We start from the raw sequence: 123857 nt of genomic DNA, 5'->3' as shown, positions 1-123857 counted from the left end.
ATATGCCCACAAATGTAATAACACTTTACCCACAAATGTAATAACACTTTACCCACAAATGTAATAATTTCACCCACAAATGTAATAATGCACTTTACCCACAAATGTAATAATTTTTGATCGCCCACCTGAAATTTTGGGATGGACACAGGTAAAAAATTTGACAAGCAAAGAAAAAAAAGGTTATCAACCAAAATTTTAGAGGGAACTAAAACATTTTTAGGGGGCCCATCTGAATTTAGAGGGGGGACGTAAGAAACAAAATTGACATGCATAAAAATAAGGTACTCAACAATTTTATTTTTTTGGGGGGAATGTCCCCCACCTCATATTTAGGGGAGGGGGACAGCCCCCCCCCCCCGCTTCCGCCGCCTATGTTTAAATTTGATTTTCAATTTTTTTCAACTAAATCAAGAATTTTAATCAAGGGATTGGTATGAAAAATTGTTTTCGGTCAGCTTTCATGTTAAGTCGGGGGGTTAAAACTTTTTTTCTGGTTTTGTTTTGGTTTTTTTTTAGGGGTCGCTATCCTACCTACTCGATGCTCAGAGTTTGTAGTAAAAAGTATATATTTAGTGTTACGAATTGTATTTGATAACTTCCTTTGGGATTAGGATGACCATTTCGAGACATAGCTGTCTTTTTAAGAGTTGTTTTGTGTGATGAGCGCCTTGAGATGATTTAAGGACAATTTTTTCAAGAATAATCTTCCATTCAGTTTTCAGTTCTACAGTACATAATACAATAAAAAAACAGGTATACGCTTACGACGTGATGAGCTACATATTTGGGTAAATTGTAAGGTTGGACTTACCCTCATCAATACTTGGGGGCTCGACAACTGCATTGAAAAGGCAAAGAGAAATGAATAATTTGACAATATTTACACTGAACGAATGAATTAAAACATTCATTGGCAACTCAATTAACTCATATAAAAGAATGAATAAATGAATTAATTAATCAATTAATGCTGAAAACATAAAGCAATTGTAAAAATGAAAATTATCATATTTTGCATGTTTATATTCATTCTTATCTATTTGAGGGGAGTTGCCAAACAAGCCTTCGAAATCCTCACTAATACATAGACATTTAAAGATTAAATTATTTCAATTATCCTACCTTTTATTATAACAATAGCTATCTGTTTGCTTTCAAACCAGCAAGTATAGTTCCTCGAGTCATATAACTGGACGTTCTCGATATACAATCTGTTTAGATGGTCAATTCGGAACCGGCTGTTGGTCTTTATAAAGTCAAGTTGACTGAGAGTTTTAGAACCATTCATCCAACGTACCCCATGAGTTACTCCAGCTCTGCAAAGAATATATTTATGCATGAATTATGGTACTAGTATTGTTTTTATCGTGTAATGAAAGATTGAAAAATAGTTCTATATAAATCAAATTGCACTGCACACATGATTGTTAAAATACATAATTAAAAATGACAAACTGGATCCGTTCGAATTTGTAAATTTCAAGAATAGTACTTCATAGTAACATATAAATAAAATGACAAAATCAAAACGTATGTTTTACAACGATATATATATATATATATATATATATATATATATATATATATATATATATATATATATATATATAGGCAGTTCGTTTGCAATTTGAAATGTGATGAAAATAAATAAAGAATCTTTTACAGAAGCATGCATTTTAAAACAAGGAGGGGTAATTTATTTCCACCGTGAATTTTTTTTAGAGTAAAAATGACCTACTTTGGGATTTTTGTTTTTTTACTTACTCTGGACAAACAAGTTCAGCATTGCTACCGACGTCCTCGTAATACACCCTTCGTTTTACTGTCATAGAAAAAAAAGATGGTGCATTATTGTGCCTCATACAAAAAGATAAAGAATTGATGCATGAACATTATATGGATATCAATAATTTGTATATTGAAAAGACAAATCATACATTCTAGAGAAAATATTCCTTTTGTCGGCCCCTAATAAACAATAGTTTCAACGGCAATGTTACAAAGTACTATAGAATGTTGAGTGGATTAATAATCATTAGTTACGACGACTGAAAATATAAATAGTACTAGATACATGTATTTTGGCTTATGATTTATTCTTATTTCTTTCACAAAATTAGTTAATTCATCGCTAACCTCGCTCTTATGAAGTTAATATATTCTATAGCATTTTGAGAAGGATCCGAATTCAACAAGCAAAGGAAACAAAGTGGTCTTGGCACATGATTTAAAAAACGACTATTTCAGTTTTCTTATTGCTATAAAATAACTCTTCTTTTTATAGATACCCCCCCCTTCTCCTCCCATCTCCTTTTATTAGTTTGCTCATTCTGAATTTTAAAATAAACATGTTAATACTTACTGAGTTTGGGTAGTGTTGGCATACCAGCGGACAATGCGAATGTCTTCACGACTGCTTTGGCACCAGTCTCCTTCGGTTTGGCTTAAAGATGAAAGATGGATTGTAAGCATTATACAAAAATGGTGATTATTCTAAAAGGCACAAATTATTTTTCTCTTTTTATATTTTGGCTTGGATCCCCTATTCCATCTCAAAATGTTTCGATATACCGTTTGCTTGTTACTTAAAAGTCAAATATTGTTCAAAATGATATTATTGCAGTCATAGTGTATGCAATTTCCTTGGGCTCTGAATAGATAGTATCCCTATATTTATAAGCTGGATAAATGGAAACAGATTGAACCACAAAATGTATCAATACATCGGCAAATGGGGCACTACTGGAGCCGAATTACTTTATTAACAAAGTTCAAGGACCCCCCCCCCCCATTAATGCCCCTTTTCATATCCTCTTTATATTTTCAATCTGGTTTCGAGACAAGGGAAAATGTTGTTGTGGCAATATGCATTTCCTCCCTAAACGATACGCCACTCTACTATAGGAAATTTAGAAGTTTTGACTTTTTAAAGATTTAGATGTATTTGGAGGCGGGTTTACATAGTCAGAGGGAGTCGTCAAATGAATGCTGTCAAATAAGGGACCATTTCTTTACTTTATTCGTTTGCAAGTGAGTTTTAAATTAATTAATATTATACTTACGAGGACATTTTACTTGGCATGATTCGATTATTTTCTCATCTTTTCGTTTATTGTATCCGTATTTAGATCTCTCTTTGTATGGCACGGCATTAGAACGACAAGGAACACCGCCCTTAAAATCATCTAGTCTGGTTCGGGCGTAGCATAAACCTATGTCAAAATAGATAAACATTATCCAAACGATTAAGCAGTCATAAACTAGCATTTGAACTGACTCCTCTTCTATAACTCTTATTACGGAGTTAAGTTGGGAAAGAGGCATATCTGTAATCAATACCAATCCTGTTCTCCGATCTAGTCCATTTCAAAACAGAGACGGACTCACCTGACAATCACTGCGACCATCAAGAAGCTAAATAAAACTACCCCCCCCCCCACACACACACACACAAAACCATTCACAACATTACTATTTGGCAGTTCACGATGCCATGAACAGGGAAATCTACATTTTGTATACGCATTTCCTTCTAATTCTGGTGTCGAAAATGCGTGAAATAAGCAATGCGACTTATTGACTGAAGTTGAAAGATCTAGATAGAGCACAATTTGAGTAGAATTTGAGAAGAATTTTCGATAAATATGTAGGTCTTTGAATGGGGCAGTAATTCCCACACCACCTTGCTGTGTGTGGATCAGCATTATGAATAATATTTACCTATTTTAACTCGTTCACCTGAGTCTCCACAGTGATTACAAGAACTCCAAGATCCCCATTCAGTATACATGATTACTTCGTTTGTTACGTTATCTGTAAGGAATCATAATGATAAAGGATTGATGAACAGCGAAATCAAATTTAATGTAATCTCACAAGGTTTACCCCTCCCCCTCTATTATATATTATCTCCTTGTCTTTCGTGTTTTTTTTTCTTCTTTTCTATAGCTCCCTATTTTTCTTCTCTCCCCCTTCTCCCTTTACCCCCCCCCCGCTCTCTCTATCTCTTCTTTTTACACGGTTCCCCCTCCCTTGCATTTTATAATATTAATAATTTGCATTTTCGATGAATAATTGATGAAAATAAATAATTTCACTTACTTCTGGTCTCAGAAAGGGGCAAATATTCTTCGTTTCCCGGAATAACTGATGAAAAAATGCGAAAACATAATGTTTTAATTACATTTGTTTTAAGTATTGGTCTATATGCCCCTGTCATTCATGCTGAGTTTGAAATCTTGTACACTACACCTTGTCATCGAAATCATTTCCAAATAGGTTTACATGATGAACCAAGTCCCAAGACAGTGAACATATACGAGATAAATTGACAAATTAAACAAATGACTGAAAATTAATAAAAATGAAATTTATAATGAAGATAAATAAAGAAAATTAAATGAATAACCAAGATAACTGTAATCAAAATCAGAATTACAAAGTAAAAATATGATAAAAGTTTGAATAAGATATACCACTCACCATATGATACAGCGATTTTATTTTGTTCGTATATACTGTATATATTTCATGTTATGTATGTATTTTATATATCATGTATTTATGAACTTAAATGCATTAATTAAAAGAAAAAAGTTTATTTCATGAAGTTATTTTATAACCTAAGCCTACATTTAAAATGAAGGAAATGTTCTCAAATTTATCATCATTTCCGATTAATCGATTACAATTTTTACAAGAAAAGATTATTTGAAACACATTCAGGCAGATTTATTCGTAAATGCACTCACCGATGTGAAATTGGGGGTTGCTAGCATCTATAAAAAACAGACAAGAAAGTGGTCGGAGGAAAAGTTGTTATTTCATGAAGTTATTCCAACGAACCGCATCTATCGAAATTCTTTTTGAAAATATTAAAAACGTGGATATACACGATGGATGTATTATACTTAAATTCGAAAAAGAAAATTATTCCATATGTTACTGTTCTTTAAAATTACTTTATAGTTATGATATTCGATTAAATAATGTCAGGTGATGATAATATATGTATATCCAGAAAACTTTGAACTTATTTTTAAACCGAATGCTTTGACATCTTATATTTCAACATTAATTTAGGTTTTGGTATAGTCGGACACAATAATAAGTTCATCCCGTATTACATAACCAGTGACCATTATACGAGTGTAACTAATGAAAGGACTGACAAGAAGATAATTTTTTCAACAAACTTCATCAAATCACCAACGCGGAAGAAGTAGCAGATATCATCATCATACTTACATCATGAATACAATCGAGTGCATGGGTGAAAAAGAATATGATAAAATGGAAAATGGAAAATGTTGCATACTCACAAGCAACATCATAATTCCCGAGATAGTTGGCACCATTCTTGCAATAATATCTCCCTTTGTTTTTCTCTGATGCCTTTTTGATGATGAGCCGATTGGTTCCTTCCTCTTCCACCTTTAAGCCATATTTAAGCTTAAGTTTTCGAGTGATTAGTAAATCATTGGTAGCGGTAGCAGACTGGAAGCGCCAAGTGGCAGATGAAACGCGGTTTGATGATCCAGGACTGTATATGATAATCAAATTAATATGAGGAATTATCAAGCCTGTTTGCATTAAAATTTGAATGATTTTTTTCTTTTAATTTTCAATTTAATGTAGGTCAGTTACTAACTAACTCTTATCCTTTACTCCTCTTTCTCTTACTTTGAACTCATTTGCTTTCGTATGATATTTCATACCTTTTCTTTGCACTGCAATTCTTAATATAACAATATTGATAATTACGTCCCTTATAATCACTATCATAACCTGTTGATTTGACAGATACAATCGGAAATGGTAATTGTTTTGTTTGTTTAATTGGTGTTGTTTCTCTTTTTTCCTCTCTCAGCTATATTTTATCAAACCGCGCCTTTCATGAAAATTACAAAATCTAAGATTCCGGAAGAAGACAAAGGATATTTCAGTGAAGGATAGTTATAATAAGACCTGAATATATAGCGCACAGTTGGCCACAAAAAAAATCACTCATTAGCCGTTACCATTTGGAGCATTCGAGCTCTACATGTTGGTGAGGAAAGATTACCAGAGGTTCCACCAGATCAGGGTTACAAGCTGCTCGTCGATATCGCTTCCTCAACCACCCATTTCCAGATCGCCGCATCATTCCTTCCAATGGTATGTGATTTTCTCCAACTTCTGGTAAACGACAACAAATTAAAAAGCTAATAAATAAATTGATGAAAATCCATACAAACGGAATTTTGAAATTAATCTTTTTTTGGGGGGTGGGTCCAACGTCGAATGTCTGGATTAGCCTTTCATTACAACATTTCCAAAAATCTTCAGCCTTATTTTTCTTACTTTTTTTATTGATTTATTTTATTTACATGTTTACTAATTCATCCATAATCACTGCACAATTAGGCAAAGAATAGATGCTACCAGCAGTATCTATATATATCCAAGAACAATCATAACAGAGGATAGATCAACCCCCAAAATTAAAGAACTTTGCAAGAGATTGTGATAAATAAGATATACTTCAGACTTTATGACTTGATGCGTGCGAGATAAGCAGGCGTTTATATACAGCAAAAAGATCAAGTTAAGATGAGAACATGGAAGGATAAAGTAAAGAGGATATAATGGCAATGTATCAATCAACGACAATTTGAAAAAGTTACGGCACTAATGGATAATAATAGGCCTATTAAAGAAACTACAATGCATGAATAATGTGGGTGATATAATTTTAAGGTATAGAAACAGACAAGAGAACAGTGGGGGAGGCGGACGATAGGGTGAGGTGCATAAACATGTCGTTTGGGTATGTTTAGCTTAGAATATAATCATGATCAAATAATTTTATGATATCATACCATTTTTAAAGGTTGACCTGTTTGGAACTAGTATGGACCTTAGCTTGCCATCTCTTATAAACCTCTCTTAGTAGATAAACGGATCTTTAAAGAAATAGGAACCGTATTTAGGCCTATATAAACTTACCACCACACACAAAAGAAGGAAGGGACACTTGACAGATGATAAAGATTACAACTAATTTAAACATTGTAATCATATTTCAATAACTCGAAATATCATTTCAGTGTTCAAATTTTACGGTATACACAGCAGCGTCTTGGTTCTGTTTTGAGATTAGCTAAATAACCTCACTAAAATATTTTCATGGCTACCAACAACACCAATACGCATGCTCTATTTTATTTACGCAATGAATTATTATGACGTCATAATGCTGCATAGTTGAGTTCGAACGATTTTTAAAGTAGGGTGCTATAATAGGGGCCGGGGGATCCACAAAATCATAATTTGAAGGTATTTAAAAACCTTTCTGCACCCCCTAGTGTTCGGCAGCCGCGACTTTGCGGTGGCATAATAAAGTGTACATTCTCAAAATTACAATTCGATGGTAATTTTAACGTCTTTGTGCAACTCCCATGTTCCACAGTCCTGAGTTGCGGCGGTGGCAAATTTACGCGGTCTATTGCTTATTCATAACATTTTCCCCGCAGATATCATTTTTTTCAAAGCATAAGAAAGTTTAAATTGAGTATGCCTTTTTTCCTATTTTCGAAAAATTATAATTGTGGACCTAACCTCTTTTGCAAGTAAACTGAAATGAATCCAATCTCTTTTGATTAAAAACTTAGTCATTTTTCTTTGCCACTTTCAGTCACGTTTCATTCATCACGTTCCATATCATGGTTTGAGAGTTATTTGACTGATAGAAAACAATATGTCACTCACAATAATATTTCTTCTAATTTTCAGACAATAAAATGCGGAGTTCCACAAGGATCGATCCTTGGCCCCCTACTTTTCCTTATATATATTAATGATTTGACTACTGTAACGCCTTTATTATCATTTGTATTATTTGCCGATGACACAAACATTTTTTGTTCACACACTAGCTTAGAAACTTTAGTAGATACATTTAATCGTGAATTACCTAAACTATCTTTATGGTTTAAATGTAATAGGCTATCACTTAATATAGACAAAACAAACTTTATGTATTTTAAGCATACAAGTTCACATATTACTGAGTTTCCATACGACATAAGCATAGATAATATTCCACTCAAAAGGAAAAAAGAAACAAAGTTTTTAGGTGTCACAATAGATGAAAATTTAAATTGGAATGAACATATACGTTGTATAACTACTAACATCTCCAGAAACGTAGGTGTACTTTACAAAATGAAAAACATAATTCCTCATACTACACTCGTTTTACTCTACAATTCATTGATATTGCCGTATATATCGTACTGCAATATAGTTTGGGCAACGTGTGCAAAAACTAAAATTAATACAATATATTTATTACAGAAAAAAGCAATTCGAATTTGTACTAATTCGCAATATTTATCACACACAAATCCATTATTCCATAAACTAAAGACTCTAACTATTTTTGACATAAATTCATTTCAAAGCTTACTGCTTATGTTCAAATACGTAAATAACATGCTCCCACCTTCATTTCACAATTTTTATACTATGAACACATCTATCCATTCATACCCTACGCGGAACTCTTCTAATTTCCATTTAATCAACCCCAAATTGCTTATTGCGCAGAGATCCATAAGACACCATGGTCCTGATTTGTGGAACTCTCTACCAGAATCTATAAAAAGATCCACGTCCCTTTACTCATTTAAAGCAAACGTTAAATCCATGTTGATATCAGAATATTTGAAGTAAAATTTCTGTGTCGTTGTGTCATTAAAGCATCATCACCATCATCATCCTCTCCATCACCTTCATCTTCACCATTTCACCGTCATCTTCATCCTTATCATCTCCATCTTCAATGCTCAAATTAGATTACTGCTGTTTTTCATAAAATGTACTGTGTATCGATTCTGCTGTATTAATGTATTATATTAATCAATGAGTTTTAACCTGGGGTTGTCATTTTTTCAAGCAATCTGCTTATGATGACAATCCTTCTCCTGCAAATTGTAAATGTTAACTAATTTGGTATGAGATCAATTTTGTTTGTAATGATAATTTTAGTACATTTAGTTATGATTCATGCCAAAAAAATTATCAATATACTATGTTTGTTATGTTATGGAAAATGTATTCTATACGAATGATGTAATTGCAGAAGTAAACAATAAAATCAAATCAAATCAAATTTTGAATTTCAAATTTTCTTTGGTATCATCAGAATGACTAAAAATTTAGAGGTTTAGAGACAGAAATCAATAAAATTTATGAAAAATTGACCTAACCCTTTTGACAAATGAGTTCTTCAGTTTGGTCGCATAAGGGGTTAGGTCCACTCCAAGAATTTGTTTTTTAATTTTTCCATATTACAATATTCTTATGCGAAACTGGATTTCATGATACCCTACTATGAGAACATAAAATTGGGTAAAATGAAGAAAGCTACCTGTCTTCTAATTTTTTGAAAGATATTCTTTTCCCAAAAAAAAATCTGTGTACACCTAACCCCTTTTGCAATTAAACTGAAATGGACCTAACCCCTTTTGAAAAAAAGTGAATTTTCTTTGCCATTTTAGTTCACTTTTTAATAGGAATTTAACCTTTTCTTTGGTATCATGACTATAGAGCTACTAAAATTCTAAACATTGAGACATAAAAATCAAATTTGATGAAAAATGGATCTAACCCCTTTGCAAGTGAGCTCTTCATATGTTGCCGGTAATTACAACGACTATGAAAATTGGATTTCAGACATCGGACTCCGCTATATCTGCCTTAGCCAATTAAATTTTATCTAACTTATTTACTATAACCCTCCTTTTTTTTCTTCCTCTAAGTACTGTTTCAAAACGCAGAGGGCGTTGACTGGAGCCGAACGCACAGAGATACGATCTTACGAATCATATCAGCGAGGTACGTGATGGATTCGGCTATTGTTCGGGAATTTCCGTCAAATGTAATGTTGTTGCCATGGTCTGAAGAAGCGAAGTCAACATGGCGGAATGACATCTATATTTAGTTAATATTGAAATTAGCATACAGAGGTAAGAATATGTAGTTTGCGTATCTAAAGCGATTTTTTGATGTCTTCAAAGTTTATTAATTTGATTAGATACAATTAGACTTTGCATGAAGTTGTTTGTTGTGCTCTAAAACTGTTGCGAAAGACACGATGTTAATCAGCACTGATCAGCGGATCGCTCAACCTCCGGTCGTCCACGTCTACACCCCCGCTACTGACGGGCTGGGGTTTTTCAACACTCCGTAGGCGCGCCCTTGGCCTTGGGGCATATTGTGAATTCACATTTGTGATTTAAATCTTGTTTTAATGTGGCCATTTTAGAGGCATTATTGTGCTGGTTGATACTATGTGGATGTTTGTTTGGATGAGTCATAATAACATCACACGTTTTTTGTTTCTTTATTTTAAAATTTTTCTTGTTTTCTGCATTCCTGCAACAACATGCTGAAAAAAGGGGTAGAATACCTGAACAAGAACCAGACTTCAGACTGGATAGTTTTAGAGTCAAACAATAACGTAAAAGACTTTATTCTACAGATAACTCATAACCAAGACCATAGCTGTAGGCCTAGCAGCTTTCCCAAAATTCGCACTCCCCTTCCCTACATGTATCAAGCAGTCCTCAGTAATGTTCACAATTTACAGTCAATGTAAAAGAATACACAGATAATATATAAATATACGAAACACAAGTAAATAATGAACATACAGAGGTGTTGCAACATAAGCTAAAAGCTTCAAGTGCAAACAATAATATGTGTATGCCTGTAAACCCTTACAATGCAAATAAAAAATTGCATTTACAAAGCCAAACAAGGCAAGGCAACCTTTTTTTCTCAGTCGCACAATGCACACGCACAGTCACTCAGGCAGACACAGAAAATGCTTAATATGTATGTGATTCTTAATCATAAAATGTCCCTTTTTCAAGTGTGATGCCTGATGGCACGGATGCAGCAGGGACCAGGGTGTCTTACTTTCTTTGACAGTTTGAACTTTATTTTGAGCACATTTTAGAAATCTTAAGTTTGGGCTTTTGTTTTGGCTAGAAATAAATTCACTCACAAACTACTGTATTCAAAATCATACAGAAGCAATTGAAATGATAGAGCTACAGTACCTAGTTGACACCAAGATCATAGATTTAAAATCCATCGTTAATAATGTGAAATAGATCTAGAGAGAAATTCGAGGCCTTTTGCTAGTATTGGGATCTCAACATTTAGATTCTAGATGCCAATCGATGAGTACGCACTGTTCTAGAAAAAGTATAATCTTCACATGCAAAAGTTTTGTGGAGATGTAAACAAAAAATAAGCTCTATTGGTGAGATATTCAAATAGGCAGTAGAGTCAGGCAGTATACCCAGTTGTTGTGTGTCCGGACGAACAATTATAGAAAGTCAATTGGAAAAATTTACAAGCAAAGTTTTATCAATTTTGAGTACAAAATGTCAGGAAATATTATAGAGAACAAAATAGAAGATGATTACAGTTATCGAATTTGTATTTTTAGTGTAATCTAAGGACAAAAAAGAAGGCTTCAAAAATATAAAGTGTCCGGACACCCGACCCCCCCATCCTACAACATTCACATTTCCTGAGGGCTGAGGCTTGTTGAGAAGATCAGCCTTTTCTAGCAGCGAGCACTAAAGGTGACAAATTGCTGATATTATATCATTATTTTCATAAAAATTTACTTATTAGTAACTAATTAATATATTTTACAGGGTAATATTCAGGTCACTTTTTATGTTGTTGATGTCAGATTTTAAAGATATTGATTGAGTGAAGTATGGACATTCTTGAAGTTCAGACACACTGCCATACATGTACCTGTCTGAATAAATTGATGTATAACAAACAAAATAAAATTCCCTTAAAGGTCATGTTGAATTTGTGGTCTTCAACTTAGACCATCATCAGATAATTGAGCTTGTAAAATAAAACTAGTTTTATAGTGTGTAAGGGAAGAAAATCAATTACATGTAAGTAAAACCCCAAAATAATGTAATTGTAATTGAACTCAAATTTTCAATAAGAAAGCATCAAATTACGTTACACTAATATTTGATAAAATTTATTACACAAATCAAAAAAAATAATTGTAGGAACAATAAAAAATATGTTCAGTGACTGATCTTGGTTGATGATTTGGTGTACAGTGTACACTGGACAGTATTCAGTGATAAAGCAGTGTTGTATTCTATAAAAGAGGAGAATTACACTTGGAAAGAATTTGCAAGATTAATTTATGGAGGAAGAACTACAAGCTCCCAAAAGCATAATTTGAAGAGATTGGAAAGTCTAGGTCGAAGTTTGATGTCCTTTAAAGTGCAACATACAGTGTTGTAGTCGAACACTTTAATGATAAAAAAAGTGATGACAATATGAAATAGGAACAGGAGGGGGAAAATTATGTAAATTGGTTATTAAGCGTAAGATTTAGGAAAAATGCAAAAACAAAAGTAGGCTATTTATCGGGTATGCATCATAACATTGAAATCATGAGGACTTAACATTGCAAGCAATCAAGTGGATATGAGTTATAAATTTGTGTAGTTCTTTTGGAGCTTTAATAGCAGTATTTAGTGATGAATGTTTTTTCTTGATTGCAAAATTTTCATTAGTTAGTAGGGTATAGTATTGAGCTTAATACTGGAATATTTGTGAACTATTCATGAAATATTGAGACATATTTTAAAATTGAACATTGTAATAAAAATATGCAACATGTATTCAACAAACCGAAGATACTACAAGGGGAAGATCGGACAGTACATAGAGCGAACAATGAAAAACTCGGGAAGAGCGCCCTACTGCGTTAGTAGTAACATCTTCTTGACCTCTGCGTATCGCTATATGGTTGTGTACAAGATATGAGAGAAATGGTGAAGGGGCAAATGAATAGAAAATTTTTTATATTTCTAAGATTTTTTCCTTCAAATTTGTTTATCTTAAATTAGAGATGAATATATTTTAGTGGTTTCTGGGTAATAAAAGGTGGAATTATCTCCCAAATCCCTTCTCTAATTTTCCCCATATGTTTTGTACACAGCAGTGTGCTGATGTGCAATGGTTTACTTACTCAATGCTAGTGGACCCCTTCCCCATGAGCATTAATTGAGCGTTTCAAAAAATCGCCTAAGTGTCCGATCTTCCCCTTGTAGTATCTTTGAACAAACTGATGAAATACAGAAATAAATTGAATATTGCAGAAAAGCATAAGTGGTCACATCACAAGTATTACTCTTGAAGTGAATTATGTATTTGTCTTAGGCCTGAATGTTATTATATTAACCTCTTTCAACCACAGGACATAAAATAGAGGAAAAAGAGGCAGTCATGTCTCAGTCGGTAAATGGCCTTAATGGCCAGATGAATGGCTCTCCTACCAGAAGCTTTAACCTTCCAGGTGTTGATCAGGATAAGCTAAAAGGACGTCTCTACTCTTATGCCCCCCAAGAAGCAGCCATCAACAAGAAAGCTCTTAAATTTGCAAGAGTAACTCCAGCACAGCGCAAAACAAAAGCTAAACCTACAGCTGCTAGATTGGAACCTTTGGTAAGCTTCCCATTCTTTCACTTTTAAATATTGGTATAGTTTTTCAATTAAATTTAGGACAACAGATGTATTTAAAAATGGTTGAAACTCAGCTTTTTAGTAGTTTTTAGTTTTTTAAGATGATATGATTATGCTTAGTAATGATAATGATAGCAGGCCTATACAAGACAACATCAACATTTATCCAGTGTTTATTATTCAGAGGTTACAAATCAGAGCACTGTACTGCGCTTAGCATAATATCATCAATAATGGTTATATGATGTATATTGTCTTTCCTTTTTTTTTTCAATTTGTGTATATCTTCCTACCCAATGTCAGAATATATTCAGATTATTATATTGTCAATGACATGTACACTGTCCTGCTACATCAGCCATTGTTGATTGAAATTCCATAGTATTTAGTTTTTAAACCACATCAAAGTAAATTGTATCTTTCTGAGGTATTAGGTTCATGTTACCAATCATGGCAATCAAAGATATTCAACCTACCTGAAATTATTGAGAAATGATTATTCCTTCATTAAAACAATGTGTGTAATGTTGTGTAAATCACATACATGTAGCATGAATGTAGCTGTATATGCTTAGGTTCAACTGTGTCAAATTTTATTTATCTTGTGGATATTATAGCTTAATAATATTTCACTGTACAGTACTACTAAACAATATTCCATTATGTTTATTAAAAAAATTAAGAGCAACTGCATTATACGCCATTCCATTTCAGCCTGGACTTGCCAAATTCCAAGCTGAAAACCAACCAGAGTATATAAGACGTAAAGCCGCAGAGGCTCTTGGTGCAAGCCGAGGGCAGTCAGTACCTGCTCCTGTTCAGAGCACTGGAGAACCAGACAGTAAGAAAACAAAAAGGGCTACCTCAGTAGAGCCATTAGAGAGACCACCATCATCCTCACCATTGCCAGATCTACCAGATGATCTCAGGCAGAAACAGGTAGGAATTTGGCATTAAGAAAAAAAGATCCTTTGATAACTACTAAAACAAAGCAAATGCAGACAATGGTTTAATATTCATTCACCGTGAAAGGATTTAACCTTGTGGTATTGTAAATAGATTGCTGTTAAAAATTATTTTGTGCTGTATAATTAGTTCCCAATAGCACTGATTAATATCCATACTTGATATCTAGCTTGTTTTAAATGAATTAATCATGGGCCTGTGAAAAGTTTAGATATTACACCTGTCTTTCTAGGAGCATGGCTATTATTTTGTATCAAGAATAATAATAAACTGAAATTAGAAATATCAACTACTAAAAAAAAAAATGAATTGTTGCAAGTGGAAGATGCGATGCAGATTAAAATGATTGATTGGAAACATCAAATCAAGAGTTGCTTTAACACCTTTCCAACACTCTCATGGTGATTATCCCAGTTTCCTTATTTTTTCTCAAATTCCCTCTTAGGATTCATTGGCGGGACACCCTCTGCGTTCTCCAACCCCACCCAAAGAGCGCAAGGAGACCACTTCTAGCACGATCCCAAGGGGTATATCCATGTCCCTGCCCATGGCCCAGGGTGTTGATCATCTGGAAGGGTGGTCTGATATCGAAGCAATCATCAAGCTTATTCGAGACAAACCAAGGATTGGTTTCCTGTACATGAGCCCAGCTGTACCCAAGTCATCAATCAAATATCATCCGTACAATCTCAAGTAAGATTTATATTATCATTATATAGCTTAGTATCATTTGTATCTTGGATCTTGGGTGAACCCAGTTATGTAATATTTGTAAAGGTGAACTAACATACTTGTAAAGTATGAATTGTCAAACGTACAGATGTAACTAGCCCACTGATGAAACAAATCTTTGCAGTTGAATTGGATAGGTTGTCGCTACATTGATTATTACCAACTTAATCACCACGATAGTATTGAACTTATGAATCCTCATTCTTAATATTTCTATTTCTACTTTTCGTCATTCAGAATTGTCTCACATAACAACATCCATGCACCAGATTACTGTACCATCAGTCTGAAGGGAGTGACAAGGGTTCGTAATGGTAGCGATGCTGAGTTCACAGAACTTGACCGTTGGGAACAGGAGTACCATTATTACACCAAGCTTATCAAGATTCCTCTCTTCCACCTCTTCCGTAAATGGAAGGCTTTCTCGACCTGGAGGAAGAATGTTAGATCAAGGCGATTGACATCTTGTAAGAAGCAGCTGCAGGAAAATCTCTTCATTGTGAATGCAGTAAGTTCTTGGTGGCTTGATGAATAAATCTAGGATTCCAGCCACCCGGTGTACCAAAGTTGATTGATAAATCAATATTCTCATCTCATTATTGCCAAGAATAGATGGTAAAATATAAAAACATAGGCATGGTTATCTCTGGTGTGTGCTTTAGTATTTGTGCAATTATTCAAGTTAATTTGCTTTATTTAGCATGACGAAAATACAGGGAAGATACAGAAACTTCTTAACTCACTGTACTATTGTCGTTACTTATATTCAATTTTAACTAAAATCCATGAGACCCAATTGGGTTAATTTCTGTATCTTTTCTGTATTCTTCTCATTGGGTCTTTCTTTTTTTTCTGAAATTCAAGAAGAAATGTATTCAGTATTTGATGTCAGGATATTCCATTCGTTTCTAAGTTAAATTTTATGAAGGACATTTTGCCATGAGTATCTATTCCAATGTTCTCCTTTACTTTTACCAGAAATTTCTTTGCTTTCAGTCATTACGACCAGCATTGCTGAATGTCAGAGAGATGTGTTATAGGATTAGTGACATGGGTCTCTGTAAAGTTGAGAAGGGACACACCTATACTCTAAATGAATTCACCATGGCACAGTTCACTCAACTTAATGAGGTAAGATTCTTCCACATTATGTTGTAGGAATTGATTTTCTATTACCAGATTTTCAATACTCATACTTGTGCCCATCATTATCTGATCTGGAGTTTGACTCTCATTCAATATTCATAAATACATATAAATAGATACTAACTACTACATTCCATGTAAGATGGGTACCCAGGTAGGATGCAAAAGATATTGTATGTTTGATTTTGCCAGCGCCATAATGTGGCTGCGACGAATGCAAGGAATGCTCCCCAGGGAGTGGAAATTGTGCACTTTTCGTGCTTGATTGAAATGAATCCAATGACCAGGGTAATAATATGCTATAATGCGCTTTGGGCCATTCTGGGAAAAGCGCTTTATAAAAATTGGCTATTATTATTATTGTTCTTATTACTTGTATGAGGATATTCGTGATTATGTCAAAATGAATGAATAATCTACTTCATCTTGTTGTTTTGAACTTCTCTTTGTATAGGTGTCAGGTCGCCTTGCTGAGTTCCGTGAGCTTGTTAAGGAGGTTGTAAGGAGTGCATGTAGGACAGCACTCCTTGAGGCTGGCTTTACACCTGATGACTACTTTCTTGATAACGATGCCAATGGAGGTATGTGTGATGAAATCTGTAACCCATTGCCAATGAGAGCCTCATACGGTTATATGATATTGGAACCATTTAACAAATTTACTTATGAAAAATAAATCAACTCAATGGAGTTATGCTTCCAGTTGGCAACACATTCCTGATCTGTTAATCTGTTTGGTTGACAATTGAAATTAAGATTTGTGGAGGCATAATCTTTCATGTCAAGTAATATCTTTTGGGGGATATCTGGTACCAAAATATTTTGTTTTAAACAGTTTCATATGTAACTGAATTGGATAGTTCCAGGCTTTGTTGTCATCATTACCAGATTCCTGTACATAGTGTTTAAATATTGATGTAAGTGTCTGTCATCAGTGGCAACAATCCTGAAACATTTCAAACATTTAAAAAAAGGATGTCACAAAAATTTGTGGTAAATTGTTGTATATGATGGCCTAGGATTGTGATCCAATTTTAGCATGTCTTAAAGTTTAAAATGTACAACTAAGTCAAATGTATTATTTTAAAGGTTTCTGTATAGTTATTGAATAGCAAGCCATATAAATGATGCATATATTCAAGTATTCAAATCAATTGCTGACTGGCTGTTATGTAGGTTGATTCTTGTAAAGTATTCTGTTTTCCTGACTTTTTTTCAGAGGAAGGGATGCCACCAGGTACAGCCGATTCTAGTTACATGATGCAGAGTAACTTTGATATGGATCTTTACCAGGATGCCCCTGATAAGATGACCTACACTGAACAGGCAAACAAACGCAGTCATTGCAGGAGGCTGACGTGGTAAGGTTTTTAATTCCGTTTTTAGTCTGTGAAGGTTTTTGGTGGATTAAGAGATCTGGAGCTCAGTTTAGCTGCCTGATTTTCACTTCTAATACCAATCCTCAACAAGGTACGTACAATCATTCATTGGAGCTTGTAAAGGAATTGTTATTACATATACATTTCTTGTCTCCTTACAGAGATATTACTGTACATGAGGATCCTATGTACTATATTTGTATTTGTCCAAAAAAAACGCGAAGGGGATACTTCAGTAAGTTCCTGTTTGTAGTCTAGTTTTATATCTGTATCCTATTATGCTTGCTCCGAACAGTTTCATCCGTCTTGCTGACTACCTGATTGTAAACACCATGCATGTCCTAGCAGTCAATTCAGTCACCACTCTTTTGAACTATCTGAGAGAACAGCTTCAGAATACACCTACTCTGGCTCAGATTCAAGGAAGGCTAGATGAAGAAGAGGAGGAGGATGACAAGGTATGGCATTTTACTCTTTGGATTTTAGATGTTTCTGAAAGTTGATAGCATGAAATTCTGTTGAAGCTAATGAATAGAAAAAAATGATTTTCATTTTTCATTTTACTTGTAGTTTTTCATTTAAAAGGATGAACATCTTTGTGTATGTGTTTTTAAGAATGAAAAAAATATGAGGTTTGAATGTTAGCAGATCTAAAACTGAGCCTTGCTATGAATAATTGTACGGGACTATTTTTTTGTGTGTGTGATCGATTTTGAATTATAAGCAATTCTTATTGTTATATCCTAAAGTTTGTCTATGGGTACCATGGACGTGGGTCACCAGATTTACCTACTATTTACAGTAGCAGCCCTTCTTTCTTACATTTTGCCGGAGCAATACCTCATTTATCCTCAACCCAATGGCTTTTTTGAGTTATTAAGACTTTTGGACATTTTCCATTAGATTATTTATGTGATTATCAGGATACTTTTGGGCAATTGGTTAAAAGTAATTCTTGAATTCTTTGTTTCCATCTAGGCTACAACCGTTGCTGGGTCCAACAATGCATCTTCGGTGGTTGGAGGACCTACAGCCATTGCTGATGATGGTATAGGAGCAACGGAGCAGACAGTACTTGCTCCCTTGTATCTAACTGAGTTTGTTCTAGAACCACTCAACATCCTCTTCAGTCCCAACGTTGATGATTACCAAGATGGTATTGCGGAGACCATCAAACGCTTCCAGGAATGTGTGCTAGGAGTGGACAACCTTGTACCTGATACGTACTTCGATGCCTTCACAAGGTAAAGCACAACTCATTGAGATCAGATCTCTTTTTTTCACGCCTAGGCAGTTTTATTTAGATTGAGGATTTACAAGAAGATTGGATGAAGAGGAGGCAGATTTCTGTCAGTTTTTTTTTTGCACAAGCAAAAAAGAAAAAGGTTTTCCCAAAAATTTTCTTACCCCTTTAAAAGGAAGCAATTTCATCAAAAAGGGGGTTTTGCTTCTGAAAAGGAAGTACTTATCATGTATCATTTTTAGCAAAGAGTGGAGTAAGATGCCCCCTCCACACTTAGATTTTTTACATGACTGCTAAATGATGTATTGCGATTTTTTTTTCCTCATGTTCCTAGCAGTGGTAAAATTCTTTTGTATATTGATATATTTGATCATCCTACAAAATTCATAAAAATCTTTATTTGCACCAATGTCATTAAAAATGTGTATCATTAGCTTTGTCCATTAAATCCAAATACTGTTGAGGGTATTTTAAAAAGAAATCACTGTCTGCCTTGTCATCTGTATTTTACCAAATAATTTATAATACAACTCAAATGTGATAATGGAGGCATTTGTGCAGATTGCTTAGAGTCCAAAATCTATCCCTGTATTTTCATTATAGCTTTCACAACATATGATATAATTATCTGATTGTATTCCTAGACCAATCATCAATGGTAAACTAGAAGAGAAGACGGCGGGTGATGGACCTGGTCTTGACACCATGTTTGAAGATGATAAACACCTACAGGGTGTCATCCAGAGTATAAGGGTTAGTTTCAACTCTTACTTGTCTCAACTTATTAACCTGTTGAAGGCTGAGCCTGCATATATGCAGGCTGGAGTCTATGGAAAACATGTGTTATAGCAAAATCATTCAGTATCCAACAGGTTAACAAAAAATTATATTTAAAGTCTGATTTTATTCAATACTTGGAGATAAATTGTATTTTACTAATATCTTACTTTAATAGCATTCTTTAATTTCATGAATTTCAATAAGAATTTTAGCATTCTAAGACACATCTTACTTTTTATAGGCAAGTATATGTTTTGTACACATTTATGCTTTTGGTATGACACTTAGAATGCATGTTATTTGTCAAGCTCCTTCCTATGAATTTAGCCTTGATTTCTGCTTAATGAATTAAAATTCAAAGTATTTACAGGAATAAAATTTAGGAATATTTAATATATAGAACTTGGTACAAGTTTATCTGTATTTAAACAATGTTTGTTTTGCTTTAGGATGCTGTTAACAAGGCATTTGATGCTGCTAACCAGTATGCTGATACCTTTGAGACTTTCAGAGAGTTCTACAGGGAAAATGAGAGCACTGATTTGGAGAGTCTTAGTGCCCAGGAACCTGGTTCGTTGTGAAATTTTGTTCTATTCCTGTTTTTAAAATACAATAGTGTAAATAATGTCAAATTACCTTCTTTTTTATATTTTCTTTACCATCTTACTGTCTTTCTTAATAATAATTGCTATTTTTATTGAGGGTTGTATATAACAACAAAAAAGAATCATACAAATTGTATAATCTACTAAGAAACCATTATAGAGATAATACTCTTTTTTTATTCTTTGAACAGATGTATATAGTGGAAGGTTAATGTTAACTTTGAAAGAGAATGCTGTCCTGTAACGTATGTATATTTCAAGCATTAGCATTGCCTTAAAAAGTTTTTTTTTATTTGCTGGTAACTTTGATGTAATGATGAATAGTGTATTATGACTTTTGTAGATTGTGATATTATGTCATTGGTAAGTTTGTTTTCCTTCTTTTCAGATGTACAATTCTTTGCTGAAGCCTTAGAGCGCTATCATACCCAACATAAAAAGGCTGAAGCTATCAAGGAAAGACGCAGTATTGGTATGCTGTTGGTAGATTGTATACAGATGAAGAATAAACTCATCCCATCTCCTCTTAGGTGTCTTAATGTAAGTCTAAACTAAATATTGCTAATATTGCTTCAAGTTCATTTGTATGTGAATGAATGGATGGATATATGAGCAGTTGAACTGCTACTATTATAACAAGATCAAAGAAAACCACTCTCAGTTATCGCTAATGTATGAATGTATATCCCCCAAACTCTAATTACCATGAAATTCCTGAGTTCTTCAATACTCTCCATGATAATGTTAAGGGATTTAACTATTCAGATGGAAGTACAAATTTCTTTTTCTTACTTTGTTTAAAAAAACAACAACATTATTTCTTCCATTAAACATTATTTTTGTGTACCACAGATACCATTCTCATTGAATTTAACTTTACCTCCTTATGTCAATTGGAGTGGCTTTCCTGAATGTAGTTGTGTGGCTTTCAACTACATTTAGTTATTTTACCATGTAGTGGTACATAATGACAAATACATATATGTAATTTTCCTTTGGTTAATATCCATTTATCCTTGTTTAATTTTGCAGGTAATCAATGACATGTTACCTAAGCAGAGTAAGAAACAGATGGATATGTTGATAGCTGAATGTCAGGATGCTCAATACAAGCTTGAAGTCATTCCAACCACCACATTAGAGTTTGTAGAGAGTCTCACCTTCCTGGATGAGATTCAGCTCAGGGTATGTCCTCCCAGTTTCGTGTTTTACAATTGTGATCATGTAGCTCAAAACCCACATGATGTCAGATAAAATTCATTTTTAGATTCTTTTAAGCAGATCCGAAGCTTTAAACTGATGTATTGTTTGCTGAAATCAAGCAAACATGTTGAACTCATAATTAATTTGAGTCATAGTAAAATTTCAGGAAGAGATTTAAAGAAGAATGAAAATGAGATGTGAAGTTGTTTTTCACCCAAGTATGAGATAAATGCATTGGGCCAAATGCATAAAAAAATTAGCATGTGCTTTTCCAGCCTTTTGCTAGCCATATTTTTGAATCTGCATTTATAATAATAAGTAATTGTTTGTAATCTTGTTTTATGTAAAATTAGATGACACACAGTCATGCATTCCACAGAATCTCATAGCAAGTGAATTTTGTTACTACAAATGTGTAATGTTGAAAATATCCTTTGACAAATTGAATAGAAAAAGTACCTTTATCTATACATATTTCTGATTGGCATCAAAGTGTGTCTTGTTTCATTACTATGACTCGAAATTGACTTTATGCACAGATTGATGCATTGGAGGCAGAGTCCAATATCGTCAAGGAGATGTATGACTTGATTGACAAGTACACGGTACCCACTCCTCCAGAGGATTTTGCTGTTTATCAGACCTTGACACCCTCAGTCACAGCTGTCAGGAATGCCATTGATAAGTCTGTAGGAGAGAGGGATGCCAACATTGACAAGTTCTGTAATCACATGGACAAGGATATCTCCCACCTCAACAAAGAGGTTAAATCAGTCAAACAGGAGTCACAGGTCAGTTGCGATGATATTTTCAGTATTCTTAAAAGCAAGTGTGAAATGATCTAAAACCACAAAGACAGTGCAAATTGTGTGTTACTATCAATCACATTAAATAATGACAAAAACTCAATCTTCACTTCTGAAGTTAAAGTATACTTTAAGAACTTCAGAACTCATTGTTATACTAACAGAAGGTATCTAATGAGATTTGAGTGTTTATAAAAAACTTATTTGGAATAAAATCTTGATGTCAACATGAGGATGGAAATTTGAAAGTTTTATTTAAACTTTGTAATTATTGTCTCTAAGATTAACACTTTGTATTTTGCATTGCAGAACCCAATCATATTGGATGTGAATGCTGACAAAGGCAAAGTGAAGAACCTCCTTCAGAAATTGGGAACAACTCTGAATGATCTACAGAAACAGGCTTTTACTTTTAAGTCATACCAGAAGAACTTCAAGGTGAACATATAAATTAGGAACTTAGAATTTCATGTATATATGTTGTAGAGGCGAAGCTCCCTACAGTATTTTTTATGATTTTCATTTTATTTGGTGTTGAGAAAAACTGAATTTAATAGGGGAAAATAAATTACCTTAATGAATGTAGCACTTATTTTTTTTAATGTGATGATGGTGGTAAAGTGGATGATGATGGTGATGATGATGATGATGATGATAATGATGATGGTGATGATGGTGATGATGGTGATGATGGTGATGATGATGATGATGATGATATACAAATCACTTAACAAACAGACCAGATGAATTTGCTGTATTGTTATCTTATTTTATGTTGTTTCAAAAAGTGATGAAAGTGGTATGTCCATATTATTTGAACAAGAGTTTGGCAAGATTTTTCCCCAAAAAAGTCAGGTACGTAAATGTAAAAGAATTGTATCGTCTAAGCGAAATGCAATAAAATTGGTTGGTATTATACACATTTGATGGCAATAAATCTGCCAACCATTATCTTACATTGTACATCAACTTTGAGCTATGCACTTGTGTTATTCTCCACTAAATTACTTCAATATTTGAAACATGGTATTTTTCAACTCTTACTTTAGGTTGAGGTGACCAAATATGAGGAGCTAGAAGAAACCCATGCCGAGTTAAAACTCAAGCAGCTGCTATGGGACTCTTTGGATGAATGGGATGTGATGACCACTCAGTGGACGGAGGTAAGAAATATATATGATATTATCTTGAAATATATGAATAAGAAGTATATGATATCATGACAAATACTGCTACTTGTGACTCTTCAGGGTTGTTTAGTGCATTATTAGCCATACTAACATGTAATTTTCAATTTATGTAAGAAAATATATGTTACTTGTATTTAATGACACATTTAGGACAAAGTCACTATATTTTGTAATTTGGTCCAATAATGTTTGTTTCAGCACTCAAAAAGTTTTAGAGAATACATCAGCATAGTAAGTTTAAAATCCTCCAAATTTGTCTGTTATTGTTACGCTCTCTATTGTTTAACATTTAGAAAAAAATAATCAAGCCTTTGCATTGGCAGGAAAAAAATGATTTGATATATGATGTATTGTTTTTACTTGTAATAAATAATTCAGTTTTGTATGACTTAATTCATTTTGTATCTGTCTTTGTTTGATAGGCTGAGTTCAATGAGCTTGACCCAGAAGATCTCTCAACTAACGTAGCCAAGTATGGCAAGTCAGTTCATCAGCTGGAGAAGGGTTTGCCTCCTAACCATGTCGTACCTAAACTCAAGGAGAAGGTGGAGATCATGAGGGAAAAGGTTTGTTTTTTTTCCTTTCCAGCTGAGTTTGCAATATATCTATTGGCATTCTTGCCTTAGAAGATAAATGGTATAACTTGATTTTCTCCATGCACATTTTCAGAAACCCTTGGTATGTAAATTAGGTGAAGACATGAAAAGTAATTAACAAATTACTTTGTCGCAAATGGAATGGATGGCAATACCATGAGCCAGCTTAGATGAGAAAACATATTCTATTTCATTGTTTCTTTTATGGTAATGTGCTCTGCTGCCACTTAATCCAGCTTTCCATGGTAGTTACCACAGTAAAAAAGTCCTTATTAAACAGACCCAGATAAATTGGCTTGAGCAATGACAGTATTCATACAATGTTTCGTAATTGACACCAATAGGACCCCATTGGAAATAAGCTCTTGAGTTTTCATGGGTTTGTCCTGTCAAGCTTTTTGAATTGCTATACTGTATGCATGTTATGTATTTGTATAGACTTGGCAAATGAATGAAACAAAACCAATATTTGATTGCAAACATTGAGAAACTTGTTTATTAGAATCTACTAACCCCTTAACTATGGTGTTTTTTTTAAATATTTTTAGCTTCCAGTCATTGTCAACTTGAGGAACCCATCTCTTGGAAAACGTCATTGGGAGAAAGTGGAAACAATCTTGAATCATAAGTTTACTGCTGAGGAACCTTTGACCCTTGGCCTCTTGACCAAGTTGAATGCTTTTAACTTCACTGAAGAGATTGAGGAAGTCTCCGGTCAAGCCTCTAGCGAAGCTGCTCTTGAATCTCTACTCAAGAAGGTAAGATTATTGATAATATAATTTGTCTCTCATCAAGTGATATAGAAATTTTATGTTGTTTTTTTTTTTTTTCATTTTTTTTCCTTGTATGACATCCTGAAATGTTGAAGGATTGTACTGATGTCAACAAAGTTACCTAAAAAAGAGCATGTTGTATTACATTTCTCTTTCAAAGTGAATAAATGTTCATTTCAAATCAACAATATATTTTATTTGTTTTCATGTAGTGTGGGGAAACAAACATGTCAAAATATTAATAAATCACAACAAGTAAAAGTAAATCATTAAATTTGACTGCCTCATGTAGAAATTCCAAATTATCTTTATATAAAATGCATATCATCTTGCTCTTTAATCATGAAATTATGCAGATCTGTGTTTTTTTGTCAAGGTTTTGATAGATGTGTGATTTAGACATCCCATAAACAACAGACAGTAAAGTAATGATATGTCATTGTTTCCTTATTCTCATTTCAGGTTGAGGATTCCTGGAAGACCACAGAGTTTGTGGTTCTACCTCACCGTGACACAAAAGATGTTTTCATCCTCGGTGGTACGGATGACATCCAGGTCCTTTTAGATGACTCTCAGGTCAACATCTCAACCATTGCTAGCTCTAGGCATGTAGGTCCCATCAAACCAAGGGTGGATGAATGGGTCAGGAATCTAGCTCTCTTCAATGAGACACTGGTAAGATTGTTAGCATTATACATCAATGACTTTCATTGACAACTGTTATAAGCCACTGAAATTCTTACTTTTGATTGGCTGAGAGAAATTTATTTGTAAAATCCTTGACAATACACTACATGCTATGATATTCAGAAGTGCATGTATGGTTTTATTGTCATTACTATTCACCTGCGAAGCAAAGTGAGACTATAGGCGCCGCTTTTCCGACGGCGACGGCGGTGGCGGCGGCGGCGGCATCAACATCAAATCTTAACCTGAGGTTAAGTTTTTGAAATGACATCATAACTTAGAAAGTATATGGACCTAGTTCATGAAACTTGGCCATAAGGTTAATCAAGTATTACTGAACATCCTATTAGAGTTTCATGTCACATGACCAAGGTCAGAGGTCATTTAGGGTCAATGAACTTAGACCATGTTGGAGGAATCAACATCGAAATCTTAACCTGTGGTTAAGTTTTTGAAATGTCATCATAACTTAGAAAATATATGGACCTAGTTCATGAAACTTGGACATAAGGTTAATCAAGTATCACTGAACATCCTGCATGAGTTTCACGTCACATGACCAAGGTCAAAGGTCATTTAGGGTCAATGAACTTTGGCCGAATTGGAGATATCTGTTGAATTCCCATCATAACTTTGAAAATTTATGGATCTGATTCATGAAACTTGGACATAATAGTAATCAAGCATCACTGAAAATTTTGTGCAAGTTTCAGGTCTCATGATTAAGGTCAAAGGTCATTAGGGTCAATGAACTTTGGCCGAATCGGGGGTATCTGTTGAATTACCATCATAACTTTGGAAGTTTATTGGGCTAGTTCATTAAACTTGGACATTAGAGTAATCAAGTATCACTGAACATCCTGTGCACATTTCAGGTCACATGACCAAGGTCAAAGGTCAATGAACTTTGGCCGAATTGGGTGTATCTGTTGAATTACCATCATAACTTTGAAAGTTTATGGATCTGATTCATGAAACTTGTACATAAGAGTAATCAAGTATCACTGAATATCCTGTTTGAGTTTCACGTCACATGATCATGGTCAAAGGTCATGTAAGGTCAATGAACTTTGGCCATGTTGGGGTTTTTTGGTGAATAACCATCATATCTCTGTAAGTTTATTGGTCTAGTTCATAAAAAGTGGACATAAGAGTAACCATGTATCACTGAACATCTTGTGCGAGTTAGAGTAGTATTCAAAGTCAGCACTGCTGCTATATTGAACCGCGTGATGCAGGTGAGACGGCCAGAGGCATTCCACTTGTATGGAGTCCTTGTCTGTCAAAGTGAGTTTACAACATTGAGAAAAAATAACAAGAGAGTATAATATATAAAATATAGTGATGTCAACTTTGATCATCATGTTATTATTTAATCAACCTTTAGACCTCCGTGCATGTAGATGACTGCAAGTAAGTTCCCAAAGTTGGCCCATTATATGAACGCATGATATTGATATTAATGTGTTTTGATTATCCCCTTACAGGAAGAGTGGATGAATTGTCAGAGGAACTGGTTGTATCTTGAGAGTATCTTCAGTGCCCCTGATATCCAGAGACAGCTTCCTGCAGAGGCCAAGATGTTCATGCAGGTATGCTCTTAAACACTACTCATTTTAATGGCTTCACCATCGAGATTCATCAACAATATTTCTACCTTTTATGTCCTGATTAGAACACTATTAAGTCATTATGTAGATAGATTTTTTTTTTCAGGCATGCTGAATCTCACAAATCAAGAGTGAGATTCCTACAAAAGGGACCCATAAGTGGATCCCCCCCCCTCTTGCCTACAACACAGCCTATTTTGATATTCATTGTACATTTTGCCATAGAAAGAAAGAGATAGATATCATATTCAAATATTTCATTGTTACAAAATCTCCTTGAATGATAAAAGCAAAATTTCTTCATTGATTTGAGACCAAATGATTAGTAAAAAGCAAGATCTGTAGGAAACTGTTTGCGCAGATACTCTTATGTGAATATACAGTCTACCGGTAGGTAAAATATGTTGCAAAGATCACAAAGAAATGTTGATAAGAATGTTGCAAAGTTCACAAAAAGACTTAATACACAGTGTCTTCCTATTCCTAACAATCCTGACCATTTTCTGTGCAACTTGATTTTGACAGTTAAATTTGAAGCTCTTCTTACCTATCTGAGATTTTCATATCCTATTTGGTATCAAATAAAAAAGAAAGCTTTAACCTTTTCATGATGTAAATATCTTGACAAAAAAATCTTGAAATAGGAAAGAATCCCTGTTTTCTGGTCAAGAAAGGGTAGATTATCTTCTTACCTTGTCATCTCAGGTTGACAAGTCTTGGAAGGAGATAATGAGGAAAGTGAACAGACTTCCATTGGCGATCCGAGCTGCCACTCAGCCTGGTCTCCTAGAAACATTCAAGAATAACAATGCCCTCCTAGACCAGATCCAGAAGTGTCTTGAAGCCTATCTTGAGTCTAAGAGAGCTGTATTCCCAAGGTCAGTTATTATCTTATGAAAGATCAATTTATTATTTAGAACCATATCCATGAAATTAACAGTGAGAGTTTCAAATTCAGTGTTTCTGAGATTTAGTATTATCAACATATGTGTAGATGTATACATCTGTCAAAGTCAGTGAATCTTAATTTTATTTGCCCATAAAATTATGATATGCTTTTACCCCGAAAATAAGGGAAACCCACTGTTAACAGAACAATCTTTTGTTGTCCCTAAACATAATTGAAAATTTAGTTTTTAAAGGCATTAAAAATGAGATGTGTGTCCAGAGAAACATCACTGGGCTTATTTCTGCATTACTCAATTAATATAGATGGTATTCATATAATTTGTATTGGTTTTGTTGTTAATCTAGGTTCTACTTCTTGTCTAATGATGAGCTTCTTGAGATCTTGTCCCAGACTCGTAACCCACATGCTGTACAACCCCATCTGAGGAAGTGTTTTGATGCCATCTCTAAGCTTGAGTTTGGTACAGTAGCTGCTGATGGCAAGAGCTCTCCCACTGGGGACAAAGGTAAGACATGATTCTTCATGTTTATTGTCTTGCCCACCAGAGGTGAAGGCGAGACTTAGGGATCCAAATGTCGTCCGTTGTCCGGTAAGGTCAAATGTCATTTTCAGGTCAACATTAAAGTTTACGTGCAGGGCTCTTATGACAAGTATTATTCCATCCCAGTCATTTCACAATGAAGTTTCAATACAATTCTGTTGCGTGCCCTCGCAAATCATAATATTTCTGGTTATTTTCATAAGTGGGCGAGACACAAAATTGCTTTTGCCTTGTTTTTACTTAAAATTTCTTTATAAGATATTTGGTAGTAAAGGAAATTTTCTACTGCAATCGCTTCTTTGGACTAACTTAGTTGAAATATCATATAAAGATCTGTATTCTCCCACTGATTATAAACTTGGTAAGTAGACCTTGTTTTGTGACTAATCTTTCCATTCCAATAACTAACAAACCAAATACATAAAAATGTATTTTTAGTCATCATCATTTAATTTATCCATGTCATTTTTCAGATCAAGCCACTACAAGCACGAATGACATCATTGCCATGATCTCTCCTGAGAATGAGAAGGTTGGTTTAGGTAAAGGACTAAAGGCTAGAGGTAACGTTGAAGACTGGCTGGGTAAAGTAGAGGAGGCCATGATGTCTTCTCTTAGACGTATCACCAAGGCTGCGCTTGCTGATTACGAGATCAAGTCTAAGGAAGAATGGATAGCCAGCAACCCTTCACAGGTGATTTCTTCTTCTGCGATGCTTTTGTTTGCCTGACTATAAGTACATTAAAAATGTACTATTTATTTTCCCTGGGTACTGGCTGCGGAAGATTCCACTGGGCCTCCAATGGTGAAATATTGTGAATGTCCTTGATATGTGCAAATATTTCAGGGTATGTGTCATGACCACACAAAATAATTCTGGGTTCAAAGGGTTAAAGATATTAGGAATGCCTATTTGTTCAAGAAGCAATATTGAAATATTACCTGCAGGGCTCTGATTGTCCTTGTAGTGGACATATATGGGAATAAGAAAGTTAAGTTACTAATTAGATAATGAAGCTGTGTTTCTTCAAGATGTTAATGAAGAGAAGATTTTGTGTGTGTGTGATTACAGTGTGAAATTGCCTCAAAATCAAATAAATACTATTTTGGCAACTATTCTACAACTTCTCGTAAATAAATAGGGCAACGTCAGAGAGAAACAGTCAGTTCCCTTGATATTCAATGTATAATAAGTGTAATTTTACTATGTAATTTAATCCTGAAAGGAATGCAAATAATCCAACTATCTTTCTGTTTCACAATACAGGTTGTGCTGACTGTGTCCCAGACAATGTGGGCCAGAGATGTGACAGAGGTTTTGGAGAATACTGGAGACAGGCTTGAAGCCATGAAGGAGTTTGAACTGAAAAATATTGCGGTAAGCCTGTTCTTAATCATTTGCCTTATAACATGTAGCACATGAACTCACCAAATCATTTATTTCTATATTGCTATATTGCTTTGATCAGTCCTATGTTAGGAATCTCTAATGCTTATACCTTCTTTGCATTTTACTCCAGAACTTGAATTCCCTGGCTGCCATGGTACGAGGTCAACTACCCAAGCTTGTGAGAGCCATCATCGGAGCTCAGATCACCATCGATGTCCATGCTCGTGACATCATCACCAGCATGGTCAAGAATCAAGTGGATTCCAGCAACAACTTTGAATGGGTCAAGCAACTACGTTACTACTGGGACCTTGAGCTTGATAACTGTGTGGTTCGCATGTCTACCTCTCAGTACATATACGGCTATGAGTACCTTGGAGCCTCCGCTCGTTTGGTCATCACACCACTTACTGTAAGACACTACCCTTGAATATATTTTGATCCAAAAATGCATTCTCTTAATGAAAAAATGTGTTTAATAAAGAAATATGTTTTCTTCGTTTTTTAAAGACTTTGTGAAATAGAATAATTCAAATATTGACTGTTATTAATGAAGCTTTGTGTATTTGTAAGGAAGCAACAAATAGACCAAATACTTTAAAGTCTTTGAAGGAATTTTTATCAGAACTGACACATTATCACAATGCATTGGATTATTGTCATTGTTGTTTACTTAGATTTATTTCCATCTGAGCCATCTTTCTTACTAATGGTCATTTTTCAAATCTGGTGTAAATGCTTTCGAAATAAAAACTGTTGATATTTTTGCAAATTAAACGATTCACTTCGGATGGAGAGGCATGAAAGTCGAGTGGAGCAGGGGCTCATCAACCAGCAACCCTGATTTTAATCCAAGTAGAGTCATTCGTTCTCTTTGTAGTAAAGCCAGTAATACTTCTATGACCCTTGGAGAGTTAGCAATCCTCTGATTACCTACTAACAAGCCTTTATGCATTCTCAGAAGTCAAGTACAACCATCACTAGGCCACTAATGCTATTGTTGTATCTCTTGTTCATTCTGATGTGTATAGGATCGTTGCTACCTATGTTTAATGGGAGCTCTCCAGCTAGATCTTGGAGGAGCCCCGGCCGGTCCAGCAGGTACTGGTAAAACAGAAACCACCAAGGATCTGGCCAAGGGTCTGGCTAAGCAGTGTGTGGTGTTCAATTGCTCTGATGATCTGGACTACAAGATGATGGGTCGGTTCTTCTCTGGTCTGGCCCAGTCTGGAGCTTGGTGCTGCTTTGATGAGTTCAATAGAATCAGCATTGAAGTGTTGTCTGTCATTGCTCAGCAACTCATCACCATCAGGAATGCTAAAGCTGCCAAGGTTTGTCTTATTATTTGTCTATTTTGATTATTCCGTTAGTAAAGAAAGGAAAATCATTTGGAAAAAAAATCACCTGAAACTTACTTTTTCTAATGATCAACTGTCCATATTTAGAATTGTACTGAAGGCATACCCCTTTCTGGTTGCTTACAACATGTCATTATTTCTTTCTATCTATGTAAGAACCATGAATAGCAATTTTTTTGTAGTGTGGAACTTTCATCAGTACTTGTGATCAGGTAATCATATATCATGGCTTTATGAATTTCTGGATTAAAGTTGATGTTTACAGAAGACTGTACTTGGGATCAAGCTTTGTTTCATGTTTACTGGACACCTGGTGTTGTGCCCTTCATGGTCATAAAACTGCTTTTCCGATACTGACTTATAATTTGTTGCCTTTTTGATAATTTTTCAGCTATCTAGATTCATGTTTGAAGGTCGTGAGATCAAATTGATCCCTACTTGTGCTGCATTCATCACCATGAACCCTGGTTATGCAGGAAGGACAGAGCTACCTGATAACCTCAAGGCTCTCTTCAGACCCATTGCTATGATGGTCCCAGACTATGGTAAGCTGTAAATGATCTTAAACTATTAATAGCTATATATTGTGCCTATATTGTTTCCTTCAAATTTCATGGTTTAATGATAAAAAAATGATTGTTTTCATTCTCAAATAGTTTCTGATAAGTTACATCTGCTAGTATAATTCTGTGTCGCACCTGATCAATTTTTGTCTCACCTGCGAAGCAAAGTGAGACTATAGGCGCCGCTTTTCCGACGGCGACGGCGGCGGCGGCGTCAACATCAAATCTTAACCTGAGGTTAAGTTTTTGAAATGACGTCATAACTTAGAAAGTATATGGACCTAGTTAATAAAACTTGGCCATAAGGTTAATCAAGTATTACTGAACATCCTATTATAGTTTCATGTCACATGACCAAGGTCAAAGGTCATTTAGGGTCAATGAACTTAGACCATGTTGGAGGATTCAACATCAAAATCTTAACCTGAGGTTAAGTTTTTGAAATGTCATCATAACTAAGAAAATATATGGACCTAGTTCATGAAACTTGGACATAAGTTTAATCAAGTATCACTGAACATCCTGCCTGAGTTTCACGTCACATGACCAAGGTCAAAGGTCATTTAGGGTCAATGAACTTTGGCCGAATTGGGGATATCTGTTGAATTCCAATCATAACTTTGAAAGTTTATGGATCTGATTCATGAAACTTAGACATAATAGTAATCAAGCATCACTGAAAATTTTGTGCAAGTTTCAGGTCTCATGATTAAGGTCAAAGGTCATTTAGGGTCAATGAACTTTGGCCGAATCGGGGGGTATCTGTTGAATTACCATCATAACTTTGAAAGTTTATTGGTCTAGTTCGTTAAACTTGGACATTAGAGTAATCAAGTATCACTGAACATCCTGTGCGCGTTTCAGGTCCCATGACCAAGGTCAAAGGTCAATGAACTTTGGCCGAATTGGGTGTATCTGTTGAATTACCATCATAACTTTGAAAGTTTATGGATCTGATTCATGAAACTTGTACATAAGAGTAATCAAGTATCACTGAACATCCTGTTTGAGTTTCAGGTCACATGATCAAGGTCAAAGGTCATTTAGGGTCAATGAACTTTGGCCGAATCGGGGTATCTGTTGAATTACCATCATAACTTTGAAAGTTTATTGGTCTAGTTCGTTAAACTTGGACATTAGAGTAATCAAGTATCACTGAACATCCTGTGCGCGTTTCAGGTCACATGACCAAGGTCAAAGGTCAATGAACTTTGGCCGAATTGGGTGTATCTGTTGAATAACCATCATATCTCTGTAAGTTTATTGGTCTAGTTCATAAAAAGTGGACATACGAGTAACCATGTATCACTGAACATCTTGTGCGAGTTAGAGTAGTATTCAAAGTCAGCACTGCTGCTATATTGAACTGCATGATGCAGGTGAGACGGCCAGAGGCATTCCACTTGTTTAATTAATATAGGATATAAACTATTGTCTCAATCTTTCTAAACTTCTCTTCCTGTAGCCCTTATTGCAGAAGTGATCTTGTATTCAGAAGGTTTTGAAGATTCCCGTAATTTGGCCCGCAAAATGACACAGATGTACAAGTTGTGCTCAGAGCAGCTGTCCCAACAGGACCATTATGACTTTGGAATGCGAGCCGTCAAATCTGTGTTGGTGATGGCTGGCGCCCTGAAGCGTGGTAATCCAGACCTTGGTGAGGATATTGTGCTAATCAGAGCTCTGAGGGACAGTAACTTGCCCAAGTTCTTGGCAGATGATGCCATCTTGTTCAAGGTTAGTTGATAAACCTGTGTTCAGTGTTAAATGGATTTGAATTATTTGTCAATTGATTTCAGGTGGCCTATTGTATGTAATGGGTCATTTTCTTAATTGCAGGTGGTAGACAATCTTATGTGACCAGTCATATGATCCATAAATGATGTCATGTAACATTAAATCATCTAATACCCTTCATTTTGGGTGTTGGGGGAACAAGTCTGCCCATGATGAGTGGTGTTAAGGTGGACATAATGCTGTTAAGGGGCAGTAATGACCATCAGAACTTCTGGCACTCTCCAGAGTAGATACAAGGGATATCTAAGGTACATATATATTCTGATTAGTACTTAAAATCTGTCAATTTTTGTTCCACAGGGCATTTTGTCAGATTTATTCCCTGGATGTGTGCTACCCGAGCATGACTATGGTATCCTTCAGAAGACCATCATTGATTCTCTGCTTGCCAAGGGCCTTCAGCCAGAACCATGTGTGGTCAGCAAGGTCATTCAGCTCTATGAGACCATGATTGTTAGGCATGGAGTCATGTTGGTAGGACCAACAGGGGGTGGCAAGACAACTGTCTATGAGGTAAGGAACACAACCATTTATCAAGAAAGAAATCAATGTGTTTGTATGTCAGGTTACCAAAGTTTAATGTATGACAGCAATAATGGGTGAGGGTGATTCCCCCCAAATACTTTTAAGTATTGTGTTTGATTCATGAATTCTCTTGTAGCATGAAAATTGGAACATTATCATTAAGAACAAAAACAATTGAACATGTAGTTGGGGAGGGCACTGCTTTATGTCAAGTTTGATTTTGGATCTGTATTGACATGATCGATTAATTATTTTGATTGCAGTGTCTTGCCAAGACTCTGACATGTGAACATGTAGTTTGGGGGGAGTGCACTACTTAATGTCAAGTCTGATTTGGATCTGTATTGACATGATTGATCAATTATCTTGATTGCAGTGTCTGGCCAAGACTCTGACTGACTTACACGCTGCAGGAGAGGATGTGCCCTACTACCAGCCTGTTCACTGCTATGTACTCAACCCTAAAGCAGTCAGTATGGGGGAGCTGTATGGAGAGATCAATAAGCTCACTCTAGAATGGCAAGATGGATTAATGGGTCTCACTGTCAGGAAAGCTACTACAGTGAGTATACCATTCATCAATGACACTGAAACAGATATGCTAGCACTAATTTCTTTTTGTTTCATTTTTAATCAGTCCCAAATGCTCTAAGAATTGTTGTTTTAATGCATACGCACTGACCCATTTTGATTGTTTTTTGATTGTGTTGATTGTAGGAAAAAAGGTTCACATTGATACAGATATGCATGTAGATCAAATTCCCTTTATTAAGTATTGTTTACTGTAATTATAAAGGTTTAGCCTATATCTAAGTAAAACTTTGTTACTAGAGTTTCATGAATTTTGACTTAGAAATTGCAATAATCTTCTTTAGAATTATGTTTTCATAATGATTTGAAAAGAATGAAGTAAGTTTGTTTAGAATTAAGTAATTCTAAACAAACATGCAACATTTCCAGAAAAACAAAAATTTGATAGTAGTACTTTAATTTATCACTTTCAAACAAGATTTTGTGCTGTTCCAAGAATCAGTAAGAATCGGTTATTTACAAAATTTACAATTTGTTTTATAATTTGGAATCTTATTTCACATTGCTCTCAATTTTCCACCATGTTCTCTTCAGGACACCACTGACGATCATAAGTGGATCATATGTGATGGTCCAGTAGATGCTCTTTGGATTGAGAATATGAACACAGTCTTGGATGATAACAAGATGTTGTGTCTTGCAAACAGTGAGCGTATCAAGCTATCCAACTCTATCCACATGGTGTTTGAAGTCCAGGATTTGGCTGTTGCTTCTCCTGCTACTGTTAGCAGGTGAGTAATTCTAAATGACTTCATAAACTCTTGGGGGCTGTACATTGTATATTTTCATTGTGTATTCTAACTTGATGGCCCCTTTTTATAAACTCTGCTTTCTCAGGGGTAACCAAACCATCATTTTGCTTTGTTGATGGTGTATTCCATTTGTATTTGTATTAATATGCTATTTGTTTGATAATAATTTTGTTATGTATTTGTGCAATTGTATTGTAACTGATGATGTTAAATAAATAAATAAATTGAATTGAATTGTTTCAAAAAGAGATAAGAGTGACTTATGTCATGCTAAACATGTAACCTTTTAATGAATATGTGGTTGCTTTGTGTGCGACCTGACAAATGCAGTGATCCATTATAGACCACATGAAACTAGTAATTTAATCGAATTGGATAATCGAATGGGTTCCTCAGGCATGATAAATTCCATTAAATCAGTAACAATTGTTAATCATTAACATACTAACTGTTAGGTTACATTTTAGTGCAGAGTTTATTTTTGCCTGCTTGACATTGCATTTAATAGGTAGATACATAACATTGTTATGAAATGCCCCCTGGATTGAATGGATTGGAATGCTTTGGGTTTAGGAGTATCTCATGAATATGAATAAACCTTTTTGCAAATATGCATAGAATAACATTGAAATAGAGTGATAGTATCCAGATTTGCATGATCAGAAGTAATTGGAGAGAAGTTTTCATTTCATATATTTGATAGACATATGTTCCTGTCATGGCCAGATTAGCATGATACATTTTCAGGGGAAATGATAGTTTTTACAAGATAACTGAATATTCAGCAGATTCAATTTATCTCAGTATGAATTACATCATTGTCAGATTTTAATCACATGGTCCTGAATAAATTTGTTTGTTCAAGTTGATGTTTTCTCTTCATCACAGATGTGGTATGGTGTACATTGATCCTGGTGAACTGAAATGGATGCCATACGTCATGACATGGCTTGCTAAATTCAAGGATAAGATTCAGGAGGAAACCTACAACTACATTCTGGAACTCTTTTCTAACTACGTGGATGATGGGCTTAAGTTTGTATTCAAGAAGTGCATTCAAGCCATCCACCAGGTAAGCTCCATTGTTGTCTTGATTTATAAGATCAGAAGGATGTTTAACAAAGAGTTTCAAATTGCACTTAAATTCCCAGTTACATGTGGCATATATTGCACCATCGCATCAGTCTGGTCATACTCAATATTGTGTAGAGATCAATTAGATCACTATTTTGAAAATAATGTTTGAATTGACACTGAAGCATGACCTTTCAAAGTCCCACTCAACTCTTCGAGAAACAACCCACTAGAATTCAGAGTAAAGTAATGATTGTTGAATGTATCTGTTATTAATAGATTTGTCAGCCAGAATTTCTATTCTCTTTGTCATCAAGATCAAACACAGATTTATTTTACTGGTCAATATTTTTTCTATACTAGGTGGACATCAGTAAAGTGACCACACTGTGCTGCCTCCTGGAGGCTCTCCTATTCCATGACACTTCCAATGTCAATCTTAAACTGGAGACGGCTAAGCTTCATCCATTGATCTGTTCAACCTTTGTCTTCTCGTATCTGTGGGCCATTGGAGGGAACCTGATAGAATCCTGCTGGGATGCCTTTGATACCTTCATCAGGAATCAGTTTGAGGACAATGGTGATGCCAAGGTGAGATTTTTTTTCTTTTTGTCTTTTAAAGATAATTCTATGTAAAATTCAAGTGACAAATTATTCTTGGAGAAAATGAGTTACAGTTCATTTATTAGCACCCCCCCCCCCTATAAAAAAAGGCAAGACAAAGCTTGCAATCAGCTGACAAGTGATTTTACAACTTATGATCAATGCAAGTACCCACATGTGCATATCTGTGTCAATAATTCTCACCTTGTTTTCATTATTTCATGTTTGGCCTGCTTACATCAGATCTCGATGATGGTCTATAATACTTGCTTTTATTAACTGTTTTTACTATATTTACTATTAAACAGAAGTACGATATTCAGCACATGGCCCAATAGCTTTCTCATTTCATTTATTTTGATGATCTAACTTCTCTACTATCAGCTCCCTTCTAATGGAGACTTGTGGAGCTGTTACATGGATTTTGATACCAAGAGAATGGACCTCTGGGAGAAGATTGTACCTACATTCAAGTATGATCCAGAAGTTCCCTTCTTTGAGATGTTGGTGCCCACCATGGATACAGTCAGGTTTGGATATCTCATGGAGAAGCTACTCCTTGTCAAGCATTCTGTCTTGTTCACTGGAACGACTGGTGTCGGAAAGGTAAATGCAATGTTGTTGAAGCTCCTTGATGGTTTTACAAGGATTTCTGGATTGTTGTATAGATTGTAACCATCTTGGACTTGATGATCATTTAATATGTTCTACCAGTAATGAATTGCTACTAAATGAAGAATTGTATTTATGAAGGAATTTATAAAGATCCACCACTTGTACATTTTAAAAACCTTTCAGAGCTGTACTGAATTATTGTTTATACTAACTGTGCAACTGTGATAGTGTCATCAGATAACATTATGTGCATATTTATTTACATATTCAAATGAACTTTATATCCAATTTCAGTATTCAAATGATAAGCATTCTTGTCAATCATGAAATTTCTGTCTATCATTAATGTACATGTGTGTAATTTAGTTATAATTAAGCATTATTTTACTCTCCGAAATATGACATAAGCCAAGAAGGTAGGAAAATTGATAATCTTAACATTGTATTACAAACACCTAACATATCTATAATGACGCCTTTGCACTGTTTACCTCTTTTGATTGTCAAAACGCTAAAACGATATGATTGTATTGCTTGTCTTTCTTACTCTCTGTTGTATAGTCTGTGATTGCCCGGGCCTTGCTAGAAGGTATTCAAGAGAAGGCCGACTATGTGCCAATCTTCATGAATTTCTCTGCCCAGACCAGTAGTCAGAGGACACAAGAGATCATAGAGGGCAAACTAGAAAAGAAGAGAAAGACCATACTTGGTAATTTGATGAAGCTTTTGTTTTCTCAGATTACAGGTTATGTTATTCATTCTCAAATCCTAACAGTTTTTTTTATTACTACATAGATGTCCATTTAGCTTCTTTGCAGTATATTGCAAATTTCAATTCCAATTCATAAGTTGCAACATATACTTTCTGATGGATGAATTAGTTCATCAGTCAAATTATTTCTGAGAAGTTATTTCATATCTCAGTGATAGTATTGCAGGACTGCATGCATTTTACATTCTTTGTTTTTGTAAGCATTTTAATACCTTCTTTTAATGTTCCTCTGTAAGAAGATTACATTATTGAAACTTACACAAATATTTAGATTTTATCACATGCTATAAACCTAGTTTTAGTTTAGGAATATGAAATCACTTTTAATAAATGGGAAAATAAGAGTGTACTGGTCATATCAAATACTTACTTATTGTAATTCAGGTTTTATATCTTTATAATAAAAGACTTGCCCTTTGTCATCAAGACTTTTCAATGACACAACAGTCACAAGCATTGTTTATTCATTAAATATTCCGTACTTTCAAGTTTAATGAATATGGTTATTTCTTTTGAAGATTTCGATTATTTTGATTAATTATTTTGTTATAGGTGCCCCCATTGGTAAGAGGGTGATCATCTTTGTTGATGATTTGAACATGCCTAAACTGGATACATATGGTTCACAACCACCCATTGAGCTTCTCAGACAGTACCAAGACTTTGGAGGATTCTATGACAGGGAGAAGATGTTCTGGAAAGATATACAGGTAAACCTCCTTGTTGTTCATGTATCTCTTCATGTCTCTCTTTACCTTGAGAAGTAATTGTATTGTGTTTGAAAAGTCTCATTCTACTTCATTTCTTCTTCTAGTTTACTCTCCAGTGATTTATACTTACCGTAGACTGTGTGTGTGTAATAGGCCAAAACTTTGTGTGGAATTATAATGTGTTTATGCTGCCTGGAGTTTATGCTGTCAATGAGCCTTTAATGAAATCAATTTCATTTTTGACTAGTATCCATATCCATATTTTAAACTGCAATGGTTTGTGAAAACACTGTTCAATTTAAACCTTAGGATGTTACATGTACACTTCCTTACCACTATAGGATACTACTGACGGCAACTTGGTCTGGATAAATCTGTTTCATCAATGAATATAATGAAATATATTATGCATGTGTATGATATGTTTTATAAGCATGTGCAATGTTGTTTCTCAATGTGATGTCACAATGTTGTTCCCTTTGTGCAGGACGTGACCCTAGCATCGGCCTGTGCCCCACCAGGAGGCGGTCGTAATCCTGTCACACCTCGTCTCATGCGTCATTTCAGTATGATGTGTGTACCTACAGCATCAGATCACAGTCTCAAGCATATCTTCAAGGTATGAAGCATCGGTCGTAACATGTCAGCAAGCATGGCTACATTTACAGAATGTTTGGAAAAAAATGGATTTATTAGTTGAAAATTATTACTTACTTGATGCAAAAATGGTTCAATTAAATTCAGGTCATACATATGGTAGGCAATGAAAATTAGTGCACTAGAGAACAATTTTACAATGTAGTTCATTGTATTGTTCGAGTATGAGGTTTGTCCAACATTAGCACAAAATATTTTATTATACTACAACATAGTGTAGCATTATGATGTGAATTTTTGTTATGAAAACTTTTTGCCTTCCATTTATTGCAAGATTTATGTATCCAGCTATGTGTTCTGTAAATAATTCTGAATTTCTTCATCTGTTTTTAATGTAGTCTATCATCAATGGCTTCTTAGCTGAATTTCCTCAAGCTGTGAAGGAGCAGGCTGATGCTATTGTTGGTGCAGCAGTTGAGATCTATGGACGTATGAGTACAGATCTCCTACCTACACCAGCTAAATCTCACTATGTCTTCAATCTTAGAGATCTCTCCAAATGTGTACAGGGTAAGCTTTGGTCTATAAAGCATCCATTATGTAGTGTCAGGGAAATTCGATTTGACAGTTATGCTTAAAATTATTAAGACAATGCCAGAGTTGCTTATTATGTTTTCTGTTTTGAGATGTTACCTTCTAAAGCATCTAGTGATGAAACCTATATTTCTCTTCAATTGTTTCATTCGACTTTAATCTGTCATATCTGCTGATGCTTACAAACATATTGTAAACACTACCCAACAGATTTCAAAGGTAATCATCTTCTACCGTTTTTATCTTCCTATAGGAGTTCTGCAGGCAGACCCTGGCATCATCCGTGACCAAGTAGCCATCTTCCGCATCTTCAGCCACGAATGCCAGCGTGTCTTCCACGATCGTCTCATCAACAACGAGGATAAGAAATACTTCAATGAGATCATGTCGGAGATGGCTAGCAAGCATTTTAGTCAGAACATTGACCCTGAGACCTTTGTTACTAAGCCCATCATCTTTGGTGACTTCATGAAAGTGGGTGCTGAGGAAGCCGACAGGCTCTATGAAGACATCGTGGATCTCAACAAACTCAAGAATGTATTGGGTGATGTGAGTATTCAGTATTTCTTTCTTATGTTCTTCACAGATTTGCTTACAAAATAGCTTTAAAAAATACAGATATATTTCAACAATACTTTGAATTTGTTTTTGATGAAAATAATACAGTTTGCATTATGTTGAATTTTTTTGCATTGATAATTTATTGAAATTGACCAATGAGCTGTTTGCATTTCTTTTTCTACCCTACCAGTATCTGGATGATTTCAACATGAGTTCATCAAAGGAGATGAAATTGGTCTTCTTTTTGGATGCTGTCCAGCATATTGCCAGGTAATCTTTGCTGCAAATTCTTCTTTGCTTTGCTTAGGTTTATCTCCATGACACCATAATATCTCTGATTCATATTTGCAAAGCTTCTACAATTATCTGCATAGAATTTCTTGAATAGCCATATACAGATAATGTTACTTTATATCTGAAAATATTGTTATTTAACGTTTGATTGAATCATTTTCTCTAATTATTTACTGATGTGTATAAATATAATTATGCTTTATTATGGTTTGTATTCAAGTACTATATCTTTGATGAAAATCTAAAATAAACTTTCTTTCATCTGCAGGATCATTCGTATCATCCGTCAGGAGCGTGGTAATGCTCTCCTGGTAGGTGTTGGTGGTACTGGAAAGCAATCCCTGACAAGATTAGCCTCCCACATCTGTGGCTACAAGTGCTTTCAGATTGAGCTGTCTCGTGGGTACAGCTATGACTCCTTCCATGAAGATCTGAAGAAGCTATACACCATGGCTGGAGTAAACAATGATAACACTGTCTTCCTCTTCACAGACACACAGGTAAGGTTAATCACTTAATTTTATATGATTTTTTTAATATTTTCATCAGAGTGGTTATGCGACTGTATTGCAACTATTCCTTCATAAGAATATCATAAAATTCACTTTTTACTTCTATTATTGTATTTGGTGATAAATGTAGGTTAGACTGGAAGTGGTGAAACTTCTCTCACAAGTTGCTTGGGCCTGTTGCAGAAAGATTTGCTTTTTGTAAACACAATTCAAAACATAAACACAAGTCAGAAATGAATGCTGATTAATTGGGAATCAAAACATTGTTGATATTTAGAGTTGCATTTGACTGCAATTCTGTCTCCCACTGGGCCCCAGAAAATTATTCAGAACAAAAGAGTGTCTTTTCTCTTCTTCCAGTGTAGGGCAGAAGTAAAGGGGGGTATTTTATTCTCATAAATTTTAGACTGTAAATAAAATGAATTCGTAATCACAATCATTAATCAATTTATTACCATTCTCTTACTAGATTGTAGTTGAAGAGTTTCTTGAAGACATCAACAACATCCTCAATTCTGGAGAGGTGCCCAATCTCTTTGAGCCTGACGAGTATGAGAGGGTTATCATTGGCTGCCGACCAGCTGCCAAGGAAGCGGGAATCCCAGAAGGCAACAGGGAAGAAATCTACAATTTCTTTATCAGCCGTGTGCGCAAGAATCTCCATATTGTGCTTTGTATGAGTCCTGTTGGCGATTCCTTCAGGGCAAGATGTCGTATGTTCCCATCATTGGTCAATTGTTGTACCATTGACTGGTTTGTAGAGTGGCCCAAGGAAGCCTTGCTCTCTGTGTCTACAACCTTCTTTGAGAACATGGACTTTGGACGTGATGATCTAAGGGTAAGTTCTGTTGTTTGATATTTTTAAGAATCATACTGTTATATTTAGATAAAAATTGTATTCATTTCTGAAAAAAATGAAGTGTTTATGGAAAGAAGTGATGAGCAATGCTTCCCTACTTTCCTTTATCTTAATTGTTTGATGAATATATATATCATTTTTATTCCAAGTAAATCATAGTCATTTTGTTCAGCTAGCCTTTTTTGTAAAAAAAAATAATGAAGAAGGAGAAATGACTGATTTCATTTCAAGACCTCAAGTTAGTAATTTAATTATTTATAAACAATTTAATTGGTCATTTAACAATGAACACCATCTACCTTGAGAGGGCATATTAATTAGAAGCAGTAATTTACCGTTTGAGGTTAAACAGTTTAGCTTACAGACTGTGTAGCAATTAGATCTGCATCATGCATATAATCATGGCAACATTAACACCATTTTATCTTTAATTCCTTTACAGGGAAAAGTTGCAGAGATGTGTGTAGAAATTCATACAAGTGTAAGCAACATGGCTGAACGGTATTACAACGAGCTTAGGAGAAGATACTACACCACTCCTACCAGCTACTTGGAACTTATTAATCTCTATTTCTCCATGCTGTCTGAAAAGAGAAGGTAATGCTTATTGAACCATGTTGAAAATGTAATAAGTGTCAGTCGAACCCTATTGCATATAGTGAGAATAGAAGACAAGAATCCTTCAGTCTGTAGATGAGATAGTCCCTTTCATTTAAACTCTTTTTGGGTGTCAATGGACTTCTACACAGAGATGTGTGTTGATGTTCGATGAATATTACAATTATATCATGCACAAGACATATGATTAATGACTGTATGGAGAATTGGCTTTCTGATGTGCTATTCCTCTTGAGGGGGGTTTTGAAAACTTTAAAAACCTTGTTTTTGAGTGTTTATTGATTTGTATTTTTACTTGCATGTAAGTCATTGATATGTGTATATGTTTGACATTGATTATCTTTCTCTAGACAATTGGTGAATGCAAGAGATCGTGTGAAGAATGGTCTAGGAAAGCTGTTAGAGACCAATGATCTTGTAGCTGACATGGAGATTCAGCTTACAGCCCTTGAACCTGAACTGAAGAAGAAATCTGCCGATACAGAACTTCTTATGGAGAAACTAGCTGTCGATCAAGAGAAAGCTGATCAGGTAGGGGTTCGGATTGAATGCATTCTCTTGTTGTAGGTTTAGCATCTTCTTTAAGAAGACTGATCGACCTAGTAGCTCAGTTGTACTGCACTCCAGCCTCATGAACAGGAGCTCATAGGTTCAGTCCCCATGCATATTATATAAGAGAATGATGAAAATATTGGATTGTATGAACTGTATGTTGTACAGGGCCCAATGAAAGAACAGCTAATAAAAGCTCTAGTGGCTCCTCTAAGCAAAAATAGTTATTTTGTTGTATAAATTCAACAGCAAATCTAGAAATGAATTCTGCTACATATTTATCAATCAATTCCGTATAAAGAGAGATTAAGAATCTAACCCTTTTTCTTAAATCCCATTGGAAAGACCCTGTAAGAATACTTATGTGTATTTATAATCTGAAAGCATAATTTTTTTTTGTGATATGTATTGATGTGTGTATTTGGCATGAATTTGAGGCTTCTATATTGTTTCTTTGAACTACTACAAACTCATTTCACAGAAAAACAAAAGAAATATGGTACAAGCAGTCTGAAGAATCAAATGTTGTTCTTCCCTTATAGGTGAGAAAAGTTGTTCTTGATGATGAAGCCACAGCCAAAGTGAAGGCAGAAGAAACCCAGGCCATTGCTGATGATGCCCAGCGAGACCTTGATGAGGCTCTACCCGCTCTGGAATCAGCCAATAAAGCTCTAGATTCCCTAGATAAGAGTGATGTAGCTGAGTTGAAAGTGTTCAATAAACCACCTGACATGGTTATGACCGTCATGGAGACTATATGCATCTTGCTTGGAGTCAAGTGAGTTACACAGTTTATGAGCTTATGCTTATAATGATTTGCAAATTTCTATTCCACAAGACAGAAATGGTAAAAGTTAGTGAACCCCACCAGAAAATGAACATATTTAAAAGTGTTCTTCCATGTTTTAAGATAATTAATTGTGAATTCAGGTGATGAAATATTACACTCAATGAAGTATGTTCCTCTGGGCTCACCGGATATTTTTTATAGCATTGTTGTTTACATTCAGGACACAGCATGAAGGAGGGTATTTTCTCCTGGGGTTCACTAACTTTTTAGCACCACTGTATCATTAATTAAGGTGACACTCTTATCTGTGCTAAACATAGCTAAAGTATTTTAAGGAAATTATCAGTGTGGGAGGAACCATCATTCTTTTGAAAATTATGACAAGGCTCCAAGCTCAGCATTGGTAACAATAAAATGCATGAAATTATCTTATGATATTGTTTAATGAAATGGTCAGAGAAAAGATCTAGTGATAACTGTATGATTAGTTTGTTGGGTTATCAGATAGTTGTTATGATTTTTTTGTATTCCCTTGCAGACCTGACTGGCCCACGGCTAAGGGGTTGTTGGGAGATCCAAATTTCTTGAAGAAATTAATGGAATATGACAAGGACAATATTGCAGACTCTCTTCTCAGAAAGCTTAAGAAATACATCGAAAATCCCAAGTTTGTACCTGAAGTTGTTGAAAAAACATCCAAGGTATGTAAATTGATAATCTGTCACATTGATAAGTTGTCATTTGCTTCACTTTTTTTATTACTAACATTTATTTGTTTGATTTTTTTTTGCTGAGGGCAATGATGATTCACTAACATTTGACTGTATGATTTTCTAAACATATACTAAACTAGAATTAATTCATAAGACATGTATGTATTCCAAATGTCCTAAATTAAATCTAAAGACCTTTGAATATTTCAAGCCATGTTTGATCATATTTCAAATTTTCTAGTAAGTGGCAAACATCTGCTTAGTAGATGTTGCTATCATGATAATCTTTCTTTTTCAAACCTTACAGGCCTGCAAATCTATGTGCATGTGGGTTAGAGCTATGGATCTGTATGCCAAAGTCTTCAAAACTGTTGAACCTAAGAAGCAAAAGTAAGTCTGTATGAATTTTCAAAGTTATTATGGTGTATACATCTTGATAATAAAGAGTTTGTTTGTTTGTTTGTTTTGTTTTGTTTTGTCTTTAAACCCAATTGTTTCGGGTTTAAATTAAACTCAGGTTTAAAATTTTGGTTTAAATATGATTAGCCAATTGTTAAATGAATCACTAACAGTAGAGATATAGCATTTCAGCTCATTTTGCTCTCAAATCATAATTGTGTAGGAAGTATGAATAGATGATTGTCTTTACCATCAATGAATCAGGAAAGAGCACAGTAAACATAAGAAACATACAACTTAATACAAATTTTGACACTTTTGGCTTCCCATAATTTTAGAACAGAGTTAGACCATGGTCTAAGTTAAACCTGACTTCAGAATACAGGCCAATGTAGACACTTTTGCTTGGAAGCATCTCTATCACCAGGTTGTCCATGATGTGATATGTTGTAATTACTTCTACAATCTAAATACTGTGTACCTAGCTAAAAGTGTCATTATATGACATTGCCATCAAACCACTGCCTTCTGTTCGTGATTGAATTCCCTTGATTCAACTTTATTCATTATTTGTCATTACAGACTGGCTGAAGCCGAGTCAGAATTGGCAGCTACCATGTCTGTGTTAGCAGAGAAGCAGAAGAAGCTGGCCGATGTTGAAGCCCAGATTGCAGAGCTGCAAGCCTCTTATGACCACAGTGTAAATGAGAAAGAAACACTTGCCAAGAACATGGCTCAGACAGCTGCAAGATTGAAGAGAGCTGGTAAACTGACCACTGCTCTAGGAGATGAACAAGGGCGTTGGGAAGAAACAGTCAAGGTATGGATGATCAGCGATGTAGGAAGATTTTCATCTTTTATAGGTGGGAAAGTGACAACATGGAGTTAATTCAAAGAAAAGAAGAAAATATTTTCTGTGATCCATTGAACCTATTCCAGTAGACAGACATTGACATTTAATTGTTTTTATTTGTTATTTTCTTATACCTTGGTTCTTTTTTTTTTATTAAAGGGGAATAACACTGCATTGATCAATGTTTGTATTTCATAGGAATTCAACAAAGAGATTGGTAATGTTGTTGGCAATGTGTTTGTGGCTGCCGCCTGTGTTGCATACTATGGTGCCTTTACCAGCTCTTACCGTGTGGAGCTTGTCAACTATTGGACAGAAAGGTGTAAAGAACTGGACATACCAGTGACAGATGACTTAACTCTAATCAAGGTTTGTATTCAATATGTTGTCTCTTATTCTCTTCATATTGTAAGATACTTTTATTGTAGTTTCTTTAATACAGATTTTGTGCCAGCAATTATATTCTGTTAAGGGACTTAAGACTAAAATCTTGTATTTTTTATTCATTGTTAGAGCTATCATTAATAGTTGACATTGTTATGGGGGAAAAACAGTTTGAATGTCATAGAAAATATTATGTCATATTTAATACCATTGAAACTCTGTCTAATGATAATTTCTAAGGCCAGGAACATGAAAGAATAAGTCAATGAATTTTCCTTTTTGGCAGGTTTTGGCTGATCCCTTTGAGATTCGTCAATGGAATGCTGATGGTCTTCCTAGGGATGCTGTATCAACAGAGAATGCTATTCTTGTCACAAGAGGGCGCAGGTGGCCCCTCATGATTGATCCGCAAGAACAGGTGAGGAAATGCTTCAAAATTTAACTCAAAAATATATACTAGAGACACTTTTTTACACTTCGACAGTGCTTCTCCAATATTGGTATACAGTAATGACTATGAAATGGCAACAGTATTCACAGAATTGGAAATTTGTATCAGTGGGAGAGTAGCTTTGATTCCATGGACTTCTCTGTAATCCTAGTAAAAGGGTGCTTTGGGGCAATTCCATCAATTATTGATGTTAGTTTATATCTGACTTTGACCTTTCTCTTGATTTTTACAACACTTTGTGAACTACTTTCACAGTGATACTTTGAGAGCACATGAATCTTTTTTTCATGCAGACTGTGAACCTTGAAAAGTTGTGATGAGCCGTTTCAAGATGGTCCAGTCCATGGGCATAGGAAATACATAATTGTGATTGACAAAATGGAATTTAGTCAGCCTGTGTCTCATAATGATAAATATATGAGATGAATCTTTAATTTAGAGTCATGCAATCTTATATTTCAGGCTAATCGCTGGATTCGTAACCGAGAAGCCAAGAATGGTTTGAAGGTCATCAAGCTGACTGATCAAAACTTCCTACGCACATTGGAGAATGCTGTACGTGTAGGTCTCCCTGTACTCCTTGAAGATCTGGCTGAGACGCTGGATCCTGCATTGGAGCCCATCCTTCTCAAGCAAACATTTGTTCAGGTATGATTCAGTTCATTTCACAACTGCTCTCAGAGGTTGCAATTGGTATTACATATCTTGATCATTGCCTGTGTAAGTTGAGAATTCTGTGTCGGTCTATTTTTCCAAGATTGTATGAAACAAATAAGATGGATCAAGTTGATCTTAATCGATTTCTTGAGTTTACACATGACCAGGCATTTATTACCCCTATTTAATAAGTAAAGTATTATGACAGGTGATTCATCAGATAACAGGTATTCACATCATGGATTATATAAATCAATAAACATAATTTTTCATGGGCTTTAGTATGATAATCAATAATGAGTACCAAATAAACTGTCCAAATACCCTCTGCTATTGTCTCAAGCCAGTTAGAACTGTTCCAATGTCTATTTTTGTGGGTAATTCTTATTCATCACTGGTGTATATTGTTTGTACATCAATAGACATAACCTCAATTGGATTTGTGTGATGATTAAGAATATGATCTAATGAAATCTGGGTAAAGGCTAAGGTTACAGTAGAGGTCGATTGTAAGTTTTCTAAGATGTATTCTATATAGGACCAGGATATCCTCAAGAAATAGTAAAGACTAGTTATGTCCTCATTTTTGCAGGGAGGTGTACAAGACATTCAAAAGGAAAAATATATCAACATGTCACCTTGTTAAATTTGTGAGATTTTTCTCAAGAAAGCATGATAAATATCTAATTGGGGCATGTACAGGCACTACTTAAGCCTCTTTCATGATTATTTCCATCATTTTTCATGGTGTTTGTTTTATGCAGGGCGGTCGTCTCCTGATTCGCCTCGGAGACAGTGACATTGACTATGACAAGAATTTCCGTTTCTACATGACAACCAAGATGGCCAATCCTCACTATCTACCTGAGATCTGTATCAAGGTTACCATCATCAATTTTACTGTCACCAAGTCTGGTCTTGAAGATCAGCTGCTCAGGTAAGAATGCTATTTTAAACTAGTTTTATTGGTGTCAACTCATATGCCTTTTGGGTGAGACACACTATGCCTTCTATATTTATAATCCAGTTAGCCTTCTACCTGAGCTTCTTCATGAGCTTAGATCTATGGAAAATATGTATTATACTGGAATTAAATTAAATGTTCAAAGGGTTAATCATACAGGTGAGATTGATGTTAATTCAGATTATGTGTAATATGGAACCTTCATTTGCTTGTTGAGAGTAGCTATATTTGACATCAAATTCACTCAGATATACATATGGATTTGTAGAGTTGATATCTATAATTATGTCCCCAAAAATGCATGTTTTCATTCATCAAGCTAATAATTAACATTGCAAGTTTGAAATGTAGTTGGAGAGGGTGATATTCATTGTTACTAGTCCATTCTTAGAGTCTTGGCAGCTGTTCCAACTTTTCTTCCCATTGTCTTTGTCAGTGATGTTGTGCGTCTGGAGCGACCTGATCTTGAGGAGCAGCGAAATCAGTTGATTGTGAGGATCAATGCTGATAAGAACCAACTCAAAGCGATTGAGGATAGGATCCTAAAGCTGCTCTTTGAATCTGAGGGTAACATCCTAGACAATGAAGAACTCATCAATACTCTCAATGAATCCAAGGTATATTGAATTACTCAGTTACAATTTTTTGAATATGAAAAACTTTCATACATGATGACGTAGTTATGAGAAAAGCTTTAAATGGGTTGAAAAGTTTACTAGCTTTTTTATGTTAACAAAGATCCATGCCCTTAAAAATGTCCATTGCTGGCAGATGAACAATCATTGTCTGATACATGGTTGATCTCTTTTGAATATTTCTCTGATGACAAAAGCATATAGATGGAGGTATATAAAGGAATAGAAATTCTCCAACATGTATTCCTATTTACAAACTCTGTTGCTAATTCCACCCTGAAACTCTTCAAAGTTTCATTGTTTTCCCTTGGTTTCTTCAAACAGGTAACATCTGGTGTGATCACCAAGCGTTTGGAGGAAGCAGAACAGACAGAGGAGAAGATCACTGTGGCCAGAGAGAAATACAGAGTGGTAGCCACTAGAGGATCAGTCATGTACTTTGTGGTGGCCTCACTGGCAGAGATTGATCCCATGTACCAGTTCTCTCTCAAGTACTTCAAGAATGTAAGTACTACTTCTAAGCGTACCTCATTTGAATGTATCCAGTATTCATTATCATGCTATTGGTAAAAAGTGAAACACACTTAATTTGTCCTATATGTTCAAGAAGTTTACAATAACCTAAATTGGATCTTATAGTAAATACTTTTCAGGTGCACAACTGGGCACTGTTTTATTTTAAATGTTTATTTTTGTGTAAGAAAAAATACCTAGATTGGAGTTGAACCATCTTTAAGGCCTAATCCCTTTATGAAATCAGACCAGAAATTGATTCCAAGGTGTTATGTTCATGTTTTGAACTGTATTTCAAAACCATTCAACATTTGATCACAATTTTGAAGGGTATTTGTTTCACTATCTGGCTTTCAATTGTGTCAGTATTATTAGGGGCTTTACAATATACAATTTGTTGTACATTATTTTTTCGATATATTTAGCTCTTCAACCTGTGTATAGAGAACAGTGAAAAGAACAGTGACCTTCAAGAGAGGTTAAAGATCTTGCTTCGTCAGACAACAATCCAGGTCTACACCAATGTCTCCAGGTACGTGCCTGTACCCACAGAAAGGGGTCATTGCAAGAAAATTGCAATTTGATTCCCCAAGTCAGTCATAACTATTGCAAATATTTAATTGGTTGCTGGCTTTCTTTTTCTAACTGAAAATATATTCATTGGCTATATTTTTATCTATCAATTGTGAGGTGCGTTTGTGATCAATTACGAATGAGTTTCTTCCAACACCTCTTCAGTATTGAATTATATATATGCTTTCCAATTACTCTCCTGTTTACACTTTTAAGTAGCCTAGGGATGTAATGGGGTTATTGATGTCCTATGATTTGGGACTGTATGCCCTGTGTTCCAAGTTTTTTTTATACAGGCTTGCATTAAAGCAAATGTTCCATCATGAAAATACTAAAGAAACCATCATTTTGATTTGCTACCAAATCATGTTACCATAGTAGTTAGCATAATTGCAAAGTTACCTTGATTGTAAGCCTTAACTAAATGGGCCTAAGAATCATGTGAGAGGGAGGGGGGTGTACAATATCTGTAAAAAGATCACCTGCAGGTATGGCTCATGCATTGAGACCATGTAGAAGTAGTATGATATGATCATCATTAAATGTTTTATAAAGGCAGAAATATACATTACTTATAATAATTTGTCGACTTATGTTATGCAGGGGTCTGTTTGAGGTTCATAAGCTGGTATTTTCCTTCATGCTGTGTATTGACATCATGAGACAGGATGGAAAGGTGACTGATGAAGAATGGAATTTCTTCCTACGTGGTGTTGCTGGCATGGACAAGGTAAGTGGTGTAGATCAATGGTTAGGCTTTGGTTAACTCAATAAAAACATTTTGCAGAGTATTACACCATGTCAACAGTTTTCGTTAAAAAATAAATGACGTCATTTATTTATAATTTTAACATTAAGATCCTGTATAAGTTTAGTAACTGATGTATCAGGGATGACCAAACTTATATCTTGTAGATACAGTTATCCTATCAGATAGCTATATACATGTAGAAATATCAGAGTCTGGAAATTTTTTGCACATTCTATCCTTAAGACTTCAGAATGGAAAGATCTACCCCTATGTATCAGCTTTTAGCTTGCATTTTTCAGATAATTTGTGTTGTAGTCTTTCATTTTATGTATCAATGAATTCAGACATTGATAATGTATCTTTGAATTTACCAAAACTTGATATGAGCTGTAGGTGAATGCTATATCAACATGTGCAAACTTGCATGGAATACAATTTGTTTATTATTCTTTTTGTTTTATAGGAAAGACCACCAAAGCCTGACATTCCCTGGTTGACAGATGCTGTCTGGAACTCATGCTGTGACCTGGATGACTCTATCCCAGCATTCAAAGGTTTGATGAAGGAAATTGTTGCTGCCCCTATCTTCTGTAAACTGGGAAGGATGGAGGTAAGGATGTTAAAGTGGGAAAAAAAAATCATCAATTGTTCAGAAACATTACTAGAATAAATATTTGTAAAGATCTGAGTTCTGTATGTGAGTAGATGATATACATTCTGGTCATAGCATCTTCATTTTTATCTTTTTTTTTCATTTATCAAGGCATATGAAATAAGTTATTGCTATCTTGAGTTTCCTTAGATATCTTCATAACTTACTGAATCACAGCTTGTATGAAATAATTTTGAATTGGATTCCATGTAAACAACATGTTTTTTTTTTTTTTTGTCAAACAGGTGAGACCTAACCCAGAGACATGGGAGGGTTACGGACCTGACCCGCCCCCATGGGTCCCTCCTCAAGAAGGAGAAGAGGAGCAACAGGATGATGGTAAAATCAAGGGTCACTATGAAGAAAGACTGACCAGCTTCCAGAAACTCATAATGGTCAAATGCTTCAAGGAAGAGAGTGTAAGTTTTTTTTCATGAAAGTATGGAAATTGTTTTGTTTTGTTCATTGTCATTGCAATCTCACACTTTGCCTGTCTGTGTACTTTGTATCTTTGGGTAACTTGAAAATGATATTTTTATTCAATTTAAACTTTGATGTCATTGAATTATGAATTTCTAAATAAGTCAGATGTTCAATCACTCTCTTATTCCCATCTGTCATTTGCTTTATTAAACAGGTTGTGTTCTGTGTCACAGACTTTGTGAGTGAAAACCTGGGCAAGACCTTTGTAGAGAGTCCACCTGTGGACCTGGCTACCTTGTATACTGACATGACCCCATCCACACCCCTCGTCTTTATCCTAAGTACTGGTTCTGATCCTATGGGAGCATTTCAGAGGTTTGCCAAGGAGAGGAACTACTTGGACCACATCCAGGCTATATCTCTAGGCCAGGGTCAAGGTCCTGTAGCTGAGAAGCTGATTGATGCAGCTGTCAAGAATGGAGACTGGGTCTTCCTTCAGGTAAGCAACTTGGAATTATCTCATGTAGCGGCGGTAATTGGGCAGGTTCCTTATTGACAGACCTTCCAGTTTAAACATTTGACATTTGTGAAGGTATGATTTTTAAAAAAATTGAGACATACACAACTTTCAGATATTAACGCTACTAGCGATAATTGAATGAGACAGCATGACTAAGATGTGCATCAGCTTCAATATTTTCTCTCTATCACTTTATTGTAGTATGATAAACATTGATATCTTCATATTCCATTAAATTTTTCTACAGAATTGCCATTTAGCTGCATCATGGATGTTGAGCCTAGAAGAGATTATCAAGGCTTTTGGTGAGCCAGGAGCTGAGATCCATGAAGATTTTCGTCTCTACCTGAGTTCCATGCCAACAAACAAGTTCCCAGTCTCTGTCCTGCAAAACAGTGTCAAGGTTACCAATGAGCCTCCCAAAGGCCTTAGGTCTAACATTAGAAGAGCTTTCTCAGAGATGACTGCACAAGACTTTGAAGAGCATAGTGAGTTTTGAGGCCCTTTTTTTTATTTTACCAATGTTGTCATTCTTAAGATTGTATATGATTAGGTGTGCTCTTTACCTGCATATTTCTGTCATCATTTTGTTTTATTCATTGATTTTAAAATGTCTAACATTGGTAAACCTAAAATTTATTTGTACTTTAAAGAAAAAAAATCATTTATGTTTTGTTGGGCATTTTAGGTAATTGGGGTGAGATGAAATATATTATAGGAATATGATTCTTTATTATTTCAATATTATGAATAATACTTCTCAAATTAAATGCTTAATAGGATTCTGAAGTTTTGTTTGTTTGGGGGTTTTTTTTGTCAAGGAACTTCATATGTAGTTAAGTATAATTCTAATTCAATTTTCACTTTTTTTCAGTCCTGGGAATGTCCTGGAGGAAGATGATCTTTGGCATCTGTCTTTTCCATGCTATTATCCAGGAGAGGAAAAAGTTTGGTCCTCTAGGCTGGAACATCAAGGTACAGTTGCATTTCTCCATTATTGTCTTATTGATTATGTGGGGGGGGGGGGGTTAAGCATAAACACAATTACATGCATCTTATTGACATCTTTGTGATTTTAGGTCTAATAGATAATTCCATACTCCTATGAAATTACCTTGCATTTCCTCTTCCACCAAAGCATTGCTATTCAAACTTGCAAAGACAATCCAACTGTCAGTATTCAACAGGCTTTCGATATGACACCTTTGTTCCGATTTTAGAAGATGCAGTATTTTCTTTAATTTTGTGCTTCTTAACTTGAAGAATGAATTGTTTATTTGACCTTTCAGTACGAATTCAATGAGAGTGATAGAGAATGTGCCTTGGAGAATTTGAAGATGTTCCTTGCAGATGGTGAGATACCTTGGGATGCACTCATCTACATCACTGGAGAGGTAATAATAGTCATACAATCATATTTTGCCATTGATGTCAGATCCTAAACAAGGAATTATTCATGATGTTCACCCCCACTGTTGTATTGATAAGATGAAATGTATTCTAATTGCTTAGTACAGAACAAGATCTGTGGATTAGGATGTTGTAATGGGTGGACTACATAAACATTGAGGTCTAAGTTCACCTCATCTTATGACCCCCACCTTTCCTTCAGTTTGATATTTGAATTAAATTTTACTTTCAACCAATCAGAAGTGTGCATTGGGACATACTATTGATGTTTTAGTTGCATTTGATTTTCTAATACAGGTTTCTGGTCATAATGCTTCAATTACCATGTAACAGTATGGTTGCTGTAGACTGATTCTTTGTTCTCATTCTTTCTGAATTTACTAATGCAAGCATAATGTCTATTTTATCTCCTAATAGATCACCTATGGAGGTCGGGTAACCGATGCTTGGGATCAGAGGTGTCTCAGGACCATCCTTAGGAGATTCTTCGCTCCTTACACCTTAGAAGAAAATTACAAATACTCAGAGTCAGGTAAAAAAAATAATCGCTATTATTTCATTGTTACCTCTATAAGGATATATTTTAATGCAACTCTTCTTGGGTCGATTGATTCCCCTTGGGCAGCATTAATGGGGGTGGAAGCAATTGGGAGGAGCCCTTCCCTTGTGTGCCAAGTTGTGAAGAAAGAAATAAAAGGAAGAAAGAATATATATAAATGTAAAATCATGTCAAAATTAGGTCATCTCCTCATATCAAAAAAGCCTGGCACCGTTCCTAGTCTTTACTTTAACATGATGTTATCGCTTCATTTTGGGGATTAAGAGACAAGATTTAAACAGTTTAGTACTTGATATGGTGGTTATTTAAAGGAGCTGTATCACATTGAATTCTTCCCAGGTATCTACTACAGCCCTGACATGGATACCCTTGGGGAATACAGGAAGTACATCGAAGATCTACCCATCATTGATGAACCAGAGATCTTTGCTATGCATGAAAATGCCAACATTAGCTTCCAGGTAATCATCTCACTCACTGACATCATACAGGTGGAATATTTTCTCATATCAAGTGATTCATGAATACATGAATGGCATATGTTCTTCTCAGATGTTTTTGTTTAAGTGACTTACCTTTTGTAATTTTAATCTACTCTGTTCTCAGAGAAATTTGAACTTCAGTTCTGGTGTATGTACACGTACAGTTACAGTAATGAAAACATTGAAGACATGAGATTAAGCCCTGTTGAAATCCCCAACCTATCACTGAACTGTAGAAATATCTGTTTGCAAATACATAGCACCTCTAGTGTATTTGATCCTACAGGAAACTGATCAAACAAGTATAAAAGACAAAAGAATGGACATCTCTTCTAATACAGTCCCTTGAAACATGTCGTACATACCAGTATATGCACTTTAAAAAAAAGAACAGTGAATATCTCGATAGATGATGGACATTCAATACATAAGGAGATAAGATTTCAGTCGTAAAACAAGAGAACCCATGTTATTCTTGTACAATATCTGGCCAGTTTTAATCTATTTTTCTCCATATAGATAAACAGACAATCATATTTCCCTTATTTTCTTTGTTATGACAGCGACAAGAGACCCAGACTCTGATCTTTACCATCCTAGAGGTTCAGCCAAGGATGGGAGGAGGTGGAGGAGGAAAAACCAATGATGATATTGTCTATGAGTTAGCAGAGAGTATCCTTACCAAGATACCAGATAAACTAGACATTGATGAAGCTTGGCAAGAAATGTTCAAGGTAATCCATATCTCATCTGTGTTTGTCATTTATCAATCTGATGAGTAAGTTTATCACAAAATACAGAGCCTTTTATGTCGAATTTGAATTCAGCAATTCCTTGCCATAGAGAGCCTCACTTTTGATACAAGCTTCCTATTACATTGAACAGCTTTAATTTTCCTAACTTAAAATTACTATGCAGTCAGAATGAATGTTTATGTTTGTTTCATGTTCTATCCTCTGATGTATTCTAATTGTTAATGTGTATTTGTTTTCTTGTTACGACAGCCCGATGATAAAGGACGTACCAATTCTCTCACAACGGTACTTGTTCAAGAAGTGGATAGATTCAACAAGCTTTTGAAAGTCTTGAAGGTATGACTCTGATAATACCTTCATGTTTCTACCAAACTGAAAGTTGTGTTAGTGATTGAAAAAAAAGTCATGAGGGTTCATCAGCAATCTGGATGACATATCTGGATGACTATATACCATATACGGTATAGTGGTATCTCTAAGATGAAAAGGCACAGGTTGGTGATCTTGAAGAAGGTTGTTTTATACAACCGCTTCAACATAGGCAACATGTGGCCCAGCAGCTTGACATATTTTTCAGTGGGATTTGTAATAAGGATTTTTTGCTGGGTTTCAGATCTGTGTCAATGGAGATGATTTACCCCACTACCTACTAACTAGGTCAATTTCTGTTTAAAATCATAGATGGGGAGGAGATAATTATTTTTCTGACCCGAATCATGAAACAAAGTAGAAATAACTAATAAAGTAGAGCACTGCTATTATAAACTTACAGTCCCGTCATAGACATTAGCTTCAAGCATTGTCACCCAAGGAAAGTGAAATAATGACTTTACCATTTGAAGCAATGAATGGAATATACACTGCATTACATGTCATTGTTTTGTCATCAAAGTCTCTCCATCCTGGGTGATTGACAACACATGTTACTGGTCAGGCAGTCTGTATATCTCATGAAAGCTGAAGATGAGTTATACATCTTTTACTGTCTTTCAATTTTTTTATACAGAGCTCACTGAAGACCATCCAGAAAGCCATCAAGGGTCTGGTGGTGATGTCTGAAGAACTTGAGCGAGTGTACAACAGCTTCCTCAACAACCAAGTTCCTACAATGTGGTCTGATGCAGCCTACCCATCCCTCAAGCCTCTGGCTTCATGGGTCAAGGATCTCCTTCTCAGGGTTGGATTTATTGGAGTGAGTATGCTTCTTGAGTGCTCAAAAGGGGATTTAATGTTGACTCGTATTTTGCTTCATAGAGTACACATCTAAAAGCTTAAATCATTAATGTAATTATTCTACATTGGTACAACTTCCAAAGTTTGGTACCACCAAACATTGATTCTATTAGTTCTTCTACTATGCTGTAAAAATTAGTGACCAACTTTCAAGAGGAAGTTGTGCTTGATTCGAAATGTGTATGTCTTTTCTTGTAAGCAAGGTGGTTAAAGAATAGGGGTATTGTAAAAATACTCTTGAAAGATTTGTTCAACTTGATGAGATTTATCTTACCTTACACATTTTGTTACTCTAAGATGTGTGTCCTTTCATCAAGAAAGTGGACATTTTCATTCTTGAAAAAAAAAGAGTGCTAGCATATCATATTGTTATGAATTATTCTTTCTTTCCTTTTTTCCATTCAGCATTGGATCCTCCATGGGCCTCCAAAATCTTTTTGGATTTCTGGTTTCTTCTACACGCAAGGTAAACAGCCAAAAACTTGTTGATGTAATTGATTACTGCTACTTTATGAGCTTAAATTTTCATGGTGAATTTATTTATTTTTGATCTGTCCATTGTCACAAAAATTGCTTTGCATGAAAACTACTTCAGAATTCTAAACATGACAAATAAATTATGAAAATGTTGGCTTGAATAGTAATTGACAATATTGATCTACCATTAAGTAACTTTAAAATATATGGTGGCTTGTAAACTCAAATTTCCCCACCATTCATTGCATACTTCTGACAACTGTAAGTAAAGATCTTTAAAAATCTTAATGAGATCAATCTTTTATTTGCATCCTGCAGGTTTCCTGACTGGTACACTGCAGAATTATGCAAGAAAGTATGACTACCCAATTGACCAGCTCAGTTTCCACTTCCGTCCCATGCCCAAATACCGTGATCAGGCTGAAGTTGCTATCCAACAAGATCAACTCAGCTTTGGTCAGGTTACTGATGCTGACAAAGAGGTAGGAGAATAAAAGATCTTCCAAATATGTAGAATTTATGTAATTTACATGCAGGATATTTGTATATTACAGTATATTTCTTGCACTCTAATCTATGAAACATGCACTTTAGCTGTTTATTCGTACATGTATTTCCTCTCTTATGTGCTTCCTCCTCCATTTCTCTCTTTATGTTTCTGCAATTTTTAATTTTGTAATTGACCGATAGATTTTATGACACAAATTTGGAGTAAACTATCAACAGGCCATTTAATAATCCTTTCTTTTAAAAGATTTTCCTAGCAAAGTATGGAATCCATAAATTTTCATTAGATTTCTTAGTTTTGTATAAATTTGTAGTTGAGGCAAAACACTGTAAATACTGTTAAAATTATTTCATTGTCAAAGTGCTTGAAATCACTATTCATTAGCTTTTATATTTGAATTAAAGAATATGTGAGTAAAATATATCTTTCTAAACGTCTTTTCATTGATTTTGTTACGAATCCGTTTCAGCATAAATGATCATTTAAACATTTTATTTTTATAAGATAGGCAACATCTTTTTTTTATTATTATTTTTTCAATTGCCATATCTAAAAAAAAATTGGAAAAAAAAGTCTGGAAAAATACTTGATGTCACTTCATTTCTGTCTTTCTTATGTACTGCATGATATTACATCACAGATAATTTTGACTATATAATGTGTTAACTTTTAAACTTCATAACTCTATTAACTGAAATTGTAATATTGCATGTTCTTTAGAAAGCCTTGTCTATGTTTTCCCTTTTCTTCATCTACTTTTCTCTTTTCCATCTCTACTGTATCTCTTTGTAACATTAAATTGTCTGTGTCTTGTGTGTTGTGTGTTTCATGTTTAGGAGAGAAAGAAAAAAAGCAAAGAAGACATAGAATGTAGCTGTATCAAGTCAGACGTAAGCATAGATTTAGGGTTAGGAATGATAGTTCAAGTATTCTTGTCATGAAGTAAAGATGTACCCTCGCACACCAAATGCCCGTTCTAATAGACAGAACTGAAAATATTTCTTCCAAACATTACATCTTAAATGATACAAGTGAGTTTTGTCAGCAGACAACATATTTTTTACATCAATTCATTGGTCAATCGAGAGTTAGTTTGGTGCTGTGACAGAGGTATGCTTCTTTACTTTTATTTGACAGATTGGTAAGTAGATATAATAGAATAATCTTGCTATTTCGAGTTTGAATGTTAGCTTGTTGAGTTGTAAGGACTATTGAATATTGTTTCTAATTGATATTTTTTCCCTTGTGTTTTTATGTTTTTGACCATTATTGACCTGTATAACCTTATTTGTCGCATGATAATTCCCCTTCTTGAATGGAACAGAAATCAGCAGGTGATGGTAGAGATCTTGATGCGGAAGTAAGTAGAGTGGTTTGGAAGGGGTTTTTCCCCTCTGGTGTATGATGATTTGATGTGCACTGACATCCAAGACCCAGACCCACACCTCACAACCCTTTCCCCTTTTATGGCACCTGACTCACAGTAATGATAACCATCGGTGGATTGGTATAGGAAACTAACCACCTACTAAAAATGTCTTGTGTAACATGACTACATCTCTAAGAGTGGTCATGTTTACTTTCGATTTACCCCATAATTGGATGGAGCTATTTCATACTGGAAATTAATGAAGTCTATGGTGAAAGGGTACTTTACTAACAAAGAAAATGGAATAACAGCATGTATGATCATGTTTATCTCAGTTTCCGATAGCCAGTTGAAGCAGGGATATATGCCTACCACATTACAGCCATAAAACTTTCATTATATATAGCCAAACTTTGCAAAGGAGGTTTAATCCATGAGGGAATTTGAACCTTGATTTACACAGCTTCTGAGCACATAATTGCACTCGATACAGTGCATACACTTAGTAAGGTTCAAGAATAAATGTACCCTTTTGGCAAAGAGCATTGAATTCATGTTTAATAAAGTGTGGTTTACACGCCATAGTATCAGCATTTTCAATATATTAGACCCCTCCTGGTTTAAACCTCTGTAGTAAGCTCCAGCCAATGTTATTAACCAAACCCTCCGCATCAGAGCTAAAAAGTATTCAATAAATTATCACCTCAGATTGCATAAAACAAGTCATAATGCTAAACCTGCAAAAGAAATGATAAAATCACACTGCATCTTGAAATGTATAAGAGTGAAAAGTGTAACCAGAAACATGAATAAGATTGCTTCATATTAAAGTGATATGGTGTTGAAAAGCATTCATTTTCTTGCAAATTATTAACACCATCATTTATGGTACCCTTCCTCTTCCCTTTGTTTTTGCATATTCAAATGGTTGATTAATGATAAAGATGGTATATACTTTCAACTGATATTAGTGTGATTGTGATTTAGGGTGAAATACATATGGTATATTTTTCAAAAATGATTAATAAATGCAAGAATAAGTCAATGATGCACATCACACCACTGCAAAAGATACCATATCCATTTTCACTGTGTAACACAATTGAGCACCATCTATGATTAATGATGGATAATGGGTTACCTAGAAGTTTAGCAATCAAGCATTTTACCATTTTATGACTAAATGAAAGTTACTTCTCGAAAACCATCAATTTAAACTCGTGTTGTCAGAAATATCAATAGAAATATTGTAGTTTCATTCCAGTGGAAGATGTTTCCCTCTAATGACTGTTAGAAAGGTAGGCTAACTGCAAAAGGATCCATGTGTCACATAGATCACAATTTCTACACCAAACTCTAAAATCTATGTAGAGAATTCAATATGGAAGAAATCCATACAGGCCCAGCTATTGGTTTCAGAGACTACTGAAATTTATTTATCTTTTGAATTATGAATCACAGACACTTGTATCAGAACACAACATCCATATTATTTTATTACCTTGAATAATTTTGAATGTGATTTACGCTCAATAAGTCAAGTGTGGTTTAGGGTTGAAATAACTTAAAATTGATATTGTTTGTTTTCAATACAAAGACTTAAATTTAATTCTAGTAGTTATTCTGACATGTTTTCTTTGTATGGAATTTGAACTAATTAATTTATTTCACTGGCACTGCAGTGTGGGACAAATTTTAACTAACACAATATCACATGCATGCATGTAGATATTGACCCCTTCCTATTTTACCATCGTGAAATATACAGTTGGTTAACTTATTTACATATGTAAAGCATTTATTCAAATGATGCTTTGAATTTAGTGTTGGATTTTGCATGAGAATTATTGAAATATTTTATAAAAGAAAATCTGCATGGAATTGATTGATTTTTATTACTATTTTTCCATTTCTTTGCAATCTTTTCAGAAAGAACTCTTGAAAAGGAAAAAACTACCCGATATACTTCAAATTTTTTACTTGATTCTTTGAAGTTGCATGAACACCATAGTTTGCATGTTTTTTTTTCTGGGTAAAGGCAGTTTAATTGTTGAGTTTATACTTGACAGATTTAGTGATAAATGTCACTTAATACAGAAATCATATGGATGAAATTTCTGCTGTTAATCATGGCATAAGAAAATTATTGAAAGTAATTGCATGATTTGGAAGAGTGACCTTGTTGGTATGCATGGTCTATGCATGAACTCTGATTTTATCACTTTTTCACAGCTTATAATGGATAATGTGTCAATTACTGTAGTTTTGCTTGAAAATGATTTGATATTCCACTTTCATTAACCTAATATGAATCCAAAGAAAAGTAATCAATATATTTCCTCTTTTTTTAAAGAGAAAGTCGTTGACTATCAGTATGATATATTGTGTTGTGTCAATATTACAATTTCTGCTTTATAAAAGAGATAAGTAGGAAATTGTGATTTTTAAAATTCTCATCACTTAGTCTGTATTTAGTAAATGCCAATTCTTTATTCTCAAGTTCTGTCAAGATACTAAGAACCATTGCATTGGGAAAATACATCATATATCTGAAAAAAAAATTCATTTACAAATATCTTATTTTTCATTTTTTTTTACCATTGTTGTAATTGTTAGCCAACTTGCTTAAGTTGTTTTATTTCTTTCCTGATGCTTTTCACTTTTCTTTAAACATAGTGGTCATAGATTGGCATTGATTACTCATTTATTTGTTTTGGTATTTTACTTCACCATTTATTCACTGTTGAACGCCATGGTTGCCCTGATTGAACATTGAGTGAATGAATAATTGATAAATGAATGATTGCATTTTCTTCCTGTCCTATCCCAATAGCTTCCTGAGATCAAAGACGGAGTCTTGATTCATGGTCTGTTTATGGATGCTTGCCGATGGGATGATGATAACATGAAGCTTGCAGATGCTAAGTTTGGTGAAATGAATCCACCTCTACCTGTCATGCATATGGAGCCTGAGATGAACTTCAAACCCGATGAAACAGATTATAACAGTCCACTCTACAAGACTGGGCTTAGAGCTGGAACTCTCTCTACCACCGGTGAGTTACTTTCATATAAATGGTTTGGTTTTTTTTAAGTTAGTATCGTGTGTGGCAAATGATATTCAGTCATATTGCATTACAAATAATGTAAATGCTAATAAAGTTTCTGAATAAAATTTCAAACTCTGGTATATCATATACACTACTTTGTCAAAATTGATACAATACATTGAGTGCAATTTCTCAGCATAAAAGTTATATACAGTATGTGTATGAATGGATAAGTCATCTTGCTTAGATATGAATCTACCAATATACTTAGTGTTACCTTTCCCCTCCTTGTGGTCCACTCTCCCTTCTTTGTTTCTTTCTTTCTATGTCATTCCTGTCTACTTTTGGCCCCTCCTTTCTCATTCTCCCTCCTCAATCTCATTCTTCACATACTCCCATTAACAACTAGAATTACTATTCATTATCACTTGTAGCTGGACATCTTTTATACTTGTTATTTTTGTTAATTACATGTGGGTCCCAATTCCTATCTACAGGTCACTCTACCAACTTTGTGGTTGCTATTCACCTGCCATCAGACCTGCCTCAAGATTACTGGATCTCTAAAGGATCAGCTCTTCTCACTCAGCCACATGAATAAACATTGAGATATTGAAGAACTATAGATATATAAAGAATTAGAAATTGATCTAGTTGCCAAAGATATATACCTATTTAGTCATTTTAGTCAATGATCATAAGATGAATTCCTGGAAGAATGTAAGACTGAGAAGACTGTCAAAGAAGAAATCTGCCGAGATGAAAAGATGCCAGTTGACTGACATTGCATTTTCCAATCAAGTTACTTGCAGTAAATCTATATGCTTGTCAGTTTTATTATTATTATTTTTTTGAAAAAAAAACAGTTTTTAGGGACTTTGTAGGTTGAATATATTACTATAAGAAGGATGAATGTCTCATTGTAAGAAGGAATCGCCTATGAAAACTAAATTTCATAATAGCTGAGCTGTGGCTGGATGAATGTTTTTCTGGAACGAGTTTGGTTTTATTACTTGATTTGGCTACATACAAAATATTAATTGGCTGTAAATGGCTAGTTTACAAACAAACCACTTGTATTTTTTTTATTGAGATCAGACACAAGTTTGATTTATTTATAGAATATACATTTTGGCATTTGCAAAATCAGTGTATTGTGCAATGTATGATATTATGTAGTATTTACTATAAACATTACTATCAGATATTATATTCATGTAATAAAAGTGTACAAAATTGTAAAAAGCTACAATTATAAAATAAACTGAGTTTTCTTAATCATTAGTATATATACATATATGTACATATATAAATATAATGACTATCTTTGTTGTATGTAACACTAGAAATTTGGAGATAGTTGATGAACAATTTATTCTTGAAATGAATTGGATTCACCAGTCAATATGTTGATATCTATGCATCATTACCTGAATAATATATTGTCTTTCAGAAGAAATAATGTAAGAAATAACTGCATTTCATGTCCAAACATAATACTACTTTCAATAAGCCATCAGCAAGCAGATATGCAAAGAGCATTGTCTTTCATTTGGTTTCAATTGGTTTTGAATTTCAAAACATTCATGTATTCTTATTGTACATCAATTGGGTACCAAACTCTTTGGAGTTGATTTTCCTTTTATTCTTCTTTTTAAGAAGTTCAGATGAAGTCTTTAGGAATATATTGTATGGAAGGTGAAGAAAATCTGTAAATACTGTGAAGCTGACTGATTTTGTAAATGTTTCTTCATGCTAAATGAACCTATGATCAGTTAACTATCAGTTAACGATAGTTAAGCACAGTTAACTATGCTTAACAATGATGCTCGACAAAAGTATAATGATATAAACAATTGATTTGTTATTACTGTTATTATTGCAGCTTAGTTGGTATATTCATTATTACAGCTTTATTTGGGGAGATTTTGTTAAGAATGCATGATGCAAATATAAAATCTAAATTATTAGAGTGCTGAATCAACTGCATTTTCCCATATGATTGAAAAGATTTTACCCAATATAGGACCTATGTCATTAACAATTCCCATATTTGTAATTCTTTATGAAATGGGCACCTGGATATTGAATAGTGATAGGAGATATAAAAACTTTTTATGGAAGTTTCACTTCATGTTCTGAGTATTCCAATGGGGTATATATATAGATATATATATATTACACCAAGTGATACAAACATGTCTCTGTTGATTTGAACCATTTTTCAATATACGGTCATTCCATTTCAATGTATTGCTAACTACTCTTGTAAAAATTTTGTATATTTCATAACTGATATTGAATTGCATTGAAATTTGATGTAGGAGTTTATTCTTTCATATGTGAATATCTAACTTATTTTTCATACAGAAATGTTCATCCAAATTTTTACGATTCATAATTACTAGTATTGTCTATTACATTTGCGAAATGGTTTCTCTCTAACTAGGACTGGATATATCATATTGCTCATTTAAAAAAAAGTAATCTAGATTTGTTATGAAAGCTTCAATATTCATTGATGATTGAATGCAAGCTAGTTTGGTATTTGGGGCAGAATAAGTACTGAAGTCAAATACTTTACTGCACATGTCAAAGGGGGCTTTCCTACCCATATGTATGGATATGTGTGTTTTTTCCTATGTGATGAATTTAGGTTTAAAATGTCAATAAACTCAACACAATACATAATTTATGTATATTTTACTTGTTTGTACATTCCATTTTTCATAGTCAAAGCATAAATATTTATTTTGAATGAATTGTGCCTTGAAAAGCATTGTACTTTATCTGTCCGTCCTTGACATTGTGTATATGTAAATACATACTCTCAACCTTGTGATTGAAGTGTATTCCAAATTAAATGCATATTTTAACAAAATGAAACAATATCCATATGAATTTTCAATTGCTTTTGTTCTTTACTCTATTTATGAAAAGATTGTTTGAAAAAGGTGGCTATACCCGCTTTTTATTGTTGTGAATATTGGGTTGCTAATGTGATAAGTGTAGCAGCCTTGATCATCCTTTTGTAAAAAATGTTCAGTGCCGCATAATTGGAGATCATAATCAAAACAGACAAAGGGGAGAAAGATGCATATGGAGCAAAGCAATGAAACATGTCATGAAATAATTTTGAATTGTGATAGTAGAGGCCCTCATTTTCACCTGATAATACTGAAAAACTTGGAAAACCCCCAATAGAGTCTGAAAATTTGAGGAAACTGCAGCCCATCTCACAGGCAGCTATATATGAAGCTATTTGAGTTAGTAAAGCCATAAATCGAACCTTTCATTATAGGGGCAGGAGAGGGGGACCTTGTGACGACAGTCTGCATTGGCGGAGTGGCCAGGGTGGCCGCACCATTTTGAGACAATTGGGGTGGGGACTGTTAGGCATTTCACGAAAGATATTGATGAGTAGTTTTCTGACCCAGTTGTTTCCATAAAATTTTCTGTCAAATAACAATGTACGGGTATTATTGATAGGAGAAAAGCAGGTGAGCTTGCATTTTTATTTTGAATAAATTTGCACAATTATTTCAAAGCCCTATAGAAAAAATGAATAAAGAGGAATTTAGAGTGTTTTCTTTTCTGATTAAATTTGCCCTTGCAAAGAAGTTTGGAAGCTGCATCCAACAACTTATCAGAAAAGAACTAGATTTGTGGATCTAGTTCATGTTTTGTGTAGAGTTCTTAGCTGTAAACTTTTGACTGTTATTTCAGTGCAATTGAACTGCAATTATTTAAAGGGGAACTAAACCCTAACAGAAATAAAAGAAAACCGTTAAAAAAACCAAGAAAATTATATATTTTTTGTTATAATTGTGTATGGGAATTTAAAATTTGGCTGTAAATTTGATGTCATGGTATTGTGAGGTTGAGGGTTAATATTTGCTTCAATAACTTGACTAAAACGTCTTTTTTTCTTCAAAACTCAATATTTTTCTATAATGGCTTTATATATTTGACATTTTTATTATTGTAGAGGTCTATGGCTCCGCTCTGTGCCAATCACTTATCAAATCTAATCTCCAAAAAAGATTTACATTTTCAGTGATCCCAATTTTCCAGGCCCTAACTTTCTTATTCCTTTTCTGATTTTTTTCACTTTCATCGTTCTCCTTTCACAAAAAGAATTTATTACAAATAAATAATATAGGATTTGTATAGCACACGTATCCACCGTGCTATACAGGCGCGGATCCAGGCCGGGCCCGTGCCGGCAGAAAGCAAAAAAATGATTAGGGGAAGAATTGGTAAATAGACTTCGCTCGCGCATCGCGCTCGCATTGCCTGTGTAATGAATCCCAATCAAGAGGATTAAATGGCACTTCATATATCTAGTTCTGAAATCAATTTGCACACAATATTTTAGCTCACACATCAAGCTTTCATTATTTTGTTTGATTTACACAATTTGTTATATCAAAATTTTCAGCTCGCGCTGCGCGCTCGCATTATTTTATTTGTGAGAAACCTATCCTCTTTGGAAATTCTTTCCAAAATTTGTCAAAATGCTCCTGTATCATGTCAGTATATCAAAAAATTAAGCTCGTGCTTCGCGCTTGCATTTGATTGTTGGCACACAAGCTTTTTCTTTAATTTTAAATAAAAACGAGCTTAGACCGTCCAGTTTTCAGGTCGGAATATCACCTTCATTATTCAATGGCGATACTTGTATCCTCTTCATTAATCACTTAAAACAGTCCTTATTGAGTCCCTTAATTATCACGTTACTGTAATAAAATTTCGGCTCGCGCTTCGCGCTCGCATTGTTTAGTTGGATACTTATCTTTGTTCATCATGATTATAAAAACTGCTCAGAATCTTCAGTTCTAAGGACTATCAAAGAATTTTTTGCTCGCGCTTTGCGCTCGCATTATACATTAAGACCACATGAGATACCTTATCTTGTATATAACAATAAAAACTAACATATACATGTATTTAAAACTTCAGTCTTTAGTTAGGACTACCCCCTGTAAAAATCCAACAAAAAATAGAATTATGGCGGCCAATCGAGAAAAATGTTGCTGAAATATTTTTCGCCCCCCCCCCCCCTATTGGTGAAAGCTGGATCCGCCCCTGCTATAGGTGCTCAAGGGGCTCCTATATTACCCCGGCTAAGCAATATAGTCTCCCGGTATAGTCTACCGATTCCGATGCGTACAGCTTTTTGAGGAATTACTTCCTGCCGGTACCCATTTACCTCACCTGGTTTGAGTGCAGCACAATGTGGATACTTTTCTTGCTGAAGGAAAACACGCTATGGCTTGGAATATGAACCCACGTCCACCAGATTAAACACGAGAATCTTAACCACTAGACCACAACGCCCCCAGAGAGTGGGTGGATTTTCCTTAAAGGACAAGTCCACCCCAACAAAAAGTTGATTTGAATAATAAGAGAAAAGTCCAATAAGCATAACACTAAACATCTCATCAAAATCGGAAGTAAAATAAGTGAATGTTATGACATTTTAACGGTTTCGCTTAATTAAAAAAAAAACAGTTATATGCGCATTCTGACTGGTATGCAAATGAGGAGACTATGACGTCATCCACTCACTATTTCTTTTGTATTTTATAATATGAACTATTCTAATTTTCTCCTCATTGTCAAGTGATACGATTAATTCCTCCCTGAACATGTGGAATTAGCATTGTTTAATACTATATGGTTCAGTCAAGTTGGTCCTTATTGTCAAATCTATAAAAAAATGAAATATTGTATAATTCAAACAATGAAAAAACAACTGAAACAAATAGTTAATGATGGACATCATCGACTGCCTCACCTAGTTGTGCATATTTTTGTGAAAAATAAGCTAAACTTTAAAATGTCATAACTTTCTTATTTTACATCTGATTTTGATGAAATTTTTATGCTAGTTTTATTTGGGTGGACTGGACTTTTAAAGATCGAGGAGTTATTATCATGAATGATTTACAAATCTGAATATTTGCCAATCTACCTTTTTTATTTACAGAGTTTGATCACCTACCGATTTTTTTTTATTTTTCTTTCAATAGAACTACCGCCGTTTTTATATTAATTTTGATAAATCAACTAACATTTCATGACAATTTCCTTAAATTTTGCACAGGATATTTGTAACAAGATTAAAATCATTTGTATGTATATCTGTTTAGAATTTGAATACAAATACAAGTTGGATCTAATCTATATAAATTTACATTAATCTCAGGGGTGGCAATCGATCCTGGGGGCCGGGGGCACAGTGCCCCTTCCCCACTTTTTGAAGCACTGAAAAAAATGCCTATTTTAATGCAAGAAAAATTCCCCTCACGAAGGGGTATACTGAGCCCCTTCGCCTGAGAAGGATCCGTTTTATGCTATTAGCAATTATAAGTGCCCTTTTGCCATCTGATATGTTTCTTGTGCCCCTTTTTCCCAAGGAAAGTGCCCCCTATGAAGTGAAGTGGACCGTTTTATATGTCTGCTGAGCAAGTTGCTACCTTGCTTTCTTGTGAGTTTCCACTTTTCGAATCAATCCCTTTATACCAAAGAACAGTAATGAGTGCCCTTAGATGTCCTGTGCCCCTTTCACCTGAGAAGGATCCGTTTTATGCCGTTAGCAAGACAGTGCCCTTTGTAAGCCCCTTTTTACCTAAGGAAAAATGGCCCCTCACGATCGCGTACTGAGCCCCTTCGTCTAACTGAGAAGGATCCGTTTTATGCTATTAGCAATTATAAGTGCCCTTTTGCCATCTGATATGTTTCTTGTGCCCCTTTTTCCCAAGGAAAGTGCCCCCTACGAAGTGAAGTGGACCGTTTTATATGTCTGCTGAGCAAGCCCCTACGAACGTACGCGGTCAGTACCCTTGCTTTCAGATACCTGAGAATAGGACCTGTTTTGTGTATTATCGGTGTGCCCATTATTTTGCCTTCTCATAGGTGCCTGTTCTTCATATCAGATAAGTTGTCCTGAAAACCACTCCTTTCGAATCCGATGAGCGCCTGGATTCTTTGGCATCGCACTGCTTCCTTCTGCAAGTGCATATTGAATGAAAAACACTTGTGAAAATAAGCCTTAAATTTTATTGAGTCATGTGAGTGGCCAGATAAGTCATTTTTTTATTTGTTTTAAGATCATGGGCGTACAAAGCGGGGGGGGGGGGGGACCCCCCCCCCAAAAAAAAAAAAAAAAACTCCAAATTTTTTACTGCAGATTTCACAAAATTCACAAAAACTTGCACAAATTCTATCAATTTTACTTATAAATGCAAAGCACCTCAGTGATCACTTGATTTTTTTCCTATAAAGATTACGCGTGCTGCCCCGACCCCCCCCCGCGAAAAAATAAGCATACGGCCATGTTTAAGATAGTGCCCTTTTCAGAAAAAAATATGCCTTTTTTATCTCTTCTGACTTCTGAGTATTATACAAAATATGGGAGAATGACACACTTTTTATGCCTAGTCACTAAAATTATTCTAATCTTCTCCTTTCTTAATTTACAACATATAACATTTATTTATTTCATTACTTTTATATGTCATTTTGTTATAGCAATTGTTATTGTATATAATTTGTATTTTACCTTGTACAGAATTTCGCAATTCAGCCTTTGGCTGCGATGAAGTTTTTTTGAATAAACCATTTCAATTTACAACAACAACAATTTCAATTTCAATAAAATACCTTCGACATCGACGTAGAGGGCAAAACTCACCTCTATATATCGGCGTCTTTTACTCTGTCCAAAATCTTCAACGTATTTTGGCCTTGGAATTATGCCTGAGGTTGTAAATTTGCCTTCCAAAGCGGAACTTGATGTTCCTGAAGTTCCCCTTACATCATCTGCATTAAAAGCAGGTGCTCATCACTTCGGAAGACAATGTGACAAGGCAAACAAGGTTGGTAAATTTGATCTCTCAATATCTGTTCTGTGTAGCCCCATACATTGTAAATTGTGTTAGTTGAAAAGGAAATTTTAGAACTCAAACTTTCCAAAGTCAAACTCCAATTTCCAAAGACCAAACGCAGCAAAGGCAAAGCCATGGCTTTGAACTTTAAAGAACTAACTTTACAAATTTACACAGAGCTTATATATAGACCTATCTAGACCAAAAGCTTCGGTATCTGTTTTGTTGGTTGTTCAGCTGAACTCCGGCGTTGGCTTCACTGTATGGTGAGACTACTACATATCGACCACCTCTTTTGAAACCGACCACCTTGTGCGCGTTAAAATTATTGCGTATTACAAACGATACGCGCAGTGTCCATAGAAACGGTAAGAATCGATTTTACGAGAAAAAAAGAAGCAACAAAAAGTAAATATTTAGTAGAAGTCACTAGAATTAATCAAAATTGTATTGACCAGACCCACTCACACAACATGCGAGGTTAGTAATACTAACCTCGCACAACGCATGTGGTTTCATAGTGGACTTTGACGTTTTCATTCATCACACGAATGTGAGGGAATAAAAAACGCCAAACATTTGAGTATTTCTCCACTAATGGAAATTTGTTTTTATGATTTAACTTTTTTTTTTAATGAATTGGAAATTATTTATAAAAGTGTTTTTATCGCTTACCTCCAAGTCTCAACCAGGATACTCCGTTCGATCCGTCCTTAATACTGCGGTGGAAAGTACGCAAACAACAATCGAAAAGCAATTTTTCGTATCGAACATTCTCAATTCAAGTCGTCAGCGCATAATAGGAAATTGTACCAAAAATCAACAGGTTGCATCTCATGTATATACTTATTGGTAAAGTACGCCATCTTTTGACAAGATGATGATGAAAGTGGATTGAACGAGCAAGAAAATAATGCTGATCGCCTAGAATGCAGCTAGCTTGCAACACCGTAAACAAAGGTACGGTAGGCACTTAAGAACCAAGTTTGAAAGGACACTCGTAAAATTACGTCACTCTCGCGATGAATAATCATTAGATCGTGGTCGTGCGTGTTCAATAAAAACTCTCTGCATGCATGCACTCAGTGTGTATTGAACACGCACGACCACGATCTAATGAATATTCATCGGCGAGAGTGACATAATTTTACGAGTATCCTTTCAAACTTGGTTCTTAAGTGCCTACCGACTTTGAAATAATATCGCGCGCCCTCTTTAGGCAAAAGTTGATATCAACGCTGATCAAGAGGCATCTACGTGAAGATCACGAAAAATGCTCTTATTTTATTAAAAACAACACCAAACAGAATTCAACACTTGATAATAGTGACTGAACAATCCATATGGTTCGGTAAGTGTCATAGAATAAATATAATGCTTAGCTACGATGTAAAGTCATAGTTATTTTAGTAAAAAGGGTGTGAAAGATTCGCGTGCACCAGGTGCATATGAATCCTTCACACACGAGACGATTTGAAACCATGAGTGGACCAGACCCAAACCCCGCTGAAAAACCAAGAAATCCGATAGGAAACTGCTTTAGAACAAATATCTGTCGTCAATCGTCGAATCATGTGCCGGAGCTCGCAATGGAAGTAGCGAGACGATCATTTAGCATGTTGACATCACAGAACTGATTTGGAAGAGTCCAAATACTTCGCCACAGCGACAAGAATAGGCCGTAAACTTAGTGTATCGCGGGTGGTCGGTTTCAAAAGATGGGTGCAAATGAGCAAATGTAAAATCGTCGCATTCGTTGTTCGTCGATATATACGCTGATTGAATCGGAGTCGCCGTGAGAAACATGGAAATCTGATCTGCTTAATTTTCTGCACAAATGAGATGAAAACTGGGTAAAATTGATGAATATTTTCGCAGATACAATGCTTAGAAAAATAGAAGATTAGGTGGTCGATAAGGGGTAGTTCCAACCATACCGTGTATGACTACGAGGAGAAATTTTTAAAAAATGTTAAAAAACTCCTTGAAACAGACGGCTGCCAGCTGTCTAATATAGGCCTAGTCACATATTGTATTACCGGACACTATCATGATTCCAGACGCGCATTTTTGTCATGTTTGTACGAAAACAATTTCGTACCAAGGCTTCCGCAGTTCAATTTCACAGAGCAATAAATAGTTTTTACATAGAAAAATATCATGAAGATTGTAAAAACAAGGTGAAAAATCCACTTTTAGATTTTTATCTACAAAGTGACAGAAAATGCTTGAAATATTATCATATGTACATAGTTTTGCATTAATTAAAGTACAAGTCCACCCCAACAAAAACTTGATTTGAAAAAAAATTATTTTACATCCGATTTTGATGAAATTTTCAGCATTGTGCTTGGCTGATTTTTCTCTATTGATTAAAATCAACATTTTTCTGAGGTGGACTTGACCTTTAAGAATTGATTTTCTGACAAATACGGGCCTGATTGGCCGAATTTCAATCTCCTCTCATTTGATCGAATGTTGAGGTGTGGTGTGTTAATTGTTGGTGATCTGCGATGTTGTCGGATAGTTCAAGGTATACCGTGTGTGAGGTTTACAGTAATTAAAGCTGTCGACGATCGACAGTGCATCGACAGAAGTAGAACTTGATAAACAAGCATAATATTAGAAAGAGCCATGGAAAATGCAGCTAAAAAGAAAAAAAAATGAGATTAGTTGGCAAATACAAATTTATTACCAACATCTGCTCAGATTCCATATAAAAAAAGCAAACAAATGATATATGAAGAAAAAATCACCCCAATTCTTCATTACATCATTATTAATCAAGAATAACTTCACCCGTCCGGCGTAGCCTTGAGGACTTCGTGATGATATTTTAAAATCTTTTGACAGATACTTCTTCATCACGAAGCCTTGAAACACCTTGCGTACACTCATTCAATGAACAAGGTTATGATATAACCTTGTTCTCATTTACATCTCTATGTGTGGCGAAATAAGGTGGATAATGTTTGGATTATTTTCTCTTTTTCTTTTGGACAAATGCTTGATTTTTTTTATACTGTCAGGTTCCATTACAGCTTTTCATTATATAACTTGGCTCTTAAGTAAATTTGAGTCTTTAATTTTTTTTTCTTTATTAAAAATAGAGCTTGAAAATGAAAATTTTCTTGCCATATTACTTTCCACCAATTGAGGGCGTACACAAAAATATGCCCAAAATTCAAGTTTTTGAGCACTCTGGTCAACACATAAACTATTCTAACTTACTAATGAAAATTGAATTGCAACTGTATGGAAATTGATAATTTTGGTCACAAAAGTGATATTTTCATGATTTTTTAAAGTGTGTGCTCAATACAGCATTGGCATACCATAGTCCTACCTGTAGATTCTCCACAGGCAGGATGGTAGCAGTGAACAAGTGCTTCCGTAGGCATATAAGAGACAAATGTAAACAACGATGGATTGAAGATAGAAATAACGTAAATTTGTATCATTCTATTTATCTATACACCTTCGTACGTCCAGTGCGTATGAAGGTGCAAAAAGATATGTTAAAAAAGGTTAAAAATGAGAGCTTTCTTACCAGACCGATCTCGTGTAGATCCCTCGATTCATTTGTAAAACAATGCAAATACATGTACAATAGGCTTGACCCTTGAACCGCTTTGTCATGACGTACCTTCGATAAGCGATGTTACAAATGCCGTTTGAAGAACAATTTATAAATGAAAATTATTATTTAACAAATGATAAGATTTCAAACTTGATTAGAAATAAGCTTATAATATATAATAATTATTTCTAATCAAAACGACATTTTGTAATCGATTTTGTAGTCGATCCAGGCATAGCCAAGGAATGTCCCGATTATGACACTGAAAATCCATCTGAAACTTTTTGCAATCAAATAGGAGGAATCTGTGACATAATGTAGCCTCCGGCCCCTTAGGCCCTACATGTACATGTATTTCCATTTCAAAAAGCACACAGATGCTTTTCCAAGATTTAAGAAACAGGGTCACCAAAGCTATGGCAATAGTGCACTAGAAATTTAAAAATCTGTTATTTAGTTGGGAGTTTCTTAAATTTTTGTAGAATTTATTATTGTAACTTCAAAATACATAACACACCACAGAAAAAGTAAACTGCATTGAATTTGTGCATGAATGAAGTCAACTGCAATTTCCAGGTCTGCCTTGATCTAACATTCGCTTCAAGCAAGAAGTGGGTGCCAATGGCCACTGCAACTTCCAGACATTGAATCCTGCAGTGTTTCAATTCTTTGGCTGAGAGACTGGCCCATTGACATCTTTGTTGTCAAAGTGTAGGTGAGCTCTAATTTTCTTGCACACCTGTCATAATTTTGCTCTCATTTATGCAGGAATTTATGCTGTGCAGGGATGAAGAGAAGGATCCAAGGAAGTGTTTAGAAGAAGGAAGACAAGTCACAAACTGTGCTTTCAAATTCTTCAATCAAATAAGAGCTCATTGTAATGAATCATTCACAGAGCATTGGACCTGCTTAGATTATAACAAGCAAGAATTCAGAAGGTGAGTGAAGTCTTGCTCAAGTCATTCATTTGTGTGTTTAGTATCCATGTGGGTGATACTAATTTAAAATTGAAAAAAAAAAGAGAAAAGTTTTCAGAGCTGAAGATGATTAGGACTTTAGGAGAGTATATTTAAACAATAAATAAAATGAAACTTTGGTTATTTTCATTTGATAATCCATCACTTTTTGTGTTTCTTTTTTTTTCTTTTTATTATTTTTTAATTTCAGTTTGAAGGAGATCATGAATTTTTGTGCTGCGAACCATTATAATTGTAATTCTTGTTCTGGATTACTCGCCTTCTTAAACTTTTCTCAGCATCACTTTTTGAAGATTTTGGTGCTAATAAACTCCTTATCTCTCTTTATTTTAGATGCCGTGAAACTCAAAAGAAATTTGACACATGTGTTTTTGAAAACCTGGGATGGGTCAGACCAGAACTTGGAGATATGGGAAAGGTAATGGTTGTTGTCTCTTACATGTAGCTGTTAAAGTGATTTTCCCTTGAAATATTGGTTTTTATTAACCAACTGCTTACTGCAAACCAGTGTTAACTGTACTGAATCCAGTTAACAAAGTTAATTGATAATACACTTCAGAGATGGTATTCTGAGATCCCTTTTATCTCAAATAAAATCAAATATTTATTGTAAAAAACATTTAATTGCATAGACCGTTAATTTTATCTCTGTAAGACATACCTGTTTTTGAAGCAATATCCAATGAGAAATGCTGTTGTATAGCACTCTCATCTTGTTCAACCAATTAAAATCTGTTCTGCCAGGAGGTGTGGCAAAGGAACAAGATTGCATCAATTTATTGAATTCAATTATACATACACTATAAGCTAATGCATCTTGAAAGAGATTATTTTTAAATAATTCTCTCATATTTTTGTTGATGTCAATATCACATCATTACAAGCATCATTTCAAAGACAATATTAATCAAGAAAAATTTGATGAAATAGTTCCTAATTCTACAGAAATATTGTTAATAAGGTGTTACTCTCGATTACACATAAAGCTTATTCACCTAGAAACATTGCTGAAATGAACATTGCAGAGAGAAAATAACCCCCACACAGGCCACACTATTTCAAGTTTATTTGAACTTTTATTTAAAGTAACATGGGCGCATTAACCGGCGCAAACACATCATTCATGCTTCAATGGTTAGATATGTGATGGATATGTCTACGTACTACACAGGCATTGCTCTGTCGCATATTATCTTAAGATGTGCAAGATAAAATTTATCGCAGATAAAATTTCACATTTTATCTCTTAGAATACCAATTTCATTTTAAGAGATAAAATGAAATATTTTAAAGATAAAATTACCTCAGAACACCACCCCACTCCCAATTTCAATTTTTGGACTGCCATATTCAAATAATCTCCCAAGTCAGAGCAATATTTCAACCCAGATTATACAAAGTATCCTTAATTTGCCTCTTCTAAGTTGCACTGGTAAAGAAAATTTCTGTGATAGCATTTGAATAGGGAAGATTCACTTATATCTCGTCTAATTATTTTTGTTTATATATGTGCTTTTAAATATGTTAGGGCCTTTTGATGTTTAACTTAATTAAAAACTTTGAATAAATCTACAAGATATTTTTAGATCACATTGGAAATCTTACATACATTATCATGGTCAACATAAAATCAAGACATTCGAAATCATAAGCAAACAGTGGATCTGTTGAAGATAAACTTCAGATGTGGTTATGAGATTGGAATATAGGAGAAACTGACTAAGGATGTCAGAAAAATTGATAATAATGCACCAAATAAATTGTCATATTCCAGAAGATGCTGCCATTTTTGTAACTCCTAACAATGTCCATAACTTACCATTGAATATTAGGGGATGCTATTGCTATTTATTTTTCTTGCTTTATTACATTTGATAGTTTGACACACATTCCTTTTGTTTTATAGCTATGTGTCATACTCAAAATTAGATATAGAAATGTGTAGTTCATGAAATTTTGCTTCATCATTTGGATCATCGAATAACTTTTTCTCATTGTTTTGTCACTTCTAGGTGACTGTTGTGAAGACTGAGAGACCTGTACCCGAATTTGATCTGAGACCGATTCCTGAACCAACACCTCGGCCAGTCCCACCTGCTGATCTTCCTGCTTCAAAGACCGGCTCCAAGTATTTTTTCTTTTGGTAGTGGACATAGACAACTTCATCCACTTGGATTTGTCAGTGTATAGTTTTAGTAGCCATGCATCCATCAGAAAAGGGAAATCTTATGGAGATGCTGCATGTGAAGTAGAACATATTTCTCTTTTAAAGATATATGTATTGCAGCACAGACTCGCAGCATTTGAAACCATTTTGGCACAATGGTCATTATCACAATTTTCCATAGTTTTATTTATGTGATTCTAAATTCTGTGTTCTTTTAAGCATGTACAGCAGATTATTGAAAAAATGCCTATGGAGGCTTTGAAATAGAAAAAGCAAATTTGCGAGTGCATGGCATATTCAACTAGTGCCATATAATATATGCAGATTTGTGCATATTGTTGTCCTCCTTTGAATGCTTAAGTAGTCCCTTTTCTGGTGGATGATTAATGGTCATCTTTGAAATGTGAATAAATAGTATTTTATTGAAAATGACACTGGTTTACAGTGTAAATTTTAAGAGGATGGGGGTATAATCTGCCAGTGAAATGGCAGTCTTGAGATGTGCCATTATGTCATGTTTACATATTATTACTCCAATTTTAGACTTCATGAAATTATTTTGCATAAAGTTTCAAAGAAGATGAAGGATCATTTCATTTTGGACATTATTTCCTGAAGTTTAATGGTAAGACCCTTATGCAGTGTGTAATATAGATTATATTGTAGACACATCACCTTAAATCAGTCTGTGATTTCTCAGTCAAAACACTTTTGTCAAATATTGGCCTATTTGTTGGCAATAAACTGGAAAAATGTCAAATTTAGTTTGGAAGTCATTCTCATTTATGTAGACTTCTCACATTCTATCCATTGCTTACAGATGTGTGGGTGAAAGGAATGGGGTTGGGAGATCAAATTAGGGAAGTGAATCTTAGAGGTGGAGTGAGAGGTTATTATTTCAAATTGATTTTACAGTTCTGTGCAGAGATTATCAACAAAAACACTTTAAACACTGCAAGTCAGGCAAGAGATGTGTTTTCATTAACCAAATGTCCTCTACTACAAAACTTGTTGACTTCTATTCTTTTTGGCCAACACCCTTCCCCCAAATACTAACCCCAATTTTCACCATTTTTTTTTCATTATTGCATTTCCTGTAAAGACAAAGCAAAAAATGGCAAATCTAGCAAAAATGCATGGTTCTTATCATGAGCAGAGGACTGACTCTCAATCTGAATTTCGTGTTTATCATGACCATGCACGGTTCTATAATATGCAAGTAGTCTCCACTGCACACAAAAAAATATATATTCAAAAAGAACTAAAATAGTTGCTTTACTATTGTACCAAGGAATTAGAGATGAGTAATGAGAGAAGAGGAAAAAAGAATTAAGATTGAGAGGAAATATTTGAAAAGAAATTTTGATATATGTAATTTGTGATATTAATGAATTACTTTTAAGTGTAGTGTTCAACAAAAATAAAAATGGAGAGCTTGATGAAAATGTGTGATTAAGAAGTGATGGAGAAAAGGAATATTAAAGGAGAAAGCTTGGATGGAGGCATTTCTGAATTAACATTCTGCCCTTTGAACAAATGATTAACCCAAATATTATTTTACGCTTCAAGTTATAATTCAACTTTCATGCTTTTGCTGAGTTTTGTTTTTCAGAATTTCATGGTTTGATTTCCTTATCATGGTTAAAGGAGGCATGTGATTTATCATGATCCTTGGTATTGTAGATGTTAAACAACAATTGTTTCATTTCATAAAACACCATAAAGCATGTAGTCATCCAATAGAATACTGATCAGGGTGATGTTTTTTTTAAGCTACTCATTGATTAAGCACAACTTTATGAACTAACAAGTAACAATTTGTTTAAGTACTATATCAGATTCTCAATCCTTTTTATTCCCAACAAAGCTTTCTTTGTTTGCAAGCGTCTCAGTCTGAATTAATTTTTTTTTTCAACATTTGATTAGGGTTATAGGATTGCATTCCCAGTGTTTTAATGAATTGAAATTCTTGGAATGTGGTATCTTCTTTAGAAAAAAATGAACACCACAATTTTGTGAAGTATTTGTGAAACATCCCTAGGTGTATATCATAGCCACTTTACAATATTCTTGGAAGAAATTTTGTTTTTCTTTCAACAGCCAAATCAGTTTTACTTCCAGACACATCACACTCACAAGTAACAGGTATAATTGTACATTATTGCAAAGCCATTTGAGTCGAGTTTGCTACATTTTCTAGCTTGAAAAAATATGGATCAATATAATAAACCTTAAAAAGATAAAGATCCATGTTGGCTGGGTTTGCACTTCAAATTTTAAGCATATAAACAGTTAGCCTTAAAGGCAAATTCAACCACAACACCAAGTTGAATTAGATTGAGAAATAATTTTCATTGTAAAGCTTGCTCTGTTTCTTCTCTATTGATTTAAATTCAAGTCAGTGTTGAGGTAATAGACTTTGCCCGAGAGTTAAACATGTTTTTATATCATTTCAAGCTATCGATAAAACTGAGAAGACAGACTTGTTTTGAATGAAAGTTGCCTACTTAATATTCAAAGGATGGTCCAGGCTGGAGATATTTCTATCTCAATAAATAAAATAAAGCCCACCTAATGAATATTCATGACGATGTGCATGTAACTGTTTTCACAAAATATCTATAAACTTTGAATTCAGTAACTTTATTTGTTATCCAATTTTGATGAAATTGTCAGCATTTTGGTCTATGAATTTTACTGTATTTATTTAGATATATATTTTCAGCCTGGACCATCCCTAAAAAAAAACCATTATTTATAAATTTTCTTAAAACTTTAATATAAAAATGCAAGATCATAAACAAAGAATTGAACTTCATTAACAACATTCATACTATCATTGAACATGAAGTTCTGACAAGTATCAGATTATGCTCCCATACAGGTTAATTAATGAAATGCTTCAATACATAAAGCAATAAAAAAGATGCAGTGTCTTCTCATCTTATAATTTAACATGATGAATTTTGTTAGGCTTGAGAATGGAGCAAATTCTTCAGAATGCTCTTTGGAATTGGTCACATTGCAAGGGTCACAGAAAGGGCACCCCCCAAAAAATAGAATATATATATATCGTCAATTGCTTTAATGGATCTGTACCAATGTTAAAATGTGGAAAATTTTAAGGACATTACAAATGTATAATTTTACAGGATTTTTTCAAAGTGTAAACTTTTTTTTGATACGCACTGTATATATATATATATATACAGTGCGTATCAAAAAAAAGTTTACACTTTGAAAAAATCCTGTAAAATTATACATTTGTAATGTCCTTAAAATTTTTCCACATTTTAACATTGGTACAGATCCATTAAAGCAATTGACGATGTAACTGTCGAAAAATGTTTCCGCTTGAATGAGCATCACTTACTTTTGAAAAGTTAGTGAAAAATGATTTGCGCAGAACTTTGAAATTGTTATGCGAATAAAAGTAGACCTTAATCATAAAGAACACATGGAAGCTGGCTAGTAAAATCGATGTGAAGATATCTTCTACCTTGTTTGACTTGTTTCCTTGCTCAAAACACTTCGAAGAGTGCATTTCGCCCCACCCCACTCCCCCATACTCTGAGGCCATCGTGACGATATTGGCTTTACACTGAGCTGTGATTTACATGGAATGGTTTAAGTTTGATTTTCATTTTGTTAATCATTGCTAAGCTTGGGAAAAGTGTGGAGAAACAAGTATTAATGAAAAATGAAATCTAAACCCACTTTCAATAATAAAAACTTAGTGAAAAAGTGCTGGAGATGTCTGATATAAACTTTTGTTCAGATTCAGTTATGTCCTCAGATCCAGCTGGCACAAATAGGGTAAAGGTTGTGCTTACTAAGTGTTGAAATAAGTGTTGAAATTTCAATTTGGGTGGCAAAATTGTTACAAAATGCTTGAATATATTCATTTTATTTCAATTGACTAAAAGTACAAGGGAAATGTATGATAAATCTTTTTAGGGTAAGTTTGATTTCGCCCTTGGCCCCTTGACACAGCATGAAAACGAGCATTTCTGCGCAGATTTCTGCGAGCTTTACAGAAATGGACAGTGCTCACTCAAGTGTAAAATTCTGACAAAACTTTTACTTTCATTGGATAGATGAGACCCAAAACCAAGATTATAGGTGAAAAAATTACCCACATGTTGTATATTTTTAAATTCCCAGGGCTTTTTCAAAGTGTAAAATTTTTTTTGATATGCACTGTATAAATGGAAATTCATGCTTGAGCGAGCACTGCCCACTTAAACAAAGGGTATGAAAATTAGGGTGGGCCGGAATTAGCCTTCCAATTTCTTTCAGGATTGTTTGTTTGGTACTTGCAAAGTTGAGGCTTATTTGGTGAATTAAAGATCAATTGTGATCAGAATTTCTTTAGTTTTTTCGTGTTTGGTTTACAGTTGATAGAAAAGTCTGTGAAGCAATATTGAAATTCCTCTGTACATACACTGTATGTACAACTGGTTAAACTGCCTAATGGTCTATACCTGCCTCATTTACTTCCTGTGAGGTCTCATCCAAGATGGTCTAATCCTACAAGTTCATTTCTTACCCATTTGATATAATTGCCATTAAGCCCATTCACCTGTTTGTCTAATTTCCAATTAGTCTACACACATTTCCTGTAATTTCCACTTGGTTTTAACACAACTTTGTCTGTGTGGTGAAATGAAATATTAAGAAATTTTCATTTGATAAAGTAAACATAAAAAAAGTTGAAATTACACCAAATTGGCATTAGACTAAATGAAATTTAAATAAAGTGGGTATTCGACTAATTAGTGTAGTGTGAACCAAATGGCAGTTAGACCAAATGATTTTATACCAAAAAGGTTTTAGTGTATGCTGTATTAGACTACATGAGGAGTAGAACTCCTAAGTAAACCAAATGACTACAAACTGTCCAACCAATCTGTCTTTACCGTAACCTCTGACACTTATTATTATCATTTGCCACATGGTACTGTATTAAAGACTCGAGACAATGATTTTAACTGAATTCATTGACCTTTAATGAAAAAGGAAACCATATTCATGTACCAACCCCTGGCTCCAATTTACTGTAACAAAGCTTGACCTGTTGGTTTATGGTTTTTTTTATTCTCTTCTTATATAACTGCTCCATTTTGATACAAAATTTCCAGAGACTTGGTAACCAAAGAATTTTAAGCAGTCCTGAGCAAATCAGATTGCAATATACATCTAGTTTGCATCAAGGATATGCTGCCCCAGTTTTATGGAAAAACCCCTCAAACTTGCTTAGAATCATCAACACATAGGTTTTAAATCTGCTCTTGAATAAAATGTATCTCAATTCAACTAAGTTAACTCTGAAACATTAACTTCCCTTTATTTCCTTTTGCTTTTAAAACATATAGGGAATTAATACTGTAGTGCTATTTAAGAACCTATTTGCATATTTCAAAGGCCATCATTATCAGGGTCATGGTGGCGAGCTGTATCCTTGAAATTTAAAATATCAAATTCATATTCACTTGGTCATTTGAATTAGTTCCTCATACATGTACAGTATGCTTACATAATTTGAAATTTTTATATTCCATTAAAAAATCAGGAAAATGATGAGTTCTAGTTAGACACTAAAAAAGTGCAATTCAGACAACACCCAAGAAGGTTTACCCCTCTCAAGACATTCCTTTTAACCCTAATACTCCGGGAGGGGGGGGGGTGCCGTAATGCCCCCTGTCAAATTTTTGTCGGTACTTTCTAATGCCTCAACATTTCGAAATTTCTCTGATAATTCCCGGACAGGTGTCGGATTATGTTCACCGAACATGTTAGAGAAATTTCACTATTTTTATTTTCTTGTTATGACTGTGTATAACCCTATGGACAAAATCAGGAGCTTTTCCAATTGATGAAATACTTTCTAGTATCGCGATTGTCTCAAAGAGTGTAAATCATTACCAAACATTTGCACATACACACATCCACATTCACACATACGCACACCCATGCATCTGAAAATGCTTGATGAAAAACAAAGAAATACATAATAAAATTGAAAAACAATAAAATACATAAGAAATAATTACCACAACCTATCTTTCTTTCAGGAATTGATGAGGGAGTTATGAAAGACATTTCTACCAAAAATTGCTATTCTTGAGACTTTATTTAGTGAGAAATACCAAAATATAGGACTTCTCGCGTAAATTAATTATTTTTTTTAAAGTGAAAGGACTTTCGTAAATTTAGCAATAAAACTTTGTAGATTACATAATTCTTGACCCTTGTGCAAAATTTTTAGGCAATCGCGCGACCCATGGCCAAGATCTCAATAACAAGCTTTGAAATAACTGGAGCAGTAGAGTTAATCATCATTGTAAATGTTGCTATTGGTCCTTCCAAACCTTGTCCACCCCAGCTTAAATTTATAAGAAAAACAAATTACTAAAGTAATGAAAATTTTGAACAAATTGGATGTAAAATAAGAAAGACATGGCTCTTCAAACTTTCACTATTTACACAATAAACCAGCAAATCATTGGTGAGGTGCAAATGAGAGAGAGCTCAGCATGTAACATTCTCGCTATTCAGTTCATATTTCATGAAACATGGAATACTTCATGTTCTGCACATGAATAAGCTCTAGATTGCTACATTGGCAATTCCATAGTTCAAGAAGGAAACAAACTTTATTATGAGAAAAAATATTTAAGATAATTAATGAGAAAAATTGAAATATTTTGTATTTCAATGAAAAAAAAAACATAACAGTGACTGGGTGATATAATAAAATCCCTCATTTACTTACTAAGATGTGAAACTTGAAATATAAATTTACATCCAAATTTGATGAGTTTTTTGTTCTGCTTGTTTGATTTATTTTCTTTACATATTTAAATCTACTTTTAATTAGGATGGACTTGGTATTTAAGATGTTTTTGTACAAGTGTTATAAAATGTAAATGTCACACCAAAGGGAGGTTACACATTTCTCAGGGCTCTGAAATTTATTAATTTCAAATACATGTTTTGATTTTTTTTTTTTTGGGGGGGGCTCATCTTTCATGGCATCAAAGGCCCAAACACAATAGATTCAGTGTGTACAAAGAGTAATTACACACCCTCTTCTCAAGTTTAGCACAACATGATGTATTAACATCATCCCTCAGAATAATCATCTTTTTCAAAGTATGCAATAATCTCATTGACAGTCTCGGGATCCAGGCTGCAATCCATGAGTTGTTGTCTTGATGCTGTAGCAACTGAAGATAAATTGCCACATCCTTGCTGAAGCACCATGCATTGTTCAAAGTAGTCAAGGATCAAAAGATACCCTCCTAATGAAAGACAACAAAACTAGAAGTGGTTTTTGCAAGTACACGATATTGAAAAGCTTCCATATTAAGTCTTTCCAATGTTTGTGGTCATATATGGTGTAACAAAGCCCAACATTGTGTACAAACATGGTGAGATACTTTGCCTCACGTACGCTTACAAACAGGTATTTAGAGACTTCATAATTTTTCAGTGTCCACAATGTTGCACGATTTAACCAATGACATCATCATAATATCATTATGATCATGGCTAATGCTAATAAAGCATCAATTATTTTATTCAATTGTTATGGGGCAGGTAGAATGATGGCAGAATTTTGTCTGCTCAATTCTAGACAAATTTTGTGCTAACTTTCCAATTGATTGGACCTCCAAAAATGTAATATTAAACTTATCTGCATTCAGCAACATTTCCTGATGCCTATTACAGACTATGTTGAAAATAAATATTGCTGACTTCCTGAATGTTTTCTTGCCAAGTTTGGACAAGCTTTCAATCTTTTGGTAAGGATATGATGATGATTTAGACCCAACTGGGATAGAATGTTGAGAATCATCTGAGCACTGTTCTGCCGTGATAAGATAGCATCCAGACGAGACCTCAGGATGTTGCACGTCGGTGTACAGGTTGCCTGCATCATGATTAAAACATTGAAAAAAGTTTAACAAATCGACACATTTTACAGGTTAGAATGTAGTTATCAGGCATATTGTGCCCCCAGAATTTATGATTGAAGATATTATACACAATTTGATACTGAAATATCGTCTATCTGATTTAATAATGGGAACTGGTTAAAGAGAACAAATATTTACTCTCTAATTCTGCCACAACATAAAACAGCCAAGGATTACGATACCATAGATAGATGTTCAATGAAGTGGATTGTCATAGACTCAAAATTTATTGTTCTAAACATTACCAGGTAAACTAGGAAATCTATTATATTTTGTGAGTGAACACCTACCTCTCAAACTACATTATGAATTTTTGTATGATGGGGGGGTGTGGAGATTTACCTGAGCAATTGTTAGAATGGTTTGCAAACATTCACTGTCATTATGTACTGGCAATATTCGGAGGTTGTGATCTATGAATCTGTAATAAAGAAGCAGACATTTACATACTGTCAGTAGTCAATGAAGGCAGGTGTATCTACTTGGCTAGTCCACGTCCTGGACAATTTTTATTGATTGGGCAAACCAGGGGCAAATCCTATCGGACCTACCGGTACCCCCACGCGCACACATAACCAACACACACACACACACACACGCCATCCACTGATTCACTTACCCCCAGTGATTCACCTAACCCACTGATTCACTTTCATATGACTACTCGGGGGGGGGGGGGGGGTGTATGCATGTTATGGGGATGTAGTGTGTTGGGTGTTTTTGGTAGTCATGTCATACAAAATAACAGTCCAGGAGGTGGACTACTTGGCAAGATCCAATATGTACTATCTCTTCATATAAAAATTACTTCCCCATCTAACGAATTTAAGACAGTTTAGAAAATAAGTTAGTGTCACATAATTATTGATTTCATTTCTTTCACCCATAACAGTGAGATTTATTTTCATCAAAAAAAATTTCACTTACAAACATCAGAAATACAATTGCAAAATAATTGACAACTTGATTATAAACATTTCTTTCATTTGCCTTTTCTTTAGACCCTTATTGATTTCATTATATGATGATGTTCTCTCACCTGGTTTGTATAGCTGATATGATAGCCATCTCGTGGGGTCCATGGAGAGCTGATGTCAATACCATATAGCTATTCCTATGAATTTGGACAAATTTCTGCAGCCTGAAAAAGGAGCAAATGATACTGATATTGGCATATGAAGGGAAAATATTAGACATAACATATTACTACTTTAAACATTAAATAACTATGGACAGTGGCGGACCGTGACCCGGAGGAGACAAAGCATTGGGGGGCACAGCATTGTTCACAGACAATGCAGTGCCCCCCCCCCATGCTTTGTCTCCTCCGGGTCACGGTCCGCTACTGACTATGGAAGAATGTTTTGGACTTACATAATGGATACATTTTTATTGATTTATGCATCCAAGTTCCAATTGCATTAACAAGAAACTGATCTATGCAGTTTCAAAGAACAAAGTGAAATTATGATAATCAGGATCTATAGATCTATTCAAATTACAGGATCAGGAAACAAATTCATCTTAATTTTGTCTTGAACATGAAGAATTCGTTGATAAATATATGCTCAATAATATAGAAAATATCAGGAAATCTGAAAAAAAGGGTTTAAACTGGAAACGGACTAATTCATGACAAATCATTACTCCTTATCAAAATTCATGAACTAACCTCTCTAAGAATTCATGGTCCAACTGTATTCTTCCTGACTTTGGTGGCCACTCTAAAGATGTTTTCTCAAGGGGTACAATGAGAAAGGCCACAGAAGATAGAGGAAAGATGATGGAGGAAGATACAGTGGTGTCACTAACTAAAAAGATTAGAGTATGCAAGTGTTGATAAGATTAAACATTCACTAAAACACAGTCCAAGTAGTTCATAGTCATAGTAACCGTGAAGAACCATGTTAACTTCATGTTTGGTATAGGTCCTAAATGTATTTTATTTTTTTTGCTGAAAGTGAGTGGTAGTATAGGTTAACTTGTTCGAGAATCTGATGAGCGCCATCCTTTTTGGGGGAAGGGGGTTCTTAATTTATCCCCCTCATAAAATCCTTGATCCACGACTGATTTTTTATCTGTAAAAGGGCTTAGACAATCGCTCTTGCGATCATTTGGTCACAATATATGTTGCACACAATCGCAACGGTTTATGCAGTGGCATCGCCAATTGTGAAAGGGGCGAAAGAATGCCTTTGAGCTGGTGTTTATGAAGCGTTTGGATTAGTGTCCAGACTTTGAAACAGAGAGTCATGGGTTAGAATACCAGCCATGGAATAGAATGCTTCAGCAAACATTGATCCACAATGTGCTACACTCAACACAAGTGAGGAAAATGGTTTGTGGAATTAATTCCTGAAAAGCTGGGGGCACTGGATTCGTCAAGCTTAGCCAGGTAATATAGGGGTGCCTTGAGCACCTAACAAGTAACAAGGTGGATATGTGCACTATACAAATACCCTATATTATCATTTTTAGAGTTTGGGAGATCTGAGCAACAACCACCTTGCACAGTCACAATATCTTTCAAGTTTCATTTGAAAAATGAGTTAACATCTTCTGTAGATCTAGATTGAGTCTAAGTGAGATCCCAATTGCGGACAACAAGCCCACATTATATTTGTTTTGATTTTAGATACTAGCTAGAATTACCAGTGTAGGGATTTACAATTCTGACACTCTCCCATGTCCCCATCATGACCCCATCACAGACATGACTATATAGGAAAGGTGGAGTTGAATAGTTCAGAAGAAAAACACACCTGGCCTCTTTCCCATCCACTCAAGTCTCAAAATTTTTAATTGTTTGATTGTACTTTTGGATTTGAAATAAATATTTATCACAAAATTTGCACTGATTTGTTTTGATCTGACTGGATAGTACATGTTCATGCGAATATACTGATTAATTCATATACCAAAAGGCCAAACACAAATGGAAATTCTGCCTGTGTCAAAAGTGAATGGGGAAAAAAGACACCTGGGGGCCGTTTCATAAAGCTGTTCGTAAGTTAAGAGCGACTTTAAGAACGACTGGTGATCCTTTCTTACGCGCTAAACCATCCCCTATGGCTATTGGTGTATACCATTTACCAAAAGAAAGGATCACCAGTCGTTCTTATTTTACGAACAGCTTTATGAAACACCCACCCGGTGTGAGAAAAAAATTACATCATGTCATGAAAACTCCCTGTTTAAGATTGAAGTTCTTGGTATCTGAGAAGGTTAGACCTAATTCTAGTTAATGAGGAACATATTTTGTCCGATAATTCTGGTTTAGCCTTTAGGCAAGGCCTACTTGGACTTGGAGTAACATTTTTCAGTATCAGTTGTCACTCTACTGTAAAAATAATCAGACCTAGCCGAGGCTCCTAGCTGTAGAGAATCTACTGTCACTGATTTTAATTTAGACCTGTCGAGACGTAGGCCCTAGATCTTACGTTAATTAGACCAGGGACAGGATGTTTAGAATTAGATCTAGACCCTAATTTTTGTTAGTCTCTAACGACGGGATTAACTATCGTTACCGGGGATTCATTAAAAGATTTCTGACATCTTACTAGGCCTAATACTATCAATCATCTGTATTGCCTTGGTGAGTGGACTGGAGCCAACGTAGTTCAGCGGAACAACCAAGGCTGAAGCTCTTTTGGGGTCTATTCTACTCTAACTAAAGTAAATTAACAACAGTACCGGTAGATCTAGATCTTAGTTACTAAGTTTAGATCTAGGCCTATTCTAGATCTGACTTCGCAAGTGTTATTTAGCCTGTTTTGACGTTATTGACTTACCAAATACCAACTAGGCCTACTACTGTACTAGGCCTAGATCTATGCCAAATAGTACCATGACATGTTTCAATGTTAACGTTAACTTCATCATTCGTGTATTTCAATACATAACTTACATCTAACTTTGTGTCTTTGAAGAAGTGTAGAAATATCAGTGTCTTTTAGAGTTCCATTGACGACTACAGGCCATTTAGGAGGAAGGTTTGAAGTAGCCTTTCCCTCGGCCGCCATATTTTGGATCATCACACCGTACACACGTGCACATGCGCTGCGTGATGCGATGTATACGCGTTCTAGATGGGCGTGCCCATGTCAATAATATATTCTCTATGGGCGTGCCCCGCTCCTTTCTACCTCTGACTCCTCCCTCCCTCATAGCGCCGGCATACCGATCGAGAGCGCGCACACCGTATTGCGCAACATACCATGCTCATGCATAGTGCATAACAAAATAAACATAGGATTCATGAGAAGTTGATCCTAGTTTGTGCTGCATGCTATATGCCGGAGACATTGGAGTGCTGTAAATTAACCAATAAAGGCTTGCCGATAAAAAAAAGGAAAGAAAAATGTCAGAAGATGTAACATTGTTAGAAGAGGAAGACGCTGAAGAAGATGGTTACAACGCTAACAGTGCTCAATATGTGACAGCTCCTCCGGTACGTTTTGTGGAGTGTGACTGAGTGAGTGAGAGGATGACCGAGCTAGGCTACCGCGGTCTACACTTATCAAGAGATTCTGAGAGTTTTATCGTCTTTGATGTCTCACATTGGCTCCTTTCAAACATAGTTTTTAAGATTGTTAAGTATGAAATTAAGGAAGAAGAGACCTATATGCAGATTTGCCATTCGCCTAAATTCATTTTTCATTGAGGAGCTTTAGGCCTAATAGGCCTAATGAGAAATCTCTTAAATTGAATTTGATATGGAGCTCATCCCCCTTTTTATGTTTGTATGTTTTTATTCCCCTTTTTTTGATAACTTGTATTGATTGCAGAGTGGAATCCTGAGTGTGCACTGCAAGAAGATCAAACATATCAATGAAAGTCGTATCCTTTTTGGCACTGGCGTAAATCCAGTCCGAGCAGGGGGGGGGGGTGAAAGCATTATATTAACCTGAAAATTATTTTTGGGGGGACGCCCCACACCTATATTGGGCTATGAAACCGTGTACATAATCCTTTCAGCTAAAGGCCCTTCACGATTGTTTTTTTCAATGGCTCTAATTGTAATGAATTTGTTGTTATAAACTACTGAACTACAGTTAATACCCAAGAGCGGGCGAAGCGAGTATGATGGGGTGTCCAAACTTCGCGCACTTTTCAAAAATATTCATCAGGCTTAATTTTGTCCACAAATTATTCATAATTTATACAAAAACAATTCAAGAAATAGTTACCACATTGACGGCAAGATCGTAAACTATAAAATCATGGACGAAAATGTAAAGTAGGTCACGGGGTTTCGCCGGTATCGCGATCTCAAAATTCTGTTCCGATCGACGAGTGCGGGCTGTGCTGGAAAACCTTTCAGAAAAAGTGTGACCTAACTTTGCGCACCAAAGCTTTTGTAGAGATTTAAACAAAGACTCAAGCTCAAAAAGTGAAATATTTATATCAGATTGATGGCAAAATGCTATGGAATCGGTTAGTACCACATTTAACTCACATTTTTTATGATTTCTGCTTGTAAAATGGTGATATCGTGATGCTTGTTGCTTTCTTCAAAACAGGCGCTAACGGTGACAAATTTGCCGATCTTTTGCCAATATTTTCATGAATACTGGACTAATCCTAAAGAAACTTTCAGCGAAGGGTAATTTTAGGTCGCTTTTCACATTGATGATGTCAGATTTTAAGGATATTGGCTAGTTTTGGAGATAATGACCGTCCGCAAAGTTTGGACACGCGCGAAGTTTGGACTCACTGCCATAAATTATCTGCAGTTGAAAGACATGACCAAAATCGTATTTCTTGAGGTGTGATTATTGGATAATGCGGCGAGTGAGCATTAGCGAGCGAGTAAATTTTCTATAGGTGGAAGAAAGAATGATGCCACAAAACCTTAAGGGGTTTGTAATTATCACATCACGGGCTGTATGTACAGGGGTATACAACTGCGTGGATAATACCATTTCTCACTTGAAGGACTATCACGATTTTTTTTTCCGATGGCTATATTGTAAGATATTTTATTTTTATATTTGGAAAACAGAATGATACCAAATCGTCTGTCGAGGGAAATTATGGGAGAAATTGCGGCGGTGGGCGTAGTTAGCGAGCCTTAAAATGTTGCTTCATTCGTTTAAAATGATGATGATAAGTATTCTGAGGTCATTTTATCTTTAAAATATTTTATTTTATCTCTTAAAATGAAATTGGTATTCTGAGATGAGATTTTATCTCTCAGATAAAATTTTAGATTTTATCTTGCGTATAAATTTTATCTTGCGTATCTACAGATGATACGCAACAGAACAATGCCTGCGTACACCTACCCATCGCGTATCTGGCCGTTGCAACGCAGATGATGTGCTTGCGCCCATGTTACTTTGAAGAAAAAATAAAATAAACTTAAAAGAGGGTAGAGGCTATTTTATCTCTGCGACGTTTATTTCACCAATATTTCTAGGTGAATTAACACCAAATGGTGACATAAAAATGAAGAAAAATTATATTTTTATTGAGAATAACACCTTAACGTTGTTCCTGTACAATCAGAGAGTATTTCATAAAACTTTTCTTGACTAATATTGTCTTTGAAATGATGCTTGAAAAGATGCGATAAAGACTTCGAAAAAAGATGAGATTATTGTCCTCTTTGTTAAAATGAAATCTCGGTAAAGACGCGTAAGTGTATAGTGCAAGCGTATTTGAAGTCAATAAATTGACGCAATCTCACCCCTTTGCCACACCTCCTGGCGGAATGGATTTTAATTGGTTGAGTGATATGAGAGAGCTATAAAAGCGTGTTTCTAATTGGATATTGATTAAAAAATAGGTGTGTCTTACAGAGATAAAATGAAGATAAAATGGTTCTCAGAATACCAATTCGGAGAGATTTTAAGGGTATTTTATCTTACTGATTTTAACAGAGATAAAATATTTTATTTTATCTGAGATAAAATGGATCTCAGAATACCACCCAAGGGTATTAAAAATAAAGTAAACTTTATAAGAAGAATGTGAACAAGAAAGAACAAGAAAAGTGTATCCCCCGGGATTAACGCACGTGCTTTTGGGGATGGGGATTCTCGGTGGATTATACTAGTTCTCAAATATGATTTTGTGATTGACTTTTAAATCGCTTCCTAGACTCTCTTTGCCTGTGCCCATGTATGGTGAGACTACCACATATCGACCACCTCTTTTGAAACCGACCACCTTGCGCGCGTTAAAATTATTGCGTATTACAAACGATACGCGCGGGAGAGTAGGCGCAGTGTCCATAGAAACGGTAAGAATCGATTTTACGAGAAAAAAAGAAGCAACATAAAGTAGAAATTTAGTAGAATTAATCAAAATTGTATTGACCAAACCCAAACCCAGCTGAAAAACCAAGAAATCCGATAGGAAACGGCTTTAGAACAAATATCCGTCGTCAATCGTCGAATCATGCGCCGGAGCTCGCAGTGGAAGTGGTGAGGCGATCATTTAGCATGTTGACGTCATAGAACTGATTTGAAAGAGTAAAAATATTTCGCCACCGCGACAAGAATCGGCCGTAAACTTAGTGTATCGCGGGTGGTCGGTTTAAAAAGACGGGTGCAAATGGGCAGATGTAAAATCGTCGCATTCGTTGTTCGTCGATATATACGCGGATTGAATCGGAGTCGCCGAGCGAAACATAGGAATCTGATCTGCTCAATTTTCTGCACAAATGAGACGAAAACTGGGTAAAATTGATGAATATTTTCGAAGATACGATGCTTAGAAGATTAGGTGGTCGATAAGGGGTAGTTCCAACCATACGTCATTCGTGTCTTATATTCATTATCATCTTTTGTGTGTGGGGGGGGGGTCAAAAAAGTTATTCTTATAGTTCTCCAATGTCTAATTATCAAAATATTATTTGTAAACGATCGGGGGTGGTATTCTGAGATCCATTTTATCTCAGATAAAATAAAATATTTTATCTCCGTTAAAATCAGTGAGATAAAATGCCCTTAAAATCTCTCCAAATTGGTATTCTGAGAACCATTTTATCTTCATTTTATCTCTGTAAGACACACCTACTTTTTAATCAATATCCAATTAGAAACGCGCTTTTATAGCTCTTTCGTGTCAGTCAACCAATGGAAATCCATTCCACAAGGAGGTGTGGCAAAGGAGTGAGATTGCGTTAATTTTTTACTTCAAATACGCTTGCACGATACGCTCGCGCGTCTTTACAGAGATTTCTTTTTAACAAAAAGGACAATGCTCTTTTTTCGAGGTCTGTATCGCATCTTTTCAAGCATCATTTCAAAGACAATATTAGTAAAGACAAGTCTTATGAAATACTTTCTTATTGTACAGGAATAACGTTAAGGTGTTATTCTTAATAAATATATAATTTTTCTTCATTTTCATGTCAACATTTGGGGTTAATTCACCTAGAAATATTGGTGAAATCAACGTCGCGGAGATAAAATAGCCAATACCCTCTTTTAAGTTTATTTCATCTTTTTCTTCAAACTATCTTGGGCGCAAGCACACCATCTGCGTTGCAATACCCAGATACGCGATGCCTTTCTCTACGCAGGCACTGTTTTGTTGCGTATCATTAAAAGTTACGCAAGATAAAATTTATACGCAAGATAAAATTGTAAATTTTATCTGAGAGATAAAATGTCATCTCAGAATACCAATTTCATTTTAAGAGATAAAATAAAATATCTTAAAGATAAAATGACCTCAGAATACCACCCCTGGTTAATGAAAATGGTAAGTATATTATCAGGTTGTCCCCATTCCCTTCCACCACCCTTCAACAAGTCCATATTTTGTATTTTCGTGCCTTTTTGATAATCATGCTTTCTCTAAACCTTACATAAAGCTGACTGGCACGCACAAATTATTTTCATCTTTTTAATTTCTTCTTCTATACATATTCATATTTATATTTATGATTATCTTGTTCTAATAGGAATTTCCTTGTGTATTTTTGTATAAGTTTATTCTCCCGTGAAGGATAGGAATTAGGCTTCACAAAGGAAATATATGAAAACTATGATGCTTGAAACATGCGGGATATGTCAATATTTGTGAATTGGAAGGAGGGTGGGGTCTATAGTTCCCCCTAAACCTATACCCAGTGAGTTTTCCTGACACCTTCATACAGAGATGGTCGTAGCAGAACCTGAGCTCTACCTGCGTATACGTGTTGGGGCCAATTCAAAATGCACCAAGACTTTCAACTGGACTGCCGGATCAAAGTATGTTGTGGTTCATGAAATCAAACATTTCCCACTTATGGTAAGTTGAAAGCTAAACCTTTTCATGAAAAAAAACCCTTTCCAGTGACCGAGTGAGGCAAAAAACTGAACTGAGGGCGCACTGTTTTTGAAATATTCAAGCGAGCCGAAAAGTCGATTATTTTGAAATTAATAATTATTTACGTAATAAATTTGGCGTGCTTGAAACAAAGTCTCATCTGCCATACTTCAAAGGGAGTTCGGTGAAAATAATGATGCTGGAAAAAACAGGCCATGCCCTTTGCATGGCTTGGGGTGTAATGAAAATCTTCATCAAGCAGTACCAATCAGCATACCCATCCAAACCTATAGGCCTACATAATTGTTTCTGAAAATGAACCGTCTGGATTTATACAAATTAGCATAGATATGGACACACTTATGCACTCACTGTGCCCAACTCATGCTCATACTTTAGTATATAATATTTATATAAAGAGAAAATTGAAGCTTAACGCTGAAAATTTAATCAGATAGGATGTAAAATAAGAAATCTGACATTTAAAGAAAAATCACTTAATCTCACTAAACAATTAATGTACATCCTGGTCGATATATGAGGAAAGTAATCCACTTACTATTTGAATCCTCCCTAAAAAAATTGGAGTTGTCATTTATAACCATTTGCTATTTTACCTTATTGTCAAGTCTGCAAAAAGTGAAATATTGTCTATTTCGTACGATAAAATACAAAATAAACAGTGAGTATATGAATGACATCGACTCTCATTTAATTTATATATCACTGTGATGTGCATTTGTTAAACTGTATTGTCAAAAACAGCTGAAACTTTAAAATGTCATACCTTTCCTTATTCACAACCTATTTTGATCAGTTTTCAGCGTTATGCGTGTATTTTTATTTTTCTCTTTTTAATCAACTCTTTTGGTTGGGTGGAGTAAAGAATTAAAGTTAAGAATTAAAGTAAAGAATTATGGGACGTGTATTCGCATTTCTACAGGCACAAAACATTCCTTTTCAGTACTAAACTCTTCAGGGTTTCAAATTTGAATTCGTGCTTGGTGACAAGAGTTTAGTTCTAGCTCTTTTTTTTGCATGGTTATGTCTTTAAAATAGGTGTCTCGATCGAGAAATGACTCTTCCAATGAAATTCGCATTGATTTAGTCATGGTTGAAACTGCACATGTCCATCGTATGATTGGTCATAAAGATGTTCATCTCTACGATATGATCAAGGTATATGCTTGTCCTCTCGCTTTTTTATTTTACTAAAATAAATCATATATTTCTGGGGCCCGTTGCATAAAACTTTTTACCTGAGAAAACTCAGGTTGTTTTTACCAGAGTTGTTGCTCTGTGTTAAAGTTAATTGCAGAAATCAGACTAATCTTAGATTTCAGTTTTTACCAGAGTTTTCTCAGGTAAAAAGTTTTATGCAACATGTCCCAGCTTTCCGTCGATTGATTCAATGGCCTCTATTATGTGAACTGACTTTGAAAAGAAAAAAGAACCTTTCGATAATGCCGTAATCGTTACTTTGATGAAAATTATGTTTGTCTACAGTAAGTATATATTTAATTTCAAAGTTTATCTTATCAACTTTATGTAATTCTCCGTTGGGTTTCTTCTGAAACACTATAAGGTATCATCAGAATCTATGACCCATAGTTACCTTATCCATGAAATTTTAGTTGTCAATTCAGTTGTCCTTTACCTTAAATTATGCTCAATGAAAATATATTTCATGATCATCAAACAATCAGGATATTTCTTTTTAACTTCCAGAATCTCTACGTGGTTGGCACTTACGAACTAAAATTTCGTCAAAATGTAAGTTATTTCTTCAATTCTTTGTTACCTATGCATGACTACACAGGCGGCGACATTGACCCGTATTTTGAACTCAGAGTTGAATTAAACTGAATCGTATTTTTTTTTATTCATGCACATTGAGGTGATTATTTTATCGGATTCTGTATGAACTCACTTTAAAATCTTTATCACGATTGGCATTTATCTGGCTCTGCCGGGATGGCCAATCTTGAACAGTACAGGTTCAGAGTCTTAGCTCTTTGTGCAATATAACTGTTTTTCATTATTATTTTTTATCATTAGGCCTATTTTAGATTAGGTTATACCGCCAAATAACTTTTTGATATCCTTACTTCAATTTCTTTTTACTCAGTCAAAGGCCTACGTACATTAGATTTCATGTAAGTTACATATAGGATAAAAAAAAATTCTTAGCGTTATACGGTGTATATGTAAATATTATGGTCAGTTGACGTATAAGTACACTCTTAAAAATGTTGGGCCACATACTGTCCACACAACAGTTGGTTAAAACTTTATCCAATTCTAGTTTAACACTTATAATGTGTGCTTTGGGTGAAAACTACAGAGTACTGGTTGAAAACTCTGCAGAGTTGGATCATTTTTTTTTATCCAATATGTGGACAGTATGTTGCCCTACATTTTAAGATTGTATTCATTCGAAATTTGTCTAGTAGAAATAAGAAATGAACAAGATTGTGACACAATGACATAAAAATGGACCCCTTTAGATATATATTTGTTATTCTGTATTGGTGATACCGATTGCTCAACCCATTGCTCAGTATCCTTACCCGAAATGCCTCTGTAAAATATGACCCATCTCCCCCCCCCCCCACTTCCTTTAGACTATCGCTGCGCTCGATTTTGAGATCTGCTTTGCATACGGTATCTTTGGATATGGCTATTCACATCAGTTACAAAATCGACAGAAGAAGCTGGAAGACATCGTGAGTCACTCATATCTTTACCGATCAGAGCCACCTATGAACCGGAAACAGTCGGATAAGTATGTTTATTGACCCTTGTGTATAGTTGTGTTGTTATAATTAACCATTTTGTAATTCATGCAAAGAAATCGATTTTCATTATGAGCCAATCAAATATTAAGATATCAGCTAAATCACTTATGGCAATTTTATGAAAACAACCCCTGTTATCTCAAGAAGATATGAAGGTGGCGGGTAGTTTACAAAAGAAATCGATGGCAATAAAATCTGGAAACGAAATGAAAGAATTAGTACAGAGTAATTGGTAACGCCTACATTGTTGTAACCCTATATGAGGATAGGGTATCTAACCTCTCCACAACCCCCCCCCCCCTCCCCCGAAAAAAAAAAGAAAATTGGCTTGAGTGTCTTGCAAGGAATTAATCTATGCCACTTTTTTGCTCTTACAATAAGGAAAAGGAACCTTATTAGTTATTGTTCACTTTTCCCTTTCGACTATTTCCCACATCACCGACAAACATGTCAAATTTTTGCCTCGTTATCTCATTGATTGATAAAAAAGCAGATTAGGGGTTGAAAGAAAGCAAACTAAACAGAGAAGAGGGGAGGGGATTACAATGGTGATGAGAAACGAAATGAATAGTAAATTATTATATGTGTTAATTTGATTCCGAAAATGTTCATATTTTTTTTTAAACCAACACAAGCTACCGACATGTCTTTGATTTCACAGCACCACGATGGCACCTGTTCCAATAGAACATCCAGACCTCATTTCATTTGCTCAAAAGGTGCAAATCGGATCTCCAGCAGTCAGAGAAATGCTTGGTAAGTCTTGGAAACAGGGGCAGCGCAAAAGTACGGGCACAACGGTTACCGCTATTTTTTTTCAAGTGAGAATTTTTTTTAAATGAGGAAATATGAGAAATGATAACATCTTCATTTATTGATAAAGGATTGTTTTCTATTTGTAGAAAAGAAAAGGAAGACACCATTAAGAAATCCCCTCTAATCATAATACTTTGGTGCACCACAGGCCGCCCCTGCTTACAAAGCTATATAGAGAGTAATAATGACCCGAGGTCGCTCGCCAGCCCCACCCTCCGACCTCCCTCCCACTCTCTCTTTGAGAACATGCAGACTTTAAAGCCCAGCGCACATAATCTTGATCCTACTGCGAAGCTATTTTGTGTTCGAATTGTTTTTCGATTTGAATTTGATACAAGCAGTAAAATTATTTTATTCGAAGTTCATCATTATGCTATAGGAATACATGTACTGAAGTCAGGACTCTGCTTTAAATAAGAGGGTGGCTTCATTACGATTTTGAATATAATTTGCTTTGAAACCTACAGGAAGGCTCAAAGTAGACTGGAATTTCCATTTTGATATTTATACAACTATTTGGAACTTCAATCATTCAGATTTTACAGGCTGGAATGTTTTTATCAAATGCTACTATAATTCATTTGAAAATCGGATCGCAATGGATAGATATTGTTTAGTACGCCCGGCTTAACGAAGCAAAACACACTCAAACTTCAAGAAAACATAATATCCATGTATCCTGAAAGGAATGATAATGGGGGAAATGATAGTCTTATAGGTTTATTTTAAGGTTTCTTTCAAAACTTAGGTTTTGGATAAATTTCGTACTTCTATAAGTTAAGATGGTAGATCATGACCGAATGAAAAATAATCTCCATTTATTCAAAGCATTTTTCATTTTCAAAATTCATATACTGCCATTTCAATATTAAAACTTTCACTTACCTCATTTTTTGTCCTCGAACTGTTAGATACTGCCATTTCAATATTGAAACTTTTCTATTTTCTCTTTATTTTTGTCCTCGAACTGTTAGATAGGTGAATATGATAAACAATGATTATTGATGGTAGTCGATACAGACAGTGTTCATCAAGGGAGGGGGGGGGGGGTGACAGAAAACAATGAAGGAAAAAGCTATGAATACATCTTTGATTGATTTTTTTTAACACTGATATATTCCAGTTGACAGATACAGCAAATACGATATGGATGTGTTTTCCGATCTTGATAAACACGAGCCAGTAATTCTCGCCCGAACTATGAGGAGAAGGTAGGGTAATTTGTCTTGTTCTACCTCTTTCCTGATTTATTAGATATGTCTATATATATGAATTTTGTTGATGATCTACATTAGCAATTAAGCATGTAAGGTACAACAAATAATCATGTTGAAATGAATGAACGTTGAAATAAAAAGCTGGTAATTGAGCTGGAAACTTATATTAAAAAGAGTGGAAAAACAATATACAAAAGTTGTTAAAAATCAATGACCTCAGATCATATTATCATTCACAACCAGGCGCGTAGCCAGGGGGAGCGGTGGGGGCGGTCGCCCCCCCCCCCCAAAAAAATGAACCCCCCCCCAAAAAAAAAAAAGAAGGGAAAAAGAGAGGAGAAAAGGGAAGGGGGAAAGGGAAGAAAGGTAGCTTTGTGTTTCTTTCCCCCTCCCTTTTTATTCTTTTTTCTCAAAAAAGAAACTACTTCATTCTTGCTCTGCTTTTGCTTCCGCGCTGCGCGCGGTTAAATGACAATATTTAAGTTCTTCATTGTTTCCCCCACCCTTTCTCTTACCCTATTTTTCAACCTCAGCTATATGTTTTTCTTGTCAATTTTTTGATCGCGCAACTTCTGGTCGGATCGGCTCCGGGCGGGTAAAATCTTTATATCAGTTTCTGCCGTCACCTTTACAGGTTCCTAACTTAAAAAGAGGAAGGTATAAAATTCGTGTCGTATTGAATAAAAAAGTACAATATTTTTTTATCAAATTCTATTAAATTTCATGTCATTTCCTTTAACATTCATCTCCTGTCCTGTTTTGCGCCATCAGTTTGAAATTTTGAATGACACGTTTCTTTGATTAAAAATGAAGCGCTTCAGGATAAGTCAAAGAAATTAGGCATCTTTTTTTATATATAATTTCAATAAATCACAGAAGTTTCAACTTTTTGCGCACTATTTTCCTTCTAATGAAGTTCAATAATCTTAGAAAGTCAATTAGAGCCGATGGGATACAAGATACCTAGTTGATGAAAGTCGTCCGCCCTTTGAAATTTCAGAGTTTCATTGCTCTGCGCGGGAAGGAATGTCTTCCTCCCGACAAATATACTTCTCCCCTGTTTTGCGAGTTAAAGATATGCACTGTCGCTAAATTGTTTGTAATCAATTCTGATCTTTCCAAGAGAAGCATTCAATATATCTTTGAGAATACCCTTTTCTCGGGACCCTTTCCATGGAAAATTTGATAAAACGCTTTAGCTTCCGCGCTTCGTGCGGGGTTATTAGTATTTTAATTTCCTCCATTGTATTCCTTTTTTGTGCGTTTACAATCACTTTTGAAGACAAGGTTCAAAATCGTCAACTGAATTGGAACTGATATAGGTACTAGAGACTAGAGAGATGGGTCCGTTTCATTTTAATTTATGAAAAACCGAAAGCTTCGCGCGGGAGGGGGAAACTCCCCCTCCCTGCACCCACCCCCTAGGTCTGTAAGTGTTGGCACGCTTCGCGTGCATTTACCGCCCCTTCAAAAATGAAATCCTGGCTACGCGGTTGTTCACAACTATTTGGTCTTAGGCACTAGTGCACGTGTACCTACGGGGGGGGGGGGGTGCAGAGGGGGCAGACTGCCCCCCTGACGAGTCACAACCCATGCAAAAGACGTATCCCTGCCCCCCCCCCCCCCCCGACGAGTCACAACTGATCCATGGCCCCCCGCTCCTTTGAACTTGGAAGACCTTTTTTTTTTGCTTGTCAAATTTTTTAGTGGACAAATTTGCCCCCCCCCGTGAAAAATCCTAGGTACGCCACACGTCTAAGGTTATTGAATTATGTAGGTCAGATTATCGTCACAGTATATCATTGCGAAATAATGAATAAAAATGAGGAAATTTTCAATAAATGAGAAATGAAAATATCATGACAAAAGTTACAAAGATTGTTCATGCTTTCCAAGTAAATACGTGTTTGTAGTAATTCTTTATATTGGTTATTTAATGGATAAATAACAGGCATAAAACTATTTTTCTATGTAATCAGATTGCAGAAGATTGAAGCTGATTTCAATTCGCAGACAAGTAGGCAACAAAGAAAGAAATTCCTAGAGAAGTTGATTCTTCGTCACGGAGACGACGATAAAAAACATGTAAGACCTTGGTACTGTTGCATAAAAGAAAAAATACATTTTTGCCAGAGATTTTCGATGTGTTAGTGTCAATGGCATAATTTTGTTTTCCATAGATTTTGTTTATTGTGTAGTCAGTGTTATGCAACAGGGCCCCTGAGTGTAATCTATGGGTTAATTGAAATTTAGTACATAATTGAAGCAATATTTGATTGGAGAGGCAAACATCCGTGTCTCGCTTTGGGGGTTTGGGACACAGGCCAAAAATCTTTGGGGGAGGATAAGCTGTATGCATTTTTATTTTCTTTACAGGTTTGGGGAGACGGATATAATGATAAAATGTGTCCGTTTACGCCATTGTTTTTTGTCTCACCTGCGAAGCAAAGTGAGACTATAGGCGCCGCTTTTCCGACGGCGGCGGCGACGGCGGCGGCGGTGGCGGCGGCGTCAACATCAAATCTTAACCTGAGGTTAAGTTTTTGAAATGACGTCATAACTTAGAAAGTATATGGACCTAGTTAATAAAACTTGGCCATAAGGTTAATCAAGTATTACTGAACATCCTATTAGAGTTTCATGTCACATGACCAAGGTCAAAGGTCATTTAGGGTCAATGAACTTAGACCATGTTGGAGGAATCAACATCGAAATCTTAACCTGAGGTTAAGTTTTTGAAATGTCATCATAACTTAGAAAATATATGGACCTAGTTCATGAAACTTGGACATAAGGTTAATCAAGTATCACTGAACATCCTGCATGAGTTTCACGTCACATGACCAAGGTCAAAGGTCATTTAGGGTCAATGAACTTTGGCCGCATTGGGGATATCTGTTGAATTCCCATCATAACTTTGAATGTTTATGGATCTGATTTATGTAACTTGGACATAATAGTAATCAAGCATCACTGAACATTTTGTGCAAGTTTCAGGTCTCATGATTAAGGTCAAAGGTCATTTAGGGTCAATGAACTTTGGCCGAATCGGGGGTATCTGTTGAATTACTATCATAACTTTGAAAGTTTATTGGTCTAGTTCGTTAAACTTGGACATTAGAGTAATCAAGTATCACTGAACATCCTGTGCGCGTTTCAGGTCACATACCAAGGTCAAAGGTCAATGAACTTTGGCCGAATTGGGTGTATCTGTTGAATTACCATCCTAACTTTGAAAGTTTATGGATCTGATTCATGAAACTTGTACATAAGAGAAATCAAGTATCACTGAACATCCTGTTCGAGTTTCAGGTCACATGATCAAGGTCAAAGGTCATGTAAGGTCAATGAACTTTGGCCATGTTGGGGTTTTTTGTTGAATAACCATCATATCTCTGTAAGTTTATTGGTCTAGTTCATAAAAAGTGGACATAAGAGTAACCATGTATCACTGAACATCTTGTGCGAGTTAGAGTAGTATTCAAAGTCAGCACTGCTGCTATATTGAACTGCGTGATGCAGGTGAGACGGCCAGAGGCATTCCACTTGTCTCTACTTGGAATTACAAAAATTTAATCAAAGCAAAAATTCCATGATCCATTGGCGGACGCAGGGGGGTCAAGGGGCCCATCCCCCTCCCCCCCCCCTCCCCTGGCGGAGCAAAACAAGGGGAAAGAAAGAGAGAAAAAGAAAAAGAAGGGAAAAGAGAGAACTAAAGAAGAGGGGGAAAAGAAGAGGAAGATGATTGAACAAAATAAGGTGAGGGGAACACATCTAGTTTCAGATCAGAATATCAAAAAAATTCTGCTCGCGCTTCGCGCTCTCATTATTATTGTAGGCAGATAACCAATTACCCATATTTTCATGATTTACAAGATATGAATCGAGTGTCCCGTTTTTAGGTCTCACATCACACATCACATCAGGTACGGAAATGAAGGACTTAATTCTCCTGTAGATTTTCCGATCTTTACTTCTGGTAATTGACGGTCTAAATCTATACACTTTTCCGCTCGCGCTTCCATCTTGTTCAGGATCTTAAATATTCCCAAGAATCAGTGGCGTACCGTGGGTCACGGCATTGGGGGGCACCAGCAAAAATTTTGAGTCACTTAGTGAGCGCGCGAAGCGCGCTCAGTTGTCAGGTACACTGACCTAATAGAGACATTTTAAGGAAGCACTTGTAGTCATTGTAATCATGAATAAGAATACGCATCTCAGCAATCAAATAATGCGAGCGCGAAGCGCGAGCTGAAAATTTTTAATATTCAGACCTAAAAAGGGACATTATAATCGATTTGTAATCATGATACGTACCTGTCTCGCTAAACAATGCGAGCGCGAGCCGAAATTTTTATATATTTTGACCCCAATCAGGGAGATCTTAAGGACTATATTTTAGGAATCCCTTAATAGTATACATATCTCACCATAGTCATCTAATGCGAGTGCCAAGCGCTTGCTGATTTTGTTAGAATTACATCTGAACACATGAAGCACTTTGGGTAGTCATTGTAATCATGATTACCATACGCATCTCATTAATCAAATATTGCGAGCGCGAAGCGTGAGCTGAAAATTTAGATAATTCAGACTTGAAGCGGGGCATTCTAAGGCTTGCTTGTAGGATTTTACTAAGACCATACGTATTTCACTAACCAAATGATGCGAGCGCGAAGTGCGAGCTGAAAATTGTTGATATTCAGATCAGAAAAAGGGACATTTTAAGGACTGATTTTAGGAATTCACGGAGAGCAGACTTATCTCACCAGTCCACTGATGCGAACGTAATCACGGACAGGAAATGTTTTATATTAAGACCTTAACATGGGGCAATCATTTCAAGTAGTCATTAAAAAAGAAGGATATGTCACTACATGAAACAATAATATATTTGGTGTATATTGACTTGCAACGGGAGTTTTTCGTTTAACAGGTTTATATATCTCTTTAAACAGAAAATGCCCGCACCAGGAACAATGACAACATAGGCCCTGCGCAAATTATGTTTCATAAAGTTATGATAAAATGTTTCCTATGTAATATAACATAACATGATTATAATGTAATATACCATTATAATGAATAATAATTTCTTCTTTCCCACTACGTTCCTCTTTCTCCCTCTTTTTCTCCTTTCCCCGTTTTTTTTTTTTTTTTTTGTCAGCCGATGGGGGGGGGGCACGTGCCCCCCGTAGTTACGCCACTGCCAAGAATGTTCAATCTTCAGGAAAAAGTATAGAAGTTTCCCCAAAAAATGGCTTGCGCTTCGCGCTCGCACTTTTTAAATAGGGCTTATGAGATTATTATACATTTATGCTGTTTTATAAGAATATAGATGTGACTGTTAGGACTACCCCTTCAAAGAAACGAAAATCAATTTTGAGCGGCCGATCGGAGAAAATATTGGTGAAATTTTGTTCAGCCCTCCCCTATTGGCGAAAACTGGATCCGCCCCTGAATGATCAATAAAATTCAATCATTGCAGGATAAGCAAAACAGGGATGATCGAGCACCGCCCGGGACTACGGTATTACCAGACATTGACCAGGTAGCTGCCCCTGAGGAGCTGGTGTACGGTGAAGATGATGATCATACATGCGTCACTGACGTTCCAGAGCTCAGTAGTTTCCTAGCCAATGCTCCCGGTTTGTACATTACATGGACTTTTTACAATTACAATAAGTTCCATAAAATGTCGTTATATGTAGTTATACCAGTATTAAAGCTATTGCATTCATGTTATAAGGCTGGAATCATTTTGTTTGAATGCAAAATGAAAACAAAGTTATTTGATTCTTCCAAATATCGACGTTAATGAGGATTATTTCCCGGCCTGCAAGCCATTTATTATGCTGTCTGATGGTTCATCATTATCTTACTAATATTCATTACTTCTTATTTGTTTTATTCCAAAGGAATTCAAGTCCGCGGGCGAGCGGAGAGAAGTCGTCGACCATCAATGTCAATTCTTCTCGAGGTAAGTTCACTGCATTTTGTAAAGCCAGGGTTACACCAGAACCGATAGATTCGGACTGATTCTGCTCGAATGCGGCCTGGGGGCGTTTCATGAAAGGACTTGTCGGACGTTTTATCTGACAAGTCCCATTTTATCCGACAGTAACCATAGTAACAGTACCTCTCAGCCAATCAACATCAGAGAAAGATGTCAGATCTGACAACTTGTCAGATGAAAATGTTGATGAAACACTCCCCTGATTCCGACGGTTTTGGTGGATTCGGAACTTATTCAAATAGAGACGAATGGGTCCGGAATAGGTCCCGATTCAGCGCAGAATCGGCAAGAATTCAACCGCATCAATTTTGGCCATCTAGAATAAAGCCGCATGCCACCCGAATAGTGGCGAGAATTGAGCCAAAGGTGCCCAGAATCGCATCGAGCCGACTGTGACCCGATTGAAGCCGAATGGCGTCCTGAATATTGACGCCGAATGGGAACGAATATGGCCAAATCACGGAAATAAATTTCCGTAGGCCAAATGCGCCGAGCTCGGACCGTAACACCCCGAACATGCCGAATGATACGAATAGTTCGGGGGGGGGGGGGGGAGGTGGAGAGGGGCAGTCAAATTTATTGCTGTACGCATGCGTGACCAAATTATTTACAAATACCATCTAAACGAGTTTTTCTCTGTGCAAAATAACCCCCTATAAACAATTTTTTTCGTGGGCATCATTTACCATGTTTACACAGTTTAGCCCCCTAAACAAGTTGTCGCCAGAAAAAGCGCCGGAAACAAAAGCTTGGGGGAAACATATTCTAAACACGTTTGGCTAGTTTAAAAAAATAAATAAATAACATACCCTAAATATATCCGCTGGCTAGATCTACCGTAAAAAGCCTCTTAATGTTTACTTTTTAGCTAAATTTCCAAAGCTACTATCATATACATGACATAATTAGAATTTCATTTCAAAATCAGTTTAAAAGACCGAATATTTTTCTGGCTCGGTTCGCTCGCTGGCGTCCTTTTACAATTTTTTTTAAATACTTTTGCTATGTTGTGATGTCTCATAATATTTCGTTTATTATTCGCAAATGCTTTGAAGTTATGTGTTGTGTAATGTGTATGTACCCGAAGTTTGATAAAAAGTGGCCATCTACAATGCCATTTCCAGGGGCTCCGCCTCGGCCAGTGACGGCACCAATGGGAGGGGGGTGAGGGGACAGGGGGCATTTGCTTCGATCAGTGGGTTGGCCTTCCCACTTGCTTCACCCTCCCCCCCCCCCGAAATTTTGAAGAAAAAAAAATGTATGGTAAATGTTGTCATAAGCATCATACTAAAGCTGCAAACTGCTCCAAAACACCCTTTTCTTTCTATATTCACTGTTATAGCTCCCAACAATTTTGTCAATTTAAATCTTTAAGGTCATTATGAAAAAAAAATCAAAATTTCGCTCGCGCTACGCGCTCGCAGTAACTGTTGACATGTAAGTAAATTCTCTGTTCACATGGGGCTTAAAAATCCAGTGTTAAAGTCAATATGCTTCTCGCGATTAGAGTTTTCATTATTTTTTTTATTTTAGCGAGATAAACATCCTGTGTATTCATAATTTTCATAAATCAGTGATTTTCAAATTGTTTAGTTGGATAGCCATCCAGTTCATGATAAGAAAATATGCTTAAAATGTCCAGTTATCATCTCAGGATATTAAAAAAATTTCAGCTCGCGCTTCGCGCTCGCATTATTTATGTGGTGAGATATCATATTCATGACCCAATAAAGCAAACAGCTAGTGCTTAACAGGTCCCTTTTCAAGTTAGTAGTGTCTACATTGAAAAAAAATAGCTCACGCTTCTCACTTGATGTGAAATAGGCAAAAAAAATTGTGAGTTGCCCCTATGTTCTTTTGCATCCCCCTAGGTTAAAAATCCTGGTGCTACCACTGCCCCGGACCCGATCCGCATAGCATTGGCCCCAAAAATTCTACAACCGAGAACAAAAAAGAAAAGATGAATCAACGGAAATGAAAGGTCTGTGCATACACACATAACGAGGCATTGCTGTCACATGTAATCAAGAAAGTGGATTGCACGAGCGAGTGGAGAGATCGAGCAAAAAAAAGTGAAATCCACCTAAATTATTGTGACTTTAATATCGATTTTTCGATTTTAAGGCTCTCCCGATAACTCGAAACATTGATTCACGAAGTTTATACCGCTGTTATTTAAAAATGAGAATTAGTTTTTTTGGTAAAGGGTAGGCCTACATCACTGATCACTCAAATGGCTTTGATATCTTACAGGATGAAACCGCAAATGAGTTAGAGAGACAGCAATCGACGTCAGAAGGCGCATCAGCATCGATGTCCGGTTCTATCAAACACTCTGATCAACAGGACAGACAGATAAGTACAGGAGGTAAACATACTCGTACATTAATTATATTAAGTTTTATTGAATTACATTTTGTCAGTTGATTGAAATTTGATTGAGAGGTTATAATTCTCATGATTCATTTTGATCTCGGCCCACTATAAATACAATTTACAACTTCCCAGTAGTCCTAAAAAATAAAAATTGGTAATTGTTTTTTTTAAAGGGAAACCTCGACTTGGATTGGCTTCAAGGCTTCTTTTTAGAAATGTTTGACATATAGCGCACCATTAAACCAGTTTGTAATGATCCCATTATTTCGTTTGACAGGGAATTTCATGGTGTCATTTGCAAACAAACTTCGTCTCTGGAAGTCAAAGGGTGCACCTGCTAAACTCCCTAACACAGGACCAGTGACCAGCGAATAAGGTCCAGGCCTGCGAAAAGCTTGGAAAGAGGGTATCAATGTCAGGAACTATAGAGGTCCGTCAAGCTTCTCAAAAAACCTTCTAATCAAAAGACACCGCCATCTTTTCTGAGAAATAAACATTTCACTTGGAACCCCGACGGAGAGACCCCCAGTATGAAGAACTTTGAAGAATAGAAATGAAAAAGCTATAACCTATTTGGTGAACTTAAACGTCAAGTCCACTCCAGAAAAAATGTATTTCAAATAGAGAAAAATCAATATAATGAAAATTTCATCTAACTCGGATGTAAAATAAGAAAGTTATGACATTTCAAAGTTTCGCTTATTTTTCACAAAACAGTGATATGCACAATTTGGTGACATGCAAATGAGGCAGTTGATGATGTCCCTTATTCACTATTCATATTGTTTTTAGCTCATCCCTTCGGGCCAGATGAGCTTATGCCGTGGCGTCCGTCGTCTGTCGTCCGTCCACAATTTCAAAATGCTTTTTCGTCAAAAAGTCCGATTTCAATTCTGTTTGCTTTTATATGATGTCACAGGGGGGTTCAAAACTTCTACACAGAATTGTGAAACTCATCAAATATGCTAATTTATGCGCATTTTTTTTCGAAATTCACAACAGATGCCTCTCCTTCTTTATCTGTTGACCGATTTTGATTTTGGTTTCACCAAAATTCTATACAAAATTTTCAAATTTTGATTACAAAAAATTTTATGCTAATTTATGTGAAATTAATTAATGCGTATTTTTCAGAATTCACATAAAATGCTTCTTTATTTATTTGTTATTTGTTGAATATTAGTTATGATAATTTAATGGAAACGTCATAAATCACAAAAAAAAATTCTCCTTCAGTTGTTGACCAATTTTGATTTTTTTTTCATCCATCTGGTAGAGCTGCATAAAGTTCACCAAACTTGTACACAAAATTTTAAAATTTTGACAAGAAAATTATTCATTATAATTTATGCGAAATTTATTCATAAATCACAAAACGTGCCTTTTATTCTTCATGTGTTCTTCAATTTCAATTCTGTTTCCTCAATTATGTCACCAATATAATTCACTACAATGTAAACTTGGCTGAAACTAAAAATTGTGTTTCGTTGCAAGATGCCGGATGAGCACCACATCGTTGTTGTGCCAGTTTATTGTTTGAATTATACAATATTTCATTTTTTCTTTACAGATTTGATAGTATCACACAATGCTAATTCCGCATGATCAGGGAGGAATTAATCGTTGTTTCATTTGACATTGAGGAGAAAATAAGAAAATTTCATATTTCATGTAATAGATACAAAAGAAATAGTGAGTGGATGACGTCATCATTCTCCTCATTTGCATACCGACCGGGATGTGCATATAACTGTTTGTGAAATTAAGCGAAAGTTTGAGATGTCATAACTTCCTCATTTTACATCCGATTTTGATAAAATTTTCAGTGTTATGCTTGGAGGATTTTTCTCTTTTTATTCAAATCAACCATTTGTTGGGGTTGGCTTGTCATTTATGAAAGTAGTTAGATATTCATCATTATCTTTATGGACACCCCCCTTCCCCCAGCTGCACCTTCCGTTTTCCCATCAATATACAGTTACCTATTTTCGCTATTCTTCCTTCTCAGTGTTTTATCCTCCGCCCAAAGTAAGTGGTTGCCGAAATGTCACGGTTAAGAGTCAGTTCGGGCTTTGCGCTCACATAAGCTCCTGTGCAAAAATCTTGTTTGTTGAATGCAGCTAAAGAGTACTTCAACTTCAGTCTTTCACACTTTTTACCCCCCCCCCCCCAGGAAAAAAAAACTCTTTCGCATCCGATTGTGAATAATTGGGATGAAATCTCAACTGCCCCCCCCCCCCTTTGGACAATGCTGGATCCGATCTCCTATAGGCCTACTACTCGCACAGAAAGGTCCATTTTTTTTCAAAATGTGAACCCCTCTCTCAATAATCATAGGGGCCTATAAATCGGACAGCGGTTTGACTCTGTTTGAAGGTTCACTTTTAAACTTCGAGCCTTTCATGAAAGACTTTTGTCAGATATTTTACACGGTAAAGTCTTTTTTTCCGACAGTTTCCAAAGTAACAATGGTAACAGTGCTTCAAATAAAAACATAGGAAAGTTGTCAGATCTGACAACTTATCCATAAATAATGTCTGTGAAATGCTTCCCTAAAAGATATTGGGATCACAAAGTTAAAATTTCTAGGTCAGAAAGCCAAGTTAGTATTATGCGAAATTGGTTTAGGCTCAATGGGAAATTATACAAAACGATAAATGGGCTTAAAGGGCAAGTTCGCCCTGACAAAAACTTTATTGTAAAAATAGCAGAAACAATAATAATAAAAAAATATTGGTGAAGGTTTGAGGAAAATAAAAATATTAAGAAATTTATTAGAATTTTAGGTTGTTAATTCGTGACGTCATATATGAGCAGCTGCCCCATATGTTATGTAATATAAAATGCATATATTTCATTTTTTAATGGTTCGTGATGAATTATTTTTCAAATTTTCTTTCTGGGAGCGTGTGTGAAATCATTTGTGTATTGATATACTGAAGGTAACAATAACAATTATATCCAACGTTGAGAAATTGACATTTTATTGATTTTTTGCCATACGATATGTAGGAAAGCTGCTCGCACATGAGGTTACACATCAAATAATATTAAAAAAATATTCTTTGATGGATTTTCCTCAAACCTTCGCCAACATTTTTTACTATTTTTTCTGCTATTTTTACAATAAAATTTTTGTCAGGTTGAACCTCTCCTTTAAATGGGCTTAAGTGGTTGTCGTCGACGAACAGGACAGAGTGCAATTACAATTACCTCGGCTCTCGAGCTACCATTTTTTTTTCAACGTCGCTCAGTGCATTCAATCAATTCTACCGGGTACCCAGTCAGCTCACCTGGGTCTAGTGCAGCACAGTGTGGATACAAATGCCAAACTTTTGACCAACTCTGGGCAACATACTGCCCACACAACTATTGGTTAAAATATGCCCAAATTGGGAAATACAAACTAATAAATTGAATAATAATTGCGCAGAATATATATATAACTTTTTTTATTATTATTATTTTACGAACATACATTACACTTTTTTTTAAGTGTGTGAATGTAAAAGCTCCACGGCAGGATTTGAACCCATTGGCCATCTGTTTAAAAATAGCTTCCCTTTTTGGTCATTTTTTAATAGCAACCATATAATTTTGATAAGCGATTCTAATGAGTATTGAACCTGACGATTACTGAATGTCTTTCAATAATATGAATAGAGACCATTGAAAAACTACTTTCCGTATGTTTTTGTTCATGGCGAGCATTTTCAATAACAGTTAGCAACCCTCTTCTGATATGATGAATCATGAGTCTTTCCCCTTACTTTTATGAATAACATTAAAGAAGCAATCTGTAAGATGTTTTTTATCTTGTAATTTAAAGGTTCTCAACTACTTGAATATAGTTTGGAAATAGGTCTACTATAATGTTTTTTTCACACAAATACATGTACTAATTGTTGTATTTCTGCTGTAAAATAATTCATGTTAGTGTTAAGAATGCATTTTGTGAAAGATTGAGTAATAGAGTTTCAATTAGATGTCAAATGTGAGAAAACGAATATAAATAAAAAGTGTAAATAAAGTGTATTTTGGCAAGTCGTATTTGAGTCAATTTAGAATTAAAAAAAAAGAATGACAGAGATTGCGAAATCGGATATTGGTTTCGTGTGGTGGGGGATGCGACTAGGCTACGACTACAATGGCCTAGTTGAATGGGTTTTTTTTTCTTATTTCATTTTTCACCTCGATATTCTGCGTTTTGCTTTTTGCCAATCCACCCCTCCCTTATTTTCTTCACTTAAACGTTCTTCTTCCTTTCATTTTTCCTCCCCTCCTCCCCATCCCCCTCTCCGGCAGCGAGATGAGCGGAGCGCACGCAAGCGCGTGAAATTCGCACATTTTTTTTCCATTTCATGAAGAATGGTGAACTTTTGAATTAGAATGGTCGAAATTAAGACTGGAATGTAGAGAATAAACACACTCTGTGAACGTGGTGAATAAATTTTACATGAGGTAGTATGAATTTGATGCCAAAAGTTTTATATCATTGTGTGTGCGCAAAGCGTGCATTTTCCACTTCTCTTTCTCCTTTATTTTCCCTTTCGACTCACCTTTTCCATTTTCCCGTCCTTTCTATCATCTTCCCCACCCCCTCCCCTCCCTGCTGTTTGACGATTTAAAAGTTTAAAGTTTATTTATTTACACAACAATCCATTCTGGGTATCGGTGTCCTTTAAAACTACATTAGAACAATTTACCTAACAGTATTTCAATAATACATATTCCATGTGTCTATATTCAATGTAAAGTCTTATTATGTTGGTATATTTTTGTTCTTGCTGTTCTTTGTAAGGAGCACCTTGCTGGACAAACGTAACCTTTTTTGAGGTGCTGCCTTTTTTTAACCTTTGTACATTTTATATTGTTTATACATCTGAAATAGATAAATAAATTGAAATGAAATGAATCGATACAACAAGTAATTCGATAGTACATTCAAAAAGCAATATGTACACAATAACTTTAAAGAAACAAATATGAGTAATATTCAATTACAAAAAAGAGGTATAAAAGGGAATTTTGAAGGGAGAGAGAAAGAAAAGGTATAATAACAAATCATACTTGTTACAAAATTATAGGCATAGCTTAAAAAAAGAAAACAGACTGTTATGAATGAATATACAGTGCGTATCAAAACAAATTTTCATTTAGAAAGAATCCTATAAAATAATATATTTGTAATGTCTTAAAGCTTTTTCCACACTTATACATTGGTATATAGGTCTCTTTAATCGAATGACGACAAAGCTGTTGAAAAATATTTCCGCTTGAGTGAGCACCACTTTATTGGGAAAAGTTCGTGAAAATTGATTTGCGCAGAAATTGGAAATAGTTATTTGAACAAAAGTAAACGTTTATCACGAAGAGCACATACTTTAGGTAAGAAGAATAATTTGAAGATATATTCTCCCTGTTAACTTGCTTCCTTGCCCAAAACACTTAATCAAATGCCAATGCGCCCCCCCCCCCTTCCCACACACCGAGGCCACAGGGCAGTGATTCACATGAAGTGGCTTGGGCTTGATTTTCTTTCTGTTAATCATTATTATGCTTGGGGAAAGGTGTGGAGTAACAAGTATTAGAATCAGGGGCGGATCCAGCTTTCGCCAATAGGGGGGGGGGGGCGAAAAATATTTTGATCAACATTTTCCTCGATTGGCCGCTACAATCTGGCTATTTTTTTTTTTTTTCAGTGGGTAGTCCGAACTAAACACTGAAGTTTTAAGTATATGTTAGTTTTTATTACTATAAACAATATAAGGTATCTCATGTGGTCTTAATATATATTGCCAGCGCGAAGCGCGAGCTAAAAATCTTTGATATTTTATGTCCCTAGAACTGAACATTCAGAGTAGTTTTTATAATCATGAACATAGATAAGTATCCAACTAAACAATGCGAGCGCGAGCCGAAATTTTATCATATAGTAACGTGAAAAGTGACTCAATTAAGACTGTTTATAGTGATTAATGAAGAGGATACAAGTATCACCAATCAAAAAATGAGAGTGCGAAGCGCGAGTTCAAAATTTCTGATATTCCGACCTGAGAAAGAATTAACAGTTTAAGTTTATTTAATTTATTTATTTAAATAAACAAGCTGTGTGTCTCAAACAATTTAATGCGAGCGCGAAGCATGAGCTTGATTTTTTGATATACTGACATGATAAAGGAGCATTTTGACAAATTTTGCTAAGAATTTATAAAAAGCATAGGTTTCTCACAAATCAAACAAAGCGAGCGCGCAGCGCGAGCTGAACATTTTGATACACATTAACAATTTTTGTAAATCAAACAAAATAATGAAAGCTTGATGTGCGAGCTAAAAAAATGTGTGCAAATTGATATCAGAACTTGATATATTGTATATGTATATTGGTCATATATTAGTGTCATTTAACCCTCTTGAATGGGATTAATTACACAGGCAATGCGAGCGCGAAAATTTTTATATAAAGTCTATATATTTTCCAATTCTAATCCCCTCACCTTTTTTTGGTTTCCTTTCGGGGTCGGGTCGGTCGTTACAAGGCTGTAAATTACACATCATGAGTAAAATACCTCTTTCTTACTTTTCTTTCTGTTTTTCGTAGTTTCTATCAAGGTAAAGAGTACTCTTTTTTTCTGCAGGTTGTCAAAAAATAGGGGGGGGGGGGCCGGCTCGGCCCCCTCCTGGACCCGCGCCTGAGAATGAAATGTATAAATGTACACTTATTAAAAAGAAATGGTGGAAATGTCTCAAATGAACTTTTGTTTACACATTCAGTTATGTCCTCAGATCCAGCTGACACAAAAATGCTAATGGTTGTGCTTATCGGGTTTAAATGTTAATTTGGGTGGTAAAATCGTTACAGAATGTTGTATATTTTATTTCAATTGGCAGAGAACGGCGAACAAATATGAGAAATAAACCACACGGTCAGTTTGTTTTCGACGCCTTTCATTAACACAGCGTGAAAAGTTAGCATTTCTGCGCAAACCGATTGGACAGTGATCACTCAAGGGTAGCATTCTCTCAAAATGTTTACTCTTATTTGATAGATGAGACCCAACTCCAAGAATGTATATGTGAAAAGTTTATATCTTTTTTTTTCAATTCCCATGACTTTTTCATAGTGCAAACTGTATATTGATACGCTCTATAATTCTGTGGGGTTGTATATTATGATTTGCTTAAATTAGAAAAAAAATGTTTGTACAAATTCGGAATTTTTATATCAAAAATCCAATTTTGCGATCGGATTTTGACATAACTTTAAAATTGAAATATCAAATCTTTACCCTTCTCTCGATCCTTTTCTCTTTTCGTGGTCGTGGAAAATTGTGATGGGGGCAAGAACCCCCTACCCCCCCCCCCCAATCTGTCCGCCACTATCAAGTCTATACCAAAAAATTAACATCCGGGCCCCTTTGCATTAAAGTTACTATTATGGTATCTTTGCCATCCGAATGTAGTCCACTGAGATTTCAATTTTCAACGAATCGGCCTATAGTGCTCAAATAATATCACATTTCATCACCCTTCTCACTTTCTTTTACTTCACTTTTTCTTGGTCGAGAATTTTTTTCTCCATATGCATCTGCCCCGGGCATCTGTGCGCCATTGATAACGCTCTTCTAGCTTGGGAAACTTGCTTATTTGAAACTGTAAACATAATCATCACAAACACTAATTTCGTCAGTTCTTCGGCATCATATTTGTATAAGTAGTGTAAATAGATCTACAAACATATTCTCTTCCTCCGTTAAACAAGTTTCATTAACATGCCTAGGTATCTCTCAGAGAAAAACGACGAAAAGTCATCATTTACCTGATTTAAATACAACGAAAACATTACAGGCGACAAATTTTCATCGCGTTCACACCTATTTTGCTTTGGGAAAAAAAATCTGATTTAGAATTGTAATAACTTACTGTACTGGGACGCAAGATTCCGACCTTGGCAGCAATTTTTCATGATGAATTTATTTCAACCATAATGATGATCTATCGATCAAATCAAAACTTTCTTATAATAAAAAAAAATCAAAAGCACTAACGTTACACCCTTTTCCTTCTCATATCAGTCTCGAGAATGGCATGTAGTGAAAGAATGTTATCAATCATGTCAATGGTGGAGTAACCACTCCTATATCACCAAGCAATCATTGTTCAGGGTTAGCATTCAACATTGCAGCAAATAGCTTTCCAACACGATTTTGATACCTATGAATGCTTCTGAACGCAGTCTAATACTCTATAGTTCCAAATTCTGTCTCCTTTTTAGGTTGGCCGGATCATGTCCTGGTGGGTCAGCATCAAACTTGAACTTCACAGGTTCACATCCCCTTTTTTATACTTAGGCAAAGATGCCAAAGATACTACATCATGCGGTGTCACGTGTGCATTTTCCTTTCAGGCTGCGCTGCTAATTAATAGTGCTCGCTATGCGTATCAAAAAAAAGTTTACACTTAGAAAAAATCCTGTAAAATTATACATTTGTAATATCCTGAAGATCTTTCCACATTAACGTTGGTACAGATCCATTTAAGCAAATGACCAAAAAACTGTCGAAAAATATTTCCGCTTCAGTGAGCACCACCTACTTTTGAAAAGTTAGTGAAAAATGATTTGCGCAGAACTTTAAAATAGTGATGCGAATAAAGGTAGACCTTAATCATGAATAACACATTGAATTTAGCTAGTAAAATTGGTTTTAAGATATCTTTTACCTTTTTAACTCGTTTCCTTGCCCAAAACACTTCGAAGAGTGCATTTCGCCCCACCCCACTACCCAACACACCGAGGCCATCGTGACGACATTAGCTTTACATTGAGCTGTGATTTACATGAAATTGCTTAGGCTTGATTTTCAATTTGTTAATCATTGGCAAGCTTGGAAAAGGTGTGGAGAAACAAGTATTAAATAAAAAATGAAATGTAAACTCACTTTAAATGATGAAAACTTAGTGAAAAGGTGCTAAAGATAAAGATAAAAACTTTTGTTCAGATTTAGTTATGTCCTTAGATTCAGCTGGCACAAAAAGGTAAAGGTTGTGCTTACTAAATGTTGAAATTTCAACAAAATTGTTACAAAATGCTTGAATGTATCTGTTTTATTTAAATTGACTAAAATTGCAGGGGAAATGTATGAGAAATGTTTCGCAGGGTAAATTTGATTTCACCCTTTCCCCTTGACACAGCGTGAAAACTAGCATTTCTGCGCAAACAGATTTCTGCGAGCTTTGCAAATATGGACAATGCTCACTCAAGTGTAATGTTCTCTCAAAACTTTTACATTCATTGGATAGATGAGACCCAAACCTAAGATTTTATGTGAAAAAATTACCCACATGTTGTATAATTTTTTGATTCCCAGGGCTTTTCTTAAAGTGTAAACTTTTTTTGATACGCACTGTATATAGTATATATATATATATATATATATATATATATACACTGCGTATCAAAAAAAAGTTTGCACTTTGATAAAGCCCTGGGAATTAAAAAATATACACCATGAAGGTAATTTTTTCACATGTTATCTTGGGTTTGGGTCTCATCTGTCCAATGAAAGTAAAAGTTTTGACAGAATGTTACACTTGAGAGAGCACTGTTCATTTTTGTAAAGCTCGCAGAAATCTGTTTGCGCAGAAATGCTTGTTTTCACGCGGTGTCAATGGGAAAGGGCGAAATCAAACTTACCCTGCGAAACATTTCTCTTACATATCCCTTGCACTTTAAATTTGGTCAATTGAAATAAGATGGATACATTCAAGCATTTTGTAACAATTTTCCCACCCAAATTGAAATTTCAACACTTAGTAAGCACAACCTTTACCCCTCTTGTGCCAGCTGGATCTTAGGACAACTGAATCTGAACAAAAATTTATATCAGACATCTCCAGCATTTTTTTGACTAAGTTTTAATCTTTTAAAGTGGGTTTACATGTCATTTTTTATTAATACTTGGTTCTCCACATTTTTCCCATGCAAGCTTGACAATGATTAACAAAATCACAGCTCAGTGTAAAGCAAATATCGTCACGATGGCCTCGATGTGTGGGGGAACGGGGTGGGGCGCAATGAACTCTTCGAAGAGTTTTGGGCAAGGAAACAGGTTGAAAAGTTTAAAGATATCTTCATATCAATTTTACAAGCTAAATTTAACGTGTCCTTGATTATTAAGGTCTACTTTTATTCACGCAACTATTTTAAAGTTCTGAGCAAATCATTTTTCACTAAATTTTAAGAAGAAAGTGGTGCTCACTCAAGCGGAAATATTTTTCAGAAGTTATATCCTAAATTGCTTCAATGGATCTGTACCAATGATAAAATGTGGAAAAATGATCGGGATATTACAAATGTATAGTTTTAAAAGATTTTTTCTATGTGTAAACTTTTTTGATACGCACTGTATATAATCACAAATGATTTAGAAGATGCCGTAGAAATAAAATCATAGATTTTAAAAGGAGCATAGCTCTCAAAAGTCACACTCTTCGTCAGTGCCCATGATGTGACAAAAAAAAGAGAATTCAAAATCCGTTTCTGAAACAGTCGTGAAAAACACGTCTGTTCATGGGCATACGGATTGTGAAACTCATGCACCTATCAAAGAAATCAATGCGCTGAAGATGGAGATCTAGGAAGCGCACTGTAAAAGACGTATCTAAAAACGCGTTACCATGACTGCAAGATGACAGTGCGAATCTCTTGCTCCGAAACAGGAAAATCTGAAAAGGGCTTCACCGCCAACAGTCGCAGTTCAGTACCTGAGTAAAATAGAAATAGTCTGCTTCGGCATATGGAATAAAAATAATCACAAATGATTTAGAAGATGCCGTAGAAATAAAATCATAGATTTTAAAAGGAGCGTATACACTCAGCAAAAAAAGTTCTTGGACACTTATAAAAGTTAAAATATTCCATATAGATATTTGATTAAAGGCAAATTATTGTATGTCAACATGACCAGACAATATTCCTCTTCCAGTATGACATGAAATTTTCATGTGAACAGTCATGCATGCATGGGTGGTTAAATGCTTTAAACAATATAGCAATGTCATAAAAAGAAAATTGCAAGAAATGGACCAGTCAGTGCATGGCTGGTTACAGGCATTAAACCATAGCAATGTCAGTAAACGAAAATTGCAAGAAAACGATCAGCCATTCTTTCAGTTGTGAAAGTTTATATGGCATAAATATCCATCAAACGATAAAACCAAACTTTAAGTCAAATACCACTCTAAAAGAGAAGAGAAAGTTATCCATCTTGGATGCATCACTTTTCCATTAGAATTTTAAATAAAAGTTTATCGATGAAACAAATGTCAAATTCCAGTATCTTGGCATAAGCAAAAGAAAATTCAATACCTCGTTTGTCCACCCTGGCTCTGAATGTGTGCAGCACATCGACGTCGCATGCTTGTCACAAGTCAGCGAATTTGCTCTGGGGTGATGTCCCATTCTTCCCGGAGATAACGCCGGACATCTTTAAGAGTGTCTCCTGGTTGAATTCTTTGATTGACCGATTTTCCTAGCTGATCCGAACAGTTTCTTCTCATGGATGACAATGTGCATCCCCATCGAGCAAACATTGTCCAAGATTTCTGGATGACCACAATGTTCTGCTCTTAGATCCATGGCCCGCTTGTTCACCAGACATGAACCCGATTGAACACTCGTGGGATCAGCTAGGAATTGATCAATCAAAGAATTCAACCAGGAGACACTCTTAAAGATGTCCGGCGTTATCTCCGGGAAGAATGGGACAACATCACCCCAGAGCAAATTCACCGACTTGTGACAAGCATGTGACATCGATGTGCTGCACTCATTCAGAACCAGGATGGACAAACGAGATATTGAATTTTCTTTTGCTTATGCAAAGATGCTGAAACTGGACAATTTTTCATCGACTAACTTTGACTTAAAATTCCCGTGGAATAGTGATGCATCCAAGATGGATAACTTTCTCTTCACTTTTAGAGTGGTATTTGACTTTAACTTTGCTTTCATCGTTAAATGGATATTGATGTCACGTAAACTTTCACAACTGAAAGAATGGCTGATCGTTTTCTTGCAATTTTCGTTTACTGACATTGCTATTGTTTAATGCCTGTAACCAGCCATGCATGCACTGACTGGTCCATTTCTTGCAATTTGCGCATGCGCGTGATTTTATTAGCACGCACGTGGGTACGGTCGGTATATGTTGGAATTGGGTACGGTGCGATGGCGAAAGACGACCATTTTATCTTATGACGTTGGGTAAGGCATAAATAGATCGTAGATATAGATCTTAAATGAACATCGGACACATATCCAACTGCACAATCGTGTCTGATACGTGATTTATCTTTTGGACCAGTTATCTGATGATTTGGCTGGGCCTGACTCGATCGGTGAGGCTCTCGGTGACGTGAGGCTGCTCAATTTCTTCGGTGATTATAAGACCCCCGCGCCGCGAAGGGCGATGGACAAGAGCTGCCGGTGTAAACGTTGTTGGGTAGAATGGTGGTAAGTAGGCCTATATACCGCCTAACTTTAGTTAGTAACAGATCTAACATTAGATTTACTAGTAATACTAATATGTCCCTTTCTGTGAGTAGATCTAGATGATCATGTCATCTAGAATCGGGTTATAATGGAATAACCTGCTAAATCGACTATAGCCTAGATCTAGTCTAAGTAGATCTAGATCTAGGCCTATCCTACTCAGACTCAGAGTCTAACGTTAGATACGGTCGGCGTCGTACTCGTAGGCCTAACGTTAGGCGGTATACCGGTACCGCTAATCTAAAACTTTTTCTTATCTAGACTCTAGATCTAGGCTAGGGCTTGCCCCAGGGACCTCGACACGTGTTCGGGCTGCCGCAGTACCAGTAGGCAAAAGCTAGCCTAGGGCCTAACCGTAACGTTGGTTACGTTACTTTAGTCTTTAAAAATAAAAAATAAAAATCAGTCTCTGTAGCCTATTGTTCCGCTGAACTAAGTTACGTTGGCTCCGTAATTGTCAGAAAAATTGTTAAATAACTTCCCAGAAACGAAGGTTAATCTAGATCTAGAATCTACGGTAACGTACTCGGTAGGCCTATCTAACGTTAGAAATAGAATCTATTTCTGTCCAGAGATCAGAGTCTATCTAGATCTAGAGTCTAAAAGTCCTTAGGCCTAGATCTAGACAGCAGACTTCTGACGACAACTTATCAGAGTTCAGACAACGAACGTAACTTGTGGTCTAACGTTAGGCCTAGATCAAAAATTCTTGAATTTGACTAATAATCTAAGAGTAAGAGATTGAAGAAGCTTAATTTGCCTAGATCTAGATCTACTCTTGTTGTTACAGACGAGCTAGGGCCCAGGGGTGACATGATAGAGACTTATGGCCTAGATTCTTTTCTAGGCTAGTAAGATTCTTCACAAATACGACCCTGATGTTGCCCCATGTCTGGTCTGCAACTTAATCCTCTCACCAGTCAAGGACAAGGGGCCATGCGCACAACTTATCATTCAAAGATTAGAGGATCTAGAGTAGAACTATCATTAAGAATACGAACTTTTTCACACTGAGAATCTGCAACTTATTATGGAATAGACCTAGTCTAGATCTAGTCATCCCGAACTTGTAGTAGGGTCTAAGGATGTAGATCATACCATTTGAAAAGATGATTTATTTTTGGTGGTGTAATGCAGAATTTAAATTTGATTACAAGGACAGGTCTGAATTAAAAAAAAAAATCAGCTCGTGCTTCGCGCTCACAATATTTGATTAGTGAGATACGTACAATGACTACAAAAAGAGCTTAGCATGCGCGTTAGATGACAGGTGAGATGTGTATGCTCTTCATAAATTCCTTAACCCTAAAAAGACTGGGGGGCCTTTTAGGCCCCCCCCCCCCTGTACATAAATTGCGATAAATTTTTTGCGCATCAAGCGTTCGCGCCACCATTTCATGACTTTTTTCTCTTGAGTTTTGCGCAACTTTTGATACCAAATGTGTATACCCCCAAGCCGCGGTTGCAGAGTTACGTAACATTTTCGTATCACATGTCACGTAAGAAATTGAAATTTGTATTCGTTTGTGTGTAAAGTGTATGGTATTTGAATGAATGTTATACACATTGTTTTCTAACTACATTTTTATTTGTTTCTTTCTATATTATGTCACTTGTGAATTCAAGTAGCAGTTCTAGGATATGAAAATAATGAAAAACATTGCATAAAAAAATAAAGAAATACATAAGAAATGCAAAATAAAGAAATACATAAGAAATTAAAATCAAAGAAAAACATAAGAAAAGTAGTGCAAAATACCAGAATCGCTTGCACAACTATATTCTTGGGTGCATGAAACACTGAATAGACAAGTAATGTCACACTTTAGTTGATTATGCTATAATTGATATTGAATAAGTTATATATTACACAAACCCAAAATATTTTTAGAATACTCAAGAATTTGCAAACAGGAATTTATGGACCGCAATAGGTACCAAAATATGAAAAATTCAATTTTTTGATAAATATTTGCATATTCGCATAATTAATTATGAATATAATTTGCATAAATTATGTGATATCTCCTATGCTTTGTTTTCACCAGCTAGTGTACATGTAACACATCACTTGTGTATCTTCCAAGATTGCTTTGTCTCATTGCAAGAGAGTGTAATGCAATAAAACATGCCAATTATTGTATTTCTCTACATAACGCATGCGGAGTACTTATTTGCATATTTAGTAATTACTAATTTGCATAAGCATATCTAAAAATTCAAGCACGAAATAACACAATTTTATGATAAACAACCTCTTCTTACAGCTGAAAACCTTGAAACGGGAATTTATGGACCGCAATAGAGGACATGACAAAGGATGTGTGTGCCAAATTTGGTTGCGATCGGACGACCAACGGCCGAGATCTTAGGGGGGGCCCAAAAGGCCCCCCCCCCCCAGTTTTTCTAGCCTCCAAAATAGCCCAGTCTTTTTAGGGTTAAAAGATAGTCCTTAATATGTCCCTGCTTGGGGTCAATATATACAACAAATTTAGCCCGCGCTTTGCGCTCGAATGTTTGTTCAGTGAGACAGGTATAACGATTACCAAAATTTGCTTATAATGTTCCTTTTTTAGGTCTGAATATCAAAAAATTTCAGCTCGCGCATCGCGTTCGCATTATTTTTGTCAGTGAGATACATATCCGTTTAATGACAGTCTTCAAAATCTCTCTTTATTTAGGTCAGTATACCTGGCAAGTGGCAACTAAGCGCGCTTCGCGCGCTCACTAAGTGACTCAAAATTTTTGCTGGTGACCGATGGTACGCCACTGAACTGGGTAATACTACATGTGTGCTCGCTCATGAGGATGATAAGGTCAAATGTCATCTAGGCTGTCTAGGGGTTAAAAGATCATATTGCATATTTTAGTAATCACGAAATCAGGCGAGACTTGTGGTTCAAGTCCATGCACCCCAACATAAACATGATAAAGTTGATTTGAATAAAAATACAAAAATCCAACAAGCATAACACCGAAAATTTCGTCAAAATAAAAAAGTTTTGCTTAATTTCTCAAAACG

General features: G+C 35.3%; 4 protein-coding genes across 5 annotated transcripts; 3 read left to right on the top strand and 1 right to left on the bottom strand.

Moving 5' to 3' along the window:
- The first annotated feature begins 9926 nt into the window (after positions 1–9926).
- On the top strand, positions 9927–66062 carry LOC121409978 (dynein heavy chain 6, axonemal-like). 2 transcript variants are annotated; one of them, XM_041601778.1, is made up of 73 exons: positions 9927–10013; positions 13307–13554; positions 14287–14511; positions 14984–15231; positions 15508–15778; positions 16267–16401; positions 16871–16997; positions 17636–17777; positions 18091–18253; positions 18774–19039; positions 19683–19791; positions 20268–20388; positions 20812–20963; positions 21456–21608; positions 22166–22417; positions 22742–22870; positions 23482–23595; positions 24045–24188; positions 24767–24976; positions 25454–25666; positions 27166–27270; positions 27994–28166; positions 28543–28703; positions 29213–29433; positions 30007–30117; positions 30260–30541; positions 31161–31460; positions 31879–32032; positions 33516–33787; positions 34148–34360; positions 34749–34934; positions 35498–35694; positions 36604–36787; positions 37153–37380; positions 37777–37998; positions 38569–38716; positions 39332–39489; positions 39977–40108; positions 40485–40656; positions 40934–41229; positions 41432–41511; positions 41804–42035; positions 42517–42885; positions 43349–43503; positions 43875–44055; positions 44619–44854; positions 45405–45567; positions 45887–45969; positions 46561–46798; positions 47030–47200; positions 47502–47633; positions 48129–48314; positions 49088–49260; positions 49724–49904; positions 50247–50426; positions 50861–50967; positions 51612–51738; positions 52223–52369; positions 52657–52830; positions 53049–53333; positions 53602–53842; positions 54229–54329; positions 54644–54748; positions 55182–55296; positions 55663–55784; positions 56369–56539; positions 56810–56896; positions 57567–57752; positions 58199–58259; positions 58589–58752; positions 60103–60138; positions 62981–63203; positions 63695–66062. In XM_041601778.1, exons 2-73 carry the CDS (start codon positions 13336–13338, stop codon positions 63796–63798), a joined length of 12624 nt encoding a protein of 4207 aa, XP_041457712.1. In that variant the 5' UTR covers positions 9927–10013; positions 13307–13335; the 3' UTR covers positions 63799–66062. The 2 variants fall into 2 exon arrangements, with proteins under 2 accessions (XP_041457712.1, XP_041457713.1); XM_041601779.1 differs by lacking the exon at positions 60103–60138.
- Positions 66063–70884: 4822 nt separating this feature from the next.
- LOC121409976 (NADH dehydrogenase [ubiquinone] 1 alpha subcomplex subunit 8-like) lies at positions 70885–78573 on the top strand. The gene is made up of 4 exons (XM_041601777.1): positions 70885–71080; positions 75438–75607; positions 75980–76064; positions 77659–78573. The coding sequence occupies exons 1-4, from the start codon at positions 70958–70960 to the stop codon at positions 77791–77793; spliced, it is 513 nt and encodes a 170-aa protein (XP_041457711.1). The 5' UTR covers positions 70885–70957; the 3' UTR covers positions 77794–78573.
- Positions 78574–84150: 5577 nt separating this feature from the next.
- On the bottom strand, positions 84151–87623 carry LOC121412168. Its single transcript, XM_041605076.1, has 5 exons — positions 87468–87623; positions 86835–86936; positions 86138–86216; positions 85632–85749; positions 84151–85084 (listed from the first exon to the last, which is right to left on the bottom strand). The coding sequence occupies exons 2-5, from the start codon at positions 86897–86899 to the stop codon at positions 84939–84941; spliced, it is 408 nt and encodes a 135-aa protein (XP_041461010.1). The 5' UTR covers positions 86900–86936; positions 87468–87623; the 3' UTR covers positions 84151–84938.
- Positions 87624–90075: 2452 nt separating this feature from the next.
- Positions 90076–108852, top strand: LOC121412167 (C2 calcium-dependent domain-containing protein 6-like). Its single transcript, XM_041605075.1, has 13 exons — positions 90076–90245; positions 90583–90634; positions 94908–95041; positions 96119–96238; positions 96788–96832; positions 97684–97844; positions 98519–98613; positions 99797–99884; positions 101870–101975; positions 105379–105538; positions 105809–105870; positions 108160–108274; positions 108560–108852. Exons 1-13 carry the CDS (start codon positions 90156–90158, stop codon positions 108655–108657), a joined length of 1326 nt encoding a protein of 441 aa, XP_041461009.1. The 5' UTR covers positions 90076–90155; the 3' UTR covers positions 108658–108852.
- The last annotated feature ends 15005 nt before the right edge of the window (positions 108853–123857 follow it).

The sequence above is a fragment of the Lytechinus variegatus genome, chromosome 3 (genome assembly GCF_018143015.1).
Source record: "Lytechinus variegatus isolate NC3 chromosome 3, Lvar_3.0, whole genome shotgun sequence".
In the NCBI taxonomy this organism is placed as follows: Eukaryota; Metazoa; Echinodermata; class Echinoidea; order Temnopleuroida; family Toxopneustidae; genus Lytechinus; species Lytechinus variegatus.
The sequence above is the reverse complement of the archived record's forward strand: the minus strand, read 5'-3'. Positions and strand labels throughout refer to the sequence as shown.

Bases quoted from the DNA above. Each gene is read 5' to 3' on its own strand.
- LOC121412168 (XM_041605076.1), bottom strand. From the start codon at position 86,899: ATGGTATTGACATCAGCTCTCCATGGACCCCACGAGATGGCTATCATA. The intron at 86,217-86,834 runs GTGAGAGAACAT...TCTTTATTACAG, and splicing joins ATATCAGCTATACAAACCAG to ATTCATAGATCACAACCTCC. The intron at 85,750-86,137 runs GTAAATCTCCAC...ATCATGATGCAG, and splicing joins CCATTCTAACAATTGCTCAG to GCAACCTGTACACCGACGTG.
- LOC121412167 (XM_041605075.1), top strand. From the start codon at position 90,156: ATGTCAGAAGATGTAACATTGTTAGAAGAGGAAGACGCTGAAGAAGAT. The intron at 96,239-96,787 runs GTATATGCTTGT...TTTAACTTCCAG, and splicing joins ATCTCTACGATATGATCAAG to AATCTCTACGTGGTTGGCAC. The intron at 99,885-101,869 runs GTAGGGTAATTT...CTATGTAATCAG, and splicing joins GCCCGAACTATGAGGAGAAG to ATTGCAGAAGATTGAAGCTG.
- LOC121409976 (XM_041601777.1), top strand. From the start codon at position 70,958: ATGCCTGAGGTTGTAAATTTGCCTTCCAAAGCGGAACTTGATGTTCCT. The intron at 75,608-75,979 runs GTGAGTGAAGTC...TCTTTATTTTAG, and splicing joins AACAAGCAAGAATTCAGAAG to ATGCCGTGAAACTCAAAAGA. The intron at 76,065-77,658 runs GTAATGGTTGTT...TGTCACTTCTAG, and splicing joins AACTTGGAGATATGGGAAAG to GTGACTGTTGTGAAGACTGA.
- LOC121409978 (XM_041601778.1), top strand. From the start codon at position 13,336: ATGTCTCAGTCGGTAAATGGCCTTAATGGCCAGATGAATGGCTCTCCT. The intron at 15,779-16,266 runs GTAAGTTCTTGG...CTTTGCTTTCAG, and splicing joins ATCTCTTCATTGTGAATGCA to TCATTACGACCAGCATTGCT. The intron at 32,033-33,515 runs GTAAGCTGTAAA...CTCTTCCTGTAG, and splicing joins TATGATGGTCCCAGACTATG to CCCTTATTGCAGAAGTGATC.